General features: G+C 51.9%; 1 protein-coding gene across 1 annotated transcript; it reads right to left on the reverse strand.

Annotated features, from left to right (window-relative positions):
- Positions 1–41,267: 41,267 nt before the first annotated feature.
- LOC147414647 (coiled-coil domain-containing protein 40-like) lies at positions 41,268–105,904 on the reverse strand. The gene is made up of 31 exons (XM_086472015.1): positions 105,845–105,904; positions 105,239–105,322; positions 104,931–105,150; positions 103,942–104,096; positions 102,995–103,117; positions 102,476–102,597; positions 101,510–101,753; positions 101,220–101,402; positions 99,734–99,979; positions 98,780–98,993; positions 98,061–98,230; positions 97,845–97,936; positions 97,122–97,242; positions 96,270–96,458; positions 95,900–96,058; positions 94,931–95,139; positions 94,107–94,260; positions 93,879–94,024; positions 93,441–93,603; positions 93,215–93,343; positions 92,946–93,042; positions 92,743–92,862; positions 85,252–85,435; positions 83,842–83,908; positions 81,777–81,933; positions 79,451–79,623; positions 74,448–74,489; positions 73,093–73,182; positions 72,704–72,841; positions 72,440–72,493; positions 41,268–41,378 (listed from the first exon to the last, which is right to left on the reverse strand). Exons 1-31 carry the CDS (start codon positions 105,902–105,904, stop codon positions 41,268–41,270), a joined length of 4,416 nt encoding a protein of 1,471 aa, XP_086328141.1.
- Between the last annotated feature and the right edge of the window lie 37,500 nt (positions 105,905–143,404).

Here is a 143,404-nt window from a genome sequence, read left to right on the forward strand (position 1 = left end):
GACCCCAAAGCCAGGTTAACCGTCACATCCAGATGTAGACCCCAAAGCGATCTACGACCCCAAAGCCAGGTTAACTGTCACATCCAGATATAGACCCCAAAGCGATATACGACCCCAAAGCGATCTACAACCCCAAAGCCAGGTTAACCTTCACATCCAGATATAGAATCCAACGTCATCTACGACCTCAACGCCGTCTACGAACCCAAAGTCAGGTTAACCGTCACATCCAGATCTAGACACCAAAGCAACCTACGACCCCAAAGCCACGTTATTCTTCACATCCAGATGTAGACCCAATGCGATGTACGATCCCAAAGCGATCTACAACCCCAAAGCGAGTTTAACCGTCACATCCAGATGTAGACCCCAAAACGATCTTCGACCCCAACGCGATCTACGACCCCAACGCGATCTACTACCCCAAAGCCAGGTTAACCGTCACATCCAGACATAGACCGCAAAGCGATCTACGACCCCCAAGCTATCTACAACCCCGAAGTGATCTACGACCCCCAAGCTATCTACGACCCCGAAGTGATCTACGACCCCAAAGCGATCTACGACCCCAAAGCGATCTAAGACCCAAAAGCCAGGTTAACCGTCACATCCAGATATAGACCCCAACGCGATCTACGACCCCAACGCGATCTATGACCCCAAAGCTGGTTAACCGTCACACCCAGATGTGGACCCCAACACGATCTACGACCCCAACGCGATCTACGACCCCAACGCGTTCTACGACCCCAACGCGATCTACGGCCCCAAAGCCAGGTTAACCGTCACATACACAAATAGACCCCAAAGCGATCTACGACGCCAAAACGATCTACGACCACTAATCAGGGTTAACCGTCACATGCAGATAAAGACCCCAAAGCGATTTACGACCACAAATTGATGTATGAACTTAAAGTGACCTATGACCCCAAAGCGAACTACGACGCCAAAGCCAGGTTAACCGTCACATCCAGATATAGACCCCAAAGCGATCTATGACCCCAAAGCGATCTACGACCCCAAAGCCAGTTTAACCGTCACATCCAGATATAGACCCCAAAGCGATCTATGACCCCAAAGCGATCTACGACCCCAAAGCCAGTTTAACCATCACATCCAGATATAGAACCCAACGCCATCTACGACCCCAACGCGATCTACTACCCCAAAGCCAGGTTAACCGTCACATCCAGATGTAGACCCCAAAGCGACCTACGACCCCAAAGCCAGGTTATCCTTCACATCCAGATGTAGACCCCAACGCGATCTACGACCCCAACGCGATCTACGACCCCAAAGCCAGGATAACCGTCACATCCACATATAGACCCCAAAGCGATATACGACCCCAGGCAATCTACGACCCGAAAGCAGGGTTAACCGTCACATGCAGATGTAGACCCCAAAGCGATCTACGACCCCAAAGCCAGGTTAACCGTCACATCCAGATATACACCGCAAAGCGATATACGACCCCAAAGCGATCTACGACCCCAAAGCCAGGTTAACCTTCACATCGAGATATAGAATCCAACGTCATCTACGACCTCAACGCCATCTACGAACCCAAAGTCAGGTTAACCGTCACATCCAGATCTAGACACCAAAGCGACCTACGACCCCAAAGCCACGTTATTCTTCATATCTAGATGTAGACCCAATGCGATGTACGATCCCAAAGCGATCTACAACCCCAAAGCGAGTTTAACCATCACATCCAGATGTAGACCCCAAAACGATCTTCGACCCCAACGCGATCTACGACCCCAACGCGATCTACTACCCCAAAGCCAGGTTAACCGTCACATCCAGATATAGACCCCAAAGCGATCTACGACCCCCAAGCTATTTACGAATCCCCAAGCTATCTACGACCCCCAAGCGATCTACGACCCCCAAGCTATCTACGACCCCGAAGTGATCTACGACCCCAAAGCGATCTACGACCCCAAAGCGATCTATGACCCCAAAGCAGGGTTAACCGTCACATCCAGATATAGCCCGCAAAGCGATCTAAGACCCAAAAGCCAGGTTAACCGTCACATCCAGATATAGACGCCAACGCCATCTACGACCCCAACGCGATCTATGACCCCAAAGCCAGGTTAACGGTCACATCCACATATAGACTGCAAAGCGATCTATGAACCCAACGCGATCTACGATCCCAACGCGATCTACGACCCCAACGCGATCTACTACCCCAAAGCCAGGTTAACCGTCACATCCAGATATAGACCCCAAAGCGATCTACGACCCCCAAGCTATCTACGACCCCGAAGTGATCTACGACCCCAAAGCGATCTACGACCCCAAAGCGATCTATGACCCCAAAGCAGGGTTAACCGTCACATCCAGATATAGCCCCCAAAGCGATCTAAGACCCCAAAGCCAGGCTATCCTTCACATCCAGATGTAGACCCCAATGCGATCTACGACCCCAACGCGATCTACGACCCAAAAGCCAGGTCAACCGGCATATCCACATATAGACCCCAAAGCGATCTACAAGGCCAAAGCGAACTACGACCCCTAAGCAGGGATAACCGTCACATCCAGATATAGACCCCAAAGTGATCTACGACCCCAAAGCGACGTATGAACTTAAAGCGACCTATGACCCCAAAGCGACCTACGACCCCAAAGCGAGGTTAAATGTCACATCCAGATGTAGACCCCAACGCGATCGACGACCCCAACGCGATCTACGACCCCAACGAGATCTACGAACCCAAAGCCAGGTTAACCGTCACATCCAGATATATACCCCAATGCGATCTACGACCCCAAGGCCAGGTTAACCGTCACATCCAGATGTAGACCGACAAGCGACCTACGACCCCAAAGCCATGTTAACCGTCACATCCAGATACAGACATCAAAGCCATCTACGACCCCAGGCGATCTACTACCCGAAAGCAGGGTTAAGCGTCACATCCAGATATAGACCCAACGCGATCTAAGACCCCAAAGCGATCTACGACCCCAAAGCCAGGTTACCCGTCACATCCAGATATAGACCCCAAAGCGATCTACGACCCCAAAGCGATCTACGACCCCAAAGCCAGGTTAACCTTCACATCCAGATATAGAACCCAACGTCATCTACGACCTCAACGCCATCTACGAACCCAAAGTCAGGTTAACCGTCACATCCAGATCAAGACAGCAAAGCGACCTACGACCCCAAAGCCACGTTATTCTTCACATCCAGATGTAGACCCAAAGCGATGTACGATCCCAAAGCGATCTACAACCCCAAAGCGAGTTTAACCGTCACATCCAGATGTAGACCCCAAAACGATCCACGACCCCAACGCGATCTACGACCCCAACGCGATCTACTACCCCAAAGCCAGGTTAACCGTCACATCCAGATATAGACCGCAAAGCGATCTACGACCCCCAAGCGATCTACGACCCCCAAGCAATCTATGACCCACAAGTGATCTAAGACCCCAAAGCAGGGTTAACCGTCACATCCATTTATAGCCCCCAAAGCGATCTAAGACCCCAAAACCAGGTGAACCGTCACATCCAGATATAGACCCCAACGCCATCTACGACCCCAACGCGATCTATGACCCCAAAGCCAGGTTAACCGTCACATCCAGATGTAGACCCCAACGCGATCTACGACCCCAACGCGATCTACAACCCCAACGCATTCTACGACCCCAATGCGATCTATGGCCCCAAAGCCAGGTTAACCGTCACATCCACATATAGACCCCAAAGCGATCTACAACCCCAAAGCGATCGACGACCCCAAAGCAGGGTTAACCGTCACATCCAGATATAGCCCCCAAAGCGATCTAAGACCCCAAAGCCACGTGAACAGTCACATCCAGATATAGAACCCAAAGCGATCTACGACCCGAAAGCGATCTACGACCCGAAAGCAGGGTTAACCGTCACATCCAGATATAGACCCCAAAGCGATCTAAGACCCCGAAGCCAGGTTGACCATCACATCCAAATATAGACCCCAAAGCGATCTACGACCCCAAAGCGATCTACGACCCCAAAGCCAGGTTAACCGTCACATCCAGATATAGACTGCAAAGCGATCTACGACCCCAAAGCGATCTACGACCGCAAAGCCAGGTTAGCCGTCACATCCAGATATAGACACCAAAGCGATCTATGACCCCAACGCGATCTACGACCCCAACGCGTTCTACGACCCCAACGCGATCTACGGCCCCAAAGCCAGGTTAACCGTCACATCCACATATTGACCCCAAAGCAATCTACGATGCGAAAACGATCTACGACCCCTAAGCAGGCTTAACCGTCACATAGAGATATAGACCCCAAAGCGATCTACGACCCCAAAGCCAGGTTAACCGTCACATCCAGATATAGAACCCAACGTCATCTACGACCTCAACGCCATCTACGAACCCAAAGTCAGGTTAACCGTCACATCCAGATGTAGACCCCAACGCGAACTACGACCCCAAAGCCAGGCTATCCTTCACATCCAGATGTAGACCCCAATGCGATCTACGACCCCAACGCGATCTACGACCCAAAAGCCAGGTTAACCGGCACATCCACATATAGACCCCAAAGCGATCTACAACGCCAAAGCGAACTACGACCCCTAAGCAGGGTTAACCATCACATCCAGATATAGACCCCAAAGTGATCTACGACCCCAAAGCGACGTATGAACTTAAAGCGACCTATGACCCCAAAGCCAGATAGCCGTCACATCCAGATATAGACCCCAAAGCCATCTACGACCCCAGGCGATCTACGACCCGAAAGCAGGGTTAAGCGTCACATCCAGATATAGACCCAACGCGATCTAAGACCCCAAAGCGATCTACGACCCCAAAGCCAGGTCAACCGTCACATCCAGATATAGACCCCAAAGCGATATACGACCCCAAAGCGATCTACGACCCCAAAGCCAGGTTAACCTTCACATCCAGATATAGAATCCAACGTCATCTACGACCTCAACGCCATCTACGAACCCAAAGTCAGGTTAACCGTCACACCCAGATGTGGACCCCAACACGATCTACGACCCCAACGCGATCTACGACCCCAACGCGTTCTACGACCCCAACGCGATCTACGGCCCCAAAGCCAGGTTAACCGTCACATACACAAATAGACCCCAAAGCGATCTACGACGCCAAAACGATCTACGACCACTAATCAGGGTTAACCGTCACATGCAGATAAAGACCCCAAAGCGATTTACGACCACAAATTGATGTATGAACTTAAAGTGACCTATGACCCCAAAGCGAACTACGACGCCAAAGCCAGGTTAACCGTCACATCCAGATATAGACCCCAAAGCGATCTATGACCCCAAAGCGATCTACGACCCCAAAGCCAGTTTAACCATCACATCCAGATATAGAACCCAACGCCATCTACGACCCCAACGCGATCTACTACCCCAAAGCCAGGTTAACCGTCACATCCAGATGTAGACCCCAAAGCGACCTACGACCCCAAAGCCAGGTTATCCTTCACATCCAGATGTAGACCCCAACGCGATCTACGACCCCAACGCGATCTACGACCCCAAAGCCAGGATAACCGTCACATCCACATATAGACCCCAAAGCGATATACGACCCCAGGCAATCTACGACCCGAAAGCAGGGTTAACCGTCACATGCAGATGTAGACCCCAAAGCGATCTACGACCCCAAAGCCAGGTTAACCGTCACATCCAGATATACACCGCAAAGCGATATACGACCCCAAAGCGATCTACGACCCCAAAGCCAGGTTAACCTTCACATCGAGATATAGAATCCAACGTCATCTACGACCTCAACGCCATCTACGAACCCAAAGTCAGGTTAACCGTCACATCCAGATCTAGACACCAAAGCGACCTACGACCCCAAAGCCACGTTATTCTTCATATCCAGATGTAGACCCAATGCGATGTACGATCCCAAAGCGATCTACAACCCCAAAGCGAGTTTAACCATCACATCCAGATGTAGACCCCAAAACGATCTTCGACCCCAACGCGATCTACGACCCCAACGCGATCTACTACCCCAAAGCCAGGTTAACCGTCACATCCAGATATAGACCCCAAAGCGATCTACGACCCCCAAGCTATTTACGAATCCCCAAGCTATCTACGACCCCCAAGCGATCTACGACCCCCAAGCTATCTACGACCCCGAAGTGATCTACGACCCCAAAGCGATCTACGACCCCAAAGCGATCTATGACCCCAAAGCAGGGTTAACCGTCACATCCAGATATAGCCCGCAAAGCGATCTAAGACCCAAAAGCCAGGTTAACCGTCACATCCAGATATAGACGCCAACGCCATCTACGACCCCAACGCGATCTATGACCCCAAAGCCAGGTTAACGGTCACATCCACATATAGACTGCAAAGCGATCTATGAACCCAACGCGATCTACGATCCCAACGCGATCTACGACCCCAACGCGATCTACGACCCCAAAGCCAGGTTAACCTTCACATCCAGATATAGAATCCAACGTCATCTACGACCTCAACGCCATCTACGAACCCAAAGTCAGGTTAACCGTCACACCCAGATGTGGACCCCAACACGATCTACGACCCCAACGCGATCTACGACCCCAACGCGTTCTACGACCCCAACGCGATCTACGGCCCCAAAGCCAGGTTAACCGTCACATACACAAATAGACCCCAAAGCGATCTACGACGCCAAAACGATCTACGACCACTAATCAGGGTTAACCGTCACATGCAGATAAAGACCCCAAAGCGATTTACGACCACAAATTGATGTATGAACTTAAAGTGACCTATGACCCCAAAGCGAACTACGACGCCAAAGCCAGGTTAACCGTCACATCCAGATATAGACCCCAAAGCGATCTATGACCCCAAAGCGATCTACGACCCCAAAGCCAGTTTAACCATCACATCCAGATATAGAACCCAACGCCATCTACGACCCCAACGCGATCTACGACCCCAAAGCCAGGTTAACCGTCACATCCAGATATAGATCCCAACGCGATCTACAACCCCAACGCTATCTCCGACCCCAACGCCATCTACGACCCCAACACCAGGTTAACCGTCACATCCAGATGTAGACCCCAAAGCGACGTACGACACCAAAGCCAGGTTAACCGTCACATACAGATGTAGACCCCAAAGCGATCTACGACCCGAAAGCGATCTACGACCCCAAAGCCAGTTTAATCGTCACATAGTGATGTAGACTCCAAAGCGATCTACGACCCCAAAGCGATCTACGACTCCAAAGCAGGGTTAAACCTCACATCCAGATATAGCCCCCAAAGCGATCTACGACCCCAAAGCCAGGTTAACCGTCACATCCAGATATAGACCCCAACGCGATCTACGACCCCAACGCGATCTACAGCCCCAAAGCTGGTTAACCGTCACATCCACATATAGACCCCAAAGCGACCTATGACCCCAACGCCATCTACGAACCCAAAGTCAGGTTAACCATAACATCCAGATGTAGACCCCAAAGCGACCTACGACCCCAAAAGCCAGGTTAACCGTCACATCCAGATATAGACCCCAACGCCATCTACGACCCCAAGCCAGGTTAACTGTCACATCCAGATGTAGACCCCAAAGCCATCTACGACCCCAAAGCGATCTGCGACCCCAAAGCGATCTGCGACCCCAAAGCCAGGTTAACCATCACATCCAGATGTAAACCCCAAATCGATCTATGACCTCAAAGCGATCTACGGCCCCAAAGCGATCTACGGCCCCAAAGCCAGGTTAATCGTCACATCCAGATGTAACCCCAAAGCCATTCACGGCCCCAAAGCCAGGTTAACCGTCACATCCAGATGTAGACCCCAAAGCCATCTACGACCCCAAAGCCAGGTAAACCGTCACATCCAGATGTACACCCTAACCCGATCCAAATCTTAACATCCCGAGGTACACCCAATCATCCCCATCCAACGCCTGCCAACCATCCCCATCCAACGCCTGCCAACCATCCCCATCCAACGCCTAAACCGATCCAAACCCTAACATCCAGATGTAAACCCTAAATCGATCCAAACCCTAAAATCCCAATGTAAACCCTAACCTCCAAACCCTAAACCGATCCAAACCCTAACATCCAGATGTAAACCCTAAACCGATCCAAACCCTAAAATCCCGACGTAAACCCCAACGTCCTGACGTAAACCCTAAACCTAACACCTAGGTGTAAACCCAAACGTGAAATGACATAACCCCCCGCTGCTCTTTTCTGGACCCCTGTGATCGCCCCTCGCCAGGTTGCAAGGGATGCCTTTTCAAGCTGAACTGAAGAACGCATCAGCCTTCTCCTGGCGACACACAGGCGTTGTGTCAGTGCTCAGGAGCATCGGCTCAGCAACAGATTCACAAAAACAAAAGTAAAATGACATAGAACAAACATGTGAAATCTAGGCCAAAAAAGTAAATGTGTAATTTAAACTGAAAATTACATGAAAGTTAAATGTAAAATCTGAATCAGAAACCTAAACATACAGTGACATAAAACCTAAACATAAAAAGAGATAGAATCTAAATCTCAAATATCAGCCTACCATCCAGACCTAAAATCTAAACATAACGTTGTGTAAATACTAGATGTTAAATCTAGACTTAAAAAGTTGAACTTGAAATCTGAATGTTAAATCTAGCCCTGAAATCAAATTGTAAAATGACATAAAATGTAAACATAAAAACAAAACCTAAAATGATGTAAAATCTAAATGGAAAATAGGACAAAATCTAAACCGAAAATCTAAATCTAAAATCTAGACCTAAAATCTCACTGTAAAGTGGCATGAAATTCTGCTGCTCCTTTCTGTACCTCTGTGACCGCTCTTCAGCTCAGAAACAGATTCAGAAAAATAATCTAAATGGAAAATGCCATAAAATCGACAGATAAAACCTAAACAAAAAAAGGTAAATTCTACACCTAAAACGACAGACTTCCCTCAAACAGTATTTATAACCTATCCAAGTAAGGGGACGCCAATACTTCCAATAGGTTTCATAATACAGCTGTAGGTCTTTGGACTCAACTAGATATCCTGATTTCAAACAAGATCAAACAATGAAATAACCCCTTTCCCCACAAAAAAAAACCCACACCAAACCAAAACCTTCCTGCCGTCATATTGGCATGCCAGGGCTGTGATCTAACCTGCTTTGAGCCAGCTCTAGAAGCAGAAGGAAAGGTTGCTTCCCAGTCCAGGCACAGCAAGAGCAGGCTGCTCCTGACGGGATGGGGATCTCCGGGCCAGCAGGACCTACCTCAGCACCCCAGTAAGGCAGCAGGGCAGCCCCAGAGGTGGCTACAAGTTCAGATCACCAGGCAAAGCCACGGGGACAAGGCAGGGCCCATACCAAGCCAGGAAGGTAAGTCAGGATCACAGCCAGCCAGCGCAGCCAAGGTCAGACACAGTCCCGTGGGGGCCAGGCAGGCCTACAAGGACAAGACAGACAGACAGACCAACAGCCAGCATGCTGCGGCCGGGAGCAATGAAGACCCACACTCCCACAGCACTGCTCAGGGAGAAGGTTATAGCCTCAGGCTGAGCTTCAATGGAGCTCCTGGGCTGGGGGCAGGCTGGGGGGAGACCCCAGGAGAGGCTGAGCAGGGTCATTAAGGCTGTTCTCGCCCTTGGGGCCCTGGAAGTGAAGGTTCCCCCCAGAGGGGAAAAAGGGTTTTAAAAGACGGAACAAATATTCCCATTCCACTATGAGGAAGGCCACTCTACTTATATCATGGGCACTGGATACTGAACTAAAATCAAACCTATCACCTGGAATCTCCCTCCTACCAGTCCTAAGGCACTCGCTTGTCCAAGCTCGTTTCCAAATCCTGCAAATTTAGGAGAAGAACCCATATTCCTTCTCGCTTCACCATCAGCATGTGAAGCGGCACTCCTAAAGAAATCACGGGCAGCTCAGTCTCCAAGAAAAGCTTAAACAGAGAATACTTCTTCACCGACCTTTCAGAGTAGCCGGAGGAAACCTGCCTGTCAGATTTGAGTGCTCAGGAAACGCGGGATACCTTTACAGTACAGATTAAACATTGCTCAGAACAGGACCTCAAGAAAACTGGCTGCATTCATCTTACACGACGGTCCTGGTACCCAGCACTATCTCCTCAAGGCACTTGCAGGAAAGTGGATCTTTCCACTAAGCACAGCTGATTGGATAGTCCCCAACTGCCCCTGGAGAGGAACAACCCCAGGCACCAGTATATGCTGGGGGCTGCCTGGCTGGAAAGTGGCTTTGCAGAAAAGGACCTGGGGGACACCAAGTCGAACACGAGGCAGCAACGTGCCCTTGCTGCAAAGTCAGCCAACAGCACCCAGGGCTGCCTTGCGAGGAGTGCTGCTGGCAGGCTGAGGGCAGTGATCCTTCCCCTCTGCACAGCTGTGGAAGCAAAGCTAGAGGCGACTTGGAAATTAGACTTGGATTAACGGTGCAGCAGTGCTCCCCCGCTAAGGAAGGGCACAAAAGCAGAGTGCGGCGGGTACACAAGGAATCCATTCCCCAGGAGCTCCCCAGGCAACCTTGGGTGTCAGCAACATCAGGGGAGCTTGATGTGCTGACTCTGAGAGACAAACGGCACGGCACAGAGGGTGGGGGCGGCCAGGCTCTGCGGTACCACCCTGGGATGGGAACTGGATGGTGCTACGGAACCAATAAGCTGCATATTTGCTACCTGGGGCCGACGCTGTCATTCCTTGACAGAATACTGTCCTTTGGGTGGACTTTGCCTATTATAATCTCACTATAATCCCAGAACACGCCTCCACCCCAAAAGCTACCTGCCTTCAAGGTACGGCCATCCCTTGCTGAGCTTGAGCCCTGAATGTCTCTAGCTTGCACCTCTAAAAGTGAAGCGAGAGAGTTGGACACCAATCATAATGAGGGTCTGTACGACTGGAGTCACTCAAGCTCCACCCAAAAAGTAAAAAATAGTATAAAAATAGCTTAAAAGAGGAGGATGTTCGGGAAGATGTCATCGCTGACAAGTCACAGACTCCCTTAAACTTCTGGGATCAGTCGACAGTGTCTTGGTTTGAAAGACAGGTGTCTGTGGAGGAAGGCAGGAGCCTCCCTTGAAATGGAAAGTGCAACCCCCTTCCCTCCAAATTATTATAATTTTGAAATTAACGGGCCTTCAGGCAAAGATATGGGGAATAGGAATAACAGTTCTTTACTAATATATATATATATATATATATAAAACACAAGGCAGGGAAAAAACAAACAACCCACTGGTTTACACTGACAGAGTCAGAAATACAACCTGACACCCTGTTAGGGTGGCAGTAGCAGTCCGATAAGATGCTGGCTGCAGTCCTCCTGAAGCGATGGATGTAGTTCTGTGGAAGCAGCAATCAGGTAAAAGGGTCTGGTCTTCCTCCGAAGGTCCAGCAGTAGGTAGGTAGCTCTTGTCCTCTGGAACTCCAGTGGGGGGAAAAGCTCCTCTGGGAATCCAGTGGAAGAAGGCTGCTAGGGTGTTCGAAATCTCAGTTTTTATTTGGCATGGACTGCTTGGCTCCTTCCCCCCCCCCCCCCGGGCGGAGCATCTCACAATGGGATGGGGAGTCGTGAGGCAGTTCCTTGATGGGCCATTAACAGGAGATAGTCCAGGAGCCAGTTATCGATGGGTCAGGTGATAAGGCATTGTTGTGCCCAGTAACAGGAGATAGTCCAGAGGGGGGAGGCAGGGAGCACCACCCCACCTGGTCTCAACAGCTCCTGAAGATGGTAACAGAATATTTTTTTTTTCTTTTGGCACATTTTACACTGTAACCCAGGACAGACAGGCTGAGCCTCTCTTCCCCCCCACAGGGAGACCTTTGGGTAAGACTCGAACACTCGCTTGCACCACGTGCTCCCCAGCAAACTTAGAAATCTCTGTCGAGTTGCTTTTATAACTTAGTGTGTTTTATAGCCAGGCTGTGTTACTCTTACCTGAAACTTGCACGTGCTTTGCAGACAGTGAGTTTATCACCAGCAATCCAACCAACTTGTGTGTCTGTTGCCTTGGTGGCACCCAACTAATCTCAAAGACAACAAGAGAATCGACATAAAAGAATGTTAAAGGTCTGGTTTCATATGTAAGGTTAGGAGTGACATCACTGACTTCACTGTAGTTTTGTATATAAGACCCAGCTTTATTTCTCAAAAGCCATAGCTAGCTTTATGGAGTTAACACCTCACACCCTTTTTTGTGCAGAACTGGAATTAAACCAATATCTGAACTCTGTGGTTGTCTGCTCTTTGCACACTGGGTAAAAGAACCCTGATTTTGGGACAGCAGAACCTCCAGGCCATCAGAACAAAAGGCTGCTGAGCATCAAACAGATGGATGCACTTTGAAGAGCTTTCAGAACTCGACAGTGCTCTGCCACAAGGTTTCTGGTGACGCAGTCTGAAGCTGCATTTCAACAAACGATCCAGCTTAGTACCTGCCAGCACTCTAACGAACAGCAGTCTCTCCGCTCAGGGCTCGGGTTTTAGAGAAACTTGGGCCACAAACAAATGCCACATGTAGAAAACCTGAAGACTGAGAGCAAATGAAACGTAACTGTCATTTTTCCATTCCATCAACCAGTTCTAAAACTACTTAACTTGTGCACTTCCATAACAGAACACAGTAACTAACAAAAAGAAAGCCTTTTCTTCAGAACAGATTAGTGCATTTTACAAGAACACCACCATTGCAACTTACAAAGTCAGCATTATCATCAGCAATGCAGCTCTCCTGAGGAGGGAATCCCAACCCTTTTTCAAATGTCAGCTGCAAGAGTGTGTGAATAAAAAAAAACCCCAAAAACCTACACCAAAACCCACCCATACCCCAAAAGCTCCATTTGGATTATATACCCACGTATTTATAACAGGTCTTCAGAGATGACAACAATAGCAATACCGGTCCTTCTCCTCCAGGAACCAGCTACAAAAGAGTAAGACAATTCTGTCTTAGTATCATAGAGCCGAGTTCTACAACCCCCTACATGACAGTTCTTGCTTTACAACACTTTAGCAGATGGAGACTTCACGGTAGACCACAAAAGTGGTTTTTAGATCCACTATTACCTTCCTCTTCCAACATAGGAAGTCAGTTACTGCCAGAGAAGCACATGCCAAAAACAATCTCCAAACTAAAAAGACTGTTTAACAAACCACAAAGGACATCCAAGATAACACACATTTTGGTTTTTGTCTTTATTATTCTCTTCAAGTTGATTCTGTCTAGAAACACTACAGCTCATTTTGAAAAGGACAAAAAACATGCTTCCCTTCAGGAAGAATTTTTCCAATTGCTGATTCTTCCCCAGACTGTGTTATACTGGGGAGCTCCTTTCCTCTTGCCAACTTCTGTTGCTATGCAGAGCCCAAAAACTAAGAGCGAGCCTGAACCCTTCTACAGGCAGCAGGGTCAGCACAGCATTTTACTGTTAAGGAGGTAGAGAACGGAATAATAGAAAAAGAAATACCAAAGAAAAAACATGAATAAGGGGAAAAAGAAGAGACTAACCATTTCTTTTACTTATATATATATATCCTAATGTCATATATCTAAATATCTCTTATTAACCATTTTAAGCCTCTTAGCCATTCCTTTTCCATTTATAAACTCTTAATAAATCAGCTGAGCACTTCTAAAGACAAAAAACTTTGCCGCTTTTTGGACTGCGGTAAGAAAATTCTAAAGCAGTCTTCCTGGCGTGGGGTGAAGTGTCCCCAACAGAGACACAAGCCCTAACACAGGAACGGATCTGTGTCTTGCTGAAAATTTGCCCTCCAAGAATCACAAGTTCTGCTCCAGGGCAGTACAGCACTATTTTACCCCCCAGACTTTGGGTTTCCTCTGGGCTGCGGCTGTTGAAATCGCCCCCCCGTGTGCCCCCAGGCCTTCCGCTGAAGGGGGCTGGGCAGAGGGGTGGTGGGCGGGGCGGTGCATGGAGGCCACATCACCCCCATGGCACAATGACACCACCCGGCAATGACACCACCTGGCAACGCCTCCACGTGACAGTGCCCCGGGGCAGGATCAAGGGAGCCCCCTGCCCTGTCCCTGCCAGAGCTCGCCCGGGCAGCCCAAGGGAGACATCCCCGAGGAGGTCCCTGAGGAGCCGGCGGAATGGCTTGGAGGGGCTGAGGGAGGACGAGCGGAGGCCGCACGGGGCTGCTGGGGAGGAGAACCACCAGCGACAGCCGGAGGTGCCCAGGGCTGTCGGGCCTTTCTAGCTGGAGAGCAGCGGCCAGGCAAGGGGATGCCTTCTGGAGGAGCACTGCGGAGCTCGCCATCCTCACCCCTGTGGAGCCAGGGGCAGCGGCAGTAAGAAGGGGGACGCAGGCACTCTGGCAGGGGTGCCAGTGCTTTGGAGCACCCACAGGTGCCCTGCCAGGCATGGTGGAGGGGGATTCTTGCCCCCGAGGTCGATCAGACCGGGGGCATTTGGCCGCTCTGGGCAGCCCCGGAGGTGGCTCCAGGTTGAGGGAGAAGCAGGGGTCAGGCACCTCCTGGGAGGCGCGACCAGCCTGTGGGAGGAGGAGGAGGCGGCAGGTCACGCTCACATGCTCAAGGAGCAGCCGATCACCAGCGCTGGGGTCAGGAAGGAATTTTCCCCCGGGGCAGATTGGCACTGGGCCCTGGGGGTTTTTTGCCTTCCTCTGCAGCACTGAGCACCACCACTTGTGAGGGCCCCTCTGCTCCGGTTTGGCTGGGTCACTGCCTGCTGCTCCTGCCCCACGACAATGGCCTCTCGGGCCCTGCAGCTGGGTGGAAGAAGGCTTTTTTACCCCCGAGGTGGGCTAGCAAGTGTCCCCGGGGGGGTTTTGCCTTCCTCTGCAGCACGGCCCCTTGCCGGGGCTCCTCTGGGCCGTTCTGGCCAGGCTCTTGCCTGCAGCTCTCGCACCTCCCAGACACTGCTTGTGCCCTGGCTCTCTCGGGCTCTCGTGCCCTTTGCAGTTTGTAGCGGGAGCGAGCTCTGCTCTTGCCTCGGCTCCATTTCCCCAGGGGTTTGGGCTTGGGCAAAGCAGCCTGTGCCTCGACAGATTCCACCCATCCAACCTAATCCTAAAACGATATAAAATCGTAACCTGAAACCCAAACCTAAAAACTATACCTAATTATAAAAAATAAAGTCTAGACTTAAAAAACAAAACATAATATATAGACATATAATTATGTAACATCTAAACATAAAAAGACATCAACGGAGTCTAAAGGTAAAATGACATAATGTAAGCTAAAAGCCCGAACAAATAAGCTCACCCTGAAACAAGCAGTTCAAATGCAAACCCAAAGTCTAAAGGTGAGCTAAAAGACGAACCAAAAAAGCTCGCCCTGAAACAGGCAGCTCAGATGCAGACCGTAACTCTAAAAGGTGAGCTAAACCCTGAACCAAAAACCTAACCGTGAAACACACAGGTCAGATGCAAACTCGAAGTCTAAAGGTGAGCTAGAAGCCGAACCAAAAGACTCACCCTGAAACAGGCAGGTTCAGATGCAAACCCAAAATCTAAAGGCAAGCTAAAGCCTGAACCAAAAAGCTCACCCTGAAAAGGCAGCTCAGATGCAAAGCCAAACCCTAATGGTGAGCTAAAAGCCAAACAAAAAAGCTCACAGATAAACAAGCAGATCAAATGCAAACCCAAACTCTAAATTTTAAGCTAAAAGTAGAGCCACATTTTAAATGAAATCTCAAACTTCCCACAGACACTTCAGATGCATTTGAGGATTTCAAAAGCTGTCATTGAACTGATCTGTGAAAGAACTCAGCAACCCAAGCTGATGGTGAAGCAGGTCTGTTTATTACAGCTCTGCAGCGCTGGGTGCAGCGAGGGTCAGGTACCCTAAGGATGCTACACCCCGAGCCGCGGTAATTGCGTCCTATTTAAAGCAACAAAACTTACATATTTAGCTATTTATCACTCTGTCCCGCTTCGGATGTCAATTAGATCTCCTCCCCCTTGCGCAGGCACAGTCTTCCCCTTCGGGGGTCTTTTGGTGGTCTTGGGGAGGAAGTAAGAGTTCCTCGATAGTCTTCATCATGATTGTCCTTTTGAACCCGTCCTCCAGAGCACGCAGTTCAGCCACAGCTGGGCAGTGTCTCGTCTCCACACACACCCCCCCACCCCCACCCCACGACCACAGCTCAAGGCAACATCCCCCTCCATGGTCACGGTCTCTTGCACAAATGCAATTCCTCCCCCATCCCCATCTCACCTAAAAAAATGAAGCAGGCCTTCGAGTGATCAAGACCCTACTTGAGCACAATGAAGCAGGCCTTCAAGTGATAAAGACCCTACTTAAGCCCTGCCAAGGGCAGGGGGGTCACACTTTGTTTACCAAAGACAAGGCTAGCTAGCTAATGTTGCAGAGACTAAAGCATATCACGTATTTCAAAAATAATATTTTCAGATATTTTCTACTTTCCCATATCAAAACACATACACACGACTATTTTTGAAACAGTAGAATTCACACTGCGACATACACTACAGGTACCTCCTTTTTCAGAAAGCTTCCTTCCTACTAGCACCATCTGCAAACTCATCTCTAGTAACTGTTTGTCATCCGATGGTTTTGGCAAGGCTGAACAAAACCTTGGGAGGGGGCAGTGATATTTATCCTCAGCGAGAGGAAAACACAGGGCCGGTAACATTCCAGGATTCATTTGTCATTTGAGCCCAACTATTCTCTTTTAGCTATCCCATCAGATATCGAGGAGGCTGTTAAAACCTTTAGAACACACGGCAGATTATACTAAAAGCACCCACTGACAACCTCCCAGGAAGGCTCTTAAATTCCACTGTACGGGCCCCCACACCTGCCCTTCTGCAAAGCACATGTGATAGGTAGAGACACGGACAATTTAAAGTGTCAAAATCCAATGCGAATTTTATTATATTAGCAAGCGAACAAGAGCAAAGGCAGCGCTGGGCGGCCGGGGAGTCTGCGCTCCACCAACGGCTCGCAACTTCCCGCCTCGTGTAAGCACATTATATACAGTCTCATTTCCTGTATTCGCGACGTCACAATCAGGGTGATGTCGCAATCAGGGCGATACTCTGCGCATGCTCCTTCTGTTGCTAGGGGGTCTTTTTCTACCTCCTGGTGGTCGTAAGGATGAAGGCTGAGGGTCTTCCTCGTTGCCCTGTGGGTGAACTTATGCAAGAATGTGATTATTCAACCCCTTCAGCTGCGGGTCTTGTTTACTTTGCCGAATGTCCTTCGGTTGGGCTATCAAGCCTTCTTGTGAGCACATAAATCTTTCATCCATACCCTCCCATACAGGTTTAATGAACAAAGCACAATATGTTACTTATTACAATCCCCCCTTTTTCTTTTGTCCATTATTTTGTTCATTGAACCGTTGTAGCTCTTGAGCACTCAAGACAAGGGTTTCTGCTAAATCAGGCTCATCGGGTACCAATTCTTATTTCGCTCGAACAAGCATCAGGTGAGCGGCTTCTAAACGGTTCTTAACTATCGCGATAACTTTATTAAAAATACAAGGTCCAAACGCAAGCATTAAAGTGAGCAGTATTAATGGTCCCGCCAATGTTGACAATAAAGTAGTAAGCCAAGGAGAATGATTAAACCATGATTCGTACCAACTTTGTTGGGATTCTCGTTCTTTCCTTCGCTGTTCCAACCCCTTTCTTAGCTCTGCCATTGTGTCCCGTACTATTCCGGTATGATCTGCATACACACAGCACTCTTCCTTTAAAGCTGCACACAATCCCCCTTGCTGCAAGAATAATAAATCCAAGCCACGTTTATTCTGAAGCACCACTTCTGATAGTGATCTTAGTGATTTTTCCAATGCGTCTATCGATTTTTCTATTCTGCTCAAATCCTCATCCACTGCTACTCTAAGTGACTTAAATTCAGCTTGTTGATTAATCAGAGAGGTTATCCCTGTGGCCACTCCGGTTCCTCCAATTGTAAGGAGGGTGGCTATGGTCAGAGCTGTAAACGGTTCTCTCCTAGCAAGATGGTGCTCGGGGGTGGTTTGATAATTGTAGACAAACTCATTTGAGTGATATACAATTTTTGGAATTATTGCTACTTGTATGCAATATGTTTTTATTAAAATTTTGTAGGCTCAAGCAGGGTGTTACTCCGATACTTGAGCACACCCATTTTGTGTTTGCCGCTGGTATTAACCAATCCGCGGGAGCCTCCTTTGTGAGTGAAATACTTACATTACACAAATGTTGTTTCATGGGTGGAATTGTCCCTACGCACCATCCTTTTCCTGTTACTTGTTCCAAGGTGAGACCTTGGACCTGATCTTTTCCTTTTCTCCATAAACATTGTGCAGGGTTCGTCCCATTTACACGCTTGGCCTTAGATGTAATTCCCACAGTCTCGTAAAAGGGTGGTCTAATGCCATAACACAGACAACAGGAGCTGGTCATTTGTGGGTTAGTTTTATTTAGTATTTGGTAGCTAGCTTGCATTACTTTCCATAGGGTATTTCCCTCTAAATTCTCTTCCGGGATAATTATACTGGGGTGAGTATTGTTACTGGTAAATTGGGTATTATTACCAGTTTCAGTGGTATCATTAGCAGGTCTCGGAATTTGCTTATGTGTGAGCACGGGATTCGGTCCAATTGGTTCAGGATCGTTTGGAATGGCCTCTTTTTTAATATTAGTCCCCCTCTATCTGTTCCAGGCTCCCAAAGTCTTATACCCCAAGTTCTTCCTACGAGCCATCCCGCATCCTGTTCTTGTTTTATTGTGAGTATTAAGGACTTACAGTTTCCAGGCCTATTTATCCCACCACTGTAATCATATGTTGGTTTTGTACACTTCTTTGGCCCCCAGGTAATTCCGAGATATTTATCCGGGGTTTGTGGTGTCCATTTACCAGTTACTATGGTCTCACATCCCCAATAAGCGCAATAATAATGACCAGGGGAGTTACAGTAACTTTTCCCAGGATTTGCACTAGGACACCAATAAGTAACTTTTAGATTTGAGGCCCCCCAGCTATATTGTTGGGACGGGTGGCAGCCAGCAGTAGTACTCGTATCATCTCCCAATATGGACCTTAACAAATCACAATTGGTTACATTAAAGGAGGGTGGTCCTACCGTAACTATAGTTTGAATGATCCTGGAATCGTCCCAACTAGAGAGAGTCCACTTAAAGGGTTCATGTGCATATGATTCACAAACAGGGATGCATAATATTATCCAGATTGCCCCTATAAATACGTATCGGGAAAAGTGGTGGGTTTTGTAATATACTAATTGCTTATTCCTACCCCAATTTGATACCCGTATCCGATTTTTGTCGTTTGCACTCCAGGGCTTCGCCTTTTTGCTACCATCCTTGAGGCAGGATCTCAAGCACTGCTTTGCTGTCCCAATTGTTGGGTTCGTTCCTCCACAGTTTTTTACTCTTCTGCCTCGCTCGTCGACTCGGTTGCTTTGAGCCACGAGGGGTACCATCTTCTCGGCAGCAGGGGTATTCTTCAGGAGGGCTAGTGCTTACTTTAGCAGCTTGCCTCAGGATGTACGAATTCCAGTTGGTATCTTTAACTTGAGGTGCGTTGCACTTCACCCCTTTCAGGAACTTCCGGCACTGCCCTCTTACTATTTCAGCGACAAAAGGAATCGGTTCTTTCGAATGGTAACAATAATTTTCGGGCCGGATTCCCTTAGCAAATATCCCCCACCATTCCCTTGATTTGGGAATAGTCTCTCCCTGTGATTCTTTTAATTTTAGTGCCAATTTTGTAAGTTCTCTTTCCCACTCCCGGCAGATTCGGCAGATGCCCCTTGGGGGTCTTCCAGATTCAGCAGACGCCCCTTGGGGGTCTTCCAGATTTGGCAATGGGCCCACCACCATTCCCGACACACCTTACACACAAAGCACACGAATGAGTAACAGTTACAACTTAATATCTTCAGTCTCTACATGCCCATCTTTAGTCAGAATTGGATTTTCAATATAGTCAATTTCAAAAGTATTCATTCAGGTCTTTTGAAATTTTATTTTTAGGTCCCCGGGTACACTGGTCACTTGCCACTGTTGATTCTTTACGGGTCCTTTGATTCGGCTGGCGTGAGTCCACCCTCTTTCAGCTGTTCGTATGGAGGTTTCTGTAGTAAGTAAAACAAGATAAGGCCCTTCCCACTGTGGAGTTAATGAGGTCTCTTTCCATGATTTAACCAACACCCAGTCCCCGGGTTTCACTTTATGGATTGCCATGTTTAATGGGGGTCGTTGGGCAAGCAACCCTTTTTTCTTCAACTGTTCCCTACGACTCATTATTTGAGTGATGTACCACAGTACATGTGACTCTTTTAGTTGAGGGTGATTATGTGGGACTTCTAAGTCATAGGGCATCCCATATAGCATCTCGAATGGGGAAATTCCTACATCTGTACGGGGTTGGGTCCTTATATTTAAAAGTGCGAGGGGCAGACACTTGACCCATGATAGTTTGGTCTCGATCATCAATTTGGTGAGCTGTTTCTTTATCTCCCCGTTCATTCTTTCTACTCTTCCTGAACTTTGGGGATGCCAAGGGGTATGATATTCCCAATTCGTCCCCAAGGCCATCAAGATATCCTTAACTATTTTAGACACAAAATGAGGTCCCCTGTCGGAATCAATGGCTTCTATTACCCCATATCTTGGGATAATTTCTTCTAACAGCACCTTTACTACAGTTTGGGCCGTTGTTCGTGCAGTCAGGTATGCTTCCACAAAGTGCGTAAGGTGATCCACGATTGCCAGTAAATATTTGTACCTACCCACCTTTGGGAGTTCAGTAAAATCTATTTGAACTCTCACAAAAGGCCTATGTGCCAGCTCTCTTCCCCCTAAAGGTCTTTCTCTTACTTGACTCCTGTTGACCCTTTGACACACTAAGCAACTGTTTGTTATTTGCTTGGCCAGACTATAAATACCAATACACATGTATTTAGTAGCGAATTGGTCTATCAAGGCTTGGGTTCCCCAATGTGTGGTATCGTGGCTTCTTTGTAATACCCCCATAGCCAAGGATTTTGGAAGTACCTGTCTCCCATCAGGTAACACCCATTTTCCCATTTCATCCTTTTTTATGCCCATCTTATGCAACTTTTCCTCTTCTTGAATGGTGAAACTGAGGAGGTGAAATACCTTTCCATGATACAAACAATGCTTTGCTCTCGGATTCCCACGGGCACATGCTATCCCATCCATGCCCCAATCCTCCCAGCAAGCATAACAAGGTTCCTTATAGAGATTACCTCCACAGTTGATACATTCTTCTCTCTGTTTGAAGGGATCTTGAGCCCTTAGAACCATTAGAGCAGCTTTTCTAGCCTCCTGATCCGCAGCATTATTACCCCGCTGTCGGAAATCTAGGCCTTTCTGGTGGCCTCTCACGTGTACCACTGCTATTCAGTTAGGACCTCTTAGGGCGTGAAGGACTTGGGTTATTAGGCCCTGGTGTATTAAATCCCTTCCCTGGGAATTTATGAGGCCCCGCTCTTCCCAAATTTTTCCAAAGGTATGGACTACCCCATACGCATACTTTGAATCTGTATATATTGTTCCTGCCTTTCCCTTTAGTAAACATAATGCTCGGAGTACTGCATAAAGTTCGCACGCTTGAGCTGACCATGCCGCGTTCAAGGGTCCTGATTCTATTACGTTAAGATTTCTTCCCCCGATTACCGCATACCCTGATCTTCTCTTCCCTCCTACCACTCGAGAGGACCCGTCCACAAACAGCTTTTCTCCACCTTCCAGTTCCTCCTCCTCCAAGTCTGGCCTTATCTTTGTTTGTTCCTCAATGGTATGTAGACAATTATGTGTCAACCTTTCCCCTTCAGGTTCCCTGTACAAAAATTGGGCCGGATTTTGTAAAGTAGTGCTTTCTAAAGTTAGTTTTGGTGAGGAGATTAAAATCCCTTTGTATTTTAACAACCTAGAATCGGTGATCCATTTTTCGGCTTTTTGTTGTAAAATTCCCCGGATGTTGTGAGGTGATAGAACTTTCAATTCGCTCCCGAATGTTATTTTGTGTGCCTCTTCCACAAGCAGAACTGCTGCCACTATCGCTTGCAGGCAGGTTGGCCACCCACGGCTCACTGGATCCAAAAGTTTGGACAGGTATCCTATAGGTTTCTTTTTCCCAGCCCACTCCTGTGCCAATACTCCGAATGCCGTACCCCATCGATATTCACAAACAAGTGAAATGGTCTTTTTAAGTCTGGTAAGCTTAATACTGGTGCATTAATTAAATCCTCTTTTAAGCTTTCTAATTGCTTTTCATCCTCCTTAGACCACTTTAACAGTCCCTCTTGGCTTAATTTGGCATATAGAAACTTGACTTTGTTACTATAATCTTCAATCCATTGTCTGCAGTACCCCATTAATCCCAACAGTTGACGAACCTGTCTTTTGTTTGCCGGAGGGGGCATTGATAGTATCCCATTTACTCGCTCGGGATCTACCTTCTTTTTCCCTTCACTCAGCCAATGTCCCAAATATTTGACCTCTGGTTCTACAAACTGTAATTTTGATCGGGAAACCTTCAATCCCTTTAGGCTTAGGAAATTTAACAATTTGATACTCTCCACGTGAACTTTTTCCTCTTCTTGTCCAGCTATCAGGAGGTTATCTACATACTGAATCAGCTGTACTCCTTCTCCCTGCTTGTACTCTTGGAGAATGTGCTCCAGGGCCTGTCCGAATAGATTGGGAGATTCCGTGAACCCTTGGGGCAACACTGTCCATCTTAACTGCTGTTTTCTGTGGGTTTCAGGATCCTCCCATTCAAAGGCAAAATAATCCCTATTGTCCTTATCTAGTGGGCAAGCCCAAAAGGCGTCTTTGAGATCAATCACACTGTACCATCGACTTTCAGGTCCCAGCTGGCTCAGTAAAGTATACGGATTTGCCACAACTGGGAACCTTGCAAGTGTTCTTTTATTAATTTCCCGTAGGTCATGGACCAATCTATAAGACCCATCAGTTTTCTTTACGGGTAAGATGGGTGTATTGAAGGGAGACATGCATGGTTCCAGTAGCCCTTGTTTAATTAATCTTTCAATCTCTGGTTTCAACCCCATCCTGCCTTCTTGTGAGATTGGGTATTGTTTTATTTTTACTGGAATTTCCGGATCCCTAATAGTTACAGTGAAGGGTGGGATATTCAATTTGCCCACTGTCTCCGGAGTGTACCAAACCTCGGGGCTAATTTTTACTTCATCCTCACTCCTAAGGGGACATAATCTTACTTGTAACCCATTATTTTTAGCTTCCAAATTAATGCCTAGTGTGATGATCATATCTCGTCCCAGTAGGTTATAATCTGCTTCTGGGACCAACAATAGGGATCCCACCCCAAATTTAGATTCCATTTCAAAAAGAACGTCTTTTATTACTGGAACCCCGAAAGGCTCTCCTTTTGCTCCAATTACTTGCATTGTCTCCGGGGACAAGTGACATCCCTGGGGTAACTCTTGTACTGTGGACCTCTTGGCCCCTGAGTCCACAAGGAACTCTATTTCCTGTTGCTGGGGACCTATCTTAATTTTTATCAAGGGCTTGGTTTTATGTCTAGCCCCCAGCAAATAGAGTCCCTGACACCCCTAATCCTCCTTGAATATTTTCTCATCCTGCAGCCGTTTTCTTCATTCCCTTCTCATATGACCCTTCTTCCCAAAATAATAACGCTCCACGTCCTTTCTCTTTGTTCCTTCCACCCCAGGTCTTGGGTCCGTCTTGTGAGTCGATCTAATCCCACCCCCACGCTGTCCTTCCCGAGCCACTGCCACCATCAACCTTGCCTGCTTCTTAAACCTCTCGTCTTCCCTCCTGACAAACACCTTCTGTGCCTCCCTCAATAACTCATCCAAACCTCTGTTCTGCCAATCATCTATCTTCTCAATTTTTCTTCTAATATCTTCCCATGCATTTGCTACGAATTGCATTTTCAGCAGGGCCTGCCCCTCCTGAGTGTCTACATTCAGACTGGAATACATTTGGAGACTCTTTCGTAGTCTCTCTAATGATTTAGTGGGCGACTCATCTGCTTCTTGATGTTCCTTGAAAGCTTTATTAATATTCTGTCCCCTAGGGACTGCCTCCCTGATACCTTGGATGATGATATTTCTAAGGTCTTGCATGTGGCCCCTATGTACCGGGTCCTGGTGATCCCAACTGGGCCTCTGTAGGGGCCATTTCACATCTGCCGCTGGCCCCTGGGCATGTTGTGCGTCCCAAATTTGCATCCCCGCCCTCCTGATCATGTTTTTCTCCTCTGTGGTGAATAAAATCCCTAAAATAGCCTGAATCTCATCCCATGTATAAGTATTGGGTCCTAAAAATTGATCCACTCTTTCCGCTACCCCCAGCGGGTCTTCCAGGAGATCCCCCATTTTATCTTTAAATTGCCTTACGTCCCCTGAGTTAATGGGGATGGATACGAACCCCATTCCTGGCTGTGGACCCCCCATTGGTACTTCCCTCAAGGGGTACAAACCGCCACCCTCATGTGTACGTCGTGTTTGGCTCCTGGTTCTACGTCTGTAAGTTTCAGGGGAACTAGGGGGCGAATCAGGGTTCGAGCGGTGAGGGGCCGAGGGCAAAGGTTGGAGCGGTGCGGGTGGTGGTAAAATGGGAGGGGGAGGTGGTGGAGGGAGAATGTATGGTGGTGGTATTACAGGGACCGCGTCTTCCTCTCTATTCTTCCTCCCTCGGTAACCATCCCCCTTTTCTTTTAAAGGGTATAAATTCACCCTAGTGTCGGCCACCATCCACAGACTGGCATATTCACTTTCTTCCAAATTAAATGGTTCCTTTGAGTTAACATAGGTGTTTAGCGCCTGACATATCCAGTCCTCAAATGATCCAAAACCAGGCCAATACAGATGGTCTCCTCGAATCTGTTTTCCGCCCCAGACCTCCATGCAATAATGGATCATTTTTACCTTATCTTTTCCCTGCCTAGAGGGAAAGTCATCCCAGTGTTTCAACATCAGCCCTAGGGGACTATCGGGCGGTATTTGGGGCAATTTCACATGGGGGCCCTCTCCCATGGGCTCAAAGGGCTTGCTTTTCCTTTGTCCCATCTTCTGAGGCACTCACGCACATACACCAACCGCTCCCCTCGTTTGGGGCTCGCTTCCTCGCGGGCTACGAGAAACGCACTACTAGAGGGTCCGCACTCACTTCGCCCTGGCAGGACGTCTCATACACCGTGCCCCAGGATACCCAACCCAAACCGAACGGATTCCCGGCCTATACTCACGCATTCGGAGCTTCGTGCACAAAGATTACAGGGCTATCGATTCTCCTTTGCTCAGTGTTCAATTTAGGTTCGTCGGCCAAGACAGAAGCGACCTGAGGGCTGCAGGGGCCGCCGGCTGGCGGGGCGCCTCCCCAATGCAGCTGCAGGCCACAATCTAGTCGCGATCCGAGTCACGGCACCAAATTGTGATAGGTAGAGACACGGACAATTTAAAGTGTCAAAATCCAATGCGAATTTTATTATATTAGCAAGCGAACAAGAGCAAAGGCAGCGCTGGGCGGCCGGGGAGTCTGCGCTCCGCCAACGGCTCGCAACTTCCCGCCTCGTGTAAGCACATTATATACAGTCTCATTTCCTGTATTCGCGACGTCACAATCAGGGTGATGTCGCAATCAGGGCGATACTCTGTGCATGCTCCTTCTGTTGCTAGGGGGTCTTTTTCTACCTCCTGGTGGTCGTAAGGATGAAGGCTGAGGGTCTTCCTCGTTGCCCTGTGGGTGAACTTATGCAAGAATGTGATTATTCAACCCCTTCAGTTGCGGGTCTTGTTTACTTTGCCGAATGTCCTTCCGTTGAGCAATCAAGCCTTCTTATGAGCACATAAATCTTTCATCCATACCCTCCCATACAGGTTTAATGAACAAAGCACAATATGTTACTTATTACACACACACAGGCTCTACACAGCACTCACAGAAGCCTCTCACAAAACAGTCTGCCTAAACCAGCGGAATCACCGGAGGAGAAGCAACTGGCCCCTGTGGCACTGAGCTCATCGCCCACAGAGGCGGTGCCAGAGCTTTTAGGAGTGCAGCATTTAAGGTAACTAGAACCAGAAGCGAGGAATTGTTATACAATCAACTTTAATCACAGTAATTCTGTCGTTATTTAACTAAGAGTGTATTTAATAGATCAACGCTGATTTACTTGCTTATAAAATATACACACAGATCAACACAAGGTATTTTTAGCCTAAAAACTCAGTATTTGACAACATCCCAGGACACTAGACTTAAAAACCCAAAACATAATATATAGACATATAATTATGTAACATCTAAACATAAAAAGACATCAACGGAGTCTAAAGGTAAAATGACATAATGTAAGCTAAAAGCCCGAACAAATAAGCTCACCCTGAAACAAGCAGTTCAAATGCAAACCCAAAGTCTAAAGGTGAGCTAAAAGACGAACCAAAAAAGCTCGCCCTGAAACAGGCAGCTCAGATGCAGACCGTAACTCTAAAAGGTGAGCTAAACCCTGAACCAAAAACCTAACCGTGAAACACACAGGTCAGATGCAAACTCGAAGTCTAAAGGTGAGCTAGAAGCCGAACCAAAAGACTCACCCTGAAACAGGCAGGTTCAGATGCAAACCCAAAATCTAAAGGCAAGCTAAAGCCTGAACCAAAAAGCTCACCCTGAAAAGGCAGCTCAGATACAAACCCAAACCCTAAAGGTGAGCTAAAAGCCAAACGAAAAAGCTCACAGATAAACAGGCAGATCCAATGCCTTTAATTAAGTGTCTTTTTCCCTGAACCTTCTCCAAATGCTAGAGCTTTCCACAAACTGCACGTTTTACACACACAAATAACACGTACAAATGGACTCATCACACTTGCAACACTGCAGAACACAAACATTACTTTTTACACCTTCTCAACACTATTTCCTAGTAACAACACGGTCAGAACTTCAAAACATCAAGGCCACTGGAGTCATCTCAGAATTCAAACACCACAGAGCTTTCAGTTTTCTTCTGTCAAGTTCCTCATCACCATCAGCCACCCAGGAGAACTCCTCCCTTCCACTCATGAGGGTGTCGTGACTTTAAAAAACCCCAAAGGCAAGTTCCCTACGGCGCACCCCCGCACTCCGCGGCCGAGCCGCCCCGCAGGTCACTCCCAGCCCCCGGCACACAGTAAAACGCAGTGGGCAGACACAAACCCTCCCCAAACGCACCCCCGTTTCCCCGCAGGGCTGACCCTTCCCTGCAGCAGGCGCTCGCCCGCCCCGCACCCCCCGCCGCCCCAGGGCCGCTCCGCCCCTCCCGCCCCGCCACCGGCACGGCCGGACCCGCCGCTCCCGCCCCGCAAACCCCCTCCCCGGCCACGCGCCCCCGAGCGATCGCTTCTCTTTTCCGCCGAGTCCCTTGCGACCCCCCGCCTGCCCTGGCCTCAGCTCCCCTCTCCAGCCGCTGCCCGGCCCCGTGGCTCCCCTCGGTCTCTCCTCACCGCCGCCCCCGGCCTTTTTTTTTTTTTTTCACTTTTTGCCCCTTCCCTCCCAGCCGGCCCCAGAGCACCATCGCCGGGGCAGAGGCTGGAGTACGAACCTACCGACGCCGCCGGGGCCAGGCCGGGCCGGGCCGCGCCTCCCCTCAGCACAGAGGACGGACGGATGGACGGCCGGCAGCCTCGTGGCAGCAGCCTGGAGGACCGCTGCGCGCCAGAACAGCCTCCCCAACCAGCCACCAATCACCGCGCGCCTCACCGGCCCGCCTTCCCATGACAGCCAATCACGGCGAGGCGCGGGCGGGGGTTGCCGCGGCCCTCACGGGCAGCCTCTGCCGCCATGTTGGCGCCCTGAGGCGGGGCTGGGCTGCGGCGGGCGGCGAGACGCCGCCAGGCCCGATCGCTCCCCGCCGGGGGGGAGAGCGGGGGTCCATGTTTGAGCACAGCGGGGGAGGGTGGGCGGTGACACGCAGGGTGGGCGGTGGCAGAGCTGTTGTGGGGGTGGCAGGGGACAGGGAGCGGCAGGGAGGGTTGTCCTGGTAAAGGGGCTGGACGCCATTTGAAAACGGCGGTGTCTGCTCTAGAGCAGCCTAACGAGCTCTGGGATGAGAAGCCTAATTAGGACTAGTGAGCTCTTTGGTGGGAAGACAGCTCATCCTCACTTCCATTTCAACTTCAGCTCCATTTAATTAACGAGTGAACAATAGCAACAAACGCTCATGTTATCATTTCCTCCTTATGAATTTGTCAAAACTCATGAAACTACAGCTTCACATTCTGTTCTCTATGCCCTTACAAGGAATTATTTAAAAAAGACATGTGTGTTACGTTACGCATCATGCACCTATGACGTTTGAGGGCCCTGCATGGGGTGTCTGTGGGGTGCCTATGAGGGGGTGGTGCCTACAGGGCCCCTCACAGGGGGTATCTGTGGGGTGCCTATGGGGCAGTGGTTCCTATAATAGAGCCCTGCATGGGCTGTCATGGGAGGGGCCATACAGTGTCTTACTGTGTTCTTATTTTGCTGTTAAAGTTCTAGGAAAAGAAAACTGGATATGCCATCCTCGTGTCACACGAGTGGTCAATCGCCAGCCAGCTGATAGGTGACAGACTCCTGAAAATCACTTTGTGCTCTGCTTGAGACTATTCATTTCTTAACATTTTCAATGGAAAAAGAATCGCCCCTGTTGAAAATCTGCAGTGGTTAAGAAAAACTCCTCTACACACAGTGAGATCAGTAGAGACGTCCTTTATTAACGATGCGCACCGGGGACATGGGATCCTTCCCAAAGATGTCCGCCTGCACGTTGCAATCAACAAATATTTATACATTACAGATTCAGTCTATACAATGCATATTCAATTTCATCCTCTCGATGATTGGTTCTTCGTCTCTCGCTTCTGATGCAAATTAGCACGCAGCCTCTGTCGTGGTCTTCTGTTGTTCCCTTGTGAGTAGGGGGTATAATTTGGGTAGGTGGTCCATGAGTCGGAGGTCTCGACCACTCCTCGAATTGACCATGTTTGGTCAAGGAACATGTCCTTGGCTCGTAGGCTCTTGGCTCGTACCTCCTTTGGTCACGATTCAAAGATTATACACAGTGGGAACCATCATAAATCCTGTCTAGCAGACATCTTGGACTGCAACACATTATCCTTGTTTCTAACCACTAACAGATCATTGGTTAATGAATACCTCAGGTCTGGGACTTTACAGGAGTATCCTAGCAGCATTGGCAGTACAGACAATTTGATCATTTATTCCATTTGAGACTTATTTTCCCAAAATAATCATTAGTCTCTCCTACTAATATCCACTAATTAGAATTCTTGATATTCAAATCAAAATGGGAAAAGTAAGGGGACTTCTAAGCAGTATCCTAAAATCCTAAATCTGGTGATTTCTGCAACACCCTGTTCTGTGCAATGCTTGAAACACCCCCGTTTCCAGCACCAGCCTCTCCCAGTGGTTGTACTGCTGTTGCCCTGAGAAAGCACAGTGCGGGTGGGTCAGGGCTGTGACATTCGGTATGAGCAGTGGGACGACCCCCTGCAGGCAACTGTTCCCGGGCAGAGTCAGCAGCAGGCTCTGGCACCCCTTCCTCCAGAACACGTCCTGGATATCGGGATGAGAAATGTAGGGCTGCATCAGCGCTGTGCAGGCGGGGCTCCCACAAAACACCTCTGTGCGGTGGGTGCTCCACTGTGGGTTGGTTTGTTTCTGTGGGGAGCTGCCCCTGTGTCTTAACTCTGAAAGGAAACCCGGGTTGTCTTGTGTCATTTGCCTTGTTGTGTTTTCCAGAATTGAAGGTGCGGGCAGTTGAATTTGAGACACACGTAAAACCCACCAAAGAACATGTTCTGAAGGCAAAGTGGAATTAACCTCTGCAGTGCACCGCTGTGCGATATTCTTGGGGCTCTATTTTGTTTAATAGATGCTTTGATCTACCAAAGTCAGGCTGGGGAAACAGTTTTTAAACTGATGAAAATTTCGAGACCAAAATTTTTGTGAATAATCTGGATAGGTACTGCCTGGCAGGTGTCATACCCATGTTTCTGAAGAGGTACTTTTCACTTGCTCTTAGTAATAGCTCCTTAAAATGTTTGCTAAACTGCCAAAACTCCCAGAGGTTAGAAAAGGACGAGCTGCCTTCTGATTGAGCCGGATCTTTCCATTGAAACCTGTCCCTGTTCCATCTCTGTCATTTCTTTGGGTGTCAGAACTTCAACCTTGTGATTTCTGTTGTAGGATGAAAGAGGGGCGTCTCAAGGAGTCAGTTTGTGAACAAAACAGACAAACAGCTGGTGCTGGGCACTCTTGTTCTAGTGTCTTGTTAGAAGGCTTGGAGGGGAGGTGACCATTTCATTACTGTGCTGTCACTCTTGTTTGTGTTTCAGGCCTGTTTGGGGACAGACTTCTGCAGTACCCGTCTGGAACTGGGAGTGAGTCGTTGGGGGTAGGGGAGTGTTACTGCCTTTGTTCTGAACATGTTTGCGTTGCTGCTGTGTTTTCTGTTTTCAGTCGTGATGAGATGGATGTGTTTGGGGTGTCCCTACACCTCCTTCCTCCTCCGGGAGCTGCAGTGTTCATTGGAAAGTGTTGGAGTAAACAGGAGGTTTCTCAGCCTGCGCCTGCAAGCTTGTGTTCCTTTCCCGCTGCCGTGTGTCAGGGCTCTTGTGGATGTCTCTATTGTACTAGTGTAGTATTGTGGCAATTGAAGGCACGGGCTCAGGCTGAGGTGAAAGCTCACACTGAGACACCTTTGTTCAGCAGGCACACTTATTTATACCCAGCTGAGATACTGTATTTAGCAACAACCTACTTATACGCAGCGGAGATACTTTATTTAGTAACAAACTTATTTATACCCTCTTGCGAGCCCTGGTAACTGTTACGTTCCCACGGCTTCCCGCCAACCAAAGCAACCGTGCCTGGCTGGCTTCCAAAGGTCGCCTCTGACTTACTCCTACATAGTATTTCCCTTTCATTTACGGCTCAGCCCCTTTCGGTCTCCCCACAGAGAACGCTGCCCAGATTATCAGGGAAAAAACAGGCACGATGAAGACTCCACAACCAGTTCCAGCGCTTGGTCACCCTCACAGTATAAAAGTGTTTCCTGATGTTCAGAGGGAACCTCCTGTGTTTCGGTGTGTGCCCATTCCTGCGCACATACGCACATACCCTTATTTACGTCTCTTCCCTCAAGATCACGTGAAAGAAGTGTGCAAAACTGCCCTCAGGCGTGTTGCTGAGGCTGCTGCGGGGTGGCCGGCCTGTCTGTGCTGGCAGCAGAAGGGCCCCCTCACAGTTTTAGGGCACCCTCTGGGGTTAATCAGACACGTGCCGTGTGCTGGTGCAAACACCCAGTAGAGCTGTCGCGTGCTGGCTTCAGAATGTCTCTCTTTCCTTATTTTCATTTAATAAAAACCAAAACAAAACAGGACTTGCTTATCAATGCTCATGAAAGGGACTTAGCCCTGCGTTCCCTACGAGCTGCTGTTCAGGGGTGCCAGGACCTGCCCACCTGCCCCACCAAGCCCCTCCCAGCTGTGAGTGAGCACAGGTCTCACTGCTGCAAGCTGGGGTGCCCCTGGGGTAACAAGGCGCAGGCACAGGGAAGGCAGAGCTTGCTTGCCCTGAGGAGAAGCGCGGGAACAAGGAGAAGAAAGCGAGTGCCTTCCACTGTGTGAGAAAGTGACATTTCCCAGCACCCACTGCACTGGAGAGCTGGAGCAGACACTGGCAGCAGCACTGAGCTTGTAGGTACTGCGGGAGTTTAAAAGACAAGTCAGCTTCAAAGTGCCCGTGAGGTGCAAGAACGGGGTGAGATGAGCTGTGCTGTTGCTGTGTTTCCTCCCACATTTCTGAGTAGCTTGGAGCATGAACCTGTCCCCCAGTCTCCCCTGTCCTGGCCTCATGAACGTAGAGGAGCAGTTGGCAGAGCAGGCTTTGGGGTCTGCTGATGCTGCTGCCTCCTGACTGTGAGATGGAGAGAAAATGGGATTCTGAGGGAAGAAGAATCACCTAAGGCGAACTGCAGAGGAAGTCAAGCAACAAGTAAGCTGATACCCAGACGCTTAAAGCTGGCCACCTGCTGTATTTCACCATGGCAGGGATTCCAACAGCACAACCTTTTACCTTGGATTGAAGATTCTTTTTTCTTAGATGTCTGAAAGAAGGTAATCTACAGCTGTTTGATGGATTTCCACCGACAGCTGAGGATTTAAAAGACTCCACCCTCTAAACTACATGTGACAGAACACTGAACCAATAAACTGCTGCTTAAAAGTAGAAATGGGAAAAAAATAGGAAAAGCTCTGACAGATTGACACCCACTGAAAACCAATTTTATTTCAGGAAAACTGTAAACAATATATACACAAAAAGCTTAAAGGGGTTTCTCCTCTTGCTTACAGGAATGTACGTTCTTTTTGCTGATGTGCCAACACTCCCAACAGTTTTGACGTTACCCGCAATCGGTGCCCCTGGTGATATCACCATCCTTGGCCATGACTCTCCCAGAGCCGTACGTACTTTCCTGCTGTCCCTTCAGGTACAGTCGTGACAGTACCCTCTGGGTGCTCCTGTCTCTTGAACTGTGATGTGTGTACTTCTCTCTGGCCGTTACTGAGCTCCATAGTTTTGTTTCCATCTCTGCATTAAAGAAATGTGTAGAAGTATTTAAAAAAAATAAATTAAGGACTATATATAAGCTTAAGCTTAATCTCAGAAAAAACATTCAATATACAAGCCTAAATGAAGGAAGAACTTAAAAATACGACGTTTGTGTAAAGCCTGTTAAGTGTCATCCCAGCTGGCTGGTACTCAAAAACCTGTTTCTGCAAAACTGACTTGACTTCTTTATACTTGAGAGCCTCTACCACACCTCTTCTGCACTAAGTCTATTGCTGCAGCAGGCCAAGCAGAGTGTAAACTGTGATGTTTTGAGTGCTCTCAGTTATCAGCTGTCCGTCAGACCTGCTTGCCATACCACCTTGGTTCTCCTGTGTTCTCCAGAACTATGCACAAATGAGAAAAATCCCTCAGATTAGGGTAGGAGGAAATACACATGGCTATTCAGCCTTTATGTCTCCTCCAAGATATCAAAAAACATCAAAATCCAACTTTCCAGCAGTATATCCATGTTTACAGTGCAGTATGTTCCAGTGTGAACTTCTCGAGCTGGCTCTGTCACCACACCCTGCGTCTGTCAGAGAGCCCAAACTGCTCCTCTCCCAGCAGCAGCCTCGGGCACCTGAAGAGGTAAAGCCGCTGGATATGAACAGCAGCGCTGTCTGGAAAGACATTTTCTTCTTGCCCATCCCTAAATAATTCTTCATAGTTTGATCAGGGAAGGTAATTTCTTTCTTGCCATCAGGAAATGCTTCTCTGAAGTGTCTTTGGGGACAATATGATGATTTATGCAGGTGTGTATCTGGGCAGCAATTCTGAGGAGTGGCCAGGTTGGCTGATTTCTTTCCCATTCATCCATTTGGAAACTGCAAGACCTCTAAGCCGTCAGAGTATGTCTGAGCTTCAGCATAATAATAACTCTGCAGAAACCAGTTCAGATTTGACATAACTGGTGACAAATTTTATATGCGTGTGTCCACGTCTGCCTAAATACCGATAGAAAAATGCAGAAGACGGAGGGTATCGCCACTGTTGGATCAGGCGTAACTGCTTCACACCCCACTGAAGAAGGTCATAGTTACGGTCTGCCCATCAGGACCCACTTTTTTCCATGTCCCACTGGGGAAAAACAGGGGCTGAGCGGCATTTTTCCCAACCTTTTCAACCGAACGAGTACATTATGGAGAGGTCAGCATTGAGCCATCGCACTCACCTGCTCTTTCCTCTTTCACAGCTCTGTCCTGTGGAGTTTCAGAGGGCCAAGCTCTCATTTCTGGACATGTCTCCTCGCTGTCTGCCTATGCAGGTCCAGGTGGTTGTGACCCATGAGCTTCATTAGGAGAGGTGTCCTGAAGTGACACCAGGCATGGAGCATAACCTCAAATCAAGCTTTGTCTTTACACACGATTTCTTTCCTAGGCTGACAGGTATTTTAGGAAACCAGGAGCATCAGGGGAGGAAGACAAGTCTGGGAAGGCATAAACACAATCTGGGTTTTATGCAACTCCAGTGTAATTGAAGCGGTGAGGCAGACGGAGACTCAGCAACAACGGGGGGTCTGTGGTCAGCTGTAGTCCGGACCGAGGCGGAATTCAGTGGTGTGTTGTAGCACGGTGCTCCGCTGCCTTGAGTCATCCACATCAAGGTGTGAAGCAACTGATGAAGGCTCCTAAAGCCTGAATGCTGCCTGCAGCAAGGAACTGCAGAATTAATTCAGCTGTTCACAAGGTGCTTGTGCCTGGACAGTGACCGTCCCAGCCGAGCGCTCGCTGAGTTAACCAATAAACTCACTTCTGTGTCTCTGTCCCCTCCTTGTCCCTCCGTGTCCCACGTGTGTCTCTCCCCATGTCCCCAACCAGCTTTTGATTGCGGGACTGTGTGTGTGTGTGTGTGTCTGGGCCCTCCCTCATTCTGTATTGGAATGGTTGGTGGCCACCTGATACCCTGGATAACAGGGAAAAATGCCCACGGCTCGGGACTGTTCATTCTGACACCATTTTGCAGCTCCTGTTGTTTTGTAAGCAGGAGAAGCAGCGGGATGAAGTGCCCTGTGTGCAGCAGGTTTCACGTGACGAAATACCGATGCGATCTGGCAGAGAGGGGGGTCAGTGTGGAGAGATTTGAACGGCTCTTCCTGAGGTGAGCTCCGGAGTGCAGCAAGGATTGCTGCGCTCCTGCTGTGCTCTGTGCAGGGCTGGGGCGTTAAAAGCTTCAGGGTGAGGAGTAGGAAGATGGGGAAAGGCTATGGGTGCTAAAAGGCAGGCTTGGAGCCTAAAAAGGAGGATTTGGGCCCTACAAATGGGGCTTTCCAGCCTAAAAATGGGTCTTTGGGTGCTGAAATTGAGGCGTTGGACATGAAGAAAATGAGGTTTTGAGCCCCAAGGGAGAAGCTTGTACACTAAAAGGAGGGTTTGGACCGTAAAAATGCGTCTTTCGGACCTCAGAGTGAGACTTTGAGCCCTAAAAGAGGGATTTTGACCCTCCAAATATGAGTTTGGACTCACAATGCAGCTTAGGCCCTAAAAATGCCTGGCAGGATCCTAAAAACGAGGCTCTGGAGCCTGAAAGTGAGATTTTGCAAGTCAAGCTGACCTTTTGGACCCTTAAAATGAGGCTTTGGACATGAAGAAAACGAGGCTTTGATCTCTAAGGGAGGAGTTTGTACCCTAAAAGGAGGGTCTGGAGCATAAAAATGAGGCTTTGGGACTCCTAGGATCTGAGCTTTGGACCCTAAAACTGAGGCTGCCAGGACTCTCTGCTTCCCGCGGTGGTGCAGGGTGCTGCCAGCTCTCGAGGCCATACTGAGCCCAGTAGGGAGGGAACTTTGCAAAAAATGGCACTCCAAGCAGGGCGGGAGCAGGGCAGGGACAGAACTCAGTGCCCCAAGTGAGGCAGGAGCAAAGCCGCCCCGATTTGGGCAGGGGCATAAATAGTCCCCGGAGTAGGGCTGGAGTAAATCCAGGCAGCCTGTGTGGAGAAGGGGCAAAAGGAGCCTCCCCAAGCAAGGGAGGGGAAGAACCGAGGGGGACATGATGAGCAAAAGGCACCCGAGCAAGGCTGTGGCCAAATGGGATGCCCCAGCGGGGGATAAAAAGAAGAAAGTCTCCACGGGTGGAGCAGGGGCAGAACGAATTGCCCTGAGCTGAGCAGGAGGAAAACCAACTGCCCCGAGTGGACACTGGGAAAACTGGATGACCTCAGTTTGGGGCAGGGGCCAAACCGGCCAGTTCAAGTGGGGCAGGAATAGCAACCAGCTGCCTCGTTGGGGCAGGAGCAAGACTCACTGCTCGCAGAGCAGGAACAAGGGGTTGGAGCAGACGTCCCGAGCGGGGACAGCCCAAAGCTACGCAGGCCAGGCCGGGCAGGAACAAAACTGCCTCCATGGAGATCTGGCCAAGCTGTGGCTGACAGAGAGCTAACAAACTCTGGAGGCAGGAGAAATGGGAAGGTGGCAAAGAGCTGCCCACAAAGGAGTTTGGGAGCTCGAGGGCGAGAGCGCAGCCGGACAGGGGCCTGGCAGCCAGCGAAGCTCAACCCCGTGCAGTTGCTGAAGGTGTTTCTCGGGCAGCGCTTGTTCGGCGTCAGCCCGTGGCTGTATCTTGGGGGCAGACGAAAAGCGTTGGAAATGACGCTGTGAGAGAGCAGGGGCTTTGCTACACGAGGCTCACGGACACAGCCCCGGACCTGGAACGAGTGGAAAAGAAACCTCAGCAACCCGCCTGTGCCGGCCGAAGCTGGGGACAGGCGCACTCACGGCCCTGGGCAGGTTTCCATTTGCCCAGCTGGGGCGGCCCAGGGCAGAGGTGGGAGCTCTGCCGGCGGACAAACAGCCCTTGGCCAGCGGCGTCTGGGGAAGCCCAGCGGCTTGTGACATGGCCCCGTGTCACAAAGGGGCAGTGATGCGGTACCCGCCCAGCGATTGTGACCTCCCCTGGCCAGGGCTCGGTATCCCAAGAAGTGGCCCAGCAAAAGCCAGTCGGGCTGAGCTGGCCTTCGGGGCAGCAGCTCAGTCCTTCCTTTGCTGCTGGCACAGCTACTTTGTTCCAGCCATTTCTCGTTTTCTGGCCGCTTGTCTGCAACGTCCATCCTCTGTCAAAGGTAATTATGGTTTGACTTTTGGGACAGACTATAGGTGGGTAGGCACAGGAGAGAAGCACAGCCTGGTCTCTGCCTTCTGAGCTCAGGGCTGAGCTATTGCACCTGCATAGGCCGGCCAGAGGTGGGCTGTGGGTAGGGATCCTACTTGCCGATTCTGATTTCTTTACCATAGCCTAGGATAGGCAAGTGTGGGGGGTGGCAGTCTAGCCTGAGGGGCTGGGCTCAGCCTGGAGTGATGAGGAGCCCACCCACCCTGACCGATGGGTGGGAAGGGAGACAGAAAAGGAGCCTGGCGAAGGCTCTTTCCCAAGCTGGTCATGTTGGGTTTTTCATGTTCCCTCCCGCAGAGAGGAGGCTTCCCGTGGGAAGACCAGCCTGTGCTCTGCTCCAACAGAGCTGCTTTGGCCAAGAGCAGTTTCCCGCCACCCAAACCATGACATGTTGCTTTGGGGAAAAGCAAGCGTGCGCAGGCCCCGGAGGTGTATTTGTGAACCCCTGGCCCTTGGAAGGCTGTTTCACGCAGTATTTCAGGATGGTTTCTGAGCCCTCTTGCTCTCGCCTTAGGCTGTGCAGTACCCCGAGTACTTGGACCTTCACCCATACACGTCCGAGACAGCTGGAGAGCCTCTCCTCTACTCCTTGTATGCTGTCCTGGTGCACGCAGGTGGCAGCTGTGGTGCAGGACACTACTTCTGCTACATAAAGGTAAAGAGCAACTTCCTCCCCAGCCAGGGAGCAACGTGTGCTGGGGAAGACAAACTTTCCTGGCAGCATTCCTGGCAGCCAAGGTTTTGGGGGAGAAGGTCTCCTTAGGAGCTGGGCTGGATTTGTTTGGGGCGTCCTCTTGGTGCCACAGCTTTCTGAACCTGTGTTTTTGTGGAGAAACCGTGCACTTCATCTCCAGATTTCGGTGCCTTTTTGTACAGGCCAGCGACGGACTGTGATACCAAATGGATGACACGGCTGTGAATCCTTGTGACATCAGCACAGTTCTTGAGCAGGAAGCCTACTTACTGGTCTACGTCAGGTAAGAGCAGTGTTAGAAGGTGCTCAGAATAGCTTTCCTTTCCCTGGCTTTGCTCTTTTCCTTCTCACCCTCCCGAGTGTTTCAGTGATCTGAAGCTGGCTAAAGCAGAGAAGAGCATGTAAAGGGGGCCAGCAGGAGAGAAGGGGAGGGACTCGTCCTTGGGGAGTGTAGTGATAGGACAAGGGGTAAGGGTTTTCTACCGGAAGAGGGTAAATTAGATTAGATATTGGGAAGAAGTTCTTCACTGTGAGGGTGGTGAGGCACTGGCACAGGTTGCCCAGAGAAGCTGGGGCTGCCCCTCCCTGGCAGTGTTCAAGGCCAGGTTGGATGGGGCTGGGAGCAACCTGGTCTGGTGGGAGGTGTCCCTGCCCATGGCAGGGGGTTGGACTAGGTGATCTTCAAGGTCCCTTCAGGCTAAACCACTCTGTGATTCCACGATCCTATAAAATGGAGGCCATAGGGGATATGAGGATGAGGACTTGCCCCGGCAGGGGAGACCTGGTGGGAAGACACCAGTCACGTTTCCCATCTGTGGTCCTGGTTACATCTTCTCTCTGTCACAGAAACTGCCCCAGGAAAATGACTGAAGCCCAGAGGAGGCTGTGAGAACAGCCCTAACCAGAGTTCACTCTTTTTCTCTCCAGGCGCCCTGACGTGGAGACTGAACCAAGGCAGCCTTCCTCACCGGCACCATCACGCCCTCGTTCCTTCCTCAGTCGGCAGGCGGCTGGCAGCGAGCAGGGAGGTGCTGCGGGACCAGGATTCAGCCCTTCATCCCGCTGCCGGAGGAACGGGGCCAGGGAGAGGGTCCGGAGCAGATCCCCGCGGCAGGGCTACAATCTCCGCAGCCGGTTCGTGGACACCACGGACTACGACCACTCAACCCGGCGGCGGAGGAGATCTGGTCCTCGAACTCGTGACCGTGCTTCCAGGGGTGGCGCACCTCCAGGGACCTCCAGCTCCCAGTGGGCTCCTGCACCCAGTGCTACTCGGGAGCAAACCCTGCCGAGGCTGAGGGTCCGGAGCAGATCCCCGCAGCAGGGCTACAATCTCCACAGCTGGTACGTGGAGACGACAGTCTTTGAACACTCAATCAGGCGGCGGAGGAGAGCTGGGCCTCCAACTCGTGACCATGCTCCCAGGGATGACGCAGCACTGGGGACCACCAGCTGCTGCTCCCAGTTGATGCCCACATCCAGCGCCTCTCAGGAGCAAACCCTGACGAGGCAGAGCGAGCAGAACAGATCCCTGTGGTGGGGCTACAGTCTCCTCAGCTGGTTCATGGGCACCACAGACCATGACCACTCAGCCGGGCAGCAGAGAAGTGGTTCTCCAAGTCGTGACCACAGTCCCAGCAGTGATGCAGCTCAACGGACCTTCAGGTGCTCTATCTCCCAGTTGGCTCCTGCACCCAGTGCCGCTCAGGAGCAAACCCTCCAGCAGGGCTACAATCTCCGCAGCCGGTTCGTGGCCACAAGGGACTACGACCACTCAACCAGGCGGAGGAGGAGAGCTGGTCCTGACACTCACGACCATGCTCCCAGGTATGGCGCACCTCCAGGGACCTCCTGGTGCTGTATCTCCTAGTTGGCTCCTGCACCCGGCACCTCTCAGGAGCAAAGCCTGCCGAGGCAGAGGGTCTGGAGCAGATCCCTGAGGTGCGGCTGTGATCTCTGCAGTCGGTTTGTGAAGCACACGGGCCACTACTGCCCAGCAAGGAGAAGGAAGAGAACAAGCAGAAAAGCAAAAGCCATCATTAAAAGTACACACTGACCTTCCACGTGTGATTTGCAGGGAGTTTTCTTCTGTGAGGGTTTTGGGGCGCTTGGTGAAAACGCCCAGTGCGGCAGGTTGATGTCTGGGGATTTTGGGAGCTCTGTGCTGGCACAGGCCCATCGGGGAGGCCACAGCCTCGTTCCGTGTCCCCCTGCACCACTTGGGGTGCAGAGGGGGCCAAGGAGCCGGGAAGGGAGTAGTGAGGCCAAGCCTGGGCCGAGCAGGGCTGGGGAAGTGAATCAAAGAACACTCAATAACAACCCGGCATTATCAAGCAGGGCTTCTTTATTGCGGCGCCGGGCAGCATGGGGGATGGCTCCTTCCATCCGTGCGCACCCAAGCGTTAGGATTCTTGCCTTATATTTACAGCTTTCATGTTTATTCATTACATTTCTAAGAAAAGGTTGGATTATTCTAATAATTTCCAGGAATTCATTAACATCATTTCCTCCCATAGTCCCACCTCAGTCTGCCCAATTTATGCCCCTGTCAGGGGTCCTTGGTGGTCGTTGGGGATGAAGGTCAAGTCATCCTCAGGGTTGAACTTTTGAACTTGTCCTGTGGCGCATGCCCTGAACCATCCTGGGTCTTTTCCAGTTCACAGAACCAGCTCTTGCTCACTGCCCTCCCTCTCTCTCCTGCTCAGTCCTTTGTGTTCCTTGAGCCCCACAGTCTGACTGGAGGATTCCACCTGGTGTCCTTCGCTTGGCGCATTCTGCTTCATTCTTATCTTTAGAGTGTTAGGTAGTCAGCAATGTATCTATGTGTAAGGGTCAGTACAAATCAGCCTTCCTCCCTATCTCTAAAGGCTGGTCAGCAGTTCTTTTCTAAAAGCTAGTTTTCTAAAAGCTAGTTAGCCATTCTTTATTACAAAGGGACCAAAATCTACCACGGGGAGGCAACTTACAGTTTCTACAAGGTTGTCCCTTCACTGCCCCAGCAGACAACTTTCATTCATATGAGAACAGTTTCTCCCTTTTGCACTAAGAGATCTTTTACTTGATCCTGATAGACAGAGCCCTCAACTCGAGTTTGGAGTGCACTACACCTTGGCGTGTGGGAAATTTGGATCGTCCCCCTTGCTTTCTGGACACCTCTCACCCTTGCGGAGTGTAGGGCCAGGTGCAGCTGGAACGAAACATTGTTCCCCTGTTAGAGACCACACACAACCTGCACCCCTCTGTCTCTCAGGATCCTCTCCGTGACGCCACTTAAAATGTCACAGTCCACTCTGTGGACTCATGATGGTTCGTTTGCTGTGATCTCAAAGTGCAAATTTAAGACGACCATGCCAAAGGGGTTTGCTTCCATCAGACAGTGAAACTTCATTGTTTGCCCATAAAGTGGTGTGCGATAGGGAAAGGGGGTGAAAGGAAAGGAGAAAGTAAAGTGAAAGGGGGACAGAGATGGATAGCTGCCACCGCAGGTCCAAGGCATCCCGATGGGCCGAGGTCCAGGCAGCATCCTGCCGGTCCTACGGATCATCGTGATCCTTGGTGGGGTAAGCTTCCTCAGTTCAGGTGCTGAAGAGCCCCTTTTTATGCCAAATAGCACCCCTTGCTCCTCCTCTGTATCTCCGCCTCTTCTTGGCTCCATCAATGCAGCTCTGACTTGGAAGATCCCCTTGGTTTTGCATCGCCTGCTAGGTTTTCCTAGCAGTATTCATTCACCAAAGGCAGGCGGGGTGAGGGCTCTCAATCCCGGGGAGTTTCCTCAGGCAGCGTCTCGACCCCAGGGGAGAGTCCCCGACTGCAGCCCCGCTGCTCCCAGGAGGACCGGCTCCAGTCGGCCTCCGGTGGGGCCGCACGTGTACCCGAGTTTCCTCTGTGATACACAAATTGAAGGGAAAAAAGGACTCAAAAGCAGAGCGGCCTTTTCCATCACCCCCATTTACAGCAGAGCGAGCAGCTTCTATTTGAACACCGCTGAAGGAATCCCTAACAAGGGCTGCTTCAGAACACTGCTTCGGGGCTCGGGAGACTCGGGCAGACCGGATTAAATGCTCAGAGCTACCAACACAGAATAGGGAAATGAAGAGGCTATTCTAGAAAGTCCTGTTTGTATAAGGGCAAAAAAAAATCAGCTCTTTCATGATTATCACAACTGTGATGTTCACTTTAGAAAAAGATGGGAATGAGGGAAAACAACCTGCCGAGGTTGAAGGTATCACAGAATCACAGAATGTCAGGGGTTGGAAGGGACCTCGAAAGATCACCTAGTCCAACCCCCCTGCCAGAGCAGGACCACCAAGAGTAGATGACACAGGAACGCGTCCAGACGGGTTTGGAATGTCTCCAGAGAAGGAGACTCCACCACCTCTCCGGGCAGCCTGTTCCAGTGCTCTGTCACCCTCACAGGGAAAAAGTTTTTCCTTATGTTAATGTGGAATCTATTAATATGGAAGGTATAGCATGATCAGTTCATGAATGACCAGGGATTACTCTATCCAGAGAGGGCAGGAAAGATCCCAGGAGCAGGGTGAATTTTACTGCAGAGGAAACAACATCAACACCCTGGCAGCGTGAAGGCTACAGGAGACTACTGAGAAGACTACAATGGCTCAAACCCTGCCTACGATGAAGAAGCCGTTTAGACAAGCCCAGTTTTCTCTCCTCACTGCTCTCTTGCTTCCCAGAAATCAATCAGGATCAGAACCTCTGTATGAAGACTGCATAACAGAGCCAAATGCAGGTGCCTGTACCTGTGACTATTTTTGTCAGGCACCGTTCTAGGAAGAAACCAGCTTTTCCTACGTGCTTTGCTACAGCCTCTTTATCTTTGAAGATGGCGCTTCTTACCTCTGCTACCCCAATGCAGCCTCACAGCCCAGCCAAATCACACTGCAGGGAGGAATCCTTCACCGTACAGAGATAGGCATGCTACAGGAACACGTTACTCTCAAAGAACGGGCTCTTCCAACCACTCTTCCTTTTGCTTGCCAAAGGTCAGAGTGTGCTAGAAACAACAACAGCAAAGCAGGGTTCCCTCTCACATCTGCCAGAGCCCATTATATCAGCCATTCAACATTAAGTCTAACTCCAGACTGAACCCCAGAATAAGAAACACATCTTAAAAACTGCCGGGAACAGGAAGGGCTTGAAGGGGCAGGACCAGAGAACGTTGATGAAAGCCCCATCACGCAAGTACCTGATCACAGACTAACTGCACCATTACCCGAGTAAGCAATGTTCCCCACTGACTTGCAGCCACTGGCATCTGGAAAATGGCTCTGGGTCTCTTTTTTATTAGCGCCAAGCACACAGGTTGGAATTGAAGCTGAGGAAGAAAACCACAGACAGTCGGTCTCATTTCATTCAAGTCCATTAAGACAAGTCCAGTTCACAGTTACGAGGAATCACAGCAGGTCCCACCCGTCCCTGCAGACCCCAACACCGCTCCTCTGCAGCCTCCCTAGGAGCAATAACCATCACACAAGAAACCTTCCTTAAAAATAAGGCCCACAGCCTGCTCTTTCAACGAAGTGCACAGAGCACAAGCTTGAGAACAACCTCTGCTTTAGCTACACCTAGCTCTGCCATCTGCTTAAGGAGATCAGCTCCTAAATGATCCCTAGCCCTAAAGACATGGATCTTCCCTAGGGCAATGCTAGGTAAATACCAGAGCACAGGGATACCTGGTCAGGCCAGTTAAGCTGATGGGGAGAAGGGCTAGAAAGAGAAAAATAAGAGGAGGGAAAAGCCTGAGGAGTCGAGAGAGAAAGAAAGGTGCAGGGAAAAGGCCAGAGAGACGGAGAAATCAAGAAGAATAGGGACATGGAGTCTTGCAGAGAGATGGAGGAAGAAAAAGTAGGGTCAGGGAGCAGCACAGAGGGATAAGGAAGAGGGTGGGAAGAAGGAAGGAGGGACAGAGAAAGACAGGGACAGGGAATGGGACTTACAGACAGAGTGAAAAAGAGGACAGCGAACAGGACAGAGAAAATAAGGACTAAGAAATAAAAGGAGGGTCAGATCTGGACAAAGAGATCAAGAGGAAAAATAACAGCAATGGGCTGGAGGAGAGAGATGGAGGAAGAAAGGCCGAGAAGCAGGGCAGAGGAAGGGAGAACAGAAAAAAGGGAGAGCTGAATGGACTGGTGGGCATAGCAAGACACAACAGGACAGGCAGTGGGACAGAAGAAATCTGGTTAACTGTCTCCCCCTCTCTGAACAGTCTCGTTTAGCACTAGTGATGCAGCATTAGCAGCTCAAGTAGTTGAAGTCTTAAGCTGCAAGAGCTAACCAAGAGTAAACTTTTAGATAAAACTAAGGCTGCTAACAAAGAACAGCTGAATCCAGCAGATCCAGGTGGAACAAAGAAGGTAAGGACCGAGGAGACAATTCCATGAGAATCAAGTAACTTTGGAAGAAGACCAGCCCAGTGACTGTGAAAACCAGTAAGAAATCAAGAGACCACCGACCAGAATCAAGTGACTGGAGCTAGGGCAGCTAGGGCTGGACTTGGGGATCGGGGGATGGGTGGTACAGGTATAACTGAGAGGCATGAATTGGGATAAGGGGCCCTTTCCAGAAGGACTCAGCTCGAGCTGTAACCTCAGAACTAATAAAAGAGTAAGTGGAAACTCAGCGGGATCCTAGGGTCGGACCCTGCTGCGGTGGCCGGCATGTGTAAATCCATAACAGAAATAGAGACAGAAAAGATGGGAGAGGAAGCAGGACAGAGGGACAGCAAAGGGGAAAAAAGGGTCAGGGAGCAGGACAGGGTGATAAGGAGAGAGCAAACAGGGACAGAGAGGCAGGACAAAGTGAAACAGGCAAAAATAAGAGACAGGGAGCAGGACAGAGATGGATGGAAAAAAAGCTAGGGTTGGCAGCAGGACAGAGAGATGGAGAAGGAAAAGAGCGCTGGACTGCAGGACAGAAAAGGTGAGGAAAAGAAAGATGACAGAGGGATAGCGAGAGGGAAGAAAAAGGGACAAGGATCCAGACAGAGATGGAGAAAGAAGCAGCAGGGATAGAGGAAGAGAGGCAGGAAGAAGGAGCAGGACAGAGAAAGACAAATAAGGGCAGGGAGAGGGAGAGAGATGGAGAAATAATCTGGGGTAGGTACCAGAACAGAGAGTGAGTGAAAAAGCAACAGGGTCAGGGAGCAGGACAGAGGGACAAAGCAAGAAACAATGGGACAGGGAGCAAGACAGTGACAGACAAGAAAAACAAGAGAGAAAAAGACAAGGGAATTTGAGCCTCACAGAGGGATGGAGAAAGAACAAGAGGGATCAGGAGCCCTGTGGAGAGATGAGGAAGAAAAAAAAAGAAAGGGGGTCAGGGAGCAGCAGAGAGGGGCAGCATGAGTAAGAGGTGGACAGGAAGAAGGACAGGGACAGTGGGATACAGAATGATAAAAAAAACAAGCAGTGAGAAGGACAGAGGGAGAGAGAGAGAAAGAGAAGGAAGGCCAAAGAAAGTCTCTCCCCATGAGCAGCAACAGTGAACTAGTAACAACAGACAAGGAGAAGGCTGAGGTTCTCAACAACTTTTCTGCCTCAGTTTTCACTGGCAGCCTCTCTCCTCACAGCTCTCAAGTTAATGGCCCACAAGACGGCGACCAGGGAGACAAAGTCCCTCCCACTGTAAGTGAAGACAAGGTTCGTGACCTTCTGAGGAACCTGAACATACACAAGCCTGTGGGACCTGACGAGATGCATCCCAGAACCCTGAGGGAATTGGCTGATGCAGTTGCCAAGCCACTCTCCACGATACTTGAAAAGTCACGGCAGTCAGGTGAAGTTCCTAGTGACTGCAGAAAGGGAACCATGACGCCCATTTTGACAAAGGGTAGAAAGGAGGACCCTGGGAACTACCGACCTGTCAGCCTCCCCTCTGTGCCCGGGAAGATCATGGAACAGATCCTCCTAGAAGCTGTGCTGAGGCCCATGGAGGACAGGGAGGTGATTCAAGACAGCCAGCATGGCTTTACTAGGGGCAAGTCCTGCCTGACCAACCCAGTGACTTTCTACAATGGCGTGACTGCATCAATGGACAAGGGAAGAGCTACGGGTGTCGTCTGTCTGGACTTCTGCGAGGCCTTTGACACAGTCCCCGACAACATCCTTCTCTCTAAGTTGGATAGATACAGATTCAATGGGTGGACTGTTCAGTGGATAAGGAATTGGCTGAATGGACGCATCCAGAGAGTAGTGGTCAATGGCTCGATTTCCAGATGGAAAATGGTGACAAGCGGTGTCCCTCAGGGGTCCGTCCTGGGACCAGTGTTGTTTAATATCTTCATCAAGGATATTGACAGTGGCACTGAGTACACCCTCAGCAAGTTCACTGATGACACCGAGCTGGGTGGTGCAGTCGATATGCCAGAGGGACGGCAGGCCATCCAGAGGGACCTGGACAGGCTGGAGAGGTGGGCCCAGGTGAACCTCAGGAGGTGCAACAAGGCCAAGGGCAGGGTGCTGCACGTGGGCTGGGGCAACTGCTGGTATCAACACAGGCTGGGAGAAGACAGGCCAGAGAGCAGCCCTGTGGAACAGGACTTGGGGGGGCTGGTGGGTGAGAAGCTGGACATGAGCCACCAGTGCACAACTGCAGCCCAGAAGGCCAATCGCATCCTGGGCTGCACCAAAAGAAGTGCGGCAGCAGGTCGAGAGGGGATTCTGCCCCTCTGCTCTGCCCTGGTGAGACCTCACCTGCAGTGCTGCGTCCAGCTCAGGAGCCCCCAGCACAAGAAGGACGTGGACCTGTCGGAGCGTGTCCAGAGAAGGGCCACGAAAATGCTCAGGGGGCTGAAGCACCTCTCCTATGAGGACAGGCTGAGAGAGTTGGGGTTGTTCAGCCTGGAGAAGAGAAGGCTCCAGGAGGACCTTGTAGTGACCTTCCAATACCTGCAAGGGGCCTATAAAAAGGCAGGGGAGAACAATTCACAAGGGTTCGCAGCGATAGGACAAGGGGTAATGGTTTTGAGCTACAAAAGGGTAGATTTAGGTTGGACATTAGGAAAAAGTTCTTTAATATGAGGGTGGTGGGTCACTGGAACAGGTTGCCCAGAGAGATAGTGGAAGCTCCATCCCTGGAGACATTCAAGATCCGGCTTGATGGGGCTCTGAGTAACCTGACCTAATTAGAGATGTCCCTGCTTATTGCAGGGGGGTTGGGCCAGGTGGCCTTTAGAGGTCCCTTCCAATCAATACATTTTGTGATTATACAAAGGAGAGAGAGAAAGAGGAGGACCGGGGCAGGGAGTGGGACACACAGGCAGAGAGAGAAAAAGCAGCTCAGGCAAGAAGCCAGAGAGATTGTGAACAACAAGGAGGAATGCAGATCGGGACAAAGAGGCAGTGAATGAAAAACCAGCCATGCTCTGCAGGACAGAGACAGGGGAAGGAAAAAAGAGGGGCAGGGAGCAGGACAGAGGGAGAGCAAGAAAAACCAAAGGGGCAGGTAGAATAACAGAACAAGAGAGGGGCTTGGAAAGCAGAGAGGGATGAACAGGGAGTAGGGTACAAGAATAGACAGAAGAAGAAAGGGACAGGGAAGCAAACAGTGATGCCAGTGATGGAAGGTGGGAGGGCACAGGCACAGGGAGGGACCCGGATGCAGAAGAGGGGTGACACAGTCCCAAGGGTCCAGGACTCACTGCAGTTCCCGCTCTTGATGCTGCTGGGAGGATTTTACTGTTCAGACACTTCTCTCTCTGCCTCTCTCAGCTCTTACAATCTGAGGCTTCCTACATACACAGCCTCACGTGCGCACACACACACACGACATGGCTGTACCGTGTTTGGTTACACACACAGACCCCGCGGTGCATGTTGGTGACCAGCTCTGCTGAGGACTACTCACAGGGACCCTTCCTCACGCGGAGAGGCCGGCTGTCTCTTGTCTGCAGCTGGGGGCAGCTTGCAGCCGGATCCCCTTCGTGTCCTTCTCCAGCCGCTTTTCCTTTTTCCCATCTCTTCAGCTTCAGCCTGAGCTGGATGCAGCTGACGACATCCCCAGGGCAGGAACAGACAACCGAGCCCCTGGCACGGCCTCTGGCAGAGGGAAAGAACCCTGACTGTCACAGCCGGCCCCAGGCCGGAGCCCCTCCTGCTGCAGCCGCTCCTGCAGACCCCGCTCCTTCCCCGCACGGCTGCTGAAGGCCCCTGGGTTAACAGAGCCCTGGGCCTGCCCGAGGCCCCGCTCGCCGCTGCCAGGACAGGCCGTGGGGCAGCCTGGGGCTGTGGGACAGGCCTCAGGGGAGGGGCTGGGGACAGGGCAGCTGCAGGGGGGGAGCGGGGCTGGGGGGGCTCGGGGGGGGTCTGAGAGTCGGCGTGTCCAGTGCCTGTGATGGGGGGTCTGTCTCCCTTCTCCTTCCCCTGCCCAGCTCTTGGGTCACCCTGGGGCTGCCCCAGCCGGCCTGGCTCCGGCTTGGAGCTCCCACCCACCACCCCCGGGCAGCCAGCAGGCAGGAGACACCCCGTCACCCACCCAAGGGCCTCGCTCACCTCAGGGGCAGCCCCAGCCCTCACCTCAGACGGGCCATGGCTGGAGCAGAGCCTGCACCTCCCGGCACCAGCATGGCCGCCTGGCAGCCCCTGTCCCAGGACTACAGCTCCCAGCATGCCCCGGGGCCTCTTCCTGCTGCGTGCCCCTGCGGGGACACTTCCCCCGGCCCTGCCCCGCCCCCGCGGGCCCCATGGCCCCTCCCCCAAGCCAAGAGCAGGGCGGGAAACAGCCCCCAGAGCCTGAGGGCCAGCGGGAGGGGGAGTGTGGGGCAGGGCGGCAGAGAGGGACCAAGCAACGGTGGCCGCCGGGGTGGGGGAGCAGGGGGAGCACGAGGGGCCGGGGCAGGCAGGGAGGAGGCTAAAAAAGATGGGGACAAGGAGCCAGAGTGAGGAAGGGGAAGAGAAGCAGCACAACAGGCTTTAAGGCAGAAAGAGAACAGCTGGAAACCAGGGAGCCAGAGCCTGGGAGAAAGGGAGAAAGATCAAAAATACCGGCTGTGGGCACTGCTGCCATTGCTTGAGCACTGCCCAGGAACTGCACGGCCAGGAGCCTCAAAATAGGGGCGGCCTGTGGAAGCCCTGCCCCGGGCCCGCTCCTGCACCCTGCTGGTGGTGGTGAATGTCGCCTGGCAGGGTGGCCAGGGCCTGGGGGAGACAACCAGTTGCAGGGTGGAATTGCCCAGCTTTTTTTTTGTTTGCTGGTTGCTTTTGCTTTTTTTAAAAAATAGCATTACAGCTCTGAATACAACCTGCAAGGAGAAAGGAACCAGGCGTACCGGGCTGGGCACATTGAAAGCCCAAACCCGTTCAACAGCCGCACAAACCACCGCTGGCTCCCGCTGTGCACACTCCACTGCCCGCCTGCAGGTACAGGCAGCCGCCGTTTCTTGAGCCTTCCCCAGGATCGGCACCACCGGGCAGCTCAACAAACCGGGTGGGCTGCAACCACAGGCCATCTGCACGACTGCAAGGGTCTCTCTCCTTTGCTCGTGAGCTAGTCCAGCTTCTGGTTTCCCTAGTGAATTGCACAAACACACAGCGCTCCGAACAGTAGCTGGCCCGAGACACTCGCTCTTGCCCACCGCTGGGTCGCCGTGGCCTGTGTTCCCTCCTGCCCTTGCTGGCCGCCAGCCCTCTGGACCCACCCGCGCCCTGGGTGCAGAGTGGGGCCGCACACGAAGGAGTGGGAATCGCTCTCCAAGAGGAGGTAGGACGCACTGCGGTGATCACCTGCAGGGCTCAGTCAAACAAGCACACCAACCAGCAGTTTGCCTCTGTGGGGTTGGCTCCTTGATCCCCCCCTCCCCTCCTTTTTCCATGCCTATACATGCCCCTCAAATGCCTTGACTCCCCTCTTTCTCCGCCCCTGTCTCCTCCCAAGCAAGGGACCTCCCCGCGGGTATTTTTTCCCCCTTGCTCCCAGGTTTGCCACAGCCGTCCACAGGTTTGGTGTTTCAGGCGCTGTTAGCTGGGTCACCTCGGACTTCCACGGCATTACCGATGCAGTTTTTTCCTGGGTACTGCTGTCCCTGCCAGACTTCTCTCCCCAAAACCACCCCAGCTCTTCCTTCAGTTATCTGTCAAGTGTGGCCACCTCCCACACCAATCCCCCTTAACTACCTGTGAAATCCGGCTCTTCCTCATGGCACTCTGACTCCCCTCAGCTTCGCACTCGCTTTGCTACAGGCAGCAATAGCTCTTGGCATGCTCAGGCGTTTCCCACGGTGTCTTCAGTAAGCGAAGGCTCCCAGCAGGCCCTAATCTTCAGCTTGCGTGCCTTAAGGCATACCCCCAACGCTGGCTGCGTGTCACATCATTTCCTCCTCTCCTCTTGCTAGCCTCCCTCTAGCCAGTCTTCTCCACTCCACGGTGGCTCTGAGCACCCTCGTCTCAGACCGGGCACGGTTTCAGCTTTTGGAGTGACTCTTTGCCCGTGTGACCGACTTGTCTGCCTGCAGCCTCGTTCTGCAAGTGCTGGGCATGGAAGTCCTTGCCTTGCACAGGAGACTGGACTGAAGCCTGATTAGCTGTGAAAATGGTCAACTTTATTTCAAGAACTAAGTCAAGAGCAGCTGTTGTGTGTGCCCTGAGAGGAGCGTGGGCAGGACCGAGCAGGCCACTGGCACTGAGGCTGCCTTTGGATCTCAGCAGGCATTGCCCCAGGAGGAAAGGGTGGTGCTACTCTGCAGCCTGCACTGATCCTCTTCCTCTTGCTGCTCAAGCCTTTTTCCCCCTTAGCACCTGCAGGAGCTCCTGCACCCGAGTAAAGAACTCCACCAGCTTCTGGAGTGGGAATGGGCAGGAGCTAAACGTGCCCGACTGTGTTGGGATCGGCCTTGGCCTCTGCACGGGGGTGGAGGCGGTGAGAAAATGACTCCATGCCCGCGCCGTTGGAGCAGCCCGGACTGCTGGATGCAGTCCCATCTGTACAAGGATCCAGTCGTAAAAGTGCTGCGTGGAGGTGTAGACTCCGGGCCGCCTGGCTCTCGCGCAGCCTATCCCCCAGCTGGTCACCCCCACGAGCCAGAAGTAGTCGGCGTGCTTGTCTTGGCAGACGAGAGGACCACCGCTGTCACCCTGCAGCGGAGCGGAGGAGAGTCAGAGGGTTCTGGTGGTGTTGGGTGGCCCCTGTCAGCACTGTGGCTGGCTCCTTCTCTCTCCTGGCACCTGCCAGAGCTGTACCCAGTGCCCAGCAAGGCTCTGTTCAGGTGCTGGAGCCTGCAGGGCCTTGTCTGGGAGGGGGTGGTGGGCCTGCAAGGTAGGGCGCTCTCTCCTCTCTGCCCGCTGATCCTGGAGGTGTGGAAGGGGGACGTTCCAGGACTGGGATCCGGACCTCTGGGCTGGGGCAAGAGCACTGGGTGGCCTTTCTGGGCAGAGTGCCGGGGCTCTGGGACAAGAGGGGTGCTGGGCAAGGGCCTGCAGACGGGGAAGGGAAGGCAAGCCCCGACAGCGGTGGGGACCCAGCGGCAGGAGGGCGACTTGGCAGGCGCAGCACGCGCCGGGGGACATTTGGGCGCTGGCGACAGGGCTGCCTGTGCTGCTGGGGGCTGGCGCGGAGCACGCTCCTACCTGGCAGGTGTCGATGCCGCCCTGTGGATAGCCGGCACACACGTTGTGGGGGTGGACGGCCCCTCTGTACCAGCGGCTGCTGTTGCAGACCTTGACATCAATGAGGTGGACCTGGGCCTCCTGCAGGACAGCGGTCGATCCTCCAGCTGTGAGCACAGGAAGGAGTTAGCAGCCAGCAGCCCTTCTGTTCCCGCTTCTCCTCCCCTGTGTGGGCGAAGCCCTTCCCTAAGGCTCGCCTTTGCCCCTGCAGAGGCCTTGTGCCGGGCTTGCCCTTCCATCTCGCTTTGGCTAATGGCTCGGGCCCATCTCTCCATGGCCGTACGTCCCCGCAGCCCGACTCTGGTTTTCGCCGCCGCCGCTGCCCAGAAGCCCAGCCCGCCTCCCCAGCGTGCCGAGCTTACCCTCGGCACACGAATACTCTTTGGGAACTCACATCTTGCCATGGTGGCACCCCAACCGCTGACGTAGCAGCTCGTCAGCTCTGACACTCTCAGCGAGGCGTCGGGCACGCAGGCCAGCTGTACGTAGTAGCCGCACTGGACAGGCTGGTCCAGTTCCAGCAAGGCGATGTCGTTCCTCTCCGTGACATTATTGTAGTGTTCATGAAGTATCAGCCGATAAATACCGCGCACTTGGGTCTCGGGGCCCGGCTGACCCAAGTGGGTGGCCCCGATCACCACACGCCACATGGTGAGGTACCTGGAAGGCAGATGCAGAGAGGCCTCAGAGGGAGCGGAGCCACATGCTGCAGCAGCCCCGCGGTTCCCTGCCTTCTGCTTCCCAAGGCAGGGAGGAAAGCAGCGCTGCGGAGGGTGCCACTGCCCTAGCACACCTTGGGCACCAGGAACGTGGAGCTGGAGGCTGCTAGGAAGCGGTGGCACGAGCCCAGCCTTCTGCGGAGCAGTCTCTCAGCTGGGCTCGCCAGTGCCCTGGCACCGGGCATACTGCAAGGCAGCGGGATGGCAGGAGCTTGTGGGGCTGCGGACGGGGCGCCTGCTGGTGCTGTGGGGATAGTCCCCTTCCCTGCTCCTCCTTACCTGGCCGCGTTGAAGCAGTGGGCTGCTGTGAGGACCCACTGCGGGCTGATGAGGGACCCTCCGCACACGTGGCCCCAGGGGCTCTGGATGCTGACGATCCAGGGCCAGGCCCCTGGCTGGGCACCCGTGCCACCCACGACGCGCGACATGCCGTAGCGAGCCGCCATGGGCCGGAGCCCGCAGGACCTGGTGTAAGAAGAAACTCATGAGTGTGCTGCTGGACGGCTGTGCTGCTGTTGAGGCTGAAGGTCAGCCGTCTTCCCTCCCCCTGAGGGGCTGCACGGACGGCAGGGCCAGGGAACCCCGTGGCTGTGCCTCCAGACCTCTGTCCGCTGTAGCCCCGTAGACGGGTTGTGCCAGCAGCCTGGGAGCTGGCAAGGAGCTGAGGCTCCCACAGGGAGTTTGGGAAGCTGTGGAGTGGCCACAGGGGCCGCGCGGGCCCCCTCCAGTGAAGCCCGTCAAGGGCTGCCCGAGCTCCCTCCCAGAGCCTCGGCCCACTTACCCACAGCTGTCCCACATGCCATGCGCAGGCCGGCACACGGCCAGCAGGACGAGGAGGGCGAGCAATTTCATTGCTGCCAGCGGCACGTGTCAGCTGCAAGAACGAGGTCTTGTTGCCTCCAGCGCAGCCGCCGACGTACTGCCCGCAGCAGTCTCGCTGCCTCTGATGGCCTTGGCCCTGGGGCTGATGTCACAGAGCCGCCGTTTCTGGGCGTGGGGCACGGTGGCCTCTCAAGGGGGGGTGGAGGTGGGGGTGTCAGCAATACGGGGGGTTTCCAAGCAGGAGGGGAGGTGGAAGCTGGGATCGGACAGCCCTGACAAACCCCTGCTGAACACTCTGCCTGTGGGATGAGGGCGTGCAGGCCCCGTGGCTGGCAGCGGCAGAGGCTGGGCTTTCTTTAAAAATGGGTGCTGCCCAAAGGAAAAAAAAAAAAGAAATGAACCATTACTTTCCAAACTCAGTTACTGACGGGCTCAAGCAGTGTTCTGCTGGTTACCAGCAATATGCAGAAATGGGACATAGGGGACCACCTGCACCTGCGTCTGCAAGTCCAGTCCCTTGCTATCCCAGGCCAACATGGCCCGTCATTCGATTAATCCATTTATCAAGGTGTCTTCAGCTTGCTGGCAATTTTGCCCTGCCAGTGCTCTGGGAATGCTGCTTGCTGTCCCAGGGCCTTGTTCCTCTCAGGAACCTCAAAATGCTCACTTAGGTTCCTGTTTGCTACAGACACGAGCTCTTTTAGTGCTCAGAAAAGATGAGGGGCACAAGCCACACCTCAAGGAACTCCAGTACCTCTAGGAAATGTTTATCCCAGCAATATTTAGGCCCACGTGTTCTTCTGAAGGCCACTGAGGTCGAGAGAAGAGCAGGGAGACAAGTGACAGAGCGCTGATGCACTCAGATCTGGGTTGCAGGGACAGCAGTGTCTACCACCCCATGTCCTGCCCCTCCTGCGCTGGCTGGCACCTTCACAGCAGGGACAGCCAAGGGGCACACGGTGCCACCCCCTATCTGCCACAAAACCTAGTACCAAACCTGCAGCAGTTTTCATCTACTCAACTATGCCAGGCAACAGAGGAGTTGTGACAAGTCCTGCTCAGCCATCCCCGTTTCGCTGGCAGAAACCTCTACAAGTGGGGCAGGAGGGACAAGCCGGGGCCCCTCTGATGCTCACAGGGAGCACCCGCAGCCCCTTCCTTCCCACCGCCAAACCTCTGTCCGCTTGGCTGGGACTGACTTCACCGCGTTCCTCCCTGCTCATCTCTCGGCATACACCAGTCCCCAACCCCATTTCAGGCCTCTGCACCTGCTATCGTTCCACTGCAGTTATTTTGCCACCTTGTAAACCTGAACTTCCTACCAAAACACAAAAGAGGGCCACGAAAATGACCAGAGGGATGGAACACCTCCCCTGTGAGCACAAGCTGAGCGAGTTGGGGTTGTTCAGCCTGGAGAAGAGAAGGCTCCGGGAAGACCTTCTAGCACCCTTCCAGTGCTTAAAGGGGGCCTAGAAGAAAGATGGGGACAGACTTTTTAGCAGGGCCTGTTGCAATAGGACAAGGGGTAACGGTTTTAAACTAAAGAGGCCAGATTCGGACTAGATATAAGGAAGAAATTTTTTACGCTGAGGGTGGTGAGACACAGGCACAGGCTGCCCAGAGAGGTGGCAGAAGCCCCATCCCTGGAGACATCCAAGGTCAGGCTGGATGCGGCTCTGAGCAACCTGATGCAGCTAAAGATGTCCCTGCTCACTGCAGGGGGGCTGGACTAGATGGCCTCTAATGGTCCCTTCCAGCCCAAACCACTGTAGGATTCCACTGATTTTTCAGCTGAAAAGCACCCAGAGTGGAGACTAACACGAGGGGGCTCCATCTGATGCCTTCGAGTTCAGCTGATGAGAAAACCAGGACACAGCGCAGCTCTTTCACCTGCAGCCGCTTTGCGTTTTACCTGCAGAAGGTCCTGGGCAGACCCTCGCCTGCCCACGTCCACCTCCAGGCAGCAGCTCCAAAAGGCCCGAAACTCAGCGGACAGTTGCTCGGGGTTCTGCAGCTCTGGTGTCCCGTTGGTCGCTATCAGATCCATCGCCTAGAGTGACAAGAAACACAAGACTCCACCTGTTTCTTTCTTACCCAGAACTGCTCACAGAGAGCCCATTTTTTAAGGCCCAGCCTCCAGTGCCAGTTTCCTCCCTGGCAGAGGGTTAGAGATGATTTTTCTCTACCTACAAAAAACCTCTGATGCAGCCACAGCTACTCCAACATCAACGTGATCTTGCCTTGACAGCTGATTGCAGTGGCTGACCTAGTTAGGAGGAACTTCATCAGCAAAAGCACATTTGGCTTCTCTGTGCATCGACACCAGCTTTCCTGGCTATTTTAAAGAGTGAACTTGGTCCAGCTGTATTATTTCAAAGGATTCGGACATAAAATGCATCCCTGCAGTGCTCACTGCTCCCTAAAGTACAGCTTCCTTAAAACAAACCTAGTCCAGATTTTCCCTCTGTTCTAGATAAAAATGGTAACTAGAGGATAAAAAAGTAGATCCATCAGCTTATTCCTTGGCTAAACAGAAACATTTGGAACCTCATTTTCAACACAGACATGTTAGCTGCATGCACAAATATATTATGAAGAAAACACATAACTGGGCAGACAGGAGCCACCCGCAACTCTGTCTTTCAGCAGTCTCCAAATTCCAGATCAGCAAGTCTTCCTGACAGACCTCAGGCCAAGGAATTAGAACGTAATTTTGCAAAACCTCGGGCGAGCATTATCCGGGGCAGTTCACTTGGAACCAAGGTCTAACACGCTGCGAAGCTGGACAGATGAGTTCATTCTGCTTTTGTAAGACGTTCTTCAGAACGGCAAGACAGATGTTTTGAACTGTTTGAACCTAAACTTGCAGAATATGTCCCAAATATACAGCAATAATAATAGAAATAGGCCTAGGAGTCTTCCATACAAATGTCCGCCCTGACAAGAACAGCTCTGCGCTACTGGCGTTTAAAGAGACGGTGGCCAAAGGGACTTTGCTCTTATCCTCTTAAAGGTAGAGGAAAATTTCCAGGCCTAAAAAGGCAAATGAACTATCCTAGAGGAAAAACAATAAAAGGAAGTTTCTCTACTTTTCCCACAACAGAAGTGTCACAAAATCAGCCTTGTCCCACCCATCTGCAGCTGCCCTCAGGCACCGGGCACAGCGGTGAGCCGGAGGGCCTGTCCTCACTGCGGTTAAATTGTGCTGCCCCAGGGACGTCCCTTCTCCTGCGGTAAAGGAACACAGCACCCATGCCAGCCTTGGGAATTTTATTCCGGCTACATTCGCCTGGCTGTGAAACAGGAATGTCTAGGATTTGGTTTGTTGGGTATTTTTAAAACTGAAACTGGGGAGGTCCAACCAGCGTTTCAAAGGACGTTTATCGCACCAATATTTGTCCCTCAGGCCCCAGGCGTATGCCTGGTGGAAGGAAATCCCAGTGAGAGAAAACAAACACTGTCACAGAATTATCCAGGCCACTCTTGGCTGGAAAATGGTTCATTCCTGTGAGTTCTGCATCGGCTGGAAAGAACGTGAGCAACAGGGGATGCATTTGCTCTACACGTGGAAAACAACAATCATATCTACATTCAGACTGGTGTTAACTCTTTGATCAACGATCCTTTAATGCCCTTAGAGTACATGTAGGTATTTCAACTCCTGTCAGGAACGGAAGCTGCTGCGTGCCTTGCACTGTTAAAACAAGCATTCACGAAAATGTGAAAGAACATCCTTTGGTTTCCAGGCTTCGCAGAACTCCCTGGATGGGGTCTAAATGTGACTATTAAACCCAACAGCTACTGTGTGCCATCAGCTAAAAACCTGACCTGTAAAGACGGGTCTTGCTTATCAGCTCTCCTGTTTGGATGCAGCTGAGAGCTCTCGCTGCACTCTGTGATTCCACACACAAGAGCAGAGGGATCCTGTCCCTGTTGGGGATGATTCACCTTCATAAAACCAGCTGGGAACTGGGGAAGTTCAGGCGGTCCATCACAAGCTGTTCACTGTTCCAAGCTCAGGGTCAACAGCCCCTGCCCAAGAGCCCAGGAAGTGAACACAGGTGGGACCAACTCCAGGTGCCTGATTTTAACCTCCTGCAGTTTTACTCAGGCACCTGAAGACACCGTGAAGCTCTGAGTGCTCAAGCTGATCTCAACTCCCGCAGCAGACGAGGCATGTAGGGAGAAAAAGAGCATCTCAAATAATCTGGGCAAGGGCAGGAATGGCTGAATGTGAATTTGATCAGAGAGAAAAAATCCAGTTCCCTGCTTCACAGTTGACCTGAGGCTTCTCCAGGAGCCCTAAGCAACCTTTGAGGTTAAGGAAGCTGGGAATTTTCAGCCTGCAAACCAGGGACACAGGCCTACTGCCACCCTGCCAGCTGCAGTGCACTCAGCTGACTCAGCATCAGGCTGAACCCAAACCTCTTTACTTCTTCTCCCCCCTCAGGAGGTGGCACAGTGCACACCGCTCCTCCTGTGTGCACTGGAACCAACAACCCCGGGCACCTACCAAACCAAAACAAGCCTTCCAAGAAAACTCAGGAATCTTTGTTCAAGCAGAGCGGAGGACTGACACTGGTGTAGTTGTTGTATTCCTTTCTTAAGTAGCCTGCCTGGGGGTATGTCTTGACCCTTCTGCTGTTTCTTCTCTCAGCCTGCAGCACACAGTCTGGGTGCCATAGACCAGAGAGAGCACAGCCTTATTGCTACGAGAAAAGCTACACGTCATGCTCTATTTCAATTCCAGCCTTAACAGAAACGATCTATCTATACATATGGTCACAATTAATTTCCTCATACATTCCTGCATCCCTCTCAGGAATTCACTGTGCAGCACCTAACTTTGTTCCAGCTACCAGTCATGAGGTTTTATCTTGGTATACACGCCTTCACTATCACACACTCATTTGGGATAAGAGCTGGTCATTTCATTTTAAGGAATGAGGATGAAACGGAAAACCTCAAAACATTAAGAATACATTTGTTTACTCCAAGTTTCTGTGCTAAAACCCATTTTTAGAAAGTCATTTGCTAATGAGTAATTATGGCATTTCTACAAGCAGCGACACTGCTTACCTGAAAGGCTCAGGTGAGCCATCGGCACTGATCCGAGTTTGAAAAGACTTCTCTGCCTCTAGACACAGCTGGAATGCTTTTCAGAAAAAGTCGCCAACTGGAGAAACTTGCCGCTGAAAAATCGCTGTCACTCAGAGATACAGCTCAAAGAGATTTCAAAAAGCATACAAGGTATTTCAAGCCCAGTTGAAGGCAGAGATGGCACATCTCTGACCTGGCTACAAGTCACGTCTCTTTGGAAGTCTTCCCCTTGACGTCACCAAAGCTACAGGAGATGCTGCTGTGCTGCAGTGACAGCTTTAGAAGCGGGCCATGGGGGAACTGGTTCCAGCTGATGCGGCTGGGGTTTTGCCTCACGGGGGATTAACGGGATAGATTTGAAAGACACTGGTATCTGATTTTATGTACACCCTACCCTGAGAGGATCTTCATCAATAAAAGGAGGCTGTCCTTCCGCCATCTCTATTGCCACGACCCCAAGGGACCAGATGTCCACCTTGGGGCCGTAGGCTTCTTTCCTCACCACTTCTGGTGCCAGCCAGTCTGGAGACCCGACCACTGTGCTCCGTCGACTCTGCTCAGGGCTGAGCCGAGCACAGACACCAAAATCAGCTGAGGAGGAAAACAAGTGGTGTTAAAGGCAGCTCGAATTAGGAAAGCGAGCAAAAGAAATCCCCACTCTATGCCCGAGAACACGGTGTGGAATCTATCTGGAAAAGCGGCCGTGCTCTGTTTGCTCAGTGCTGTAGCCACGGAAATATTGTTGAATTGGCCACTTAAAACCCACCCCTCAAGTTCCCTGCAGTGGCTTTTGTTGACTTGAACCGTTAGACTGTAACTCCCTCCCTCTGGAAGGGCCACACACAAACCCAAGACACTCTTCACACCTTTCTCCTTTCTGTGCCTCTCTGTAGGTTGGAACTGTGCTCGGAGCTGGCAGCAGTGGTCAGCGCACTGCCACAGGAATCCCTTCTGGGGAACTGGCTGTCAGTCAAAAGCAGCCCCATGCCACAGCCTGGGAAGGCTGTGCCTGACCAAGAATACCTACCCAATTTGACAGTCCCATCCACTGCAAGCAGAATGTTGTCGCTTTTGATGTCCCTGTGAATCACTTGCTTTGAATGAAGGAAATCCAGGGCTTGCAGGCACTGATAGGTAAAAAGGAAACATGAGGGTAAAAATTAATGACCAGATTTCATCACTCAAGAATGAAACACCTCTAAAACATTGAATTTCCAGATGAATTGCGAGCAATGCCTGAATATTGCACTGTCAAGAGGAATAGCTTGCTGCTTCAACACTATTAAAGTAACAACTTTCCAAAGGAAGGCATATCAGGTTTGGGAAGAGAAATGTCCATTACTGTCACAGACTAGCCCCTGAAAGCACAGGCAGGATGGCTGCTGCCGCAATCAGTGTGCTATGTCCATCCATATGACAAAGTATTGTTTGCCAGAAATGAGAAAGTCCCTTCCTTCCGTGTGAAGTAGATCACTGTTGGGTGGGAGGTTGCAGGACAAAGACTTTATTGTCAGGCTCTACAGCAGATTTGGAAATAGCACCTTAGTCATTTTTCAGGAGCAAACACCATTTTGGGTGGAATGCTATCCTTTTAAGCTGAGACTCTGACAAATGAGTCTCTCCTTTGCCTTGCTGTTCTTTTAAAATTCTGCCACCAGCATGTTTGCTTTTACAGGCAAGGAATGCAGTACAGACATGCTCCAGGCACGTGTTTAAAGAGGAAAAGTTGAGAAGAGTCAAACTTAAAAAAAAAAGTAAAAAAATGTAATGCAATAACGGTGTTTAAGAGTGTAATCACAGAGTACAGAAAGTGCAGTGACACTGTCAGGCAGTTCACTTAAGGTGCCCTTTCTTCTCCATATCATAAAGCAAGGCAGAAACAAAGCTCTCAAGATGAAATCCCTCCTGTTCTTGCCACCTGTTCACCAGTACCATCCCGTCCAAGGGAGAGGAAGCACACGCGGGATCCCTCACCTCCCTACAGACAGCTGCCAGCTGCCCTTCCTCCATACAAAACTGGGTAACATCTTCGGTTAAAGCGCCTCCGGCCATGTATTCCATCACCACCCGGAGCTCATCACCGACCAGGTAGCTGAAAGAAGAAAACAAGGGCACTGAGATGAACAGGCACAGCTAAATTACCTCATGGAAAAGACAGCTGGTGATAGGGGGCCACATAGAAAATATATTGTATAACCCAAGATATATCGAAAATATTAATAGGGAGCTACATAGGAAAACAAAGCTAAACCTATTAAAACTTGCATCCCAGAACTAACACGCATGCAAGTAAGCAATTAGTCACTAACCCCTGCAAACTGCTCAAGAAAGATGCTGATAAGGGAAACAGAAAAGACAGAAACAAGGACCTAATTCATGGCTCAAAGGCGTCAAAGGCAGGAGGAGCTAAGAGCTAAGGAGGGCTCGCTAACATCCATCTCTAAACAAGAACAAAAAGGAGACAGCCAGATGTGCACACAGGGACAGACCAGGCTGAAACCGGTCTGGTACTGCAAGCTCAGCCAAATTAGAGCTTCCAGGGGAGAGGGGAGGAGTACAGAGCGAGGAAGACCTACGGCCTTCATCTCTGAAGACCCCTGCCCAGGACCACCAGGAGGAACTGCGCAAGCGCCCCGAGGAGGAGCCCGAGGCAGAGATTATGGAAATGAAGTGAGAGGAAGGAATGGCCTTTTTGGGGACAGGTCATGAATATGTCTAGGCGTTTCGAAATAGGTGATGTTTTAACTGGATAAATATTGGAGAAGCGGCCACAGTGGGGATGCACGTTTGTGGTGGAGCGATCCCCCGTGCATCTGCGCGCAATAAACACACCTACTGTGTAACCTTTCGGGTTGTAAAGTCTTTTCCCTACGTCAGTTTTGGCGAGCCAGCCAGAAGGCTCTCTGCTCGGCTGTGGGATCACCTGGGGAGCGGACGCCCCTGGGCGCACCCCAAGCACTTTCCTCGGAGGAGCCTCCGCTGCCAGCCGCTCACCGCGGGAGCAGACAACAACCTCCTGAAGCCGCGGATCAAACGGTATGTTTTGTGAGAGGGGCCTGTAAGTCGTACGTGTGGCCGGGGCAGCTGGTAAATCGAGCAGAGACATCTGGCGCGCAGCATAGTCCCCGTATGGGAGGAGGGTACCCTGCATGGTAACAGGGGGATTTGCTGACTGATAGGGCGGCCACTAGCGATCTTGGCAGTAGATCGAACAAATCCGAGGTTGCCGCTGCATCCCAACATCGGGAGCCAGGATGGACCTGCTAATGACTGGTATATAAGAAGCAGGAGAAGGGTAAGCGGGCCTCTCACGATCATGTCATCTTTCCAATATTTGCAGCTGCTTAGAAGAGTGTTCACTGGGAAGGCTAAATAACTAAACTTAAACCCCACAATCTTGCCCGGGGATATTGGTTATGACTCTTGTCCAGGGAAGTCGGTTTGCCCGTGCCCTGGATGAGTAGGTGGACTCCATCACCTGGCAACAAAAGGGGAGGTAATTGTATGATTTGCCTGGGGATCAACATGAGTCGTTTGTGAATGGCTTTATATGTTAGTTGAAGCTTCCTGCAATTACAATTCCTGTCGTTACTATCAAAACTGTCCGGACATTCTGAGTGTATGCGTGAGTGAGACGTATGAAGTGAGTGAGGAGCTCTATCCGCGGTTCCGAGCTGGGGCGACTGAGGCGGCCGGAGAAGAGCGAAGCAAGTGTAATAACTTGAAGTATGAATAAGGAGTGCCGTGCCCATCCTTGATACGTCTGTGTAACACGTGGATATTGATAAGTAGTAATGTTGGTCCGTGGAAAGTAGAGTTGTGCGGAGAAGGAAGGAAAAGATAAGCGAAGGGTTCGGGTTTGAAAAACAAAAGATGGGGGGAGGAAAGAGTAAACCTCATGAAAAATCCCCTTTAGGATGTGTTCTGACACATTGGAAAGACAGAGCAGGACAAGGGGGCACAGAAAAGAAGAAAGAGTTAATTAAGTATTGCAATCAATGGTGGCCGCTTTATAAGCTGGAAGATGGGGCAAAATGGCCTAAGGAAGGCGGCACGTTAGACTATAACACACTCTTGCAGTTAATGTTGTTTCTGAGGAGAGAAGGGAAATGGGATGAAGTAACATACGCTGATATGTTCTTTGTTCTCCGGGACAATCCTGAGTGGCAAAGGGACTGCGGATTAGTACCCCCACGAGAACCCATTGTCCTTGCATTAGAAAAAGAAAACAAAAACAACAACAAAAGTAAATTAAAAGATGCTGTTCGGCTTGTAGCATTGGCCAAAGGTGTACAGAGAGAAGTCAAACTAACCGTGGATCAGAACAAGATCTAAGTGATCTATTTAGGCCCCCTCAGCAGCCACAAGGGCGAGATGAGGACTTAGAAAGGGTCCGTACCCCTCCACATCCTCCCTCCTCCCCACCAGATAGCCCGATATCTTCCCGAACCCGGGGAAGGCAGATAACAGAAACAGTTCTCCAAGCTCCTCTCCAGGACGCAGTTGGACCGGATGGAGAAACAGGAAAAGTCAAAATACCATTCTCTGGTAACGAGCTGAAGGAATGGAAAGATGCTGCCCAAAAATATCGCAGTGACCCAGTAGGCGTTACTCAAAATCTCCAGTTTATAATAAAACAGTACAGCCCTGATTGGAATGACATGTAACTGTTATTGGACTGCTTAACCGAAACAGAAACACAGTTGGTTATAAAAACTGCCGGGGATTTGGCAAAAGAATATTATGAGATAAAAAGGGGTGATGTTAAAGAATACTTCCCCTTGCAGGACCCAAACTGGGACCCTAATCGATCAGCTGATGTGGATACATTACGAGCATTCCAAGGATGGGTAGTGAAAGGAACGGAGAAGGCAATTCCAAAACCTATAAATCGAGCAGTGCTATATGCAGTGAAACAAGGTCCCTCTGAGTCCCCTTCCAAATTTCTCGATAGACTAAGGGACACGATGTGTTGTCATACACCACTGGACCCCGGGTCAGCAGTGGGAATACAACATCTGGTATCCCTATTTCTAGGACAATCTCAGAATGATATCAGACGTAAATGACAAAAATTACGTCCGCCAAATAGTCGAAACTTGGAAGTGTTATTGGAAGAGGCTTGGAGGGTGTTTAGCAACAGAGAGGACAATTATAAGCAGAGTCTAGGCAAATTGGTGGCAGTAGTTAGAGAAGAGAGAGAATGGAAACCTAAATCCAGGATGAGACGTGGACCGGCGCCCCTGAGCAGGGATCAATGTGCTATATGTAAAAAAACGGGTCTCTGGAAAAGGGAATGTCTGGAGCGACAGCGTCAGGGGAACAATAGGTGGCAGGATAACCCAAGAAAAACGATCGCACATGTAATGGACTGATTAGAGGATCCATTGATTACAACGAAATGAGGAGAAAAACAAACAAACAAAAAAATGGAGTTTCTAGTTGATACGGGGGCAACATACTCAGTTTTGAATCAAGCTTTAATGCCTTTAGGAAATGACTATGTCATGGTAAAGGGAGCAACTGGCCAGAGTGAAAAAGCTTGTTTTTTGGAACCATTAAAATATAAACTGGTCAAGCAGGTAGGCATCCATAAATTTTTGTCTATGCCAAATTCACCGAATTCCCTGTTGGGAAAAGACCTATTGGAACAGCTGGAGGCCACGATAAAATTCAAAAAGGGTGAGATTACTCTGGAGGTAAATGATGATCAATATGTACAAATAATGAGCTTGTCTTTGGTGAATATTCCCACAGAAGGACAAATCGACGAGGAGATCATTAATCAGGTCTGCCCCGGGGTTTGGGTGACTGATGCCCCAGGACGTGCCAAGAATGCCCAACCAATAATAATAAATTTGAAGGATGGACAGAGAGCGGTAAGAATCAAACAATACCCACTAAAGGAAGAAGACAGGCAAGGGATTCACCTGAAAATAGAGCGATTCCTAGAATTGGGCTTATTGAGGGAATGTGAATTGGAGTTCAATACCCCCATTCTCCCGGTCCGAAAACCAGATGGGTCCTATCGAATAGTCCAAGATCTGAGGGCCATTAACAAAATAAGAGAGGTTCTATACCCCGGGGTTGCCAATCCACATACCTTGCTAATCACCTTAACCCCTGATTTAATTTGGTTTACAGTTTATAGAAGTAAAAGATGCCTTCTTTTGCCTCCCTCTCCATGAAGCCAGTCAGAAAAGTTTTGCATTCAAGTGGGAAAACCCTAAGAGCGGTCGGAAGACCCAGCTCACAAGGACGGTGTTGCCACAAGGTTTCAAGAACAGCCCTACCATCTTTGGGAACCAACTAGCGAAAGATTTGGGATTATGGGAACCACCATCGGAAGAAGGAAAAATACTACAATACGTGGATGACATCCTCATTGCAACTAAAACTAGAGAAGCCTGTGTCACCTGGACTGTAAGTTTATTAACTTTTCTTGGGCTTCAGGGGTACTGAGTGTCCCGAAACAAGGCACAAGTGACTTTGCAGCAGGTTACATACTTAGGGTATGAGATCGGTGCAGGGCAACGGTCCTTGGGGCAAGCCCGGAAAGAAGCCGTATGCCAGACCCCTCGGCCACAGACTGTAAAAGAACTGCGGACCTTCCTGGGAATGACGGCGTGGTGCCGGCTCTGGATACATGACTATGGCCTGCTGGCCAAACCACTGTATTCCCTGATAAAATCCAGTCAAAGTCACCTCCAATGGGATGCTGAGTCAGATCGGGCATTCCATCAGCTGAAGAAGGCCCTGATGTCAGCACCTGCACTGGGACTCCCTGATGTGAGTAGACCATTTCTCCTGTTTTCCCATGAAAAGCAGGGAATAGCGTTAGGAGTACTGGCACAAGACCTGGGACCATACAGACGAGCTGTGGCGTACTTCTCCAAACAACTGGACGCTGCTGCCAAAGGGTGGCCTGGCTGCCTAAGGGCGGTAGCAGCAGTCATCCTGAATGTCCAGGAACCTCAGAAGTCTACCCTGGGTCAGAAAATGACTGGTTTCCTATCTCACACAGTGTCTACAGTCCTTGAAGTGAAAGGGGGACATTGGCTCTCCCCACAGAGATTCCTGAAATATCAAGCTATCATGGTCGAGCAGGATGATGTTGAGATTGTGACCACTAACATTGTCAACCCAGCTTCATTTCTTAGTGGGAAGGCTGGAGAACCAGTGGACCACGACTGCCTCGAGACGATTGAGGCCACGTACTCTAGCCGCATGGACCTAAAGGATACCCCCATGGATAGGGCAGAGCACTGGTTCACAGATGGAAGCGGCTATATCCTGGGCGGAAAAACGACATTCTGGGTACGCCATCACCACTGCTGAAAAGGTAATAGAATCTGGACCACTACCGGCTGACACTTCAGCGCAAAAGGCCGAGATCATAGCCCTCACTTGAGCCCTGGAGAGGGCCGAAGGAAAGGCTGTGAATATTTGGACTGATTCTAAATACGCCTTTGGAGCGGTACATGCCCACGGAGCAATTTGGAAGGAGCGAGGACTGTTGAACTCCCAAGGAAACACTATCAAGCACGCAAAGGAAATTTTAAGACTTTTGAATGCAATCCAACTTCCTGAAAAAGTGGCAATTATGCACATCAGGGCACACCAGAAAGTGAGCACCGAACTGGAAAGAGGAAACGAACTGGCGGACAGAGAGGCAAAACAGGCAGTTAAAGAAATTGTAAAGGTAGAGGGAGCACTAGTCCCAGACGGACAGATAACCCTAGAAGGTAAGCCAGAATACACTAAGGAGGATCAAAAGTTAATCACAGATTTGGAAGGAACATCCAATGAGGATGGGTGGGCCATAACATCACATGGGAAACTCATAGTCCCCTCTTATACGGTTTGGCCATTGGTCCGGGAGGAACACAAGAAGGGACACTGGGGGGCGGAGGCATTACACAAATACCTTATCAGACACGGGACAGCTCGATATTTATACACCACTGTCAGACAAGTGACTCAGCAATGTGACCTTTGCCTCCAGACTAATCCAAAAATTGTCCCCAAACCAGAAATGGGCCAAATTGGGAAAGGGAATTGTCCGGGACAACATTGGCAAATTGATTTTGCGGAACTTCCTAGAAAAGGAGGGTGTAAATACTTGCTTGTACCAACTGATACTTTTTCAGGCTGGCCAGAAGCCTTCCCATGCAGAACAGCTAAAGCTCGAGAGGTGACCAAGCTGTTGCTACAAGAAATCATATCCAGGTTTGGAGTCCCAGCGGTGATGTCCTCAGATAGAGGGCCGCACTTCATCTCCAAAGTTGTGCCAAAAATAAACCACCATCTAGGGACAGACTGGCAACTACACACTCCATACCGGCCACAATCCAGTGGCCAGGTGGAGAAAATGAATCACTTGATTAAACAACAGATTGTTACATTAGGACAAGAAACCAATTGGGCCTGGCCACAATCTCTACCCCTAGCAATGCTACGGATACGAACTAGACCCCGAGCTAAAGAAGGGCTAAGCCCATTTGAAATCCTATATGGGCGACCCTATGGGGTACAAAAGGGAACCTCTTCACAAATTGGTGAAGAATTGATGACTTCCTATATGGTGCCATTAGGGAAACAGCTTCGTAAAATTGAAAAACAGGTGTTTGGAACCCGATGCAGGGGTTTGGATGGGTCAGTGCATAACATACAACCTGGAGACTAGGTGTATGTTAAGTCTCTTACAGAGAAAACTGGAGCCACAGTGGGAAGGACCATACCAAGTGCTTCTTACCTCTTTCACGGCAATCAAGATCAGGGAACAAAGCGCCTGGATTCACCACTCCTGAGTGAAGAAAGCTCCTAAAACTCCTTGGAAAGTAACACAGGGTGAGGATGAACTGAAACTAAAGATCCGCTGAGCGAAATGAGTATATTGCACCCAGAAGTGTTTAGTAACTCGTCCTGCCAAGATTTAGTCAGGAAAATTGTTGTATTTGTAGTTATCGTAACCCAAGGGTCGAACAGTAACACCCCAGAATGGCCATGGACCCAAGCTCATATTGAATATACTGGGGATATGGGAACGCTCTCTGATAGAAAAAGCTTAAGCCTTGCCACCGTGGTTATGCATAAAAATGAAGTGTAGCCCAAAAATTATTGGAGCACAGACCTTCAGAGAATGATGCCTCAACTGCAGGGAATGCTGGGTCAAAACATAAGCGTAGGATGCCGAGGAATTAATGGAACTTCCTACAAAAGGGCAAACCAGATAGCTGTATCCAATATAATAACAAACACAACAAATAGAAAGCCTTGCAGTATCTTGGATTGTTGGCATAATTTTACTCTAACACAACCTGTCTTTGTAACCTGGGTCTGGGCACGTGGTGAAATAGGATTACCATTGAAATTGAAGATAGATGCTGTACCGTCTACGACAGTGGGGCCCTGCACAACCTATACAGCTGATACTAGCACTCAAACAGTCTGAACCCAAACTAAACTTGAATCTAAGATTTATGAGATTGGTCCGTATGTCATCAGAAATACAGGTCAGCTACAAGTATAATTTAACCCAGAGTGGTCTCTAAAAAGGGTGGAACTGATGATGCAAATTAAGGTTTCAGAAATACAACCATTGTGTTCCCCTTTCTTACGGACTTCCTATGAAGGGTGGACCACTTGGCTACGCAGGAGAACGGATATTTTTCAAAGGCGAATACCGAGGGATGTAGCTGGGGTGTTAGGGACAGGACTTGGGGTTCTAAATACCACAGATTCAGAAGTGATAATGAACAAATTAGCTGCCTCTACCGCTGATCTGTCCAAATTACAACAGCCATCACAATCCTCCCTATTAGCTCTAGGAGCTCACCAATGGTTGGTGTCGGAAGTTCTACCCGGCTGGGAACGGACAAACATAAGGGATCATAATATCATTATAGCTGCAATTGGAGGGCTCCAAAGGAATATCTCATTGGCCCTGAGCTGTATCCAGGCCCAGCTGTGGATGCAATCAATAACTGCACCTATTGTAAGGGAAGGAGAGGAAGGGGTCTTCCCCACGGAGATACGGAAGATAGTTTGGGATAGTGCCACTGATAGGGAAAGAGGGCTCCAGTCCTGCTGGGAAGGGGTAAACTTTACCTATAACCCCACCACACGCACAGTCACTGCCCTCGTGTTAACTATCCACAATGCATCAGTGACTGTAATACATCCCATAATAGCCATGGGAATAAATCACGGTCAAAATTTGCTTTATCCTTTGGAACATAGGACATGGGCCCGAAAGAGAGAGAACAAATGGCAAACAGTTGACTTAGAATCCTGTATTGTACGGGAGCAACAGGGATTTCTCTGCGAAAGCAATACCATGAGTGCACAAGACATTTGCTGGATACCGACCAAAAGGTCTGTCACCTTGAAATTCGCCCGAATGCCAGTCCAAAACCGGTTGTCGTCTATGCAGGAAAAGGTTGTGCTTGTTTAAGAACAACATGTCGCTTTGTGTCTGTAGAAGGAGTAGAAATAGACACCAGGAATCACTCGGATTTCTGTATTTGTAATTTTACCACCATCACAGGATTTGACTTTAGATACTTTGCTCCTGTGGTTTCTCATCAAATCCTGAGATCAAACTATACGTTGATTTCTGAACTAGAACCCACAACTATAGGGATAGACTTAGCAGTGAGAAAAAGATTGTTGAAACACCCAGACTTAATACGGATATTAGAGGAAACCAAGAATAATAGACCGGAAACTCTAATAACTGTTCATCATGAGGCAAATGAGGTAAGTAGGGTCTTGAAAAGGGTCAAAAAGGACGGAGAACACAAATGGTGGGATACACTTTTGGGGTGGTCACCTTCAGACACCAGACTTTTTCAACGTCCTAATGCATCCAATAGTAGTGTTGTTGATAGCTACCGCTATTTTATTATTTCTAGTAGGGACCCTATATATGTGGGTTTGGCGTGTAGTTAGAAGAATAACTTCAATGTACGAAGCATTATACCAACCAGAATAGCCAAGTAAAAGAATTCACTTAACTCAATAGAAAAGGGGGGAATTGATAGAGGGACATATAGAAAATATATTTTATAACCCAAGATATATCGAAAATATTAATAGGGAGCTACATAGGAAAACAAAGCTAAACCTATTAAAACTTGCATCCCAGAACTAACACACATGCAAGTAAGCAATTAGTCACTAACCCCTGCAAACTGCTCAAGAAAGATGCTGATAAGGGAAACAGAAAAGACAGAAACAAGGACCTAATTCATGGTTCAAAGGCGTCAAAGGCAGAAGGAGCTAAGGGCTAAGGAGGGCTCGCTAACATCCATCTCTAAACAAGAACCAAGAGGAGATAGCCAGGTGTGCACACAGGGACAGACCAGGCTGAAACCGGTCTGGGACTGCAAGCTCAGCCAAATTAGAGCTTCCAGGGGAGAGGGGAGGAGTATACAGCGAGGAAGATCTACGGCCTTCATCCCTGAAGACCCCTGCCCAGGACCACCAGGAGGAACTGCGCAAGCGCCCCGAGGAGGAGCCCGAGGCGGAGATTATGGAAATGAACTGACAGGAAGGAATGGCCTTTTCGGGGACAGGTTATGAATATGTCTAGGCATTTCGAAATAGGTGATGTTTTAACTGGGTAAATCCTGGAGAAGCGGCCACGGTGGGGATGCACGTTTGTGGTGGAGCGATCCCCCGTGCATCTGCGCGCAATAAACACACCTACTGTGTAACCTTTCGGGTTGTAAAGTCTTTTCCGCACGTCAGGGTGTCACAGGCCTGGGGGACACAGGATCACCCCGGGGGCGGGGGGGGTAGTGGTGGTGTGTGTGACAGGGCCTGGGGACACAGGATCACCCGGGGGGGGGGGGGGCAGCAGGTGGCAGGGCGAGCATGAAGGGCACAACAACCGAGCTGGGGGTGCCCCCCCACCACACACCACTGTCCCAATTGTGGGACCCCACGGTCACCCCACCATCCCCACCCCTCCTCCTGCCCCACACACAGCCCTGAGGGGGTTGGTCTAGCTGTGACCCCAGCCCCACAGGGCAGCCATCACCCCTTTAAAAAGCTCTCCCGTTCCTTCAAGCGCCCCAACCCCACCCTCAAAGCAGGGGGGGACCCCTGAGCCCCCTCAGATTCGCAGCGCAGTCACAGACCAGAGCCAAGGCTTTCTCTCCTCACAAAGTTATTAAACAGAAATGTTAAAAAAAAAACAATAAAAACAAACAAGACATGGGGGCACAGGGGCCATTCCCCCCTCCCCAGCATGTGGTGCTCTGGCAGCAGCCACTCTGGGGTGGGGGTGAAGCCCCTCCTGCCCCCCCAAAGTTAACCAACAGGGTGGCAAAACACCACAACAACAAGGAACTCCCCAAATAGTCAGTGACCAGTACAAGGGGCACCCCCCAGCCCCACCCCCTGCAGCACCCCCTGGCTGCAAAGGAGGTTTAAGTGCTTTTCTATAAGAGTTCTGCCAATAAAGCTTTGCTGACGGGGGGTCGCAGCCCTTAGGGACGGGGTGGTGGTGGTGTGTGTGACAGGGCCTGGGGACACAGGATCACCCTGGGGGGGGGGGGGGGGGGTGATGTGCTGCAGCCCCGTGGCTTGCCCAAAGCTGGCAAAGCCACCCCCCACCCAGCCCAGGGTGCAAGGGGAAGGGGGGCACTGGCTTGGGGGGCTGCCCCACAGCCCCCGAGCCCCATCCCTGATGCTGGGGAGGGGAGGTAGCCTGACCCCCACTCCCAGAGGAAGGTTCAACCTGGCAGGGATTGAGCCCCCCTAGGCATTCCCCACCCACATGCTACAGCCCCCAGCCACCATTTGGGGTAAAAACTAAACACCTTTTAGGGTAAAAAAGGGGTAAAACCCCACAACCATGGCCCCCTGCCCCGCGCTGCTGAGGGCGGCGATGCTGGGCAGGGCACCCAGCACAGAGCTGGGAGGGCTGTGTGTGTGTGGGGGCGGGGTGGCAACCAGGTTTTGGGCTGGGCGATGGTGAGCGCTGGCAGCCCCGGGTAGGGGGTGGGCAGGGGGCTGCAAGGGTCCCTCAGAAGTTCTTGAGGCGGCTGTAGAGCTCCCGCTTGCTGCGCTCGCCCGCCCCACTGCGGCTCTTCTGGCGGAACTTGCGCAGGTCCTCCTTGAAGTCCTCGTGGTCCATCGGCCGGTAGTCCTGGGGCTCTCAGTGCATCTGGGCACCCACGGCTCTGTCAGCACCCGCAGACCCCCCTCCCCACCCCCTGGGGCAAACCCAGCACCCCCCAGGACCCCCAGCACAACCCCCTTCCCCTGGAGGTACCACCCTCACGGAGGATGCTCAGAGCCAGACCCTTTCCCCTCACAGGGCAGGGTTTTGGGGAGCGGAGAGGGTGATTTTCCCCCCACCCAGCACTCTCACCCTCCTGCCAGGGACCGCCCCCCCTCCCACACATGGGGTGAAAGGTAGGGGGGCTTACCTGGTACTGGGGGAAGAACTCCCGGTACCCCCCCTTCAGGACATAGAGCTCGGGGTAGTGGAGGTGGGGGTACTCGTTACAGGCTCAGTCCTTCTCCCTGATGAACCGGCACCTGCGGGACAGGGGACAGGATTGGCACCCAGATAGGATCCTGCCATGTCCAGGGGGTCCAGCAGAACCCAGTGCCCACCCCACCCCCCCCACCCCCCAAACTCACATCCTGGGCCCCCTCTCGGAGGAGAACTCGCAGTGGAAGATGACGATCACCCTCTTGCTGGCGTCGAAGGGCACGATGGGCTTCTTCAGCAGGAACTCCTCCACGTCCTGCTCCAGCGGCAGGTTGACGGCGCCCTGGCGAGGGAGAGGGGCCCCTTTCAGCCCCCCCCTCCTCCCATTACATCTCGGGGAGGGGGGGGGGCCCTCCATACCCTGCCCCCCTTCTGCCCCATCTGTTGGGAATGCCTTCACCCCCCTCCTCCTTCCAGCTGGGGCTCAGCACCTCCGGAGGTGCTCAGCACCTTTGGGGAGGCTCTCAACCCCTCCAGGGGGTTCAGCACCTTTGGGGGGGGCATCAGCCCCTCTGAGGTTTGACAGGTTTGTGTCTCCCCCGCCCATGACCACCCTGTCCCCAGCCCCGAGGGGAGCAGCAGCGGTTCTGACCTTGATGTGGCCTCCCTCGTACTCGTAGGGGTACCTGCAGTCCACGATCACGCAGCTCTCGATGAGGCTGCTGAACTGCCCCGTCAGCACTGCCACCATCTGTGGGGGGAGCCCGTCACCGAGGGGGTGGGGGGCGGGGGGGAGGGAGGCAGCCCTGTGGGTGTGTTTTTTTGGGGAAGAGGTCACTGCTCCCTTACCATTTCAGGAGAAATGTACTTCAGGTCTGGGTGCTTCCCCTCTACTGTCTGCAGAAGGTAAGGCTGGAGGAGAGGCGGGTGCTGGGCCAGGATCTGTCCCTGGGGAGACGTCCTGGCTGCCACCCGCTCCCCCCAGCTCAGAAGACCCCCCGCCTGTGAGGTTTGCTCCCTCCCAAGAGGGACGGCGCTGCGGCACTGGAAGAGCAGCGGGTCAGGCTCTTCAGGCTGGAAAGTCTCAGCCCCAAGTCCCCTTGGTCCCAAACAAGGGCCACCAGCTGTACTGGGGCTCTGGCACCAGCGCAGGGCTCCACTGATGGTCCCCCTTTGTTTCAGGAGAGGGGGGCAGGCGGCACCCCCAAGCCTGCAGCACCCCCAGCAGCCCTACCTTGGAGAAGTCCCCGATGAGCTCCTGACGGTCGTTGGCCAGCAGGTTCTCCATCTCCTCGTGGCAGAAGGACCTGGAGCACAGCAGCCGCGCTTTCTGTGGGGACATGAACCAGAGACATCCCCCTTGGCCTTAGCGAGGGCGCCGGCAGAGCCGTGGCACCGGGCAGTCCCACCCGGGATGGGCAAAGACACCTCACCCCGAGGATTCCCCATCACCCACCGGCTCTGCCGCTGCCGCCTCCTCGCCAGGGCTACCGGCCACGCTCCTCCGTCGCTTGGTCTTGACGGGGTTGTCCCGGTCCTGGGGTCGGTCTATCCACTTCAGGATGGGCCTGATGACGCTGCTGGGCATCGAGGGCGAGCGGAAGAGCTGCCGGCACTTGCCGCGCTTCACCGGACACTGTGTGGGGAGAGAGCCCGTGTTGGTGCCCAAGGGTCCGGCATTCCCCCCACATACCCGCCCCCCAGCACCACAAGAACAAAGGCAAAAGGGTCCCTCTCTAGTGGCTGCACACCACCCAGGACAAGCCCAAAGCCCTGGGGGGTGTGTGCTGCTGGACAACCAGTGACCCTCACCCCCAGACCCCACCTTGGAGACCCCAGGAAGGGGGAGCCTGGGGCCCCATCCACCCCCCGCGACACCCAACGTACCGGCTCACCCTCCTCCTTCCTCACCAGGGGCGCAGTCAGTAGGTTCTCCATCCCCTGTGGCCCGTCGGTATCGCTCTTCTGGGGGGGCACCTGGGGGGGCCACAGGGGAGAGACAGAGGAGAGCATGAAAGGAACGAGTCCCACTGCTGCTTCGCACCCCCCTGGGCAGGGACGGAGCCCCTGCCCAGGGTCCATCCAACTGTGCAGATGGAGGAGCCCTCCCTACTTTCATCTCCTCCTCATCCAGGATCTCCACAAAGCCATCATCTTCCTCTTCAGACATGGAGGAGGTCAAGGAGCACCGGCGCAGGATGATGGGGCTCTCGCCCTGGGCAAAGTTTTCCTTCTCGAGGGTGTCGAACTGGGGAGGGGACACGACACAGCCCATGGCTCAGGAGTGGGGCCAGCCCCACACCAGCCCTGTTTGCAGACACAGTGACCCCAATCCCCCCAGCTCCCACACCCACAGGTCTCCAGTGCAAACAGGGAGGCTGGAGCAGCAGGTCCCGGCTCAGCAGCCCCTGCAGCAGGACCACCCACCCCCGGTGCCCCCCTCTCAGCACCCCCAGCCCCTCTCACCAGCAGGCCGGGTGCAGAGCCGAGTCTCTGGCTGAGGGGGTCCCTCCCCGCAGCCCCATTGCCGGCGGGCAGCCGGCTGCGCTGACTTGGCCTCTGCAGCTTCTTGAAGACAAACCCCTCCTGCAGCAGTGGGGGAGGGGGGGGTGGGCATGGCATCCCCCTGCCCCTTCCCCGGTCCTGCCTCCCTCTCCCCAGCCTTGCTGCCCCCCCTCACCTTGTCCTCAGGCTTCCTTGGGCCCCTCTGCTCCCTGGCCCCGTGGCTGTTGAACTCCCGGCAGTGGGAGATGTTCTTCAGGACTGGGCTGGCCTCCAGGATCTGTGGCTGCGGGGGGGGGTTGGGAGGGGTGAGAGGTGCTGCACAGCCCCTGCGCTCCCCAGCTCCATCCTCCTCCTTCTCCTCCTCCTCCTCCCAGCTCAGCCAGGGGCACAGCAGGATCCAGCCGCCCTCAGCTCAGCCCTGCAGAGCCCCCGGGACTTTCTGGCAGTGAGTGGATCCTCCGGATAAGGAGCTTATTGCTGCAAAAAGAAAAGGATTGAATGAGGAGAGAAGATGCCCTGGACCAGCAGCGTCCCACCCCCCCCTGCCCCGAAGCTGGCATGGATCCCCTTGTCCCCTGGGTCCCCACAGTGGGGTGAGACCTCCCCGGACAGGACCCCAGGGCAGCAATACTTCCAGCCACTGAGCAACACCGACAGCTTGATCCAAACCCCAGGGAAGGGCAGACGGACAGCCTGGCTTTCGGGTCTGGGCACAGGGACAGAGCCCCTTCACTTACTCTTTGAGAGCTCTCCTGGATTCTGGGATCGCTGTCTCGAAGCTGAGGGAAGAGAGGAGCCAGGGTTAGGGGGGATGGCACCCTGTGCCCCAGCCTGAGCAGCCCAGGAGCCCCGGGGATGGGCAGCCGCAGCTCTTACAGGGACCCCACTCCACGCAGGGGTCATCAGCCCCCCCAAGGGGAGAGCAGCTGAGCGGCTTTCAGCCCCACAAAGGGTTAAAACCCCGTCTGGAAATCACTGGTTTCAGACGGGGGGACCCCAATCTGGGCTGGGGGTTAAGCAGCACGCTGGGGCGGTCCAGGGCACCCCGCTGACCCCGCTCGGGGCCCAGATGTAGCTGGTGGCAGTGGCGCCCGCTCTCCACCTGTATGTAAATCCGGCAGCGGGGATGCTGGGGATGCTGGCCGTCGGCCATATGGCCATGCAGCTGCACACTGCGACAGGACGAAGGGGGCACTGGCGTGTCCCCTGCAGCCCAGCCCACCCAGCCCCAAGGCTGCCCCAGCATCACCATCTGCCCCCAGTTATTCAGTCACCAACATCTGCCAGAGAGGGGCTCTGCCAACGGCCCCGGGAGTGGGCGAAGCCACCGGCGTGGCACCGGCGTGGCACCCAGAGCCCCTCAGCCCCGCAGAGCTCGACTCTCAGTTGATCCCTGCACCCCAAATCTGCGAGGCCTGGGCAGCAGCACCCCAAGGAGGTTGAGGCGGGGGTGCTGGGAGCCCAGGGAGGTGCTCAGCACCCTCACCCCGCTGCGTGGTGAGGCAGCGAGCTGTCTGCCGGCCGTCCCTGCCAGAGGAGGACTTGGCACGGCAGCACCGCAGAGGCTTCCTGCCTGCACCTGCTGCCAGACCCCTGCCTGCAGCAGGGCTGGGCCGAGCACCAGCACCAACACACCCACTAGAGGTGGTTTCTCACACCACCCCCCACCAAAAATCAATTTTGGAGTGGAGGGCACAGCTGGAAGCACAGCCCCCCAGCAAGGCTGGGACAGGCTGAGCGTGGGCACTGCAGGCAGCCTGGGGAGGGTGAGCAGGGGGGACACAGTGGGCAAGAGTGGAGACCTCCCGGAGTGGGGGGACACGGGGCGAGGGACACTCACACTTCCTCCAGTGCCGCGGGGTCCTCCTGCATGGGGGAGTCCAGCCCCACTCCTGCGGGAACAAGGGGCAGGGGTAGCACCGGGGGGGGCGGGTGGGAGGCACGCCGTGCCCCTGGGACCCTGCTCCAGCACAGGTCCCCCCCCGCTCCTGTGGGGCGCTGGCAGGGTGCAGGGGAGCCCCCCCCCCCCCCAGCTGTGTTCCCTTCTAGTGCTGGGGAGGGGGCCACAGGGTGGGATCTGCTGTATGCTCAGGTGGGACCCTCACCCAAAGCTTCTCCCGTCCCCCAGCATGGCAAAGGGACGACCCTGGGACCACCCATCCTGGCCAACATGTCCCACATCACCCTGCCCAGGGACCCCCACTGGGGTGATCCACAGCCGAGCCCCCCCCCGGGGTGCAGGGCTGGGCGGGTGGGGGGGCTCCCACCCATCATCCAGCACAGGGAAGGAAGCGCTGGGGAGGAAATCCCCGTTTAAAATCCCAGTTTGACTCAGAGCATGGCCAGGAGCTGAGACAGAGCGGGGGACCCGGCTCCCACGTGCACCCCCAGAAAGACCCTTCCCCACCCTCAAACCCCTCCCCTGCCTTCCCAGACACCCCCCCCGCATGCAGTGACCCCCTGCCCAACGCCCTCCCCCCCGGCACCCTGCACACCCCCAGCCCCGGGGAGGAGGGGGGTCGGGGCAGGGGCGGGTGTGGCAACAGCACCCATCGCTCACCCGCGTCCGAGGACTCGGAGGAGACGGAGCTGCGGGGGGAGCCCAAGGCTGCCGACCCCCGGCACGGGCTGGCCCGGCGCCTCTGCAAGGACAGCCCCGCCACCCGCCGCTTCGGGGTGTCCCAGTGGCTGCGGGCAGGGCGGGGGCGGCGATCAGCCCGTGGGGACCCACCGGTACCCCTCGGGGTGCCCCCCTCGGGTGGGGCGGTGGGTGGTGTCCCCCCCCTCCGCGCTCAGCACTGCCCTGAGCCGGCAGCATTCACGCGTGGGGGGGAGGGGGGTGCGGTGCGGGGCAGCCCCCCCGTCTCCACTCACCTTCCCAGTCCCACCAGCTTGTCCATATCCAGCGTCAGCGGGGTGACCGGCGACATGCCCGCTCGCCTCCTGGCCACTCCGGCTAGCCCACGGCCACCGGGGCCGCCCTGCGCCGCCATGGCGAGTGCAGGAAAGGAAGGGAGGCGTTAATGACACCCGTTGGAGCGACCGTTCCCGGCCCCGGCGGAGCGGAGCGGGGCCGCGCCGATGCTCCGCCGTCCGGTGCGCGAGGGGGGGGGGGCGCGCGCCCGCGGCCGCCCCTATTTATATTCGAAAACTACCAGGGGAGTGGCGCGGCGGGAGCCAATGGGGAGGGGCGGGGGGCGGGGCCACGGCCGGGTCGGGGGCGCGCGGGCAGGGGAGCGGAGCCCGGGGGTGCGGGCAAAGCACGGGGGGAGGGGCCAGCAGGGGTGCAGGGGCATGGCTGGAGGGGCTCAGGGGGCATCGCCCAAAATGGGGGGGGGGGGGGGGCATGGCTGGGTGGGGGGACATGGCTGGGGAGCACAGGAGAGCTCGGCCCAAAGTGGCTGAAGGGCATGGGGGGGGCACGGCTGAGGGGGTAAATGGAAATGGAGGGGTGCGTAGTTGGGGTCCTGGGGGGCATACGGCTGGGGGGGCACGGAATGGTGCGTGGGTGGGGAGACATCGCTGGGGGGCTGCACGTCGGGCGTGCAGCTGGGCAGGATGAGGGGTGGGTGTCCGTCAGTGAATGTGCAGCCCAGGGGGGAGCCCAGTGTTCGGACACTGCCCCCACCCCCAGCCACAAGCCCCCAGCCATGTGGAAGTCTTTGCAGTAAAGATCTCCTGGCGATCCGAAAGCCCATCCGCTGTTCGCACCAGGGGGGAAAGCGCTGAACCCCTGCCAAATCTGCTGGGGCTGCTGACACCCACCTCTTGTCCTGTGGTGATGTCGAGTGCTGTATAGACAGTTCCAGACGCCCTAGAAACAAAAGAGCAGCAAAGACATGAGAAGTGGTTTAGACCCTGGAAGTGAAAGCCCTGACAGGAGCTCTCTGCTGCCTGTAGTGTTTCTAAAACACCTTGGTTCCTCCACTCCTGCAGCCAGCAGCGCACAGCGCAGCAGCCCAGAAGCCCCCTGCCATGCAGGCTATCCAAGCGAAAACTTAGGTCCAAGAGGAAGAAAAAGGGCTGGTGCAAATCTCCAGAGTTCATACTAAATTCTTTCAGTCCAAAACTGAAGGGCAGGGTGCCTACAGAGACTGGAGAATAATAGATTTCATTCTTTTCCCCTTTTCTCCAGTTTTGCTCTGTTGAGGTTTAGTTTTTTCCTTTTTCTTTTTTTTTTTTTTTTTTCCTTGCGGGGGGTGTGTGTGGATTTTTTTCCAGAGAATGTAACACACGCCCAGTCTAGCTGTGCCTTCTTAGACCTCTTCTTTGGATCTATCTGCAAAACTCCGGCAACACCATGCAGTCATTCTGAGAGCCCTGAACACACGTGCCAGCCATCTGAGGAAAGGACAGTGCATTGACACTGCATGTATTACTGAATGGTTGGTTTTCACTACCTCTGCCAGAAAAGAGAGCTGAATATCTAATCTCTGGTTGCAATTTCTAAACTATACCGTTATAATCCTGATCAGTAAATACTTTTTTAAAGCAAAAGATTGGAAAGAAATGTTCTTGAGAAGTGTTATTTATCTGACAGCTATCAGGTTCTAAGTTGCTCTTTCAGGTAATAAAGATTTTTCTCCTTTCTTTAGCGTGGCCGTATTATTTTGAGACACACAAAAATGATTTCCCCTAAGAAAACAAGCAAACGCGTGCTACAAACTTGAGGGACAGTAGATCTTCCAGGTCCTGCCCCTCGCTGCAGACAAGACGTTGCCAGCATCAAGTGCTCTTTGACGACGCCTTCTGACCACAGGCACCAATTCTGATCAGTACTGAGAGACAGCAGAATCTAAGCCCAGGGTCTGAACACGTTTGGAGCTTGCCCGACTTCACGCTTGATATCACACCAGCAAAATACCTGGCCCGTGATTTTGTAGAAGTAACTGTGACTGGACTCACCCTTGCCCGACTTGTTCAAATCGAGTGTATTTCTGCTTAGGATCTGCCACGCTCACAGTGCTCCCTGAAAGAAACAACATTAAAAACGGAGACACCCCCTTCCAGCAGATCAGAAATGCCACCCCACTGTCTGGGGTTGGGAGCCGTTTGTAGGCAGCTGGGTGACAACAACAATACAGGCAGCTCCGCAGCACAGAGAGTCTCCATGAAGACTGATTTTTACAGTCCTCTGGAGAGTCACCCGGACAGGAAACCAAGAACTTGGAGAAACATTCACAGGAGGCGCAGATCAGAAAAGAACAAGTACCAGTGCAAGTGCTTGTTGTCTCGAAACACTAAGGACAGCTGGAACAACAGAGCCTTCATCTTCTTAGCAAGAAATAGTCTGTGCGATTCCCCAGAAGGTTTAAGACTTCTGGAGGTTAACTGCCCCTTGGGTTCTGGAATCCATTCTGATGAACAGGTGCCACTTGCAGACAGGAAGAATATTGCAGAGTGTTCCCAGGAGGGGATCTTCTCAACGTTTCAGCGGCTTGCCAAAAGAATGCCGTCATGTTTTTAAAGAACAGCGTCTCCTGTTACAACCAAGAACTACAGGGCTCTGAGAACTATGACCCTCCTCCCGTATTACCAGGCTAAGGCCCCCAGCAGACCTTGTTTGTGCCATCTGAAGAACCACGCAGCTTGTCCTCAGCCTGACTCGGATCCGTGACCAGCATTTGACTCGCACTCCCGACACTGCACACACGCTGACCTCCCCCAACAAGCACAGCCGTGCTGGACAACAGCAGCAGCAACACTCCTCAGGCGCTGGTGTCAGCCAGAGCTGCACAACCGAGATGCTGATCATTTCAGGGGTGCAGGGGAGGCGAGTCAGCAGGCAGGCCACGTGGGCTGCTGCCGCCTCCCGGCAGCTCTGCGCTGCGGCAGGGGAAGGCAGGGCCAGCCCGGCCGGCACAGGCCGTGGGACAGGCCGGCTCCACCAGCCACCGTGCAGCTCAGCTGCCACTGAAGGCCAACAGGGAAGCGTGCGCTGCCTGACGGCTTCTGGCCCACTCGGAGGTGCAGGCGGTCTGAACGGCGAGGAGAGCAAGCAGTCATTAGGGTGCCGTGTTTGTGTCGAGTGAAAGAGCCAAGTTCTGCTACACTAATCTGAAGGAATAACTGAAAAAAACCATACCGCTTTCTCTGGTCCGGTAGTTTCCCAGATAAAATACAAACAACGAAGGTGATCGCTCAATGCAAATGACTTCTCAAGGTTTCACTTGCAACGTACATCACTGAAATACTTGAAGAATCTTAGTTCAGGAGGAAGACTTTCAGTGTTTCACAGTGTATTTTGTTTGACCCATCTGGCAATATTCCTGTATCACCAACACAAACACAGGCTTCTTTGTTCACCTGTGCATCCAAAGCAAACCCGGGTGATGCACCATTCACTGTAAGTAGGAACAAACACCTCCCTCCCCTGTCCAGGCCTTTTCTCTGGAGCAGAGGGCTTCAGCATCCACATGGGCATCTGACTGGATGCCTAGCCAGGAATCCTGCCTGCCAGCACGGCAAGACGATGGGGCAACCCCACCACTGGCTACACCCCCTGCTAACACTGTTTTGCAAAGCCTGCCTCAAACATTTAGCCTCTGTTGAAGACGCTCTAATTCCTCCCTTTATAAGCTGGCATACCTGCAAGGAACCCTCTGCCCTGGAATTTACTTCATTGTGCCCTCAGCTAAAGCTATTGAACTGAGCCCTTGGATACTCCCTCATGGCACTGAGATTCAGTTCTTGAGAGTCCTGTCAACCTGCTAAGGGTGCAGAGAACTCTACAGGAGCAGCTGAAATCTCCCAGCTGAGGAAGGCTTCAGCCTCTGCAGTCACACCAGCCATCAGCGGCAGGGCAGGTGCGACAGAAAGGGTGGTACAGCACAAGGACGAGCACTGACAGCCGCTGTGAAGAAGCCACAGCCAGACTGCACCCCTTTACAAGCTGTTGTCCCCGTTACAGACAGAATGGTGTTGGCTTTGAGATCACACACGAGGAGGTGTAGCTCCATCCGCTTGCTGTCCTAACAGTCAACAGCAGACACAGAGTAAACTGGGCTATGCTATGGACCCAACAAGTTTCCATCTGAGAACACAGCACTGGCCGTTATGAAGTGCAAGAAGCAGATTAAGCTCTTGTACTGCAGAATCACAAAGGGCTTGGTGTCTTTTCCTAGAGTAGGGCCTAGCCAGGGGTTGGGGCCAACGGTCAGGATTCTAATGGTATGAACTGGCTGGGAATGAGCTATGACAAAGTGCCCCGTATCGGAAGGATATACAGTGGATGTGCTGCAGGCTGCCTCCTGAGACATGCCTGCAGTGCAGTTTTACCTGATCGAGCCACGCAGATGTGTCTCGGGTACATCTTTAGAAGCATAAAGCTAAGAAATAAAACAAGGATTGTTATAAAAGTTTTTTCTTTTTTCTGTTGGGGCACATTGAAAACACCTCCTCCTCTCTATCCACAGTGTCAACTGATGTTCTTTCAAAGGAGTTCTCTCTGACAAAAACAGAGAATTCTTATGAAAATGAACTCCCATCTATTAGTAGAAGCAGTAGTAGTAACAGCAGGCATAAAAATGTCACCAATGGAGTATCTGGGGCAGGAGAGCTCCTTGAGGCTGAAAGAATCAGCTTAGTGCTGTGGTTGTCTATGGGTTAAAAAAGAAACCAAACCCAACAAAACCACAAAGCAAAACAATCCCAAACCAACAGCCCAACAGATTTCTGCAAAGTATATTTGGCTCCAATGACTGCCGAGAATCAGGAGTCTAAAGATCACTCAGGAACCCAAATCTTCTGGTCCATTTGGCCATTAGCACACAGGCGTTCCCTGGGCCAGTCAGGAGGTCACAGCCTTCTGCTCAACCAGAAACAATCTCTGCTTCTGCCTTCAGCGGAGAAGGCAGCTCAGGCAAATCCAACCGCGTCACAGCTGCCCTCGGCGGCACAAGGAACACCCAGAGCGCTCTCTCGCTTCCTCTTCAGCACAGTCACAGTTCGTGTAGGGAGTCGGGACGCTGCGACACTGAACTGAGGATGAACACTGAGCACCTGTAACCCCGAGACATGCGTAGAGCACACACTGCTTTATCAGACAAGAAATACAGAACACATACTCAGTTTCTCTAGGATCTCCTCATCGCTCATTTCGGGTTTCTTTCGCCACCGGTCCGTGTCTCTGTACAAAGCATTTGAGTTTTCAGGCTGGCGAGTGGTGGCTCCTTCAGCTGGTGCTGGTGCAGCCGCAGGTTCAATTACAGAGCGGGTGTAGGTCTGTGACGAGAAAGTATTTTGCGTCAGAAAAGCAGCTTGCAGAGATGCCCCTGAGATCGTGTTTCAAATGCAAACCCTTAGGAAGATGCTGTCTGCCCCATCCAGGGCTCTTAAAATGTTTGGGTTTGCTCTCCCCTTCTCAACCTCAACAGACAAAAGTGAAAGGCTGGCTTTACACAAGTTCATGGTCAGTTTCATTTTCAATTTTCATTGATTTTCTGAAAAGATGCCTCAAACAATGAATTTACTGTGGTGCAAGGATACAGAAATAGGTCTGTCCAGGGCCCCAGAGCCTTGTGCCTTGATGCTCGTGTGTTTTCTCGGGTAACGACACGACTCTTTAGCTGCTACGCAAGTGTCTGAACAGAAGCAGGAAGCATCTCCCTTTTCTGATCACAACGGTGGAACTGACTTCTCATCAGGATTTCAAGCCGTAGGGAGTGGCCACGAGGAACTGCGTTCCAGTCCTTCAGAGACCTCCCTTCTCTTCACAAGGCAGAGCTGTGCAGGATTCTCCTCACCAAACTGCAGCCATGGAAAAGCTAAGGGGGCAGCCTAAGCTCTTCATTTACCTACTTGTACAGCCTGCGGAGAGCGACGGCTACCTCCAGGGGACACTTTCTCCTAAGGATCCCGCAAGGGGGTGGACTGTGTCTGATGACCGCTCTCTCCGCTGATGCCAGAGAGCCCATACAGGCACTTTGGACAAAGCTGCTCACGTTGACACCGCTGGCATTAACAGACACAGTGCTGCCTCTTATCTGATACTGATGAACACACGGTCCCTCTCAGAATCACAGGAAACTCATGACTACATGGGAAAGTTCAAGGCACACTTTCCTGGTGTCGGTGACGTGGGTGAAGCACTGGGTCACGGTAGGACTCCAGCCCGTTCATCCGTGGACGGCAAATGCTGTCTGATCCGAAACATGTAGCTCTGAATGACACCCACTGCAGTGCTGACCAAAGCTGGGACTTACTGGTTTTGTATGTTCAGTCTGCAGACGGGGCCCAACCAAGGGGACAAAAGGGCACTCTCGTCACACCCTCCTGGAAGGAGCGTGCTACAAAGGCTGCTCTGGGCACTGACACCTTCCTTCTCCTCTGGGCCAACGTTCCCGTGACATCATGACAGCAGCCCTGAAAAATGTGCTGTGTCACAAAGCATCCCAAAAAATTCTCTTCCTCTGGAACACGAACACATTGCTCAAAGGATCCCACAATAACTCATAAAACGCACAAAACAAGTATACCCTGTACCCAGTCTGAATTTGAGAACAGCTAGAAAAGCTTGTGGGTTCTTCTTCTGCTCCAGTTTTGTTACGCTGGAGGTCTGGACCAGCCTGGCCCACTGCTCTGGAGTGCCCTGTAGATGTCAAGTGGAAAGAAGGAGCATTTAGAATACTGAACAGCCGCAGCCTCACACATCTTGACCAAGCTCCCATGCTACCTCTAAGATTACTTTCACAAATTTTGGTTGACACCTTACCATTCAAGTTAGTAGCTTCTACACTAGATGCAATCATTCTCTTCTCTACCAAAATACACAGCTAAAACCAGGATTAACTTTACAATCAAAAGAAAGTTAGGACTGTGATAGGAAAAAAAGGGCATGAAACTCATCGTTAAATCAACTCTGCTCTTCATGGCATAATGATTTAAGGCTTCACTTGTTTTCCTGGGGATTCAGTGCAGGCACAACCAGACGGTTCTGTATTTGTGGACAACACTGTGTATTTTAGGAGCTTTACACTGGATTTTGAATGCTTAATAACGCAAACCCATCTTGCTGAAATGATCACTGCTGTCTGACTAAAAGCTAAACCCCATCCTGATACAATTCATTTGCAGCATACCAGGGAACCCTGCGGGCTTAAGAATCTGCATTTAAATTCTCAAAATCCTAACACTGAGTTCCGCCACTGCTGCTAAGGACGCCTCTTTTGCGAGCTCCTGTAGCTCTCTAGGTTCTCTCCTGTAAAGATGCAGAAACCAGGGACTGGGAAAACAGGCAGAAAGTGCCAAAGCCTTGGCTGAAGTCTCGGACACCTTACGAGGGAGGGTGGAATTTCAAAATTGATCCAATCGCTGAAAGCCGCAGCTCTGCGTTCAAACTATATGGATGAACAATTGCTTTAAATCTCCAGTGCAATTTCCTGAATTGGAAAGCCTGTCATTTTCCCCATATACCTGCACAGCCAACACCTACCAGCCAATTGCAGGCCTTACTGAATGAAAAACTCCACCTGAAGAACATTTAAACTTAGCCTTGGTGCCACCCCAATCTAGGGTTTGACTGGCTTGGAAGTCAGTCAGTCTGCGTCTGCGTCCGTTTCTCACCTCCCTCCTAGTTTAACAACTCTCAAAAGTAACATCGCTTGTGGTCATCCATCTCCTGAGCCTTTTACGATTGACAAATCTCACTTCAGCCCACTTTTAGTGACCCTGATAAAGCGTGAGTGGAACAAAGGCTGAGAGAAGCTGCCTTCCCTCTGATGCATCAAGAACCCATGTTCAACAGAGATTTATTTCTCTGAGAAATGGTCACAATAATGCCAGTTCTGGACAACTCCCAAACACCCAGATAAACACGGCATAAACCCACATGCAAACATCTATCCTGCTGGTGGGTACCTCACATATTGGGCTTCCCTGCAGAACCAGCATTCTCCAAGACTAACTACCACGTGGCTGAATAATACAGCACAGAGCTGTCTGTAGGATCTTCTCTAGTGCCAGTGGTACCTCTGTAACAGCCGAGAGGGGAACTGCCATTCTACCAAATACATTTGTCTTTTCACTCGAAAAATGACCGAAAAAATGTTATAGAATCACAGAAGCGTTTTGGTCGGAAAAGACCTTTAAGATCATCAGGTCCAACCATTAACCTAACACGACCAAGCCCACCCCTAAACTAGGTCCCTAAGCACCACATCTATACGTCTTTTGAACACCTCCAGGGATGGTGACTCCAACACCTCCCTGGGCAGCCTGGGCCAATGTCTGACCACACTTTCAGTAAAGAAATTTTTCCTAATAGCCAGTCTGCCCTGGCCATTACCTCTTGTCCTGTCATTAGTTACTTGGGAGAAGAGACCAACACCAGCCTCACTACAACTTCCTTGGAGGGAGCTGTCGAGAGCAAATTCCTGTCTTACAGCGCTCACTTGCAGTATGCGAGAGCTATTAACACAAACTCAGGAACTCAGTCACGCTTAAAGCGCTCATGTAGAACACAAAACAGTCACATCCTCTCACATCTTTCAAGCAAGTATTCTGCCCCCCAGGATCCCCCCTCTCCTCGGCTGCCCTCCTTACCAGTTTAAGGTGTGTCTGGTCGACATATCCTCACCGTGGTGCTGAGCAGGCTTCTCTATAGATCTGATGTGACGTGACTTCACGCTAACAGTTGTGAGAAACCCAGAGATAGACGAGAGGTTTATACTGTGCCTCTCACAGTGGGACTCTCTATCGGGATCTCCAAAGGCCCGTGTATCACTGTCTATCGATGACAACACGAAAACGAATACACGTGCCATAGTAACACATCAGCAGGAGAGGAAGGAGCAGTTGTTCAGGTCCTGTCTTTGCCTTCCGTATTCCCTCCGTGCAGCGCCAGGGACAGCCACGCTATGCACAGCAAGAAGAGCTGGACGAAGACAACTTTGCGTGTGTCTGACTTCAAAAGCACGTGTCCCCATCCACCCTTATCAACCAGGATGGAGCTTTGCGAAATCTATTTCCTGGCACATCAGTCTTCTAACATAAAGCACTACCATGCTCATGGACTTTTAATTAACATTTTTCTCTGATGTTTTACTATTATGTCTGCCAGCTGACCAAGTTTACCTAGGGGTCTCATCCAAAGCCTGAACTCGCTATGGACCGGCACCCTCCCAGCCTGGGTCTGTCTTTGCTCACAGACACTAGCTCCACAAGGCCTCTCTTGCTGTGCCTTTCTTCTCCTGCCTTACAGCCTCCTTCAGTTGGAAGATGCTCTGCTCTTCTCTTCAGAATTACAGTCTAGAGTACTTTGGATGTTTCTAATCCTTTCTCTGCATTGTTGCATTTACCCTCATTAAATAATTAACTGTCACCTTTGGTCTGTACTGCACACCCCTACACAATGTTAAGTGATGAATTATTTTCAGTTAGCATGCAATAAAAATGGCAGCAATAGATCAAATACAAAGGCAAAGGCTTTTCTCCTTCTTTTATCTCAACGACAATGTTGTTTGATTTTCAGGATAGATGTTGCCAGTTACAAGACATCATCTCCATTCAGCACATATAACTTTTTACTGGAGATAACAAAACTGGCTTCTCCTACCTCAGCATTTCCAAGCAAATGCAGTGAAAGTTAGATTTAAAGGATCACCAAATTCAGTTCAAAGCAACAGCCAAATCTAGAAGCGAAATAAGGCATTACAGGAAACGTTCCATCAAAAGCAGCACTTGTCCATTCTAGGCCTCTCCTGCCAGCGGGCAAGTCTTCCACCAGCTCATTCCCTAAGATTTGCCTCATCTGCTTCACAGACCTCTGCCTACCAGACTGGGGATAGAACATCCATCGTCCAAATGCTGATAAACCATAAATTAAATACAGCACTCAACATCTCCTTGCAACACGCTCACCCCTCCCCAGTCTAAAAACTCGGACACTTCTCTCTGTGCCCTGCAACTCACATCACTTCTGGGTTATGTAAGCTGGCAAAATGAGACGAAAAGGCATGACTCCCTTGAAGCAATGACTGAGTGGATTCAAGGGGTTTATACTGGACATTCCTGTTGGATCTTCTCACAAACACCCCTCACAATACACTCCTGCCGCACAGCAGTTAGCCACAAGGGCCACCCACTCCACCTCAGCAACTCTTATAGACCAAAGAGAACAAGGAAAGAGTTTTCTGTCTTCCACGGTCTGCAGCATCACCATCATTATTACGTTAAAAGAGCAGTTGTTTGGCAGAAAAACATGACTCAGCTAAGCAGCAGCTTTTCTCCAGAGAGAGAGAAAGGGTTTGACCCCACGCTTGCGCCCTCCTGTTTGCTTGCCTCCTCTTCATCTCATTCTCTTCTTTCCTCCATCCCCTCTCCCTGCCACTGTCACTCACACTGTCCTCCCATCCCCCTTCCTGCTCTGCTCCTCCTGTCCTATCCCAGCAGCCTTGTCCTTTTCTTTCTCCTCCATTAATCTCAACCCTGCTGGGACACCGGATGACTGAAGGTCAGACTGCTCCCATCCGCAGCTCAGTCTAGAGCAGCTTCAGTGGAACTGAGACTGTTCACCCAGTAATCGTCACATGGATGTACCTCCTCAGCGGAAAGGGGCATCTGAGCTGGGGTGGGCCTGCTGCCCCTGCATTGCTTTAGGCTGAATGCTCTACAGCGCCTTCACGGAGCCACCAGCTCACACACAGCACTAATTGATTCCATAGCACGGCAATTACAGGCGGTTTAACGAAGGAAGAACAAGGCTGGATCAAACAACCAGAAGAACACAAGTCATTTCCTTCTGCTCTCAACTCTCCTCAGGTAAAGCACTCTGCTGAAAGGAAACACAAATGCTGTCAACTCCACCGAGGCTCCCGTCACCACCATTACCAGAACAGCCTCCATAAAGTGTCTTCTCAGGCCCGTACCCAGTGGTTAGTCTAACAGACTGATGCTGGTTTTCTGCAGTGAGTGCTTGCAACTCAAAAAACCCAAAAGCACACCCCCCAACCCCCACCCCCACCCCAATGTAGCATTCCTTTCATTACTTTACCCAAAATAAGACCTATGGTTGGTCTTCCCTGCAGCAGGCACACACGAAGAAGCTATACAAAAGGCAAATTTCCTGTCACAATGTCGAAGCAGACTGGGTGCTGCAGGCTGTTTGGGACAAATCAGTGCCCATTTACCATCTACCTCCCCCACAACACCTTGTTCCAGCTTTGTGAACTGCTACAAGTCAACTGATGGAGCCACTTCACAGACTGATTCGGGGCCCCAAAGACTTCAAGATCTTCCTCTGAGGTATCTTTTAGACCTTATTTCAATGACAGTTACAACGGCTCCACTCAATACTTGAGAAGAAAGTCAAAAGTTGAGCTTTAGCATAAAGCCCAGTAGTATGGCCTTGAAAAGAAATCAAAAGGCTTCAGCTGTTTTCAGAAGAACGTATAAAAAATCCTTCCCTTGCTCTCACCAAGGTCTGACATCCATTCTTTGACCAAGTTACTCAGTTTTCCAGGAACAACCAGCCTGTAAAGAAAACTCATCCGTTTGTCCTAAAAAAATGAAGAGGTGAACAAGTTTTACAGCCTTGTTAGACCTGCGATTCAGATCTTCCTCGCCTTCAAATAGCCCACATGGCTTCATCGCTTCAACCAGCTTCTGAGTATGACGGCAAGCTATATCCTTAGCAGGAGCCAAGCTAATTACACAAGTAATTCCATAGTGCCTCTGGGGCTGCTTCTGCAGCCTACAAGTACTGTGGGAGAAAATAAAATGTTGAAGACTCCACAAAAGCAAAAAAAGAAACTTATTGGGAAACACCCTTCAGCTTACAGGTTTCCAAATCAACTTCTACTCTTTTACCCAGCACTAACAGAAACGAGAAAAAAAATCCTGCTGATGATTTTTAGATAACTTGACCCAATTTAGAAGCCACAACTACCTCTTTTGAAAAACATTTGGAGATAGAAGAAAAGATCCAAGTTGCTACCAACTTAACACAACTGATTTGCATTGCTCTGGACAGCTAGAACTAATCACCAGGAAATGAAAAGGTTTCAACCCTACTAAGGGCCACACAGCAGAGGTTTTGGACCCATTTCCAGTTCCATACCAATTTTGACTTAAGGATATTCCCATCAGCTTCCTGATGACACTAAACAAGACAGTTTAACACCGGCTTCTTTTCGTTCAATGTATTTGCTGTGCTGTTGCTGATTCTGGAAGGGCCTTCTAGTGGAAGGAGAAATAACAAAGCAGTCTGTTAAACACAGCTCATGCAGTAAATTCAGTATTACCTTGGGTTTGTTTATGGAAGAGTGGGAGAACATGAACCAATCTGCAGCGAATGTTGCTGGGAGAGCCTCCTGCTCTTAACACGGTGTTCAGTTTTTATAGTCCAGAGGCTCAGCTGTACACACGGCTGTTTTATCTAAACCAGTCAGCATATAAAGCAGCCCAAGCCAAGCTCTGGTTGTAGAGGGTGTTCAGATCTGGCTCAGCCAGCTCACTGCCCCGTTAGGCAGAGCACGACACCAGGCACCTGGTTTGGAGGCCGCCCAGGTTACCGCCCTGGAACTCCAGCTACAGCAAGGCATCATTTTCACCTCCCACCCTCCACTTGTCCTGCGTGTTGAGGCTCATTTGCAGTCAGAAGCAGCACAGGACCGACAGGGCAGGGCAACATTCAGTTAAAGGCAGCATTAGCTTTTTTTTTTACACCATAAACCCCTTGCTTTACAAAGTGAAAAAATGGAGAAAACCCCCGACTTTTCACTACCAGCTGAAACCAGCAGAGAGGGAGGAGTGGGACAGGAGGCAAGAACTGTACTTAACAGATGAAGGATCCCTACAGAAACACTAGCAGCAACAGGGGGAGACCCATCAGAAGGTCTATTCAACTCCTCCTGCTTGTCAGAGTCCATACCCAGACCCTAAGGCTAAAGGCATTAATGAGGCCATTACTCAAAGCGGGTATTTTCCCCCTTCACATGTGGACAAGTGCAGAGATCAGCTGGGTCAGTCAAGAGATGCTTTTGAGGTACCTGACCCACTTCAGCTGCAGTGGGATTAGGAAATGCTCAAAGGACAGCTTCGACACTGGGGTTGAAAAAGGACACCTGATTACAGCTCCTCATTTCTAGTCGTTGCCCTGACTCTCCCATGCAGGGAAGATGGATGTCTCTCTCTCTCGGAGCAGCTTTATCCAACTACAGACATAGCTCTTAGTCATCTGGTGGGTTTTCTTCCCCCTTCCTCTCTATGAGCTCCTTTGTCACACTTTCTTCTACGTGCTTTCCAAAAAGCTGGGGGGGGGGTATTAGCACTGTAAGTCCTGTTGTCCCCCCAATCAGGGTTCTTTTACTCAGTCTGCAAAGAGCTGAAAAACACAGTCAGGATATTTGTTTAATTCCAGTCCTGCACAGAAAAGTGTGCTAGGTGGTACCTCCACAAAGCTAGCACCCCTTTGGGGAAAGAAGCTGGGTCTTAAGATACAAAACAACAACAAAGGAACTGCAGTGAAGTAAATGATGTCCCTCCTAAGTTGACCTAGGAAATCAGACATTTACCATTCTCTTATCTTCAAACTCCTGTTGTCTTTGTTTGAGATCAGTTTGGTGCCACCAAGGTCTGACACCCCTATGAAGACAGGCTGAGAGAGTTGGGGTTGTTCAGCCTGGAGAAGAGAAGGCTCCAGGAGGACCTGGTAGCAACCTTGCAATACCTGAAGGGGGCCTCTAAGAAGGCAGGGAAGAACAATTCGCAAGGGTTTGTAGCAATAGGACGAGAGGTAGTGGTTTTGAGCTAGAAAAGGCTAGATTTCGGTTGGACATTAGGAAAAAGTTCTTTAATATGAGGGTGCTGGGTCACTGGAAGAGGTTGCCAGAGAGGTACTGGAAGCCCCATCCCTGGAGCCATTCAAGGTCAGGCCTGATGGGGCTCTGAGCAACCTGACCTCGTTAGAGATGTCCCGGCTTGTTGTAGGGGGTTTGGACTAGATGGCCTTTAGAGGTCCCTTCCAACCCAATACATTCTACAATTCGATGAAGGAGAGAGAGGAGGACAGGGGCAGGGAGTGGGACATGCAGGCAGAGAGAGAAAAAGCAGCGCAGGCAAGAAGCCAGAGAGACTGTGAACAACAAGGAGGGATGCAGATCGGGACAAAGAGGCAGTGAACAAAAACCCAGCCATGCGCTGCAGGACAGAGACAGAGGAAGGAAAAAAGAGGGGCAGGGAGCAGGACAGAGGGAGAGCAAGAAAAACCAAAGGGGCAGGTAGAATAGCAGAACAAGAGAGGGCCTTGGAAACCAGAGAGGGACGAAGAGGGAGCAGGGTACGAGAACAGACAGAAGAAGAAAGGTACAGGGAAGCAAAAGAGTGACGCCAGTGATGGAAGGTGGGAGGGCACAGGCACAGGGAGGCACCCGGAGCACAAGAGGGGTGACACGGCCCCAAGTGTGGACGGAGGGTCGCAATCACGACAAATTTATCTACACAACTGCAGATAAGCCGGCACGTCTTTATTGCAGCGCTGGGAAGCATGGGGACAGCTCCACCTGACGTGCTTCAAAGTTACATCAAAAATTCAACATCTTACACCCTTTTTCTGCAAAGTCATGATCTTTAACAGATTTTAACATAAGCATGCATCTTATGCCCGCTATTAATTTTGACAGTTACAATGATTGGTCCGCCCTATTCTATAACTTTCTTAATAGTCCTTTCCTAATCTAGTCATTCATTATTTTACTGATCAAAATCTCTGATATACAAATTAGGATGGGGAGGACGGGAGAGTCTTCACAGCAACATTCCTTTGTTTCAATGGTTTCATCACATAAGAGAACTAGCTGAGAACGTACAATTTCACCCCTTGTACCTGCCTCCCTCCCTCCTCGTTCTGTGTTCTGTACAGTTTCCCAATCCACAGCACCTTCAGCTTTGGCCATCTTCCTAAGGCCTGCATCTGCTGTCTCTTAGCATAAGTGAGGTTTTGTCTACTCCTTACCATAATGTAAATTAATTGAATCAGGAAAGAATTAACTATAAGACGTTAGTTGTTCATTCAAAACAATTAATTACCAATGAAATCAAAATTCAGATCTGAGTATAACACAAGGGCCCAGGACTCACTGCCGCTCCCGCTCTTGGTGCTGCTGGGAGGATTTTACTCTTCAGACTCTTCTGTCTCTGCCTCTCTCAGCTCTTACAATATGAGGCTTCCTACATACACAGCCTCACGTGCGCACACACACACACACACTACATGGCTGTACCGTGCTTTGGTTACGCACACAGACCCCGCAGTGCATGTTGGTAACCAGCTCTGCTCAGGACTACTCACAGGGACCCTTCCTCACGCCGAGAGGCCAGCTGTCTCTTGTCTGCAGCTGGGGGCAGCTCGCAGCCGGATCCCCTTCGTGTCCTTCTCCAGCTGCTTTTCCTTTTGCCCATCTCCTCAGCTTCACCCTGAGCTGGATGCAGCTGACGACATCCCCAGGGCAGGAACAGACAACCGAGCCCCTGGCACGGCCTCTGGCAGAGGGAAAGAACCCTGACTGTCACAGCCGGCCCCAGGCCGGAGCCTCTCCTGCTGCAGCCGCTCCTGCAGACCCCGCTCCTTCCCCGCACGGCTGCTGAAGGCCCCTGGGTTAACAGAGCCCTGGGCCTGCCCGAGGCCCCGCTCGCCGCTGCCAGGACAGGCCGCGGGGCAGCCTGGGGCTGCGGGACTGGCCTCAGGGGAGGGGCTGGGGACGGGGCAGCTGCAGGGGGGGAGCGGGGCTGGGGGGGGATCAGGGGGGCTCTGGGAGTCGGGGTGCCCAGTGCCTGTGCTGGGGGGTCTGTCTCCCTTCTCCTTCCCCTGCCCAGCCCTCAGGTCACCCCCGGGGATGCCCCAGCCGGCCCAGCTCCGGCTTGGAGCTCCCACCCACCACCCCCGGGCAGCCACCAGGCAGAAGACACCCCGTCACCCACCCAAGGGCCTCACTCACCTCAGGGGCAGCCCCAGCCCTCACCTCAGACGGGCCACGCAGCATCCCGGCAGAGCCATCCCAGGAGCACCCGTGCCACCCGCCCGTGGCTCGGCCCTACCGATGACGTCCAGGTAGTGCCGCACCACGCTCTTGGGGTCAGGGCCCAGGAAGACGTAGAAGTCCAGGATCCCGCCCGTCGTGCGCCAGGTCAGGGCCGGGCTGGGCTGCAGGAGCACATCTGGCGAAGCGCGAGCGCCGGAGGAACAAGCTGAGGATGGGGACGTGGGCCAAGCCCATGCCCAGCACCTCCGTGGGACTCACCCATCGCGTTGCTGTTCAGCAGAAAGACGCCGTGAGCCGAACCGCTGTCCTCCATCACCAGGTAGAAAGGGTGGGAGCCGTAGAGGTTGACCTGGGGCTGGAGTAGAGCACAGTGCAGTGCGGGTGAGGCTCCGTTGGAGGCCCCAGCACAGCACCCACCCACCCACCTGCCTGCCACTGGCCAGAAGCACCGTCACGGCTCGGGGTGCAAAGCCAGGGCTTACAGCCCCAGACACTGCAGAGCTCTGCCCCAAACAAGAGCCCTGGACCGTGTCAGGGAAAGCGGCTTCTGAGCCAAACAAGAGCCCCAGGGGGGACAAAGCCTGACTTGGGGACAACGGTCCCACGGGCTTGCCCAGGGCTGAGGCCAGGTCCCAGAGCTCCACAGCCACCGACACCTTTCCCCAGCCCCAAACAAGATGTCAGAGGTTGCAGGGCCACCCCCACAGGCGCAGATGAGCCACCTCCCTCTCCCTCAGCCCCGCTCCGTCCCACAGGCGCCATATCCCGATTCCAGAGGGTGACCCTGGTCCACGCCGTGTCGAGGACCAGCGGCGTCTGGTGCTCCCCCAGCCCAGAAATGAAATGGGAGGGCAAAGAGGTGGAGATCTGCAGGAACTGGTCTGCGAAGAAGAGGGGCGCGACGGTGGTGTTCGGCCTGTTGGAGAGAAAGGGAAACTCTGGCAAACAGCCCCAGCGGTGCCCAGCAGCCGGGTTTCGACTGATCTCTGAGACTCCTGCTTCCCTTCCCAGGCACCGAACCGCAGAGGGGCTCAAAGCAAAGGCCCCGCAGCCGCTGACCGCCACCCCGCTGCTGTCACCGCCATCCCCTGCTGCATCCCTGCTCCGTCCCACGCACCGCTGGGGTTTGGGCCAGGACCCGCTTCCAGACCGAATCCCTTCGGGAAGGCTCGGGGCAGGACGGGCACTTACAGGACCTGCCCGTCGCGCTGCCGGCAGACGACGAGGCCGAAGGGATCCTGGTTGATCTGCAGCCCGTAGCGCGGGGAGGCGGCTCGGCCGCTCGCCCGCGGCGTGGCCAGGGGCACCTCGTACCGCTGCCGGGCCGGGTCGCGCAGCTGCGGGGACAGAAGGGAGGGGGGGGGGTGTCAGCGGGGGGGTCCGGAGCACCGGGGCACCGGGCCTGGGGCCGGCTCGCACCGTGAAGCGGAGGCGGGTGGGGGTCTCCAGTGCCACGTCCAGCCGCCAGCTGCCCACGGCCCCCGGCAGGAAGCTGGCGGCGACGCGGCGGAGCCGGGTGGCGGAGCCGGTGGCGGTGGCCGTCAGGTTCTCCGCCCGGTAGCTCCGGTAGCCGCTGGGGAAGAAGCACCAGGGCGGGCCGGGGCTGGAGCCGGAGCCGGGGCTGGAGCCGGAGCCGGCGGGTGCGTAGCAGCAGCCCCGCTCCTCGCAGTCCGCCCGCGACAGCAGCCGCTCGGGGCCGCAGTCGAAGCGTTCGCCCGGGGGCACCTGGCAGCCGGCGGCCCCGGGGCTGCCCGCCGCGGCGGAGCCCAGCAGCGCCAGCAGCAGCAGCGCGGCCGGGAGCCCTGGCCCCGCCATGGCCCCGCCGGCCCGGCCCGGCCTCCCAGCAGGCGCGGCGGGACCGGCCTCACATCACGGAGGCGTCTGCGGGGCGGGACCGGCCCCGGGAGCGGGCGGGCGCCTTCCCCCGCCGGGGCCGGGGCCTTCCGCCTCCCGGAGCTGCAGGGAAAGGCGGTGAGAGAGGGGGGGCCCGGAGGGGAAGGGGGCGGCTGCCCCCAGCGCCCCAGGCCAGGGGGAGGGATGAAGCCACCCTTGTGCAGCCAAGGAAACAAAAATCAGTTGCACTGCTACAGCTTTCGTGACCACTACCTGCTACACAGACTTAGTGTTTAGATATTTGTTTATTTACAAAGCCTGCAGGCTCCAGCAGAACAAGAGCTGAGGGTTACATGGATGGGGTTCGTGGCAGTCAGGCTTCCTGCGAGCCCAGCCTGGAGCCCAAGCACTGTCTGAGCCACTGGAGAGTCCGGTAGTGCTGGGGATGGTCCTGCTGGATCTGCTGGACGATGGCATCGATGGTCTGGAGCCGGTGGCGCAGTTTCTGGTGCTCATTTCTCCAGGCTTGCTCCGTGCGGCACAGGGGAGTGTACGTCCCTTCCTTCAGCGCCTGCAGGTGCTTCCGGCGAGTCTGGTAGGACACGATCTCCAAAAGGTTCTGAGGAAAGCAACAACAGAAATTGCTTTGACAGCAGGCCGCAGAGAGAAAAGCACTAAGAAAGGCAGGTGACTTTTGTCACCGGTACTGGAACCATCACATTCTGAAAGGGAAGGGCTTCTGAAGAGGGACAGGGCTATCAAGTCCCCCTTGTACCGGCAGAACAGCTGCTAACGGGTACAGCCAGAGAAGTGGTTAGGTTGGAAGAGACCTTTAAGATCATTGAGTCCAACCATGAACCTAACGCTGCCAAGTCCACCATTAAACCGTGTCCCTAAGCACCACATCTACACGTCAGCTAATAGAAAAAAAAAAAATAAATTAAATGTTCATCACAGAATTCCATAAACCAGAGAAATACCTGCATGCACAGGGCAACCCTCGCCAGGACAGAGTTTGACCAACTTACAACCTTTGCAGGAGGCCATTCAAGACCTTCAGCTGGCTCTCAAATCTGTAACATATGAGCAGCCAGAAAGCGCTCACAGAGGAGAGCTGTGACCGGGTATTTTCAAGACACAAACCATGTCCTTCAGGCTGATGTCTCCAGGTGAATGCTGCCTCGCTAAGAGTACAACTGCAGCCCCAATTCAGGACCCCCATGAGCCCTCAAGGTGTGCTCAGTTAACTTAAAGTGCCGCTAAAATGCCAAGCACACTCAGTTCAGGATGGTGGCGAGACAGGGAGATGGGGAGCCGGCACCAGGAGAAAGCAGCCGGTCCCGTTGGGCTCGCGAGCTCCAGGGAGCGGAGCCGCTCACGCGTCGCTTCCTGTTCCTACGAGCTTCTGCGTCTGCATCGAGGCCGTCGCACTCAGCCTCCAGCCTGCGCAGTTCTTGCTGCTTTTCCGAGAAGGCGGCACCGAGGGACGCCTGGGCGCTCTCCAGCTCCAGGAGGGTTGCGTTGCAGTCCTGAACGTTCTGGCAAACGGAAGAGAAGGAAAGGGCAGAGTGTGGTTCTTCGTCCAGCTGCACTCCCAGCCATCTCCCCAGAACTCTCCTGTGGGGTTTTTTAAGGAGCCTCCAAAGCCTGTCCCGTCTGTGTCCCGACACCCCGCGTGTCTGCGCTCAGCCCACCCTGGTGCTCCTTACAGCCCCGGTGAACTCCTGCAGCCCTGCTCTGCTCGCTCACCTTCTGGGCTTTGCTGATCTTCTTTCTCAGCTCCTGTTTCTTGCAGTGGAAGACGCTCTTGGGGACAAGCTTCTTGTCTCTTTTGTTCTGACCCTCTCCACAAAGCGCTATCACCTCTCTGCGAGAAACAGATGCCTCCATATCACGAATCATCTTCTCCTGCTGCTTCATCAGCTGGCCATAGCGGACCTGCCGTGTGTCAAGATATGAAATAGGCTGAAAGTAACCAATGTTCACAAACGGCACCGAACCGATTCTGTGCGGCACATCCCCTCCACATAAACCAGACATACGTGACACGTGAGCGTTGGCAAGCCAAATTTGCTCTAAACCCAAACCCGGCTTGCCCTGTGTGGATCTGGAAAGCAAAGGGCTGGATTATCAACTCGTCTAAAGTAATCTTCAAAAGGTTTCACTGGAACTCCTTAGCAATAGGAAAAGCAGAAGAGTAAAGTAACCTGGGAACAAAAGGGAAGAGTTGCTTTGCCAGAAGACAGAAGGCTTCCCTAACCAGTGATTAAGATGATGCAATATTTAGTCATCAACATTCCTTTGCTTATAAATTGGGGTCACGGCATAAGGTGGCAAACATATTATGTTTTAAATAGATTTCTCAGGTGTCTCTAGACTCTGCTGCAGCCCATTACACGGCAGGCGCAAGGAAGGCACGAAGAGCACGCACGCTGGATGTATTTCATTCGGCCCAGCTGGAGGGTGTACGATTTCCAACATTGCTGTGGCCTGGCAATGCTGCTTCCCCAGCCCGTTTCTCATCTCCTGCCTTCAGCAACGCCGAAGCTGAATCCATCGTGTGCAGCTTCCCCTCCCCAGTGCTCCTCCCCCGGGGCTCACCTGCATCCTGTGAATCTCTGTTCTCATGGCGTGGAGCTCGCCGTGCCCTGACTCAGACTCCACCGCCGCACGCATCTCTCTCGTCAGCTGGATCTTCTTCTCCCACAGCAGGATTTGATGCCTTCAGTGACAGAAAGGGAAAGCGGCACCTTTGTCAGTGCCCGAGAGGACGCTCGCTCCCTGTGCACGCGTGGCAGCACGCTCCCGAGCTCAGTCCTGAACATGGAGCTGAAGGTGCAGCAGAACCTGAGGGTTTGCACGTGGGACACGTAAAAGGGCAGCCAGGAGCAGCGTGGAACCAGACAGGGAGCTCCGCCATCCACAACGTGGCACGGTGGTGGCACGGTGACTAACAACAAGCGTGCCCAGGCTGCCGGGGGCTGGTGGACCCCAGTGAGCTGCCCAGCGCAGCACGCTCGCTCCGAGTGACTGGCGGAGGAGAGCGCAGGCAGAGTCACCCCATACAGATCTCAGCAACGTCCAGCACGAGCCTGCTGGAACTGTTAAAGCCGACATCCTCATGGCTCTCGCTGCTTGCAGAGACAGCTAAAGCACCTTTCAGCTTCTGCGCCCAAAAATCCATGAAACTCCTTTCATCTTCTCCGAGAAGGACAGAAGCACATTTGCTGTTGCTGGTTCAGTTCGATGAGCAGAGAGGAAAGGTGACATGGACACCTACATTCAAAGAGGGTGGCACAAAGCAAGAACCTCTCTGGTACCTACTCTGCTTCCACCAGGCTGTTTAGGAGTCTTTCCTTCTCCTCAGTCAGCTGACTGTGCTTCTCCTGCATCTCAACCGACTCTTTTTCTGCTGCCTAGGTTTGGGAAGCATAACATTGTCAGACAACACAACGTGGTCAGACTAAGAAAGATTTACACGGTCACTGTCTGCCTCCGATCTGCACGGGAGGCTGAGACCTGGAAATGAGATGTCTGTACCTTGAGAGAGCGCACAAACTCGTTCTCGGTGATCGTGTTGCCATATTGCAGCTCCTCGAAGCTGCTGCTGTTCTTGTTGATCAACACATTCAGCTTTATCAAGTCATTGGACATGTTCCTCATGTGACGTTCGATGTCTTTCTGCTCTTTTGTTTCCTGCTGAATTTCATCTACAGGTGAACAGAAAAAAAAAAAAAAAAAGTCTTAAAATTCCCACAAGCAGCAGGTGGAACACAGGCAAGGCGTGACAGACTGCCATCAGACCAGACAACGCTGCCTGCAGAGCCACCTGCGTCCCACGTACCCAGCCAAACCGTTTTTCCACAAGCCCAAAACCCAAATACGGTTTTGAAGGAGACTGCTGTGGAAAAGAGCTGGTTTGAGCCAAGGGAAGCGCCATCGTGGTGGGGACATTTACCCACCAACTACTTGCAAACGTTATTTAAGAAGTGTAGCACGTGACACGGCCACTTCGGTTCGGTTGTGCCCGTTAAGGCAGCGGGATCAGTCGGGACAGGGAATAACGCCAGGCAGAGCAGCAGAGGTGCCTGGCTCGTAGCCCCAGAGCAGTGCTGGGGCCGCCTGCGTTACTGCTCACACGGACGTAGGAGCACGGCGCATTCTCTGGTGAAGGTCTGGCTCACCCGTCCGTAAGCCCTCGCTCCCTTTTTCCTCCATTCACAGCTGAACGTTTTAAAAAGAGTTGGGGAATGACCTACTTTCCCTGCGCACTTTCTTCTGCTGCATTACTGTGATCCGTTTCTTTAACGTGTCCAGGGAGGCTACTTGTTCCTCCCGTTGGTGTGTTAACTTGACCAGCTCTTGCTGCTGATTGAGCCAGTGCTTTTGTAGCGTCATCACCTCAGAGTGATATTCTTCTATCTGCTTGGACAGCTTGTTGATCTCCATTTCCAGTGACCCCAGTTCTTGACCCTGGATGAGGGCAAGGTTGGGGATTAATCAGGCAGAAGCTGCTGAAGCACTTTTTGCAGAAGGCCGGTCCAGCTGCTGAGATGCCTACCGAATACTTCCGCTATACTGTTACTTCCTTTGTGCCTCTATTTCCCAGGAGCTGGATGGGACCAATCATTCCTGACCTCACGGGAACAAATGCAAGGGAAGCCCGAACAGCTCTCAGGCTCTGGGGCGAGAGGGGCCTCCTAAGCTCCTACAACAGGCACATCTGGGTGTCCAAGAGTCTGCCACAGCACTCATTCTTGCATTGGGCTCTATAAAGGTCTTGCAGCTCACGGTGCCAGGGGCAGACCTGGGTATCTATCAGCTGAATGGGGCCAAGCACCAAGTGATCTACATCACCCCGCCTGCTCCATTCGCCCCTTGTCAGGATTTGCAGGTTTTCTGATGAGACCCTAGTTACTCCCAGAGTATTGATGTCATTCAACGTTTTCATCGGGCGCAGACAACTCCCTGCAGAAATCTGTGCTGGGCACACCCTCATTTCACAATTCCCTCATGCCAGCTCCTCCCCCCGTGCACTAAGAGCTGTTTGACAGACGTAAACATTTACATTAACTAGTGCAGCTTTTAAACCTCTATACTGATGCCTGAAAGTTTTAACTACTCAGCACTTACACAGTTACATTTATCAGGGGCACCTGTGGTCACCACAAAGAATAAAATCAAGCCTGGGACTGAAATGGGAATGTACATACCCCCTGCCGCGCAAGAATCTTCTCCAACCTCTTGTTGTACTGGCTGAGCACCGCTTGCCTGTTCTCGGTCAGGAGACTGCACCTTGCAATCTCGCTTTCCCTGCAGCTGATCAGGTCACGGGTATTTTTCACTTCCTTGTCCAGCTGACAAAGTGTGTTTTGGAGAACTGTCAGCCTGCAGCTGGTATGAGTTCCATTCAGAATAACCTGGGCCACATCATTCTCAACCTTGGAAAAATGCAGCTCCTAGGAACGCCAACAGACAGAAAACAAATTACTGTCACCAGCAGCAGCCCATTGATTTGGAACGCCCGCTTCCCGAGGCACAGGAGTCAGGGGATTTAGATTCTCCTCCCAGGTCTGTGCCACAAGCTGCGAGCCAGCCACTTACCCGCTCTGTACCTTTGTTTCTCCATCTCCTGACGGAGATACCAACATTTACCTCTGCCATAAGGCTGCTGAAGAGCATGAAGGAGCCCAAACATCCCAAAGCCTTTAAGAGGCCGCGCTCATCACCTCTGCAGTTACCTGCCCTGCCTGGGTGTCTCCAGCTGCCCGGCTCACCGGAGCAGGACATTCTCCACCACACCCGACAAGCACGTCCCTCACCGAACCACCACCGCAGCAGCCAGAAAGGCGGGTGCCTGTTGAGCGCAGCGCGAATGCAGCCGGGTGACTTCTGCTGCCCCCGCGCCGCCAGCGGCCACGACTCTCTGGCTACATCCAGCCGTGCACCGCAGGTGCTGATGGGAGACAACGCGAGTGTCCGCTTGTTGGTGTGCCTGTGGGAAGGGGGCGGGGGGCCCCTCTCTCACAACGGAAGCCAGCCCTGGAACTCTTCCTCTTGCTCAAGATAATGCCCCCGATTTAAAAATCCCAGGGCCAGGCTGAAGTAACCCGCAGAAATACAGAGGTGTGGGTGCCTTGTTAGTGCCAGCCCACACAACTCAACACCACAAACACTACGCTGGATCTTCTCGTTTTTCTATCTGTTCCAGTTACACACTCCCAAAGAGAGCAACTGATCGTGCCACAAAGAACTGTGGGTCTGGTTCGATTGTTCCTTGGGCTGTAATCCTCACTCAGGAACGAGAGCAGGCCTGTATCGCATTCCATGATGCCGGACAGAGATACAGGTTAGTTCAATGTGGAGTACAGCAGTACTACATATCCACTGTCTTCCTCCAATACATAAGAACTGGTACTACTTTATGGTAAAAACTCCCAGAATTCATCGTTCTGTCCCGTTTTTTAAGTAAAGAAAGAACAGTACATTATGTGTCAAGGCCTTTTTGGCCAAACCCTCTCGCGTACACCAGAATCCCGCAATAAGAGCACTGGAAGAACCAAACTGAAGTCACAAACTCAGCAGACCTTCAACTGCAGATCTGAAAAGCAGAAGGAAGGCGCGGACAAAACACACTTGAGAAACACCGCTCAGGGCGGTTTCCTTCCCCCGCCCTCCCAAACGGAAGAGATAACACACCAGGTCTGTTTTTCTCCTACGGAGCTTTGCAGCCAGCTGCGAGAAGTGCTTTGTGGCTTTGCTGGACACCATCTGGTCCTGAAGCTTTGCCATGATTTCGTTCTCCATCTGCACTTTGGCATCAGTTCCTTTCTCTATGTCCTTACTGATGGACAGCAACTGATTCAGACAAGCAGCTTGATCCTAAACGCAGGAAAGACAGGAGACAGGGTCACTACAACTGTTTGGGGAAGGGGATTAAACATCTGTGTCTGATTTGAAAGGTTCTTCTTCCAAGTAACTCTCCTCACCATCCTGGTCCTGTTGAGGGCCTGCTCTGTCTCGTGGAGAACGCGAGCGTAGGTGCCAGATTCCACCTTCAAGGCCTCCTGCCTGGAAAGGCACTGGGCAATCAGCTTCTTTGTCATCTTGGCATCGTTCTGTGAACGGCTCAGGATGGCGACAAGCAACTCATTCTTCTCCTCCTCCTTCCTGATTGACTTCCTACAGCCATGGATGTCCGTTTCTAGGGACTTGAGGTCATGTCTGTACTTGCTGGAGAGGCAAAGAGGATGGAAAATCACCACAGGGGTAGACTCACGCGCTGAACAGTCATCTACAAATTCCTCTTTTCAAACACGCTACTGCAGCGACAACAGACCAAGGAGGAAGATCTTTACAAAGGCCACCCTGCTGTGACAGTGCAGAGTCATCAGAAGATGGATGGAGACAGAAGACTGAAAAGCAAACGTACGTAGGAAAATTAATTCCCGCTTTCAGTCCTGTCCCCACCCCCCACTCTTACCAGGATGCCACCATCAAAGCACATTGCAGGGAATCAGCCAGGCTGACTCCAGAGCAAATAAGCGCTTCCTTTGGCAACAACAGGACGGTTTTCCTGATGATTTCTGAAGGCATCACAAAACCCTAACTGAGAGCGACAGGTAAAATCCCTCTTGAAGTCTAGCTCTTTGGATTGAGAGATGTTGCAAAGGTGAAGGAACTCTTCTAAAGGACTAAAATATGAACAGAAAAACTCTAAACAGCTTTAAAAACCCCACACATTTGGGGGGAGAGTTGTGTTTTGGATACAGAATAGTGACGAAGAACTGTGCTTCCTATCCTTTAACCTTACTACGTGCTTCAGAGCAGCAAACTTGTTCTGCTTGACATATCCTGCACGCGCAGCAATAAACTGGAGACGCACTGCCCCTTTCAGCAGCCCTCCCGTCCAACCCGTGTGAGGTCTCTCCTGGGACTGTTCTCAGATACCGTACCTCAGCAGCGCTTGGGTGGCGATATAGGCCTCATCTCTCTGCTTCATTCCCGCCAAGCTGCTATTCCAGTGGTTCATCAGTCGCTTTTTCTCCATGTTAATAGCCTGAACCTCCATACAAGCCTGGGGGAGAGAGGATTTGTAGACAGGATAAATCTATACTAGGCTGGGAAACCAAATTCACGTTACAATGCCTTTTTTTTGGTGTGTGTTCATAATACGCTGGGCAGGAACAGCTTCAGCTAACGTGCCTCTGGTTTATGGTCACCCCCGACCACAAAGCATAGGTCTGCAAGGAAAAAAATGCAGAGAGGGTGGGGGAGGAAGTGATTTATAGGCAATTCTTGAGGACAAAGGGAAAGACAAAACAAACCAAACCAAAAAAGTCTTCATTCCTCCAAACAGGAACTGATCATACAACTCTGTCCTACACTGTAGCTACCACGTGAGCATGAGCCAACGGGGTCGGTCCTTCCAGAGGGAAATATTAACCAGAAGCAAAAAAAAAGCATTCTCCTACCTCATTTGCTGCTTGCCGAGTTACTTTTGTGTCCTCTGCCTGAGCCACAAACTGAGCTTCGAACAGAGCAATCTGTTCCTGCAGCTCGTAGGCTTTCCGGGTCAAGCGGTCTACCAGAAGATCCTAGAGAGGCAGAGCCAAACAGCTCAGGATGAGTAACATAATCTCAGGCTTAACCAACTAAATTCTACAGCAATAACTTGGGCTGAAAATGAATTCAGTTAGCTTTGATTCCTACTGAAACTCTTCCATTCCTATCCAAACGACTCCTGAATGCAGCAGTGACAATTTTCAAGAGAACAAAACCTTCTTTGCTGGTTTTTATCGTTCCACCCACAGTAGGAAATTGGTCCTTCAGATCTGAAGCAGCAGTCATCCCTGCCAGCATGGGTTACATTGCGCCACCTCTCCAGCAGCTGGGAATCTTGATAATTTATGGTTTAAAATCCTTTGTTAAAAACCATCTAAACCCATTCCATCTCAACCGTTTGCCCGCAATTCTGCATCAACAGTAATTAGTTGGTGTCCTGCTGCAAGCAGGAGGCAGCAGAGGGAGCTCCAGCACACCGACCGCTCAGTTCACCTTCCAAGTTCGCTCTTCCTTGGGACTCAGAGCAATTCTCCAGACTTCAACATATGATACTTCTTTGCTAAATATCTTTCTGCCCCCACACCCCCGTTGCCTGCGTGAAGAGTGATCACTACTGATTACTACTTCCTATTATAAGGCTCATAAAAAAATTCTGTTCAGTACATGCCACTATCTTGGTGGTGGGGATTCTTCTCATTTTCAATTATTTGGGGAAAATATCCCCACGCACCTTCCATGGTGTCTGTATATTCACTACAGCCTTCCTTCTGCCAAGGCAGCACGTCCTCCGAGACTCGCCACTAGCTGTCACCTGAATTCATTTATTTATTTGAAAGAAGAGAGTTTTACTTGATACCTGTTTTTTCTTTTCCACGTCAGCTTGGGCCTTCTCCAGCTCAGCCCTCTTTGTCGACCGTTTCGTTAGTAAAATATTATGGTGCATATGGTCCGTGTTCTGCACGTAGAAGAGGTGCAAGGCCAAGTTTTCAACCTGGGTCTGCATTGCAGAGACTGGGGAGGCAGGGGGAAAAATATTTACAGAAAAGTATGTTTGTAAGACACACTTTAAACAGAGGTAAAAGGGAAAGAAACACAGAAGCACCCAAAGCCAAATTCGCACACTGACCAGCCAAATCAGGCCCCCTGAAATGTGAATTTGCATCGGCTTTGGAGTACAGCTCCACAAGCACAGCTAATATCTTGGTAAGCAATTCATTGCTTCCCAGCACTCAGAAGCCCAGGAGATCAAAGAAGGGGCGGCCTCAGGAGGCTGTGACTCCACTCCTCTGCCCCAAAACAGAACTGTCTCTTTCTCAGTCTGTTGAACGCTTCTCTATTTTTTTCAGCAACCTGCCAAACCTTTCTAGGCAGTTTATCCTACGCTGAGCTACCCTCGCCATCACAGTTGTTTTCCTGTCCCCTACCCACAGGCCTGCAGCACAACCAGCATGAGTCAAGTCCATTTCTTTGGCTGGGACGGGTTCCCACACGGATGGCACTCTCAGGCTCCCGCGTGCCCCTCACGACCCACGACCTTTGCGATCTCGTCACACCCTTACAGAGACACAGGCAAACGTAACAGAGCGACAGGATCTTCCTCCTTCTAAGTCACAGAGCAGCCCATCTGCCCGGAACAGTTTTAGTCCTAAAGACCTTCTTAGAAGTACAAGGTAGCCACACGGTCTTAGAAACAACCAGGAATACCTGTGAAAGGTTTCAGCGAGTGCCTGATTCCTGATCAATGTTACTGTATTTTTCAATCCAATGCTTGACTTGGATTCAAATAAATCCCTTTCTCCACACAGTACTAGAGCCAAGAAACCTGGCAAGGGCTGCCTCGGTCACCTTTCTGGCGTTCATCGTGTGTGTTCTGACACATTTGCTTGTAAGTAAGCCTGAGGCCCTCCAGCTCCTCCTCCAGCTGCTGACGTGCTATGGCCACCTGAGAACGGCGGTCGTGGCTCTTCTCCAGTTCCAGCTGCAGGCGGGCCAGCTGCTGCTGCGCTTCGTAAAGAACCAGCCCAAGCTCTTCCCTCTCTGCTTGCCCCTTCTTCGCTGCTGCCCTCTGCAAACACAAGAGGAAACCAGTTACCTGGCTTCAGCTCGGGCAGGGGTGGGCTGCTGCGGGAAGGCAAAGTAAGAATGCCACGTACCAGTTCCTGAAGCTCTAGGCTCACTTTTTCCATCTGCTTAGTGAGGTGACTCTTCAGGGCAGCCTGGAATCTTCTCATCAGAGGCTGTCAAGAAGTATGACATTGATACAAGTCAACGTACTCGTGTAAAGAAATTATGAAGAAACCTTACTGCTACCCCCGCTGTTAAATAACACAGCGTATTTTCTGCCACAGACCCTTGCATTCTTCCTTTAGCTACGCTCACTGTAATGAGTGAGAGGAGTTACATAGTGGGTATTTGTTGACAGCAGAAAGCCACTACTGAGGATATCTGAAAGTCAGAAACACATCAGAAGAGCTGCCTCTGAGAGCCCATCCGCTCGGTCTTGCTGACAGTACTTCTCTTTCAGGAGCACTGAGGAGTATCAGATTTACCCACTACACGGCTCCCTCCTGAGCCTCCCGTTTGGGGTTAACCCTGAGGGAGCAGACACGCTCAGGAGTCAGTACTTCTGCAAAAGCCTGTTTTAAACACGTGGTTTCAGCCTATGGCTGAGCCGCTGCTGACAATCTACCTTGTGTATTTCATACAAATAAAAACAGCAGGTCTGCGAAGAAGAACGACAAGATTGGAGGACTTCTCACATGTTCTAGATCCAAGACAACCAGCTCTGTTTCTTCTACGGTTTCTTCACTTCCACTCATTTCGTGCCCCTCAGCTCCACGCTGCTGGCATGCCTGTTCCCGCCTTTGGTCACCATGCTCACTGGTGAGCTGATCCAACTGCTCAAAGGCAGTCTCTGAGCAGAGAGAAGTGGGTTCTCCAATGTCACCTGGACCCCACCCCCCAAGAAAAAAAAAAAAAAAAAAAGAGAAGAAAAAGACAAAGAAAATGCTTAGATTTCAAAGCGTTGTGCCTCCAGTTGGACTAACAATGACGAGAAAGGGAGAAAACTAGAAACTGTGCTTGACGGGTGGTATGGAGTGTTGTACTGTTAGCAAGGGACTGAAGGATACCTGACTCTGTGCAGCTGTTCCGCTCCGCTGACCACGCAGACACCTGCTGAGGAGCTCCTGAAGGAAGGGGAGGGTTTTCTCTCTCGGTTACTGGCTGCTCCATGTCACCCAACGCAGGAGGACAACTGTCTAATTTGACTTTGTCCAAGAAAGTCTCAGGGGATTTTTTCTGAAACGTAAAATCCACCACCTGAAACAGCTTTTCAGTCTGCCCTGACAATCTGTTCTAAACTCAGCCCACAGATACACTGGCAAAGCTGTGCCTCTGCCGATCAAAACACCACCTTTACCCACATGCAGCACAACAGAGGAACCTCTTCAGCTCTGTCACAGCTTTTGTAGACTTTGTGCCTGACCAGTTAGCTTCTCTCTGTTCAGTTCTGGTCAGGTTTGTGTTGGCAGCAACAAAACCACCCCAGGAGAATTTGAAGTTACAAATACCGGCCATGCCTTCTGTGAATAAGATTGTGTGTGTTATTAGTGTCTCACCTCTGCAGAACTAACAAACAGCTCTGTAGCTCCTCTTTCTGCTGCTGGAAATGTCTCTTTTTGGTCCTGCAGAGGAACGGACCCTTCTTCTTCACTGTCGCTCCCATTCTCTGCCTCTACTGCCTAGCACACACGCAGGCAAAAAGCAGAATAGCAGCGTTACAGCAGGCTGTGCATTTGGTTTAATGCTCATGCTACGGTGCTGTAACAACTGCTTTCTGTCATGGGAGTTTAATTTTGAAGTTTAATCTCGTTCACAAAAACAGTCACCCAGGCAGCATGAAGACGGTAAAGATCCTGACAAAAATTCTACACACCACTTTTAATTTCAGATGTGTCTCTGGCTCACGTCTATTTTTTAAAAAAATGCCCTTAGGGATTTTAGTCCTCCAGCTGGTGCTACGCGTAGCCAAACTATTATCTTCTTTTTAAAGAGACACCGTTTTATCCCGTACCATCATTTGCCAAATTCAAATATCGTGCAGTACCAACAGACAAAAAAAACTTATCACCACCAACCTCGAACACAGCCCCCGTACGTGTGTCTGTGAGATGGGGGCAACCTCCCGTTTAACACGCCTACAGCCATCTGGGAGCTGAGTGAGAAGCACATGCTTCAGGACGCTGCTGACACACAGAACTACAACTACACTTAACTTGTTTTTTTTTAATAGGCAGGGCAAGACTTCAACAACCGCTCCCTTGTTTTACTTCTCCCTATCGAAACTGCTTCCACGAAGCCATCACTCTGCAAGGAGAGCGTAGGAACACCATGCTGCCCCGCGAACGTTCTGAAGGAAATCACCTCCGTAGCAAGCAGCGACGGAACTCGGACGATATCCCGCGCAGCGGAGCCGGATTCCACCCCAGAGCCCTCTGCTGCGCCACCGGCGGCCTCCTCCATATTGCTGGGCTGGGGATGGCCTGTGCCTGCAACCAGAGCGGAGGGAAGAGTGAGAACCAGCCCGGCTCCCCGGGGCCTGCCAGCTGCAGGCCGCCGCGGGGCTGGGCACGGGCACCCGCGGGGCCGGGGAGGCCGGGCGGCCGAGGGCCGGGCGGTTCAAGGCCCGGCCGCGGCCCAGCCCCGCACTCACCCGCCGCCGTCTGCGCCATGTTCCCGTGTTCCCGTTGCCAGGCGACGCAGCAACACCCGGTCACGTGAGCGCTCCGGGCCGCACCACCTCAGCCCGTGGAGGGGGGGGGAACGCGGGCCGCACCACCTCGGCTCGTGGAGATGGGGGGGGCTGTGGGGGGGGCGCTCGGCCCGCACTACCTCAGCCCGCCGGGCCCGGGGGGGGCCCGCGGCGTCCCGGCCGCCCTGGCGGCGCCAGCCCCGGTGCGGGGCAGCAGGTAACGGCGCCGAGGGCTGGAGTCTGGGCGGGGGGAGCTGCGGGGACGAGGCACCCGGGACGCTGCCCAGCACCCCGGGGATGCATCCATTTTCTTTTATCCCGCTCTTTGTCTTCCCTTCCCACCGGAGCCCCGAGGCGCTCGGTGTGCTGCCGGCTGGGGGCTGGCGGAATGCGAAAGAGTTCATTTTAACTTTATTTTCTGCTGTTCTGGGCTGGCTCCCTAAAGCTTGGGGTGTATTTAGGATTGCCCTCCTTTTGGGGAGGGGGTCCTCTCTCAAATTGCCCCAGTATCTACCTCTTCCTTTGCTGTTATCAGCAGAGACATGAAGGTGGACGGTCGGTGTAATAAGTAACATATTGTGCTTTGTTCATTAAACCTGTATGGGAAGGTATGGATGGAAGATTTATGTGCCTGCAAGGCTTGATAGCCCAACCGAAGGACATCCGGCAAAGTCAACAGGACCCGCAGCTGAGGGGGTTGAGTAATCACATTCTTGCATAAGTTCACCCACAGGGCAACGAGGAAGACCTTCAGCCTTCATCCTTAGGATCACCAGGAGGCAGAGAAAGACCCCCCAGCAACAGAAGGAACATGCGCAGAGTATCGACCTGATTGCGACATCGCGAATGCAGGAAATGAGACTGTATATAATGTGCTTACACGAGGCGGGAAGGCGCGAGCCGTTGGCGGAGCGCAGACTCCCCGGCCGCCCAGCGCTGCCTTTGCTCTTGTTCGCTTGCTAATATAATAAAATTCGCATTGGATTTTGACACTTTAAATTGTCCGTGTCTCTACCTATCACAATTTGGTGCCGTGACTCGGATCACGACTAGATTGTGGCCTGCAGCTGCATTGGGGAGGCGCCCCGCCAGCCAGCGGCCCCTGCAGCCCTCAGGTCGCTTCTGTCTTGGCCGACGAACCTAAATTGAACACTGAGCAAAAGAGAACCGGTAACCCTGTAATCTTTGTGCACGAAGCTCCGAACGAAGACGCAGGATGCGTGAGTATAGGCCGGGAATCCGTTCGGTTTGGGTTGGGTATCCTGGGGCACGGTGTATGAGACGTCCTGCCAGGGCGAAGTGAGTGCGGACCCTCTAGTAGTGCGTTTCTCGTAGCCCGCGAGGGAGCGAGCCACAAACGAGGGGAGCGGTTGGTGTGTGTGTGTGAGTGCCTCAGAAGATGGGACAAAGGAAAAGCAAGCCCTTTGAGCCCATGGGAGAGGGGCCCCATGTGAAATTGCCCCAAATACCGCCCGATAGTCCCCTAGGGCTGATGTTGAAACACTGGGATAACTTTCCCTCTAGGCAGGGAAAGGATAAGGTAAAAATGATCCATTATTGCATAGAGGTCTGGGGCGGAAAACAGATTCGAGGAGACCATCTGTATTGGCCTGTTTTTGGATCATTTGAGGATTGGATATGTCAGGCGCTAAACATTTATGTTAACTCAAAGGAACCATTTAATTTGGAAGAAAGTGAATATGCTGGTCTGTGGATGGTGGCCGACACTAGGGTAAATTTATACCCTTTAAAAGAAAAGGGGGGTGGCTACCGAGGGAGGAAGAATAGAGAGGAAGAATTAATAAAGCTTTCAAGGAATATCAAGAAGCAGATGAGTCGCCCACTAAATGGTTAGAGAGACTACGAAAGAGTCTCCAAATGTATCCCAGTCTGAATGTAGACACTCAGGAGGGGCAGGCTCTGCTGAAAATGCAATTTGTAGCAAATGCATGGGAAGATATTAAAAGAAAAATTGAGAAGATAGATGATTGGCAGAACAGAGGTTTGGATGAGTTATTGAGGGAGGCACAGAAGGTGTTTGTCAGAAGGGAAGACGAGAGGTTTAAGAAGCAGGCAAGATTGATGGTGGCAGTGGCTCGGGAAGGACAGCGTGGGGGTGGGATTACAAGACGGACCCAAGACCTGGGGTGGAAGGAACAAGGAGAAAGTTATTATTGTGGAGTTATTGTGGAGTGTTATTATTGTGGGAAGAAGGGTCATATGAGAAGGGAATGCAGAAAGCGGCTGCAAGATGAGAAAATATTCAAGGAGGATTAGGGGTGTCAGGGGCTCTATTTGCTGGGGCTAGACATAAAACCGAGCCCTTGATAAAAATTAAAATAGGTCCCCAGCAACAGGAAATCGAGTTCCTTGTGGACTCCGGGGCCGAGAGGTCCACAGTACAAGAGTTACCCCGGGGATGTCACTTGTCCCCAGAGACAATGCAAGTAATTGGAGCAAAAGGAGAGCCTTTCGGGGTTCCAGTAATAAAAGACGTTCTTTTTGAAATGGAATCTAAATTTGGGGTGGGATCCCTATTGTTGGCCCCAGAAGCAGATTATAACCTACTGGGACAAAATATAATCATCACACTGGGCATTAATTTGGAAGTTAAAAATAATGAGTTACAAGTAAAATTATGTCCCCTTAGAAGTGAGGATGAAGTAAAAATTAACCCCGAGGTTTGGTACACTCTGGAGACAGTGGGCAAATTAAATATCCCACCCTTCACTGTAACTATCAAGGACCCGGAAATTCCAATAAAAATAAACCAATACCCAATCTCACAAGAAGGCAGGATGGGGTTGAAACCAGAGATTGAAAGATTAATTAAACCAAGGCTACTGGAACCATGCATGTCTCCCTTCAATACACCCATCTTACCCGTAAAGAAAACTGATGGGTCCTATAGATTAGTCCATGACCTACGGGAAATTAACAAAAGAACACTTGCAAGGTTCCCAGTTGTGGCAAATACTCAGCCAGCTGGGACCTAAAAGTAAAGAGACCTTACTAACCCCATAGTGGGAAGGGCCTTGTCCTGTTTTACTTACTACAGAAACCTCCATACGAACAGCTGAAAGAGGGTGGACTCACGCCAGCCGAATCAAAGGACCCATAAAGAATCAACAGTGGCAAGTGACCAGTGTACCCGGGGACCTAAAAATAAAATTTCAAAGGACCTGAATGAATACTTTTGAAATTGAATATATTGAAAATCCAATTCTGACTAAAGATGGGCATGTAAGATTGCAGATATTAAGTTGTAACTGTTACTCATTCGTGTGCTTTGTGTGTAAGGTGTGTCGGGAACGGTGGTGGGCCCATTGCCGAGACGGAAGACCCCCAAGGGGCGTCTGCCGAATCTGCTGGGAGTGGGAAAGAGAACTTACAAAATTGGCACTAAAATTAAAAGAATCACAGAGAGAGACTATTCCCGAATCAAGGGAATGGTGGGGGATATTTGCTAAGGGAATCCGGCCCGAAAATTATTGTTACCATTTGAACGAACCGATTCCTTTTGTCGTTGAAATAGTAAGAGGGCAGTGCCGGAAGTTCCTGAAAAGGGTGAAGTGCAACGCACCCCAAGTTAAAGATACCAACTGGAATTTGTACATCCTGAGGCAAGCTGCTAAAGTAAGCACTAGCCCTCCTGAAGAATACCCCTGCTGCCAAGAAGATGGTACCCCTCGTGGCTCGAAGCAACTGAGTCGACGAGCGAGGCAGAGGAGTAAAAAAACTGTGGAGGAACAAACCCAACGACTGGGACTGCAAAGCAGTGCTTGAGATCCTGCCTCAAGGATGGTAGCGAAAAGGCGAAGCCCTGGAGTGCAAACGACAAAAATCGGGTACGGGTATCAAATTGGGGTAGGAATAAGCAATTAGTATATTACAAAACCCACCACTTTTCCCGATACGTATTTATAGGGGCAATCTGGATAATATTATGCATCCCTGTTTGTGAATCATATGCACATGAACCCTTTAAGTGGACTCTCTCTAGTTGGGACGATTCCAGGATCATTCAAACTATAGTTACGGTAGGACCACCCTCCTTTAATGTAACCAATTGTGATTTGTTAAGGTCCATATTGGGAGATGATACGAGTACTACTGCTGGCTGCCACCCGTCCCAACAATATAGCTGGGGGGGCCTCAAATCTAAAAGTTACTTATTGGTGTCCTAGTGCAAATCCTGGGAAAAGTTATTGTAACTCCCCTGGTCATTATTATTGCGCTTATTGGGGATGTGAGACCATAGTAACTGGTAAATGGACACCACAAACCCCGGATAAATATCTCGGAATTACCTGGGGGCCAAAGAAGTGTACAAAACCAACATATGATTACAGTGGTGGGATAAATAGGCCTGGAAACTGTAAGTCCTTAATACTCACAATAAAACAAGAACAGGATGCGGGATGGATCGTAGGAAGAACCTGGGGTATAAGACTTTGGGAGCCTGGAACAGATAGAGGGGGACTAATACTTATTAAAAAAGAGGCCGTTCCAAACGATCCTGAACCAATTGGACCAAATTCCATACTCGCACACGAACAAACTCTGGGACCTACAAATGATACAGAAATTAGCAATGATTAGCAATGATACCCAGTTTACTAGTACACGAATGCAGGAAATGAGACTGTATATAAGGTGCTTACACGAGGCGGGAAGGCGCGAGCCGCTGGCGGAGCGCAGACTCCCCGGCCGCCCAGCGCTGCCTTTGCTCTTGTTCGCTTGCTAATATAATAAAATTCGCATTGGATTTTGACACTTTAAATTGTCCGTGTCTCTACCTATCACACCTTCATTAACGGCCTGGACAGCGAACAGGTGTACCCTCAGCAGGTCTGCAGATGATAACATTTGGAGGAGTGCCTTACACACCAGAGGGTGGTGCTGACATTCAGCAGGACCTCGGCAGGCCGGAGAAACGGGCAGAGAGGAATCTCCTGAAGCTCTACAAGGGGAAATGCAAAGTCCTCACGCGGGGAGGAATAACCCCGTCCCTCACTGCGGGCTGGAGGCAGACTGTCTGGAAAGCAGCTCTGCAGAACAGGACCCGGGGTCCTGGGTGAAGCAGCCAGCAACGCGCCTCGGCCACAAAGGCGGCCAACAGTGTCCCGGGCTGCATTAGGAAGAGCACCAGCAGGTCGAGGGACGTGACCCTTTCCCTCTGCTCAGCACTGGTGAGACACATCTGGAGTGCTGGGCCCAGGTCTAGGCTCCCCAGTACAAGGCAAACACGGACATACTGGAGCCCGATGAAGGGCTTGGGGCATCGGACATACAAGGGAAGGCTGTGTGAGCCAGGATTTTGTAGCCTCAAGAAGGACTGGGGGTGGCGGGAAAGAATCTTATCGATGCGTATAAAAACCTGATGGGAAGCAGTAAAAAAGAGTGGGTCTGACTCACCCAAGTGGTGCCCAGTGAACGGACAAGAGGCAACAGGCACAACTGGAAACACAAGAAACTTAAAAAGGAAGTTTGGGGTGGGTTTGGTTTCTTTCTTCCCCCCCCCCCCCCCCCCCCCCCCCCCCCCTTGCTGTTTGTTTTGTTTTTCTATGAGGGTGGTCAGACACTGGAACTTACCCAGACAGGTTGTGGTGTTTCCATCCCTGGAGCTGGTCTAGGTGACCCTGATGGGAGCAGGGCGCTTGGACTAACTAAATGATCTCTAGAGGTCCCTTCCAACCTGAACATTAATCTGAGGGTAAAAAACCCACTTCTGTGGTAGGAAGCAGAGGAACAGATAATACTCACAGCAGAACTGGGTTGGTTTTCCTGCTGCTATTTACACCTAACAGTAAAGATGATTAAGCCTCAGTACTACAAAGCTAATTCAAACAGCCCAGAAGTCAAAATAGTTGATACCAAGTATTTATAAAACCAGCTTCATTTTACCTCAATGTAAGAAACTGCCTGTAATCTCTCTCAGTTTCCTAGAGACACTACACTGGGTTTCACTGCTTACAAATGTGAATGCTTAACGGTCAACGGATAAAACCACACAAGAACATGAAGCAAGATTCATCTGTGATGAAAGTCTTTTGTAACATTTTAGCTAGGTTAAATATACAGCTTTTTAAAAGCAAATACAAAAGCTGCTGTATCGAGAACTCCAGAAAACAACCTCCTCCACTGGATGACAAATATAATAGGGGTGGCAGCAATAAAAACATGTTCATTACTGATCTGAAGGCAGGACCCGCAGAAGTGAGGCCCCAATCAGTTTCCAGTTCCCACTGCTTAACCAGAACTGTGCTACACAGAAACCCACCTCGGCAGTTTCAAACACAAAAGGAAAGACTCATTGTACATCTCATCATACACAACTCAGAAAACTTGTATTGCAAACCTCCCCTGAGGAGCAATGCCAAGCATTATGGATTAGCTGCAACATCCCACAGCCCTTTCAACATTCCCACTGGGTACCGCGTACTGATATTGCACCTGAAACAGGACATACAGCCTTGCTGTAGCACACACTGGTTTAGGCAGCAAACAGCACAGAGGCACAACTGGGATGGAAATAAGCAGGGTCTGCTCCTACTTTCTCTGCAAGTTTCAGGAAAAGAACCTGTCACTGAGGAACAAACCCAAGCTGACATGGTCTCTGGAGTTAATCTCTTTCTTTTCTTCTGCTTTCCAAATTAAATCAGCTTTCACTAACAGCGCCAAAACCTGCCAGTAACTTTCACAGCTGCAGGGTCATCAACTTCAAGACACCGTTTGGATGCAACTGTGTTTACCTGGACACACAAACAGGCTGTACAGAGCACCTGGCTACGCCCTGCTGACAACAGTCATCTCAGTAACCGCAGAATGGTGGAGGTTGGAAGGGACCTCTGGAGGTCACCTGGTCCAAACTCCCTGCTCAAGCAGGGCCACCCAGAGCCACTTGCCCAGGACCCCATCCAGACGGCTTTGGAATAGCTCTGAGGACGATGACTCGACAACCTGAGAAGCTGAGGGGGCATGCACACGTACCCCAGGGTCACTAGCACGAACTCATGGACATGCAGTCAACATGACAGAGCGCATATGCATGAGAGGGGGAAGAAGGTACCCAAAACGGCCGGCTGCAGGCTGATCGCAGAGGCGGGAGCGTACAGACATCAAGTGGTTCCCGAACAAGCCACATGGCCCACCCCAGCCAGCAAGTGGGAAGTTTTATTTAAATGCCCTGCCAAGAAACCCACACACTTCTGCACACTTTATGACTTCTCTGCAATAAAAAGCAGCTCTTGAAAGGAAAGAACCTTAACAAACATGCAGGAACGAAGCCTGTGCAAACACTGGCATTTCAGTCAGTGCCCATAGCTAGGACAAACTTTTCTGGCATTTGTTTAGTTTCTTGTATATTTTGGGCTCTCTCCTCAGTCTTAAAGCAGCTGTATCACAGGCAGAAAAATACCGCCTGCTTGCAAGCTCATATACTTGATTATTCCCCTGCATTCCTCAAAATTATTGTTTTTACCAGAATACACAGAAGTATCATGAATCACTGTGCAATTACAGCCTAACTATACAGATTCCCTGGCAAATCTTCGCAACCAGTCCCTGGACCTTGTTAATCCAGCCTAGGCCTTGCTGTCATAACTGTTACCATCACTATAGATTTGGGCAACATGTAAAGGAGTATTATTTTATTGTTTACGTTATGACTGGGCAGGGTAGTAGCACAGACATAACACTGCTTACAGACAGTAGCTTCTCCCTCAGAACTATCAGTTCTGCTATTGATTTGATGTGGGACCCGCAGCAAACCCATGCTTTTCTTTACACAGGTATACCTTGCTGTCTGCCAAGAACATGCTCCTGAAACGTGAGGTAGCAACTCAACAGACAGCGAAACAATTTTTCTCCCCATAGAATAAATGTAATATAGAGGAGACATACAGAGAAACTTAAAAAATGTCCGTAATTGTAACACACAGGGACAGTACATATGACATGGAGGACAGAGAGGAAGAAGCAAGTTCATCAGTTGTCAAGTTAGCATCCAGTGACAGCAGATCAGCAGGACGAGATGCTGGCTTTTCAGAAGCTGGCTTTGGAATAGCTGGAGATACAGAATGCTTAATTAAAAAAAAAAAAAGCTGACTGCTAATTGTCCTGAGATTTTGATCAGCAGATCTCCCTTCACAGGAGACTGAATCTCCAGTGACCCTGTCCAATCGTTCTGAAAGATTTCAGCTGCTTCCTCTGTGAAACCAAACACCCACTGTAAATCTTTGAGCCTGAGTGTTCATGATGCCTCTTTCCAAACGGTTACATTTCCACGGTCATCATTGTCCTCCTCAGAGGCCCACTGCACACGGAGGTCAATCAAGTCAACCAAGGGCAAAGGACAAAAGCAGGGTAATGACAACAGTTAGCAGCACAGGGTGTTATATGATCAGTACTGGAACTCTGAAATGAGAGACTGAGCAGAAACCCACAGCATGGTGTTACTGCACCTGTTTCCTTCTGCCAGAGATTTCTCTTGTCTACTCAGACTGCAAAAATTACCAAGCAGGAGCTGTTTCTCACTGAGTGTTTACACACTGTCTGACCCTGCCAGCCTCAGCTGTGAAATGCAGGTGGTACTCCCTTAAAAATAAGAGAGACAACTGTTTTCAGGCCAGTGTGTTATTTTGAGGAGGTTCACTTTACACCCTGAAAAAGAAGATGTTTCAACAAGCAGCCGAAGAGCACCCTTAAGAAGTATGAGACAGAACTGGAAGTTGTGGCTGAGAGACATAAGCTGTTAGCCTGCTTCCAGGGGCACTGATCATAAACATCAGTCCCAAGTTATATATTAGACCCAGTATAGATGCAGGTACTTTGTGAAACGCTTTGAAGTCTGCAGCTGATGGAGTTCTAAGCATGCAGTGTCAGTTATACACGTATTTTTTTGGTTGAATTACAAAAGCACAACTATATTCAGTGACTTGATCAAGAGATGATCTACAGTAGCAAACATAAGAATGGTTATGAAACTAATATCTGGATTCTAGAACATTGATTTTGTCACAGTATTTTAAGGTTTATTCAAGAAACAGAACTAAAGCAAGCTGTATATACGGTACCACAGATGGGTACTAAATTTGCTACTGAACGAGTTTCATGCCAGCAGAGCTGAATCTCGCAGTCTATTCAGGCAGCCTCTCATTGCTCAAACAACTCAGCAGGCAATCTATACAAAGTATGGAACAAACGCCCCCAAAACGGAGGAGGTTCTTCAAAAACACCCCCACGACACACCAGACAACACAGCCTTTTAAGAACCAGGGAAGGTAGAGGCTAATGACCTCCCATCTCATCACTGACAAAATTCCAACACTGAAAACAATCTCAGAATAACTACACGGTCTCCAATTCCTCAGTCCTACTCCAGCCCTATTCACAGCTCACAGAAGCTATAAACCTCTGGAGAAAAAAAAAAAGAAACAAAAGGACAGGGGGCTATTTTCCAAAGAGCTCTTCAGAAGCACGAGAAGCCTGCCCGTGCGAGGCGCAGAAATGGTGTGCTGGAAGCGGAGCTACACTGTACGATGCGGACAATCTGCGAGGCCACGCTGCAGCCCGCAGAATAACCCCCTGTCCGGAGCTGGACGCTGGGGTAGTTTGGGAGAGGGTGTGAGAAAGGAAGGCAGAGGCATAAGCCCACCACAATGCCTGTATCCGCTTTGCAGCCTCAGCCCCTCCCTATGAAACCGCAGAAGGGACTGGAAGGCTGTGGACAAGAAGTGCCCACTTCTGAAAAACGGAACACGGGAAGTGACGGCAACTGGAACGATGCTGGGCCGTGAGCACTGTGACACCGTGTTCACTGGACAGTGAACCAAGGAGGCTACGGGGCAGGAGCACTGCGGGAAATGAAAAGTTAATCCCGAGCTGAGTGTAGAAAGCAGCGAGTTCCTGCCATGAGCTCATTCCTTCTCAAGTGAGCAGCAGTGGAGGAGAGACAGACACTTGGATGGCATCAGATACACAGCCCAGCCAGGGGAGGGAAGGGAAGAACAGAGGAAAGAAGAGAAGCAGGCCCCCTCACTGAGCCAGACCAGAGCTACTGCTGCTAGAAGGGAGCCGGATTAGAGCTGGAGCACTTGCCTCTGCTTTTTTCCCCTCTCAGAAAACCAAGGAGAAGCCACCAAACTTAGACCCCTACCTGAAATGCATTCAGATTTTGCTGACTGCAAACCCCTACTCTGAATTACACCTAGCCTCAGAAAAACTCGCCATCAAAAGCACGCAAGAGTGACTTCAGAACATCCTCCTCTTTGGCTGAGTGTTTGTGCTGCCCTGAAGTAAGATTCATTCTTGGATCAGTGATTTCATAATGTAAAATACAAAACCCTTCAAAAAGAGACAAATACATAAGGTGGCAGTGGAGGACAGCAGTTATAATATTCCTCAAATTACACGTTGCTTTCTCTTAGGTAACTTCCTAATCTGCCTTCTCCAAAGGCCCTCCTGTCAACTGAACACACATTTCTCAGGCTAACACCCTTCAAATGCAATTTTAAAATGTGTACCTATTTCTGTAAAATTTGTCACGTAGCAGCCTCAAATCAGAATTCTGATTTTTAAAAACACTTCACCTATCTGTTTTACAACACTCATCACACCCCAACAGGTATCTTGTATGCTGTTTACTCTCAGTGTCCTCAGCTGCTTTGCACTCAGGCTTGTTAAGCAAAGGAGTAATTTAGCAACGTCGGCTCGTTTGTTAATGTCTCCCCTAACATGACATCTAGTCTCCCCCTGATTTCTTTACAGCTGGATTTACAGCTTGGTTCTGTCTTCCTGCAGCTGAATAAGCACCTGACAGAAACGCCCAACTGAACAGTCACATACTCATTTTGAAGCAGTCACGGAAATCTTGAGGAAAGACTCAAGAGCTTGAAATGGCCAAGAGCTGGCAGGAAATAAATCAAAACTTTGATACCTCCATATACCACAAGTTAGCAACAAGAACAATTCAAGAATCACTAATTAAACAAAAGGCCGTATGTAAACGGAAAACCCCATTTTCATTATGATTTTACTCTAATAAACAGGCCTTGCAATTTCTCAAAGGGTTTTTTTTGTGTGTTGAAAGGAAATACTGCCTTAGAAAGTAACGAAATTTTGTTTCATAGTTCAGCATTGCCTAGTGAATTACAAGCTATTGTTTCTATATATAAGCAGCAACATTGTGAGACTCCTTTAGAGATACAAAGACTACCGCATCAAATAATACCAACAACCTTACACCTCAAAGCATGAATTTAACTCTGCTTTCACTGTATTACCACCACGGCAGCGTTACAGCATTTCTGAAATTACACTTTTGTCCAAGTCACTGTGTCAACAGACAAGCCAGTCTGCTCCAAGCACCGAAGGGCTAAAATGGAATAAAACGGCTCAACCAGCTAAGATGCATTCAAACATGAATTCTAGTGGTGCTTCACTTCACTTTGCTACTGTAGTCAAAATTTTACTCTCTGTATTTTACAGAACAACAGAAAATCATAGGCGGATTTTTGGGTTCAAACAAAAGTTTGATGCCTTGCCTTTCAAGCTCTTACTACGTAAAGATGCAGGACATCAAGAGATGACGCCCATAGTCTTGCCAAATGCAATGAGATTTCTCCTTCAAAAGACCTACAGAAGTTGTCAAACCTTAGTGCCAGCACAGTCCATTCGAGGAGCTGATCCTTCCACCATTTTCAATTAAAAGTCAGGGTTTCACTTCCCCCAACCACCACAGCACAAACCACTTTAACTTCCTAGATTGTACCAGCAAACCTTTACAAACCGATGGCTGAGCACAGGAGCACACAAAAGCCCTCAGAGAGAAGAACACTGGCAGGCCTTGTTCATACACCTCGCTGAGCACAACCCCTCCAGAAGAAGAGGCAGAAAGACTCGGTAGGCAGCTTCAGAGCCAGCGCCCACAGCCGGCACTAGCCACGAGCTGCAGCGCTGCTGGACGTTCGGCTTCTGAACATCCGCATCAGCCGCTTCCACGTGCCCATCCGCCCCTTCACTGCGCAGGTGGAACGAGGAGCCTGGGCTGACCCTGACTCCCCAGCAGCTGCCCAGCCTGGACACCCAGCCTGACACAGACGGAGGCTGGTGCAGAGCTCCCCACGCCACAGGAGCAGCAGCCTGTACAGGCAGGGTGGGTGGCTGGCAGGCAGGCAGCCCGGCAGCTGAGCGCCTTCCTGCAGGCAAGACACGCACGTCAGACCCCGTGAGAAAGGGTCGTTCTGATCCCTACCAACTCCAGGGAAGACAAGCATCGCGCTGCCTGCGAGCCAAACAGGAAGGACACTCCGCTCTCTTGTACAGCAGGTTAGAAGTTGTTTCTGCTATTTCTTTCTCCTCAAAGAAAATGTCAGTGTAGACACAGGCGATTACACTTGATTTCATTCTGTATTTCAACTCTCAAGCAAATAATTGGATAGGTGCCTCTCTGAAGTCACCTACAGGACTTCTGACAATGACTGCGTGGGTCCAACACCTCTGAAAAGAGACAGAATTACATTTATCTCCTTTTTAAAAAAAAAAAAATAACACAGATGTAATAAGTTCTTGAAGCTTATTAGCAATCATCACTAAAGGTATAGAAAGCAAAAAAAGCCATTGAAAAGTTTGACATGGAAACAGATAGAAAATGGCCAAATCACACTTCCTTTGCAGACTATAGTGAAGTGTCTTCTCTAACCAAGACAAATTAGAAACGCCTGTATTATGCAAACTCATATCGCAGTTTACGGCTTGAGAAGCCAGGGATTTCCTACTGTGTTTCTAACAGCTGGACAACTAAACTACTTTACTGTTTACTTCGTGATGCCGCATTCGTGATATGGCAGAGCCTAAACATTTTCTTAAAAGAAAATGAGCCTGAAGGAGTTAACCTCACACACAGAAAGCCTGATACCTGCCAGAAAACCTCAGGCTCTACAGTTTTTAATAATGAATAGTTACTCATGCATTGCATAAATATTATTACATCATATCTCGTATGTATGCAAAATCAGAACTACAATAAAATAGGTTGCTCTGTTTCAATATTGTATCAATTAACCCACTCATCCACTTAATTTGGAGCTGTAGATGCATCAGGTCACAACAGCTTTAACATCTCACATGCCTCTGTGTCTAAACAGGGAACAGACAGACCATTCTAAATACAAAAAAACCCAACCCACCAACAACAAAAACCCCAACAAAAAAACTTGCTCTACCATAATAACTGGGTGAGAGGAAAGATACCATTACTGCGCTTTTTTATTATGTTTTTGTCCTGCCTAACATCTAACGTACATATCAACACCTCACTTTCAAGATGTAAGTCAATAAAACATGCAGAAATACCTTCATCCCCAAGGTCGGCATTACACAACGTGAGTATAAAATGGATCACAACAAGGACGCTGAACACGGCTCACATCTCAAAGAACACGGCTTTTTTTCCAACTCGGTAATTAATGCATGAGTAAACTACAATAAGTATTACATTCATTTTCCTAAATATTAAACCCGTTAGAAATTTGTTCTGACGGTCAGAAACACACTTGAGACACGGGAAGACTGTAACCCTGAGCCCATGGAGAAGGGGCAACGAAGAAGCGGGATGTGACATGAGGAAGTCTCGGGGGCAACACGGGCCAGGGGTTAGGACGTTCCCTTCTGCAGCGCAGCACCAGTGCCCGCCGTTGTAGGCAGTTTGTACCACGCTAGCGTAGGACCACCATAAAACCCCCACTTTGCAAGTCCTGCACAAGTCTCCCTTGTGACTACGCCCAGAGGTCTCCCCTCGCACACTCACCCCTTCGCCACCCGCCCCGCAGGAACACACCTCCTGCTGTGCCGCCTCCACCCCCGCGCCCACAGACTGACCCCCCAGGTGACAACCCAGGAATCATTTACAGCCACATGAAACATCTGAATTCGAATTACTTCACATCTCCAGCTTCTGACTAGCAGCACGAAATTCAGTGGCTTTAATTGTGAAACAACCTTTCCTAATTCTAAACTGCTGAAATAGGCTGCTGAGTCAGCACCATGTAAAAACTTAAGTCGTACGCTAAAGGGGGAGATGAAAACACAAGAATTTGTGCCCCCCTGTGCTGCACAGTAATCCCACCCCTAAATTCCACTCCCTGTGGCTGAGCGTAGGCTGTATCTAACAGACCCCAGCCTGGCACGAGCAAACCTGTCCCCACGGCATTCCAGAAGTCTGGGCAGAGACCGACTGCTGCTCCTGGCCCCGGCAACTCGGACCCGGGGTTCTCCCTCTTCACCACCTGACGTTGCCCTTGGCAAGCGAGCCCTGGTTTGAACACCTCCCCAGCAACCCACCAGCACAACTGGTCTTGTACCAGACAGCTGCCCTTTTTCCTGACAGAAGCAAGGGGCTCGAGGAACTGGAAGACCAGCAGCCAATTATCTTTCCTAATCACAAAACAACCCCGCAGACCTTTACTTCAGCTGATGGCAAACTCCTTCCGTTCACAGCTCAGTCCTTGCACAGTCCTCACCATCCTCCAGGAAAGTGGGTGGGCCTGGAAATAACTGGGTTCTCTGGACATACACACACTTTTCACCTTGAAGGTGTACTGATAGCTACACCCACAAGGTACCGCAGGGGTCACAGCATACAGGCCTGTTCTTCTGCCAGAATAAAACACACAGCGCACACCTAGAAACCTGTACCGTGAACTCTGATCTGAGAATCAGAGCTTTTAAAATCCCCAGTTGCTGACACTGCTGAACTGGTAAAGCACGGTAGAGGTGTAAAGCTTTTCCAAGAAACTTCTCTGCCTACATTGTATTTACGTGCACAGGCTACAGGTATTTAGAGGTTCTTATTCGTGAGTGCCTAAATTTTAACCAAACCTTCTGAAGCACAGAAAGTTCTCCACTACTTCAGGGTTCTTTGTTTTTGAGGAGACTCTTTCACACTTTGAATCAGCCTGTCTCTAGTTAGATGAAGCTAGCCATTTCTCTCCCCCTTCATTGCCAAAAAAAGCTTGTTTCATGTCCCCCCGAGATGGAGGTGTTTGCTAACTGACCTGCTCCCGTCTCTCCAATCCCACACGTGGGACCAGTCCGTAAGTATCGCCTCGGGGTTGCTCAGCCACAGCTTTCCAGGCTCAGCTTCTCCTCGTCCACCAAGCACCTCGTAAAAAAAGACGTAATTACAAAAGTTACTGCCTTTGCAAAGTTGTGGGATTCTAACTGGGCAGAAAAGTTCCCCAAGTCATCATACTACCCAGTGTTACAGCACCCTCAAACACAGGGCTCAACTGGCAGTTCACAGGAAGGCCGAACACTCCTGCCTCGAGCACAGCCACACTCAGAAGCACCAGGAACACCTTTGGGGGCTGTAGCAGTTTGGGCTGTCTAATTGCAGTCCACGGGCCTCAGTCCGTTAGAGTTTGCATCCAGCAGCGTGCCTGGCTACGTCACCCCTGAGCCATGACTCTTCCCAGTCCTTCTCCCTCCACCTCTACCAGGAGAGTTGTTTCAAGGGACACAGGAAAAGTTGTGTTTAGAAAAATCCAAACAAAACCACAAAACAAAATAAAACAAGAGATAATTCTAAAGCCTCACTGATTTACGTGAGCGAGCTTAAAGCTTTGCAGAAACTTCAGGCAAAGCACCTAGAAATTGAAATGGCTATTTTTATCTTCTTTGCTGGAGGCACCTACACAAAACTGTTTAGAAACTCCACCCAAAAGGGAGCGATTCCTAGGTACTGCCTTTTGATTTGGGTTGAGGTTTGGGAAACTGTAGAACAGTAGGTACACCAGAGACATCAGAGAGGACTTCTCTGAAGGAAGGTGAGGCTAAGAACGCTTCTGAACACACTGCGAATGGTCAACACAGCATCAAATTGTGACTGCAGACAGTAAAACAGTGTTGAGTCCTTCATACCAAGTAAAATACCATCTCCCCTCAAAACCCACACCGACAAGCAGCAAGGGTTACTGACACTGGCATTACTGAAGCTACAGAGAACTGTGCCTGCTGCAGCTCAACAGCTGAAATTTTTACCTCACCTACAAAGCCAAAAGCTAGAACATTATCTTCCCATGGAACATACTTATTTGCCACTTAAGACGCCACCTGAATTCAAAACTATCGGCTCCGTTCCCACAGCTTTCAACAGCGAGGGTTCTCCTAAGGAAAACCCACTGTGTGCTGTAAGAAAGCACAACCAGGGGCATTGATTGTCATTTTGCTTCAGTTAAACACAACCGCATCTCCGAGTCCAACGATTCAGCTCTGCCCTCCCTCGCTTCCCGGCGAGGTGACCTCGAGTACGGCGTCACGGCCAAGGTGACAAGTCCCGAAAGCTGCGGCTTCCCAGTTCAGCTCCCAGCCCCCACGGTCTGCAGTTACGGCAAGGGCCGTCAAGCACTTCCCTCCCTCCCTCCCTCCCTCCCTGCCTCCCCCCCCGGCAGCGCCGAGATGAAACCCTCTCACCTCCACCCCGCCGCGGCCGTCCCCGGCAGGCGGCTCTCCGAAGGCACGGGGCGGCCAGGGAAGGGGAGCGGGCCCGGCGGCAGGGACGCAGAGAGCGGGACCGGAGGCCCCGCGGGCGGACGCCGCGTTACCTCGCTCCCCTCCGGGGCCCCGCAGCGGCGCTCCCGCCGGGAGAGGCCTCCCGGCCGCGGGGCTGCAGCTCCCTCGGCCCGGGCCGGGGCTGGTGTCGCGGCAGCCGCAGCGCCGGCCCCGCCGCCGGACGGCGAGGCGGCCCCGGCAGCGCCTCTTCCCCCGGGCTCTCACCGCAAGTGCGAGCGGCGCAAGAGCGCAGGCGCCGGCGCGGCGCGGGGAGGGCGGCCCGGGGCGGGGGGGGTCGGGGGTCGGGGCCGGGGCGGCCCCTCCGCTGCCCGGGGGAGGGCGGGCGCGTCCGGGCCGCGTCTCCCGCCGTGCCGGCGCCTGCGGGACAACGGGCCCGGGGCTGCGAGCGTCCCGCCGGTTGCTTCCGCCTTCGGTCCCCGCTGCGGCGATGAACGCGCTCGCGGGGCGGCGGGCGGGAGGCACGCGCGGCTCCGAGACAAAGCCGCGATCGGGCACAGGGTCATCGGCCACCGCCGGGGCTTGGGGCCTGACCCCCCCCCTCTGACGAGGCTGCAGAGCTGGCAGGTAGGAGGTGCCCTTGGGCCAGCGCCTTGGAGCTCCTTTTTAGCTGTTTTTCATCTCCAAACGGAGCGCGCGAGCTGGGGAGGCTCGTGTGGCGCCGTGGGGGATGTGGCTGGGGAGCTGACGTAGGCAGGATCTCCCTGCGGTTCCTTCCCTCGGGCAGAAATCAATCTGAAACTCGACTTTCCCGGGTGAGTTCGCCTTCCCGGTGGCAGCGTGGGATCCAGGAGCAGCGTCGTGAGTGATAAACCTCATGTTCGCCTCCGTGGTCACAGCTGAGGCTTCTGCTTACCCGCTTCAAACACCTCCCCCCCGCCCCCCGTTCTTTTTTACCTTCCAATCTAGAATTTATTTTCCTCTGTGAGAGAAGGGGAAAGTACTGTTTCTGGGAGGTACATAGTGGTAAGGGGATGGCACGACTTGCAACTGAGGAAACGGTTTCAACCATTGAGTCTTGACGGTGCTGTAAGCCTTTGTGTTCTGTCTTGATGGTCACTGCTTTTTAAACAAGATCGAGCTCGTTTTATACTTTAGATATAGGGAGGAAAGGATTGCAGAAGAGTTGGATTTGTGGGACAACAAGAGGAGGCAACTCATCCTACTTCTACTTACGGGAGAGGGAGTGGGGAGAGGGGGTGGTTTGCGGGGTTTTTTTTGTACTTGGTATTGATGTCCTCAACTTGATTGTCATTTAAAAATGCAGCCAACAAATGAACCAAACCCAAAAACCACAACCAAAACCAACCAACCAACCAAAAGAACCCCATAAAAAAACCCAAACTGGTTTGGATTTTGAGTTTCAGTGGGGTTTTTTTCACTATGGTGAAAATTCTTGTTTTAAGGCAGCTTATAGTAGCTTCTCAGTACCTCCCTACTTCTGGCAAATTTGGAAAATTCAAGCCTTGTTCTACACCTATTATGTTCTTAAGTTTAGGCTGTAGAAGTTGTAGGCATTTGAGCATCTGAAACTTGGGCCATTTTTTGGTTTAAGTATATGTTTTAAGAAAGTTTTAGTCATGTGTTTAGTGCCATTTGTGTTCAGAAAAATCACAGAATCACACGCTCTGCTGACTTGTGCGTCTGTGTATCTCTTTAAATGTGTGTTTTGAGGCTTAATTTGCCTCTGCATAGTTAAAATCTTGATGTTTACCCAAACTGAGTTTTTCGTGAGGCCACTTCACCTCCAGAGCCTGGGAAGCATTTGCTGAAGCAGTGCTGTAACTGACTCAAAGAAAACTCACTGACAACTCAGTGTTATTAAGCAGGGATTCTGTATTACGGTGCCGGGCAGCACGGGGGATGGCTCCTTCCACCCGTGCTCCAACGGGTTAGCAAAACACATCAGTTCCTATACACAAAAATCGTACGTTTGTGAAAATGAATTTGTGAAACATACCTTTGTGTAGAAACTGGAGTCCAATTAAAAAAATCCAAAGCCAACTGAAAGACTAGACGAGGTCATAGGCTTTGAGCAGGGAGGTTGGACTAGATGGTCTCCAGAAGCTCCTTCCAACCTCGACTGTTCTGTGACAGAAGAATTGCATTTAATAAACCTGCATTAAAATAGGTTTATCCAACTAGTTTGTATTTCAGATTTTGTTCCTTGTTTTGTTGAAATTTTTTAACTCATTCTGTTGTCTTCAATGACAAGAAGGAATACCTGAGTCATTTCCACGTAGTAGAAATTAATGGAATCAAAACTAAAAACAAGTTTTCAGCTCTTCCTCAGTGTCGAAAGTTTTACAAGACCTTTTTTAAAGGTGTTTTTCTTCTTTTATTTTATTAAGCTATCTTGACTATTCCATAGTAGACTAAACAAATCTAAGAGGGAGATGGTCATAGACCTAGGGATTATTAGTCAGATGACTGAAGAACTTGCTGAACACTAGAAAAAAGAAAACAAAACCAACCCAAACCCCTCGCTCTTGCCAGATCCAGTCCCTGAGCACCTCATCACACACCTGAGCTCATCACTGGACACAACTTAGTGCAAGGCAGCAGCAGCAGCAGCTCATGCTGCTGCAGAGCTACACTTTGAGACCCCAACCTGTTTGTGAGGTAGCAGGGTCTGGTTAAAGCTGTTGGTTCTCTGAGTTCATTGATAACGTCAGAGTTAAAGAAATTAGACCGAAGCCATTCAGTACAATACTTGAATGTGTAGTGCGTCAGGCAGAGGGCTTTTGAGCCGTGATTGAGTTGCTTACAAAGAACAGAATCAGGATTACATGAGGCTGTTCTTTGATATTTTGGGATTTTCAGTCCTTTGCCACCCATGTGTGTAATTTTCAGCTATTTTGTTTTTTATTGTGAATGGACACAGTGAATACCTGGCTATCAGTGCTTTTAAAGCCCTACTAAAGCATTGAGTAATAAATAAATAGGGCTGTTTTTTTCTCATGTTGCTACCTCCACATGCAACATTTTGTGATGTCTCGAACAAGGTGACAGTTCTTAAACTTTTGGGGTTTTATGCTTCCTGTACTACTTGTGGCATCCTCAGGCAGAAAGCACGATACCCAGAGCAAAGCAGCAGACTTTTGAACTGGGCTAACTTGGATTCTTCCCTTAGTTCTCTTGCTGCAAAGGACGTTCTAGTTACTCCTCACGGTTAAAAGCTTGGAGGCACAATTACCAGCTGACACAGCTCCCGTGTCATTTCTCTGTTTTCCCAGATGTTGAAATAATAATGCAGTGCCTCATTCCTGGAATGATGACCAGGAAAATGCTCACCAGCTGCATGTTATACTGTGTTTTCTTCAGTGTTCTGCAAGTCCAACAAAACTACAGTTTAGTAAACGCTTGTTCCCTGACTGCAGCATGGCCATCCGCACGTGTTGTTGCAGCCTGTTGGGTGTTTATTTTCCCATAGGTAAAAATTAGAAGTGCTTCATTTTCAGTTATTAGGGCTAAATGATGAGGAAACACATGGGAAAGTTCCACTGTATGTGATAGAAAATGTACCTTAAAAGTGAGAGCGTGGCTGTTTATTTTGGAAAACTGGTTGTCCGTACTTTAAGTTCAGGAAATGTGAGTGTGTACTCGCACAGTTGGATACAGCCGTGTTTACTCTGCATTTCTGAAATTACAGTGACTGTATCCAACTGTTGTGCAGTATCGTGTGGAGTCCCTGGTGCTGCGTATTGCAAAGCCAACGAATTGTGTTCCTGGGACACCCAGCATCCAGCAGCGAGCTCAAGGGAAAGCCCTGCAACGTGCTCCCTCAGTACCGGAGCCAGAATCCCGCTCCTGCGGCAGTGCTGTTCTCGTGTGAGCCTTCCAGCCGTTAGAGCCCTCCGCTGGGATAGCACACAGCTACTGGTTTTCAGCCTGCCTGGGACAGGTTGAAAGCTTAGGGAAGTGAGTGGTGAATCTTTTCTCACAAACTTTAATCTTTTCGAAGGTACTGAGAACCCTTGGGTGTCATTGGCAACCAGGGGCAGGTGTGAATAGCACCATTTTCTGCTACACAATAGAGATGATAAAAATCTACCCTGTGGGTGTGTGCATGCACACACATATACCTATGCACATCAAAAGGTATTTTTAATTAAACCGAGAATTAGATTGTTCTGTTAAAAAAAAAAAAAAAATCAGCTCTGTATGTCCGTGTGTGTACAGCTGTCCCATTCTTGTGGTGAGGCTGGTTTTTCCTATTGCTTCAGAATAAGTTAGAATGTCACATCAATCTACTCCCTGTTTTCCAAACTGGACTGGTATTATTCGGCTGTATGTTAATAAATGATTGTTGTTCTCTTTTGACAGTTGTAGTTCATTCTGGTCTTAACTATGCAAAATGGAAAGATACAATGAGTTACTCTGTGTGGCCTCTCTTATGGAGCTTAACAGCGATTCTGTTGATTGGAAATCTCATGGGTCATTATAACATGTTATTTGTAATTGTACGTAGCTAAGAAATTTTGAATGACAGTATGTTTGTTTATGGCTGAGATTATAATTGTGACTGTATCCTTGCTGGTGTTACCAGCATTTAATGTGAGTTGGTGGGTTTCCTTGCTTGGGCTGTAAATGAATGAATTGTCTTCATATTTCATTTTCCTCTTTATCAGACAGGATGCATTCCAATCTGGCCGTGCATCTCTCAGAGCCCTTCCTGACTGACTGTACCAGATTAGAGATGATACCCCAGTGTCACCCAGTGGAGGAGCTTTTGTCAAGGTGACGATATCAGGGCTCTGTGACAGGCACTTTCCCTTCCTGTTGGCCGAGCAGCTGAACATCAGCTTGATCTTCTGGTTTCTCTTTTGCTGCATTACGAGCAGACAGAAGGGGGGGAGGTTCAGTCTCCCATTTCCCCATGTTTTTTGGTATTTGTCAGACGGCTGAACTTCTGGCGGTTCAGGAAATATTTACACTTTATGCTTTCATGTACACTGAAGGCTCATTTCATCAATAATTCAACTGTGTTTTACTTGTGCAGTTTGGGGATCAAACAGTAATTATCTGTGTGTAACACGTCATTCTTCCTCTGCCTGTAGAGCAGAATGTCTTCCCAGAAAAAGAGTCCTGGTTCGGGAGATGAAACTCCCTGACCTCTTTCTGTTCTTCTCATTTTATATGAGGTGTCTGCTGGCTGCTTGGTAAGGAAGTAATAAATATGGCCTGGAACTCTTTCAAATAATTAGCCAATCATCAGCATACACCTATTTAACGTAAACCACAAACTTCAAGTAAAGAATATTTGCAGAATTTTTAAATGACAATATTCCTTTAGCATTTACCATTAGGAGAATGAACAGGTAAGTCTTGGAGTCCCGTTTCAGTTAACAAGGGTATCTAACCAGGGGGTGAGTGGGGCTGAGGAGAACAAAGAACAACAAGCTGTTTACCCTGCCCTTGAGAGCTTTGCCTGCATTCGGGGTTGCTCGTGGTAGTTGTGGGAAGAGCCAAACCGTTGGTGCCTGAGGCACCTTGCACATTATCTTAATCTTGCGATTATCTTAACAGTTCTGGGGTTTGCTTTTACTGCTCACTCTTTAGGTTGGGCTTTTGAACGTGATTTTTTCCTTGGTTCCCTTTGTGGCAGCCTTCAAGAAGAAAGGGTGTGCTGGCGGGAGTGCTGGGAGGGATCTTGGAGCCGAGGACGGCGGTGCAACAGCCCGTGAAGGCTTATGAGCCTGACAAGGCTGTGACTGGAATGCCTGCAGCCCGGCAGTCGGGTCTGGAATTTACAGCTGACGTCACGTGCGGTGCCAGCGGTGCTGATGGCTCTGGAGGAGGGCCGGCGGGGGCGGGGCGGCGCTGCCGCGGCGGGGGCCGCCGCTGGGGAGAGCGGGGCCGGCCCGGGCCTGGGCTGGCGGCCGGGCTGGGCGGCGGAGAGCGGCGGAGCCACCGGCTGCTCGCTGGGGGCTGCTGGGGAGCGGCGGCCCCGGCCACCGGCCGAGCGGGAGCGCCGGGGACCGGGGCAGGCGGGGCCGCGGTGCCCGCGGCGGGGCCGGGGCAGGGGCGTCTTTGGGCCTCGGGTAGCGGCGGGGGGGGCGGCAGGCGGCGGCAGCGACCGTGCGGGAGCCGCCCGGCCCGGCCCGGGTGCGGGGAGGGGAGGGGCCCCCCGGGTGGCGAGCGGTTTCGCTGCGGGTGTGGAGCGAAGGGCGCGGTAGAGGTTTCCGCGGGGCTGCCCCGTCCGTGCGGGCCAGGCGGTCTGAGAGCCGTTCCGGCTCGGCCCCGCTCTCTCCCGAGCCAGGGCCCCCAAGGGTGCGCCCTGGGGCTCCGGTGGCTTCGCGTCAGGGTCGGGACGGGCCGTGGCGAGGAGTGAGGCGGCTCCGACATGGCCGGGCTGGAGCTTGGGTCAGCCCGTCCTGCTCTCCCCGCCTGGAAGCCCTGTGGGGGAAAAAACAGCCTGTCCCGCGCTTTTTTCTTTTTTTTTTTTTTTCTTTTTCTTTTTTTTCTTTGATGACCAAAGGACGATGGCTTTGTGCTGGCATCAGAGCCGATAATCCCGGGAAGTTTTCATTCCCGCTAAGCAGTGCTCGCACAGCGTCCGGGTCTTTTCTGCTTCTCCCACTGCCCCAGCAGCGAGCAGGCCGGCCGTGCGGAAGAATTTGGGAGGGGACAGAGCCGGCACAGCGGGCCCCAGCTGACCGAAGGACTGTGCCGTACCGTGTGACGTCATGCTCGGCAGTAAAGAGCTGGGGGAAGAAGAAGGAAGGGGGACACGTTGGGAGCGGTGGCGTTTGTCTGCCCAAGTACCCGTAAGGCGTGGTGGAGCCCGGCTCTCCTGGAGGGGGCTGCACGCCTGCCTGCCGATGGGAAGGGGTGACTGGAGCCCTTGTCTCGCTTTGCCTGTGTGCGCAGCTTTTGCTTTGCCTCTTAAACGGCCTTTATCTCCACCCACGAGTTCTCTCACTTTTACCCCTCCGATTCTCTCCGCCGTCACACCAGGGGGAAGTGAGCGAGCGGCTGTGTGGGGCTGAGCTCCCGGCGGCGGTTAAACGGCAACTGTGCCGACGGCTGCTGTTCCTGCCCAGAGGAAAAGCCGGCAGGGGATTAGGTGTGGAAGAGGCGCGGGCTGTTGGTTTTGCTGTTCAAAGTGCAGGCAAGGCTAACGGAGGGGTTATGACTGCGAGGGCAGAAGGAGGGTGGGGGCGCTTTGGGAGAAGCCCCGGGCTGCGACACAGCGAAAGTTGGGCAAGTTCCTCCCCGCGGGGCAGGGGGAGGCTGCAGCCGCTCGCCGCGACCCTGTGCGTGAGAGCCCGGCCGGGAGCCGCTGCGCCTCGCCTGCTCCTCGCTGCGGGGGGAGATGCTGCAGCCCAGGAGGTCCCGTCGGGTCTGGTTCAGCATCGGCTGGGGCAGAGCCCAGGCGCTGACGAACCTCCTTTCCCCGCGGCGAACGCGCAGAGACGCCCCGGCCCCCGTGGTGCTGCCGCTGGTCGTGTCCGTCTGAGCGAGAGGGGTGCGCAGCGCGGTTCCCGGGACAGAGCGGGCCCCCGGGGAGCCCCTGCTGGCGCCTGGTCTGCCCGTGCGTGAGCCGGGCTGTGCCGGCGAAGGACGATTTGAGAGAGGCACCTCTGTCTGTCACGGATTTGAACTCTCCCTCACTGTCAGCAGTTCTGACTGAAATAGCGGAGCTGTTGCGTTCCAGGGTGCGGAGCGAGGGCCGCGGTAGCTGTCTGTGCTGCCCCGGGGCGCTCCGGTGCCGGGCAGGACGGCGGCACCGTGCCGAGCGCGGGGCGCTGGTTTCTGCAGCCCGCCGCGGTGGAGCTGCGGGACCGTCCCCGCTCCCCCGGGGGGAGACTTGCCGGGCCGGAGGCTGAGCACGGGCCTCGGGTGCCGAACGGCCGGAGGAGTGACAGGGGGTCGTGGCTGTGGAACGCTCCAGCCCCCGCAGCCCAACCCCCGCCCTGCCGGTCTCCTCCCTCCCGCCCTGCCCCGCCCGCCCCCGCGCTCCCAGCGGAGCCGCAGCCGGCGGGGACTCGCCCGGCGCCCGGCACGTCCCGCCCGGCGCCCTCAGCCGCCGGCCGGGCTCGGCTCTGCCGCGGGCGGACCGGCTCCGGGAGCGGCGGGGGCGGGAGGCGGGGACGGCAGCGGGACCCCCCGAGCCCCGCGTCCGCGGGAGGGGCCGGCGGGAGCGGCTGCCGTGAGCGCTCCGCTCTCCGCACGCCTCCGCGGGGCGCGCTGGCGCGGGCGGTTTGCGGGCAGAGAGCGGGGTGTCTGTGAGGGGCCGAGCGCGGTTTGGGGGGAGGTGGCAGCCGCTCCGGCCGGAGTCGGTCACTGCCGAGCCGCGCCGTCCCGGGGGAGGGGCGCGGCGGTGACGGCGGGGCCGGGGCTGAGCGCTGCCGCCGGGGCGGGCGCTGGGACGCGGCTCTGTCCCCCGCGCGCTGCGGGGGTCCCGGCTCCCGGCTGGTCTCCGCTGGGCGCAGGCACCGGGAGAGGATTGGGGCGGCGAGCGATGCCGACCTGCCAGGTCGGAGCCGGGCGAGGAGAAGGCCCGGTCTCTCGCTGATTCACGTCAATCGTTGCCGTTAAAAGGATTCGCGCCTCGGGGTGCGAGCCCTCGGCCCTGCCCCCTCGGCGTGTCCCCTGAGCTCGGCCGTCCCTCGGCCCCCCCCGAGCGAGAGCGCGGCCGGGGACGGAGCGGAGCGGGCTCCCCGGCACCCCCCGCCCCGCAGGCGCCTTTCGGGTGCGTCATTATTGATAATAATATCCGTTCTTTTTGTAGCGAGATTGAGGATGGATGGGGGAAAGCGATGGGAAATAATCGCCTTTTTTTTCCGGTGGAAATAAGGAAACGTGAAAATCATGCACTGGGGGGGGGGGGGGGAATTTCAAACAGAAAGAAAAGGCTTTTATTGGGAAAAATATGTCTGTAATCAAACCTGTCTAAATTAAATGCTGTCTACAAAACAGAAGTCACCAACCAGCAAAATGTATACGCGCTCAGTTCGGTTTCCCCTTAGTTTCATAGTTTCGCTTCCGACTCGAAATTTCCAAGTGATTACCGCTCCCGATGTCAAGGCTGAAAGAGCATTTTCTGTAAACGTTCGGTTTATAAGTACAGGGAGAAACACGTATTTGGGGATCCTGATATTCAGGCGAACGCGCCAAGAAGAAACCAGCTGCTGGCGGCGGAAGAACAAATGAACGGGAGAGAAAGATGCGGGGGATGCCCTGCGAATAAAGCAATCGCTACAGAGATATTTAGATGTATTTAATGGGATGCGTTATTCAAAAGCCCTGCTGACTGGTCTAATCATTTAGAATGCTAGTTTTCCTAAAAACTTTACCAAATATTTACACTCAATAAACATTAATCGATTAACAAGCCGGTCGTTCTTTTACAGCACCTTTCCTGCGGTCCCGCCGTCGCGTTGTCCCCGCACGTCTCCACCGTTTTGTCGTTTTGACAAAGTATAAACGGAGCCCTTCAGGCGGTGGTGTTTATAAACCGGCTCGTTTGGGCTCGGAGTGAGTCTCTCCGTCCATCCACATCACCAGATAGAATAATAGTAACGAATCAGACAGGGAAGATCCGGACTGAACCACCGGCCTTTTCCCTTTTTCCCCAGGGGTACTGAAGTCCCGAATCACCAATTCTTCTGACTTTCTGGCCGTTGATCCACGGGAATTCGTAGTTCAACGACAAAGGTAACAACAAAACAGTATTCGACTGTTCGACAGCTGGAGGAAAAGGGTAACTCCTGTGTACGAGCTGCTGCTGAGCTTGGCCAGATTGAGGGGAAAAAAGGGCGAACAGCCCGGCGGGGTGACGTCAGGCGCACCCAGCGCGCTGTCCGGGCTCCGGGGCTCCTTTCCCGGCGGGCCGGCAGGAGCCCCGGCGGGCGGCAGCCGCTGCGCTCTCTCCCCCTGCGCAGCCCGCGCCCTCCCGGCCCAGCCTCCCGCTCTCCCCCGCGGCTCCTCTGGGTGCCGGTGGCGGGACCCGGCTCCCACGGCCGTTCCCGGCTCGCTGTCCCGGGCAAGGCCGGCACCGCGCGCGGGCTCCGGCGGCGGATCCCGCTGCCCCTTGCGAGGCGCGGTGAGACCCGAGTCCTCCGGCCGAGGCGGGGGAAGCCGCGCTCGGCGCCGCTTCTCGGGGCCGGGCCGGGGGCCGGGTGCGGAGCGGAGCGATGCTCTCCCTGAGCCCGCCCGGGGCCCCGCTGCTCCTCCGGCCCCGCTGCCAGGGGCGGCCCGGAGCCCCCCGGGAGAGCCGAGCGCTGGGCGGGCGGCCGGGCTGTCCCCGCCGCTCGGGGGGAGGGAGGGGAGCGGCGGGGCCGGCGGAGGCCGAGCTCCCGCGGGGAGACCCGCCCGTCCCCGCCTCCCCATCCCGGGGCAGCGCCAGCGGGGCTCGCTGCTGCCCACCCTGCCCTCCCCGGGCGTTTGCGGGGCGGACGGACACCCGCCGCCGGGGCTGACCTGTGCCGGGGATGCTCCTGCCGCGCCCCGGTCCCGCCGTGCCCGGGGCGGGGTGGCTCTCGCCCCTGCAGCCCCCGCAGCCCACTCTTTTCTTTGCCCCCCCCGGCGCCGCCGTAAAAGGCGGAGCTCTGCAGGGGGCGCGGCGGGGACGGGCGCGGGTGCCCCCGAGGGAGAGGCGACTGCTGCCGGGCGGCCGCTGGCCTCCCCGGGACCGGCGAGGGGCCCGATCCCGTCCGGCCGCGACTTGCCGGCCGAAGCTCTCCCCTCCCGCTGGCAGCGCTTCGCCGGCGCTGTCGTGCCGACCCGGCGCTCCGCTGTGACGAGCTTTAGCGGCAGCGGCGCTTCCCCGCCCGCTCGTCCCCTCTTCCCGGCCCCGCCGTAGATTATCCCGGGCCGGCCCGGGAAACGCCTGGAGGGGCAACGGCCGGGGGCCGGGTCGGGACGCGGGAGGTGGGTGGGCTGCTGCGCGCCCGATCCCCAGACAGCTCCGGGACTTGATTTTCGCGGGGGCCACTGCCGCCGCGGAGCCCGGGAGAGCGGCGCTCCCCCCCTCCCCTCCTCGCCCCGTGTCCCCGGCACTGGTTTCCCCGCGGGAGAGGGGAGCAGTCGGGCCCCTCTCCTCTCTCCCCTCTCCCCCGCGCCGCAGCCGGCGGCCCCGCGGCTCCCCGCCCCCTCGCCCCGACCTTCCCGCTCCGCTCCGCTGTGCCCGCTATCCGGGCCCCTCCGGGAAGGGGCTCTGGCCCTGTCGCCCGGGTCCTGCCGCTCCGGAGGAGGGCAAGGAGGGGCCGGGGGAAGGAGCAGGAGCGGCGAAAGCGGCGTGAGAGGGAAGGAGGACACTGCCCCTTCCCGGGCTCTCTCCCCCCGCCCCGTGGGCAGAGCCCAGCTCGGCCAAGGCACGGGCGGGCCGGGGCCGGGCCGGGCGCTCTGGGGGTTCCCCCGCGGCGGCACCGCCGCCCGCCCTGGCAGCCCCTTCCCGCGGCCCCCCGGGGCCCGACGGCGCCGGCCCCGAGCCGAGGGAACCGCGCGGCCGCGCTCCCGGCGGCACCGGCAGCGCGGGCAGAAACGGCTCCGACCGGAGCGGGGCGCCGGGCGCGGGGCCGGGGCCGCTGCGGGGGCGTTTGCCCTGCGGGACAGCGGCGGGGCCGGGGGCTGCGGGGCGCTTCCCTCCCGTGAGATGCGAGGAGGAAACTCTTCCCGGGAGGGCGGCGAGGCGCTGGCACAGGCTGCCCGGAGCGGCTGGGGCTGCCTCTGCCTGGCAGGGCTCCAGGCCAGGCTGGACGGGGCTGGGAGCGACTGGGCTGGTGGGAGGTGTCCCTGCCCAGGGCAGCGGGTGGCACTGGGTGGCCTTGGAGGCCCCTTCCAGCCCAAACCCTTCTGGGATGAGTCTGGGAAAGAAGCAGCGCAAACACACTGTAAGCACCAAACTAGTATATGTTAATCCAGCTTTGTGATGAGAACGTACACTGCAGCCTCTGCCTTCCTCAGTCAGTACACATGCATTACATCAGCTGCATACATTAAAATTAGGGAAAAAAATCAATGTCAGACTGGTGACTTCAGCTCTGTTCGCTGCACAGATTCATACAGGAAATGTGTCAGTTCTGCGAGGGAAACAAACAAAAAAGGACAATAAAGCCAGTAAATAAACCTCACACACAAGTCCTTACACCAGAAAGAAAACAACAACAATTCAAACGAGAAGAAAAATGTCAAATGATTCAATCTTCTGGGGATATTCTAAAACCTGATGCTTTGGGGTGGGAATTAGCTTTGTATTTGTTCTGGCACCATTTACTCCAAAATACACCACACTAAAGCATACAGCCCTAGTGGGGGGGAGGGCGGGGAACAAAACCCCAAAACCAACAAACAAAAACATGGCTCTGCTTTTATTCACTTAACATCCCGGAGAAGTTAGATAATGGAAAAGTAATTCTGTGGAGCCTTGCTAAGTTTTAATGCATTTGTAATCATCAATTATTCTTCCAATACATTTAATTTCTTCACAGTGAATGCGAACAGTTTAAACATCTTGTCTCTACAATGGAAAAATCATATGTTTATCACAATTATTTGTCAATATTAGAAAATTGTTTACTCTTCCTCCATATGCAATCTCTCCAAGCGGGCAGAGAGATCATTCTTTCTACTCTAATTCTGTTTAGGATGACTGAACACCTACACAGAACGTTAAATGCTGCTTGCAAAGTGCTCTCAAAATATAAGTAACCCTCTTCACCACCTCTTGAGTGGGTAAATATTGTGATTTTTTTTTTTTTTTTTTAAGTGAGTAAATAATGTCATTTAAATCTGTTTATGGTAGTGTAACCCAGGAAAGTTGTCAAAGGAACTACTTTGGTACACAAGCAGCAGGTACCCAGAACATGGCTCAGCCCAGTGGGGTCGGTAATTTTCAGTAATTCTGACTAACTGTGATTATTTGAGTGTTGGATGCAGTTCACTGGGCTGCAACGAAGAGAGCTCACGCTTCAGTTACCACACTGACCTAACTAAAGCTTTGGACAGTGTTAATCTGCAACTCGACCGAAACCAAACGGCTTTTTTCCAGTTTTTGTTCCCACTTGGTCCACTTCAGGAAAAAGGCCACTTTTTTTTGATTTGAGGACTTGCCTTTTCCTGAGCTTCTTTTTCCTGGGATGAAGGCAGAAAATTTTTTTCTCATCTTTAGAAAAGGCACTCAAACAAAGTGGGCTCAGAAGGAACTTGTGTACCCCTTCAGTACTGCAACTCGTGATGCCTGACATTCCTGAAAGTGTTACAGATTATTTATTTGTTTATTTTAACCTGGATAATGATGATACTGGCCACTAGCTCCTCCTCGCCCACGGTCTTTATACTACCTCTAAAGTCAGGATCTCTTGAGGTAGAAAAGAAGAGAAAGAGATGAGGAGATTTACACTAATCAATTTCCCTAAGTCAGAAATATCTTTTTCTTTTCTGACTGTTCTAGTTACACCTATAGCTCTACTAATCAGAAAAATACATTTCAAGACGTCTCACTGAAATCTTCCAGAAATTATCTCAAATTTATCCTTCCACGAGGTAAAGGGTTCTCGCTCACCACCTGCAGCAAAGCTCACCACCAAAGCGCACCCATCTGCCTCTCACAGGACTGTGAACTCCGCTCACAATCACAAGAGCTGTTTCCATAGCAACAAGTGAATTGTTCAGGGTTACAGATGACAGAGCTCCTGCATCCCTCTGTCAGCTGGCTGACAAATGAACCAACAGAGCCTTCAGTCAAAAAGCTGCCTCTCAGACCATGAGGGACAAAAGGGGAGACGTTAAGTTTCTGAAGTAAGTAGGAACACAGACAGCAGGACTCCAGAAGACCTGCCCTGGACCGTGGAATCCATCACCTCCACCTGCCCCCAGCATCTCAGGTGACCAGGCCCAGCATTCCCATCACACAGTCCTCAAACTCCACCTTAAACACGGACTTTGGCTTTTCCACCCACTCCAGCCAGGCTTTTGCAGTTCAGGCTGTAAACGAACGACCAAAGCCACCCACCTCTGTCCACACCAGCGTGCAGGCATGTCAGCAGGCCCTCTGACACCAGGCTTTTACCAAGAGCACCTTTGCAGATCTCGCTGATTTCCTGCAGCCACAGTCACTGCCCTCTGGTTTGCCCTGACCTGGAAGGCTTTGGGGTGCTGCCTCCTCCGTTGGGGTCAGGGCTTCTACTTCCACGCTACCAGAAGTCTCATGTGGTACTTCCCTGCTGGCTGCAATACTAAGGAAAGCGGGAGGCTCTGGTTCTTTGGTGGTCTCCATGGGTTTTTCCTTTGATGTTTTCTTCTCTGTCGAGCCAGATCCCCGCTCGTGGTGCCTGGAGGCAGTTTTGTTCCTGCCCGGCCTGGCCTGCGTAGCTTTGGGCTGTCCCCGCTCGGGACGTCTGCTCCAACCCCTTGTTCCTGCTCCGCGGGCAGTGAGTCTTGCTCCTGCCCCGACGAGGCAGCTGGTTGCTATTCCTGCCCCACTTGAACTGGCCGGTTTGGCCCCTGCCCCAAACTGAGGTCATCCAGTTTTCCCAGTGTCCACTCGGAGCAGTTGGTTTTCCTCCTGCTCAGCTCAGGGCAGTTCGTTCTGCTCCTGCTCCACCCGGGGAGACTTTCTTCTTTTTATCCCCCGCTGGGGCATCCCGTTTGGCCACAGCCTTGCTCGGGCGCCTTTTGCTCATCGTGTCCCCCTCGGTTCTTCCCCTCCCTTGCTTGGGGAGGCTCCTTTTGCCCCTTCTCCACACAGGCTGCCTGGATTTACTCCAGCCCTGCTCCGGTGGCTCTTTATGCCCCTGCCCAAATCAGGGTGGCTAGCTTTGCTCCTGCCCCACTTGAGGCACTGAGTTTTGTCCCTGCCCTGCTCCCGCCCTGCTCGGAGTGCCATTTTTTGTCCCAAAAGCCTCATTTTTATGCTCCAGACCCTCCTTTTAGGGTACAAACTCCTCCCTTAGAGAACAAAGCTTCATTTTCTTCATGTCCAAAGCCTCATTTTTAGGGTCCAAAAGGTCAGCTTGACTTGCAAAATCTCACTTTCAGGCTCCAGAGCCTCGTTTTTAGGATCCTGCCAGGCATTTTTAGGGCCCAAGCTGCATTGTGAGTCCAAACCCGCATTTGGAGGGTCCAAATCCCTCTTTTAGGGCTCAAAGTCTCAGTTTGAGTTCTGAAAGACGCATTTTTACGGTCCAAACCCTCCTTTTAGTGTACAAGCTTCTCCCTTAGGGCTCAAAGCCTCATTTTCTTCATGTCCAACGCCTCAATTTCAGCACCCAAAGACCCATTTTTAGGCTGGAAAGCCCCATTTGTAGGGCCCACAGCCTCCTTTTTAGGCTCCAAGCCTGCCTTTTAGCACCCATAGCCTTTCCCCATCTTCCTCCTCCTCACTCTGAAGCTTTTAACGCCACAGCCCTGCACACAGCAGAGCAGCAGCGCAGCAATTCTTGCTGCACTCCAGAGCTCACCTCAGGAAGAGCCATTTGAATCTCTCCACACTGACCCCCGTCTCTGCTGGATCGTATCAATATTTCGTCACGTGAAACCAGCTGCACCCAGGGCACCTCATCCCGCTGCTTCTCCCACTTACAAAACAACAGGAGCTGCAAAATGGTGTCAGAATGAACAGTCCCGAGCCGTGGGCATTTTTCCCTGTTATCCAGGGTATCAGGTGGCCACCAACCATTCCAATACAGAATGAGGGGGGGCCCAGACATACACACACACAGAGCCCTGCAATCAAAAGCTGGTTGGGGACATGGGGAGTGACACACGTGGGACACGGAGGGACAGGAGGGGACAGAGACACAGAAGTGAGTTTATTGCTTAACTCAGCGAGCGCTCGGCTGGGACGGTCACTGTCCAGGCACAAGCACCTTGTGAACAGCTGAATTAATTCTGCGGTTCCTTGCTGCAGGCAGCGTTCAGGCTTTAGGAGCCTTCATCAGTTGCTTCACACCTTGATGTGGACGACTCAAGGCAGCGGAGCACCGTGCTACAACACACCGCTGAATTCCGCCTCGGTCCGGACTACAGCTGACCACAGACCCCCCGTTATTGCTGGGTCTCCGTCTGTCTCACCGCTTCAATTACACTGGAGTTGCATAAAACCCGGATTGTGTTTATGCCTTCCCAGCCTTATCTTCCTCCCCTGATGCTCCTGGTTTCCTAAAATACCTGTCAGCCTAGGAAAGAAATCGTGTGTAAAGACAAAGCTTGATTTGAGGTTATGCTCCATGCCCGGTGTCACTTCAGGACACCTCTCCTAATGAAGCTCATGGGTCACGACCACCTGGACCTGCATATGCAGACAGCGAGGAGACACGGCCAGAAATGAGAGCTTGGCCCTCTGAAACTCCACAGGGCAGAGCTGTGAAAGAGGAAAGAGCAGGTGAGTGCGATGGCTCAATGCTGACCTCTCCGTAATGTACTTGTTCGGTTGAAAAGGTTGGGAAAAATGCGGCTCAGCCCCTGTTTTTCCCCAGTGGGACATGGAAAAAAGCGGGTCCTGATGGGCAGACTGTAACTACGACCTTCTTCAGTGGGGTGTGAAGCAGTTACGCCTGATCCAACAGCGGCGATACCCTCCGTCTTCTGCATTTTTCTATCGGTATTTAGGCACACGTGGACACACGCATATAAAATTTCTCACCAGTTATGTCAAATCTGAACTGGTTTCTGCAGAGTTATTATTATGCTGAAGCTCAGACATACTCTGACGGCTTAGAGGTCTTGCAGTTTCCAAACGGACGAATGGGAAAGAAATCAGCCAACCCGGCCACTCCTCAGAATTGCTGCCCAGATACACGCCTGCATAAATCAGCATATTGTCCCCAAAGACACTTCAGAGAAGCATTTCCTGATGGCAAGAAAGAAATTACCTTCCCTGATCAAACTATGAAGAATTATTTAGGGATGGGCAAGAAGAAAGTGTCTTTCCAGACAGCGCTGCTGTTCATATCCAGCGGCTTTACCTCTTCAGGTGCCCGAGGCTGCTGCTGGGAGAGGAGCAGTTTGGGCTCACTGACAGAGGCAGGGTGTGGTGACAGAGCAAGCTCGAGAAGTTCACACTGGAACATACTGCACTGTAAACATGGATGTACTGCTGGAAAGTTGGATTTTGATGTTTTTTGATAGCTTGGAGGAGACATAAAGGCTGAATAGCCGTGTGTATTTCCTCCTACCCTAATCTGAGGGATTTTTCTCGCTTGTGCATAGTTCTGGAGAACATGGGAGAACCAAGGTGGTGCGGCAGGCAGGTCTGACGGACAGCTGATAACTGAGAGCACTCAAAGCATCACAGTTTACACTCTGCTTGGCCTGCTGCAGCAATAGACTTAGTGCAGAAGAGGTGTGGTAGAGGCTCTCAAGTATAAAGAAGTCAGGTCAGTTTTGCAGAAACAGGTTTTTGAGTACCAGCCAGCTGGGATGACACTTAACAGGCTTTACACAAACATCGTATTTTTAAGTTCTTCCTTCATTTAGGCTTGCATATTGAATGTTTTTTCTGAGATTAAGCTGAAGCCTATATATAGTCCTTAATTTATTTTTTGTTTAATACTTCTACACATTTCTTTAATGCAGAGATGGAAACAAAACTATGGAGCTCAGTAACAGCCAGAGAGAAGTACACACATCACAGTTCAAGAGACAAGAGCACCCAGAGGGTGCTGTCACGACTGTACCTGAAGGGACAGCAGGAAAGTACGTACGGCTCTGGGAGAGTCATGGCCAAGGATGGTGATATCACCAGGGGCACCGATTGCGGGTAACGTCAAAACTGTTGGGAGTGTTGGCACATCAGCAAAAAGAACGTACATTCCTGTAAGCAAGAGGAGAAACCCCTTTAAGCTTGTTGTGTATATATTGTTTACAGTTTTCCTGAAATAAAATTGGTTTTCAGTGGGTGTCAATCTGTCAGAGCTTTTCCTATTTTTTTCCCATTTCTACTTTTAAGCAGCAGTTTATTGGTTCAGTGTTCTGTCACATGTAGTTTAGAGGGTCGGGTTTTTTAAATCCTCAGCTGTCAGTGGAAATCCATCAAACAGCTGTAGATTACCTTCTTTCAGACATCTAAGAAAAAAGAATCTTCAATCCAAGGGAAAAGGTTGTGCTGTTGGAATCCCTGCCATGGTGAAATACAGCAGGTGGCCAGCTTTAAGCGTCTGGGTATCAGCTTACTTGTTGCTTGACTTCCTCTGCAGTTCGCCTTAGGCAATTCTTCTTCCCTCAGAATCCCATTTTCTCTCCCTCTCACAGTCAGGAGGCAGCAGCATCAGCAGACCCCAAAGTCTGCTCTGCCAACTGCTCCTCTACGTTCATGAGGCCAGGACAGGGGAGACTGGGGGACAGGTTCATGCTCCGAGCTACTCAGAAATGTGGGAGGAAACACAGCAACAGCACAGCTCATCTCACCCCGTTCTTGCACCTCACGGGCACTTTGAAGCTGACTTGTCTTTTAAACTCCCGCAGTACCTACAAGCTCAGTGCTGCTGCCAGTGTCTGCTCCAGCTCTCCAGTGCAGTGGGTGCTGGGAAATGTCACTCTCTCACACAGCGGAAGGCACTCGCTTTCTTCCCCTTGTTCCCGCGCTTCTCCTCCGGGCAAGCGAGCTCTGCCCTCCCTGTGCCTGCGCCTTGTTACCCCAGGGGCACCCCAGCTTGCAGCAGTGAGACCTGCGCTCACTCACAGCTGGGAGGGGCTTGGGGGGGCGGGTGGGCAGGTCCTGGCACCCCTGAACAGCAGCTCGTAGGGAACGCAGGGCTAAGTCCCTTTCATGAGCATTGATAAGCAAGTCCTGTTTTGTTTTGGTTTTTATTAAATGAAAATAAGGAAAGAGAGACATTCTGAAGCCAGCACGCGACAGCTCTACTGGGTGTTTGCACCAGCACACGGCACGTGTCTGATTAACCCCAGAGGGTGCCCTAAAACTGTGAGGGGGCCCTTCCGCTGCCAGCACAGACAGGCCGGCCACCCCGCAGCAGCCTGAGCAACACGCCTGAGGGCAGTTTTGCACACTTCTTTCACGTGATCTTGAGGGAAGAGACATACATAAGGG

The sequence above is a fragment of the Leptosomus discolor genome, chromosome 12 (assembly GCF_034619465.1).
Source record: "Leptosomus discolor isolate bLepDis1 chromosome 12, bLepDis1.hap2, whole genome shotgun sequence".
In the NCBI taxonomy this organism is placed as follows: domain Eukaryota; kingdom Metazoa; phylum Chordata; class Aves; order Leptosomiformes; family Leptosomidae; genus Leptosomus; species Leptosomus discolor.

What these genes read in the sequence shown, in the direction of transcription:
- LOC147414647 (XM_086472015.1), bottom strand. Translation starts at nt 105,904, where the DNA reads ATGAGTGGAAGTGAAGAAACCGTAGAAGAAACAGAGCTGGTTGTCTTG. An exon ending in GCCTAGAGCTTCAGGAACTG is followed by an intron (nt 105,151 to 105,238) that starts GTACGTGGCATT and finishes TTGTGTTTGCAG; the next exon opens with AGGGCAGCAGCGAAGAAGGG. An exon ending in AACAGCCTGGTGGAAGCAGA is followed by an intron (nt 97,243 to 97,844) that starts GTAGGTACCAGA and finishes CTGTCACTGAAG; the next exon opens with GCATCAAATCCTGCTGTGGG.